This window comes from Gambusia affinis, linkage group LG05, assembly GCF_019740435.1.
Source record: "Gambusia affinis linkage group LG05, SWU_Gaff_1.0, whole genome shotgun sequence".
NCBI lineage: Eukaryota > Metazoa > Chordata > Actinopteri > Cyprinodontiformes > Poeciliidae > Gambusia > Gambusia affinis.
Window position 1 is genome coordinate 6,090,973 of NC_057872.1, and position 144,179 is coordinate 6,235,151.

The 144,179-nt window shown below is 39.6% G+C and overlaps 4 protein-coding genes across 7 annotated transcripts; 2 read left to right on the top strand and 2 right to left on the bottom strand.

Moving 5' to 3' along the window:
* Nucleotides 1-12,274: 12,274 nt before the first annotated feature.
* Nucleotides 12,275-63,493, bottom strand: bckdhb (branched chain keto acid dehydrogenase E1 subunit beta). Its single transcript, XM_044118176.1, has 11 exons — nucleotides 63,025-63,493; nucleotides 62,358-62,435; nucleotides 61,198-61,266; nucleotides 55,291-55,424; nucleotides 51,295-51,450; nucleotides 48,827-48,935; nucleotides 44,818-44,915; nucleotides 43,736-43,846; nucleotides 22,676-22,762; nucleotides 14,745-14,896; nucleotides 12,275-12,368 (listed from the first exon to the last, which is right to left on the bottom strand). Exons 1-10 carry the CDS (start codon nucleotides 63,203-63,205, stop codon nucleotides 14,756-14,758), a joined length of 1,164 nt encoding a protein of 387 aa, XP_043974111.1. The 5' UTR covers nucleotides 63,206-63,493; the 3' UTR covers nucleotides 12,275-12,368; nucleotides 14,745-14,755.
* A 623-nt stretch (nucleotides 63,494-64,116) lies between these two features.
* Nucleotides 64,117-75,169, bottom strand: ttk (ttk protein kinase). Of its 4 annotated transcripts, none has more exons than XM_044118181.1 (25): nucleotides 75,065-75,169; nucleotides 74,427-74,514; nucleotides 74,093-74,315; nucleotides 73,699-73,805; nucleotides 73,471-73,611; nucleotides 72,645-72,759; nucleotides 72,466-72,547; nucleotides 72,263-72,369; nucleotides 72,063-72,150; nucleotides 71,873-71,978; nucleotides 71,546-71,768; nucleotides 70,616-70,722; nucleotides 70,306-70,449; nucleotides 70,068-70,219; nucleotides 68,047-68,192; nucleotides 67,794-67,920; nucleotides 67,573-67,665; nucleotides 66,258-66,415; nucleotides 65,974-66,125; nucleotides 65,760-65,884; nucleotides 65,575-65,649; nucleotides 65,305-65,481; nucleotides 64,619-64,715; nucleotides 64,452-64,537; nucleotides 64,117-64,378 (listed from the first exon to the last, which is right to left on the bottom strand). In XM_044118181.1, exons 2-25 carry the CDS (start codon nucleotides 74,512-74,514, stop codon nucleotides 64,310-64,312), a joined length of 2,988 nt encoding a protein of 995 aa, XP_043974116.1. In that variant the 5' UTR covers nucleotides 75,065-75,169; the 3' UTR covers nucleotides 64,117-64,309. The 4 variants fall into 4 exon arrangements, with proteins under 4 accessions (XP_043974116.1, XP_043974112.1, XP_043974114.1 ...); XM_044118177.1 differs by having other exon boundaries at nucleotides 70,068-70,222; XM_044118179.1 differs by having other exon boundaries at nucleotides 70,068-70,222; nucleotides 71,873-71,975; nucleotides 75,065-75,167.
* Nucleotides 75,170-76,339: 1,170 nt separating this feature from the next.
* On the top strand, nucleotides 76,340-82,054 carry ebag9 (estrogen receptor binding site associated antigen 9). The gene is made up of 7 exons (XM_044118182.1): nucleotides 76,340-76,645; nucleotides 76,936-77,030; nucleotides 78,818-78,899; nucleotides 79,021-79,176; nucleotides 79,338-79,448; nucleotides 80,174-80,265; nucleotides 80,482-82,054. Exons 2-7 carry the CDS (start codon nucleotides 76,948-76,950, stop codon nucleotides 80,597-80,599), a joined length of 642 nt encoding a protein of 213 aa, XP_043974117.1. The 5' UTR covers nucleotides 76,340-76,645; nucleotides 76,936-76,947; the 3' UTR covers nucleotides 80,600-82,054.
* Nucleotides 82,055-83,061: 1,007 nt separating this feature from the next.
* eny2 (ENY2 transcription and export complex 2 subunit) lies at nucleotides 83,062-86,181 on the top strand. The gene is made up of 5 exons (XM_044118183.1): nucleotides 83,062-83,347; nucleotides 83,496-83,573; nucleotides 83,707-83,777; nucleotides 85,469-85,543; nucleotides 85,860-86,181. Exons 1-5 carry the CDS (start codon nucleotides 83,280-83,282, stop codon nucleotides 85,931-85,933), a joined length of 366 nt encoding a protein of 121 aa, XP_043974118.1. The 5' UTR covers nucleotides 83,062-83,279; the 3' UTR covers nucleotides 85,934-86,181.
* The last annotated feature ends 57,998 nt before the right edge of the window (nucleotides 86,182-144,179 follow it).

Here is a 144,179-nt window from a genome sequence, read left to right on the forward strand (position 1 = left end):
GTTGCATTTAAATGTTTCAGAGCATCATGCAAGGACACTTGTGTAAACACAAAAAAAGCTGTTTTTAAAATTATGATTTCATTTAGTAGTCAGCCTGGCCCTAAGTGGAAAACGAATTACCCCGGAGACTAATAACTGGCAGTTCCACCCTCGGCGCTGACGATTACTGTCAAGCATTTTCAGCAACTGGCAGGGAGTTTTACACATCGAAGTGGAGCAGTTTTTTTATTTTTTTTTATTTTAACAGGATTGGTTCACTTAAATCACCTTGGAGGGTTTTAGAGCCTGATTAAGTTCTCAGGAGGAATACGGCGAGATGCCGCATCGAGTCGTCCAGGAACCCAAGCAGCTCCGGACCATCACGCTACCACCGCTGTGTTTGACCGTCAGTGTGGTTTTGATCTTCTGAACTCTGTGGCTTTAGAGTAACGAAGCAAGAACCGTTTTGGTATTTGCCAAATTAGCCAGATGCCTCAAAAGTGTCCAAATCCAATAAAGTGTCTTTGCAAAGATTTTGATGAAACCCGAGTTTCTTTTTTTTACATCGTAACAGCAGACTTAAATAGTCTCTTTCAAAAAAAACAAAACAAAACAAAAAAAAAACGCAGGGATTCAGACACATTTTAGACATCTCCATGTTGGTTTTGTTTATTTAGAAAAAGAATCGATGGGGCAAATGGACAAAAGTAGAAGTCAGCCTCCCTCTATTAGTCACTTCTTCTGATTTGTAAAGGGGGGAAGCAGGCTTTGTGGGTGGAGGGATTGCTGTATAACTTGTGATTGGTCCATAATATTGATACCAAATCAATATTAGTATCAGATTGATTCTATTGTAATAGGATCAACACTTTAGCTCAGTTTCAGTCTTGAGTTCAGTCAGTTTCAGTATTTTGTTTATGTGTGCTCTCCAAAAAAAATTGACGATATATCATACTTAAATTAGAAGCATCAGTTTTGGTATTGGTATTGGTATTGGTATCGACGATACATTGCCCTCTATTTACTTGGCATCGGATCGCTGCCAAAATATATAGATTCCTATGGGACGGCGGTTTTCAAAGTGTGAGGCGCGCCTCCCCGGGGGGGCGCCAGAGCACTTTAGGGGAGGCGCGGTGCGAGGGAAAAAAATAAACCGGAAAAGCTATCTGCTTGCTGTCTACTGATGTGAGAGAAACGTCTTTTACGCACACGATCAACTCTGTGGATTTAGGAAAAGTTGGTACTGTGGGTGCGGCGTGTGGAGCGGGGATCAGTGGAAATGTTTCCCCCCTTAGAGGATGTTTTGGCCAGTGATGTCAGTAACGTTACTGACGTCGGACCACTTTTTTCAGTAACGAGTAATCTAACGCGTTGCTATTTCAAATCCAGTAGTCAGACTACAGTTACTTATCAAAATCACTTTGCGTTACTATCTTCTTTTGTTATTTAATCGTATTTCCTCTACGTGTCATGTCGAGTGACCGACGTCTCTATGCGACAGAAATGTAAACAATGGAGGGAGATGCGCGTTTTGTTGGTGGAAAAACTGGAACTATTTTGAGTTTCTGTCGACAAGTCCGATTATTATAAGCGGCTTTGGGCTTCATTTTTAAAATAAACGCAGATTTAATGAGCGGCGGGTTGCGCCTTTTGGGCTCGTTTTGAGCGTGAAGTTGCTCATTTGGGCTTGGAAATAAGCAGAGACTCAATAAATCCCAGAATTTGTCCGTCATTAAGGTAGTTTTACTCCGTCTCTCCCTGTTCATCATTTCCAGGATGATCCGTCCCGCTGTGTCTTTGTTAATGTCAAGTTAATGTATTACCTCTGAATGACGTCGAGCTTCGCGTTGCGCTCCAGAAAACTGCAAACATCGAGACCAATATAAACAGCGCAATAAACGTGAAAACAGCCACGAATAAACGTGTCCGTAGTTGGCAATAGTTATAATGGCAAGTTAGCACCGTTATAATTATTAATATTACGGTAAGTGTCGCAGCCATCTGAGCTGTGGAGCTGCGGAGGAGCTCTGTGCTGCGACATCAAACTCAGGGGCGTAACGCAGAATCTGGAGGCTGGGGGGAGGGGGGCTTTAAAATTCTTCTTAGAGTTTTCCAGACAACAGTGGACCACACAAATTACTCATGTTTTTTATTTTTTGTACAATCTCCTCTTCAGTTCAACCTTATCAGTGGAGACACATTGTTGATGTTACCATTATAAAATAACTTACAATTAAGTATTGGCAAAGCTCAATGTGATTTTCACAGGAGGCAGAGCGTTGTTGTTAGCAGCTGCTGAAAGTAACTAAAAAGTTACTTAATCCTGCAGTTAGTTACTTTCCTGCAGTTAGTTACTACTTGACTTGGAAAGTAACTTAGTTACTTTCCAAGTCAAGTAGTCAGTAATATAACTAAGTTACTTTTTCAAGGAGTAATCAGTAGTCCAATTAAAGTTACTTTTTCAAAGTAACTATGACATCACTGGTTTTGGCCAGAGCAGGGCTGAAGGTGGAGTTTTTAGAACTCCACCTCTCCCCCTCCACGGGGGGCAACAGGCATTAAGCTCCTTGAAGGGGGGCTCACCCTTTCATACTTTGAAAACCCCTGCTATGGGATATATTGAAGTTTTCAGTTATGATGTACAAAACTTTGACATCATGAAGGTCATGATTTGCCACTGCATGTCTGAATAAGACTTCATCTCTAAAAGTATATCATTGGTAAACAGAAGATCTGCGATACCCTTAATCTGTAAGTTAAAGAAAACTACAGAGGTATTAACGACACAGTAATGTTAGCGCACAGCGTCCACTTCAGTGGAAAGGAGGAGAGAGAGGACTGGTCTGCAGACACCCAGATGTACATGTGTTTTGTGTTTCAAGGCTGTTTTTAGTGCTCTGTGAGGTTCAAAGAAGGCAATGAACCGCAGCTTGGAAACACAAACAGTATTAGCCGTGTAGTCTAAGCACGGCATTGAATTGTATCGTCAGACTAATGTACATGTGTGCGTGCGTAGGTGTGTGTGTGTGTTTGCGTGTGGGCTGCTTGCACACCAGTTGCATGTAAATGTTTGATTGGGTAATGAAGCTTTGGATAAATGGAACAGAAACCGCTCGCAGTCTCCCTGGACTGGAAGCAGGTAAACATGAAAGTAAACAGTTTTTGTAGTAAACGAAAGATGGCAGGTATTATTTCATCTAAATGAACAGCAGTGTTAGATGACAAAGACCAGAGCGTGTGTAGCAATAGTAGTACTGTGTAGTAGTCTGAGGATGCTTTTTCTTATTATTATTGAATGTCATACACATCAAAGTGCCAATGGGACTAGAGGTGGAAATTAGCCACTTTGGTATAATGCCATGAATTTATCTATAAATGTTAATTAATATGTCCTTTTTAAAACATAAACTTAAAACAATCAGTGAAAAGAAACATTAATGGCAGTTGCAAAACAACAAAAGCAGCATTTCTGTCACCTACTGACATGGAGTTTGGACGAAACGCTAATCTATGTAAGGAACTGACTCAAAGCTCTGGTGGGCGTGGCCAATCAGATTTTAGGTGTATTTGGTGCACTCTTTTATGATGCTAGTCATAAAAGATTGCAACAAGCTAAAACAGTGGCTAACCCAGCAGTAAATCAGTTAATCGGCTGTGTACAATGTGTTGTGGCTACACATCGTAAGAAATGACCATAAAGTAAAAACAGTATCAGCAGAAATCCTTCCAGATGCACGGCATCGAAAACTAGCGGGGATAACCGTCTAAAACATTTTTGTTTTCTGCCAGAAGCATAGGAATTAATGTTTCAAAACTGAAATAAATCAGAACAATGGAGTAACAGAGACACTCCAACATGCTGCCACTTCAAGAAATTTACAATTCCAGGAATCAGACGTTGGTTCTTCATGCAAAGAACTGACATTTGGCCAAAATCAACGAAAAAGAACTCAAAACTGCTCAGCATCACAGTCCAGCAGAGGCTCAGTGGCATACCTCCTCCTTACCAAAAGAAAAAAAAACATAAAATAGAAGCTACACACTGTTTTGCATTACCCTGCCCCATGACCGAAGCATGAACATCTGAACTCTGTGATCTATTCCAATCTGAACTGCGAGATGAGAAACAGACAGAGATCTGGTGGCCACACATCACTGAGGGAGAAAGACAACAGCAATTGTTCTTTATAGGATGGACCTTTTAGAGAGAGATGCTGCTCTGGAAGTGATCCTTACTGACATTGAATATATATGTATATACAACTGTTTTAAACGTACATACATTTACATACACTAAGAGTCCTTTAAACAATTTGATGGATGCTCAGGTGAGAGATATGCAGACTTCTTTGGAGAAAATCGTAATAAATTAGTCAACATTTCAGGAAGAGAACTGGGGGAGGGACTGGTGCACTTCACAAAACTGATGGCGTCGTGTGGAGGGAAAAAAACGTGGCAATAATTAAGTAACATCTCAGATATTTAGCCAGGAAGCTACAAATTAGGACAAAAATTGACCTTACAGAGAGACAATTTCAGCTGCTGCAGTTCACTTTCACACCGCTCTGTCAAACGAACCTTTGGAAAACAACCTCCTCGCCTGTGGTGGCGCTGCACCAAGAACCACTCAAGAAAACGACACAAAAGTCTCTGAAGAAGACGCTAAGCGCAACGTCCTTCTTCACAAAATGTAAACAGATTTAAGCGGTTGTACAATTTCTCCTTTGTCTTTGGCAAAAGGATCACGAGCTCTTTCTACTGCTAGAACCGGGCACTTGTTTTGGTGCGTGCTTACCCAGAATGCCCTGCGCTATCGTCCGCTTCCTGCTTTTGGTGTTCACATATGCATTCGAACCACGCCAGAGTTTGCCTCAACCCAACCAAGACCTATGGTGTGTTTGTAAGCAGAACACAGACTGAAGAGTTCAACAACACAGTAAGACCTCCGCAAAACAACAGGACTTTCTAAGCAAACTAGCTAGAGTTTGATTACAGCGGACTAAAAAGAGCTGGTGTGAATTCACCGTCCCATCACACCGAATTATTTACAAAGTCAATGTTTCGGGGTCACTGCAGAGATACAGTGAATTTAAAACTTCTGGTTTCAACTGTATGAGTAAACAGTACATCTGGAAAGAAGACTATGTTCGCTAAAGTCCTAGACTGAAATTAGCATGTTTACTCAGACATCCTGATTAATCACCTCTAACGTCTTTCGACGTTGTGTGAGTTAATCGCGTTCAGATGAAAGCAGTTATTCTCTTGAGTCATAAATCTATTCATTAGCTGCTCTTAAAGGTCGGCGGTGGATGTGTGAGGACAGCGAGTACAACATCAACACATAGAGAGCGGCAGCTGCAGCGACCAACGCAGTCATTTCTCCAGTATCCGTATAACATACATACAACAAACTTTAAATGATCAGTTTCTCTGATTTTATTTTTATAGGTATATGGTGGAGTAAAATGAACATTGTTCTTTTATACTATGAACTACTGACAACATGTCTCCGAAATTCCAAGCAAAGATTTTGTATTTATTTGCAGAAAATGAGAAACGGTCAAAATAACGGAAAAGATGCAGAGAGAGAACCAGATCATGTTCATTTAGAAACAGCAATAGTAATGTTTTAACTCAGGAAGAGTTCAGAAATCAGTATTTGGTGGAATAACCAGGTTTTCAATGGGGTTCAGTCCAGTGGGCTCTTCTTTTTTTTTTTTCCTGAGCTGTATATCTTATTGTATATGGTCTGATAGTTTGACCTATAGCTAAGAACATTCAATTATGTTTCAGATTAATTAAGCAATGTGAAAAGCTTGCAATATTATTTTGTGAGCTGTTCAAGTGAAAAAAATATCCACTCAGGATGTGTCTGATTTGTTTACAAGTGGTTCAGTTACAGAAAAATCAAATCAAACCAAATAACAGACTCATAACATGCATCTGGAATTTAGCTTCGTCAGCAACTTTGATGCAAAATCACCTAAAACGGCTTTGATCAGAACCAGTATCCGGTGCTGTGGCCCGGCCGCTCACACTCTTCAGAAACCATCACTGTTGTGCCGTGAGAGAAAACCGAAGGACCCAAACGAAACGACGACTTGAACTTTCGGCGGCTCCAGCGACCCAAACCGCTGCACCGTCACGGCTGATCCACTTTTCAAATTGATGTGCTCCGCGTCTTACGGTCAATGATAAAAGTGAACGCCAGCGCATGTAAACACAAACGCAATCATAACAATCCCATGAATGTAATGATGCTGTAAAACATGCAGCCGCGGCCATCAAATTGCACAATGGACCACATTACAGGCCCGGCAGTCCTGTAATCTTCAGTAATGTCTGGTTGTGCGAGTCGACGCGCACCGCAGCATCTTCGCCCCCCTGCGGCTCCGCGACGTGACCTGCCACCCCTGGTTTCTGCGTTTCATGTAAATATAGCGTGTAATGACACACTGCGAGAGCACGGATGCTATTATGGCCTTCCTGCCGAGCAGAGGTCATCTTTGCCGCCCCACCCGAAAAGGAGGGGCTGCCACACCAAAAGGGTTAAAAGGACCTTTTGGTTAAAAGACCCACAACGATGTTCAGCTCATCTGCGCGTTTCGCGCCGCAGTTTGCGGTGCAAAGTGTGAAATGTCCGTACTGAAAATTTCTCGAAGGGTTCGTTCCGTTTTCCAGTGGCTTACAGAAAGATACAGAACCTTGACAAAATATTCAAACACCTTGAAGAAAGTGCAGCAAATGAAGAATTAAAAAAAAAAAAAAAGGCTCAGGACTTCTGTTTTTTCTCATCGGATTCCAGTGAAAGGGGCAGAATTTTGTAAAATTTACTCTTTTTTTTTTTTTTTTTAGCTTTGCGTCATGTTAAGCTAAAAACATGTCGCATAAATATGTTTATCAAAAACATATTTGTGATTCTTTCATGCATGTTTGAGAAATCCCTTTGATCTCCCATGGCAACCAATCAGCTCTGCAGAAACAAGCTTCAGTTGTTCGACGTGGAAAACTTTAGAAAGATTTTGAAAGGTGCTACTGCCAAATGGGGTCCCGAACTCAAACGCAGGAAATGCTTACCAGACTTGTATTTGTTTCTTCTTTTTTTTTAATAGTCTGACATTATCGATTCCTAGTGAAGTTTGACAAAATATGCAAAAAAGGTTCCAGAGGCATCAATGTGCCTCTGCAGATGTTTTGCATGTGAATGTCAGGGAGGAGAAAATGGAGGGCATCTTGAGGATTATGAGAAACGGAGAGTTATCACACTGTGAGACAACTGAGAGTTCAGATAGGGCAACAGAGAGTTTATGGCTTGTAGACGGAAACTGGTTATTTCTGTCTCAAAATCAAACAGTCAAGTTAGATTACAAGAATTGCAAATGGATGTAGGGTTTTCTTTTTGTTTGGTTTTTGTTAAAATGACGTCAGAGGTGCCGTTTTGTGCAACGCGGCAGCCATTTGTGCACCTTTCAGAGCAGTTTGCCGTGACATTTCAGAAGCCTTCCCTCACACACACACACAAGCCAAGAGGAGCTCTCGCACACATATTTTTATTTCTACTCTCCAAAAAAAAAGAAAGGTTTCCAAATCACACAAAGACGCAGCCAAACCTTTACACCGAAAGAAATTCCAGATGGCTGTTTTGTATTAAAACCATGAGACTTCTTCTCTGGTTCGCAGATTTAAGCTTGAACCCAACCCGTCCCGAGATTTGCACCTAAGCCTCCTGATGTTAAAAGTGCCAAGTGGAAGACATGGGTTTTGATAATTTTTAAGTCAAACTTTGAGGTAGGCCTGGCTTTTGAGCGAGACCCAGGGGTCATCAGGTCCGTCTCGCTCCATCGGCTCCTGAACGCGTTGGAGGTGGAGGTGGTGGGGTTTGTACACTGTAAAAACATAATGAATACCGAATCTGAATTTGTTCGCTTCCACATTTTTCTGCTTCCTAACAAGCGGGCCTCGAAGAAGCCCTGAGGTATTGAGAAGCAGCACGGTTGTCTGGCTCAGAATCCAGCAGCTTAATGTGTCCCAGAAAACCACAGTTTGGAATCACGAAAAGTCTTTTGAGGCCTGACAGAGCCAGGTATGAAATTAGGATGTTCTTGTCGGGCTAATTTAGAGAACACAAAGCGGGGGGGCGCTGGAGGGGGAACAACAACTTCCAATAAAATGTCAAGAAAAAAAAAATACATTTTGCTATGGCTCTTCTCATAACTTCATGCAGATCTGATGTAATGCATTCGCTCCAATGAGAGTAATCTGAGACGCAGCAGTAACTACGGGTATTCATATACCAGAACAAAGCGTGTTATTGAATCGGCCTCTGATGCCGTTTCAAAGGCCTTCACATCATATTAAAGACCAACGACAGATCAAACGACGCAATGTTTCAAATCAGCGCTTTGGAAGAAAAGGGAGCGCAACATTTCCAACAAGTCGACCAGAGACATAAGCTTGGCCTTTTGGCGACTTTTTGACCAGAGTCTGTTTCTGCGTTGCTCTTCATTTGAAGCTTGAATGAATAATACCGAGGGTGGATGGATTGAGTCGACTCTGCAAAAGCAAAAACAAATATTTTTGAGCTAGTTTGTAGTGTAAATATTTTAGTACACTTGAAATGAGACAAAATTAACTTAAAACTAACTTTTTAGGAAGACAGAGGAGCTTACTTAATATTAATAAGTCAACAATTCCTTAATTCACGAAAAAGCATTTGTTCTACTGACAAATGTTTCCATTTTCAAGATGGAAAAAATATCTTGTTACATGTGAAATAAATCTGCCAATGGAACTGGTCATTTTTCATCGATATCAAGGAATTATTGACTTACAACAAGCTCTTATATCTGGCTCAAAAGTTACTTATAAAGTTAGTTTTCAAGTGTATCACATTTTATTTCTAAAAAGTCAGATTTTGTGTTTTTGCAGTGTACTTGTCAATCTTGCAACATTTTAACTTTCCCCCCAAAAAAAGAGTATTCTTTCTTGAAAACATTTTAGCAACAAGAATTAGGTTAGCACGATTTTTTCTCTTTTATTTTTTCTTCAAAATTTTAAATTCAGGCTCAAGTATGCGCTGTACACACACATTTACACACAGAGCTTCTCCAATGACAGACTGCTGGATCCTAAGTGCAAAAAGTTGTGTATTAGGAGATTCTTCCTTTTCACAGTTTTTCTCATTTTAAATAACATTTGAACTGGTTTTGGGCATCTCTTGTTTTCTGCCGTTTTTGTTTTATGAACATTATAAATATTCTGCTGTTTTATTAATGCACAAACAATCGTGCATTATGCACGTAAAAAAACTGCACAATATTGTGACATAATATTTCCTTATGAGTATTTATCAATCTAGCCTTTCTAAAATCCGTTTTTAACCCTTTTTATTTCTGTGTGTACCTATGTATTTTGATGCTACTGCACCTGAATTTTCCCACTATAAACATTTTTTCTACTCTAATCTATCAAAACGAATGTTCCTTTGCAAGGTGCCCTGAAATAAAATTTTGATACAATCAACACGATCCCGACATAATTCTGGCTTAATATTCCGCCAACCTTCGAGTCAGAAATGGCAACGCTCATTTAAATTTGTTTGTTTCCTGGGATTTAGAGCGATTTTCAGCATAGTTCAGGAATGGACCTTACCAAGCTCCGCCCACAACCGACCCACGTGACCGCAAGTCTCACAAGCAAAGCCTCGTAGCGCATTGTTTCTATGTAAACATGACTCCATTAGTGCATTATTTCTACCGGATTTTCACAATATATAGGCTACTAGAATGGACAGAGGAAATACCAAGTTCATGTCATCATCTGGGAGGAGGTTACTGGTTTCTCAGTCACAAGCTGGTTGCAAACCTGAGGTTAGCAGGTGTCAGTCGGTCAGTTATGGTAGATCTGAAATTTGGTTTGATGACCTCAATATGAGAAGCTACAGACTGATAAGAGGAACCAAAGAGCTCCGTTACGGTAAAGAAGCCATTTGTTTGTTAAAATTTTATGAAATCTGTTTGTTCCTTTTGATGTTTGTTATGAATGACGTATAGTCACAAACAAACAGGGTAATTGGTCCAACGTTTAGAAACTACAGCGGCTGTAATGAGCCACAGCAAATGTAAACAAAGGTAAAATAACCCGAACAGGTGATCAACTCAAAACCATTCGTACCTTTTTAGTCTGTCTCTCTTTGTGGTTTAAGCACACTTGTTACCGTATCAACCGCCTGCGCCCCGCAAGACGAGCAAAGATTACGTTAAAAACATAACATTCACTCCGTTACGATATCAAGTTTCCAGGCTTGATATTTATTTCTGGATTATTAATCAGAGCTTCCCTGAACACAGCGATGGTTGATTGACCAGCTGTACTTTGTGCTAGAGTGGCTAACACGAGTAACAGTTTAGTCCAAAGCGTTTTCTGCTAAAATAAAATCTTTAGTGTGTGTCAGATACAGTACACGTTGCATATTGATCTGTTTAGCTAACATAAGACTGTGTAGCAGACAGGCTTCAAGGTGTAGAAGTTGTATCAGAACTGCTATTATGCGGTACTTAGCTAACGAAAAGCTCGTGTTTGTGAGACTGCCACCCACGTGACCACGTAGAATGAGCATCAGCCAATGAAAAGCGGCCCCTCTGGTAAGGTCCATTAAGTCAAAGCTCATTCAAGTAGCTTAACGTTAGCCGACTTTACCCGACTCAGAATTCCTTTCGGTGCGTTTCAGATCGTCCTTTTGAGGGAACCACATCAACAGAACCAATGGAAGCAAGACGCATCCTCAGCATGATGCGACCACCACCGAGCTGGACAGGTGATTCTCCGTGAAGTCAGCTAGATCCATCCGTCTCCTCTGACCAGAAACGTTTTCATCCAGAAGGTTTTTCCATCCGGCCTGCAGTTTGAGTCGTGAAAGTTCCAGTGTTGTACTGGGTTCTTTGTTTGTTTGTGAAATGTATCAAATGTATTTGATAAATCTGCACCAGTACAGCAAAATTAAATAAACCAATAGTTTCACATGTGAACAGAACAAATTTCATTTATTCAGTCCATGAAATTAGCAGTAGAACAGCCGATGTGAAATAAATAAGGAACTGAAAGTGAACACATCTTTCAAATGGTTCAGAAAGTCGAAATATAATGTAGGAATAAATACAGTTATTTATTTATAGAATCACAATGAATAGATCTGTCACATTGTCACTGATACCCGATCTAGGATTTTGTTTCAATATCGTGACCGATGCCGATGTTCATATCGGATCGGTGCGTCTCCAAGTAAAGTTTTTATTCATCACAAGAAAGTCAAAGAGATTGGTCAAATAAATGAAAGTGAAATATTTATTAAACAATATGTATTATTTATTAGTGAAAGCAGATAACTAATAAATACATATTTATATAGAAATAGAAATATTGCCTTTTATAATACGATCCTGTTCCACCAATGTGTGCATTTTGACGTTCATTCAAACCAAATGAATGAACGTCATTCATTTGAACGTCATCCTATGTTCTCTCAAAAACAGAACATAGATATGTATCCCTATTTATATGAACCACAGTCAGAGCAAAGTCAAGAGCTACTTGTGTTTCATTAAGTGAAAAGATCAAATTGGCTAAAAGTTGTTGGTAATTATTCATGGCTGACACAAAGACTGGTGCATCTGCTGTTATTGCAGGTATTTGTACCGGATTTAAAAAGAAAAACTGCATCTGAATTTAAGCAGAGGGTGCAGGTGAAATAGAGCAATGTGCATTGGTGATCATATGTGAAGCCCTGCAACATTTTGCAAGACTATTTCTGTGTGAAAATCCACGTGATTAATGTGATCTTGGGACCAGATTATAAAGGTCAACTTTTTTTTTTTTTGTCTTTCCAGGTTTAAAAATGTCACGGAACAATAAATTCAAACACAAACAACGGAGCCCAAATGTGGAGAACAAATCTATTCGTTTTATTTTGATCGAAAAGAACAGGCGGTTTATGTCGATACACTTCATTTCATGTGAAACTAAACGGATCAGGAAAAAAAGGTCTGGACACGTTACAGAGTAACAGCACACAAAGCACATGTTCAACCAAGCATTTCCCTGTCTATTAATAAATGTGTTATTCTATGCAACAGCTAAAACCTACATGTCACCGTTCATTCGGTTGATCAAGTCTCTTCTCCTTTGCAACGTGAGATAAGGTAACAGGCTTTGAAAATGAGGAACAGAGCGGCGCATGAAGGCCATCCGGATTGTGTGTTTTTAATGGGATGGTCGACAAAGTGTTTCCTTTTTTTTGTGTTGTTTGTTTTTCACCGCTCTGTCCTGGTTGGATGTCTGAAGTCTAAAAGGCAGGGAGAGGGTGTGGAGTTCACGTCCACCAGAAGCTGGCCCTGGAGATGGAAAGGATGGGGGGAAAAAAAAAGAATAAAAGAAAAGTTGGACTGGATTGAGCAGAGAGCTGAGGAAGAGAAGCCACAGATGTGGGATTCAATTAAAGGTTTAATAAAAGCGTCATTATTCCTCATTAGCCAAGAGTTGAAAAGTTATAACTCGGGATGAGTTGCTCTGAGACCCAGAGAGCTCTCAGGTTTCTCATCAGAAACGATGCCAAAGGATTCCAACACGTGCATTTCTGACATTACGCCCCGGTGAAAATGCAATGAAATCTAACTACACATCTCTGTTTAAACTGTTACTGTCACGACAGTATAACACAAAACAGATAATGTTCATAAAAAGTAAACCGAAGAGCTACATAGCTCGGTCAGAAACAACCAATCAGAGCTAGGGGGAGGGTCTTAGCGCTGTAAATCAAGCTTGCTCTCCGCAATGTTACAGCACCTTCTTGGTTGTTTTTGACTGCTTGATCTTTTTCACAAATCATCTCATATTATACTGTCATGACATGATGATAGTTCTAACAAATGTGAAAGAAACAGATTTTTTTTTTTTTTTTTACAAAAGTCACAAGTTTTACATCTTGGGACACAATAAAAACATCCCATCTGTATCAGGTTCTACCAGTATTGAAGTCTGACTCCATATCATCATTACTGCAGCACCTTGAATCCCCCTTGGTCAAATTACTGACTATTTTTTTTCCAGCAGGATGTTTAACATGAGGCGTTTATGCGAGCATTACATCCAAACATCTCCGCTTCGGTTTATAATAATAATAATAATAATAATAATACAACTATTTCCCCCTGCAAGCCTTTCTTAAGTTTTTTTGTTTAGTCCTGGACTTTAACATCCACCATGCTAACTGAAACCAGCAGAGTCCGACATGTACCTGCGGCACATCTTTGTCATGTTTCTGCGCATTTTTTTATTTTTTTTTCAGCCATTCGCTGTGATGTCAACACCTGGGAAATCTGACAAATTTCTTCAAAGTCTTCTCCTGGTGAATCATCTCAGCTTGAAATTATGGACTTCAAAATGGTTGGAAAGGGTTTTACAACTTTTCTAAGATTCGTGGAGAACACTAATTACTCCTCTGAGGTCATTGCTGATGTTGTTCCCTCTTGGTATTGAGTTAACACACGTCTTCGTGCTCCATAGCAACAAAGTCAACTTTTCAGGAGGGAACTTGCTGGTGAGCACAATTCGAAAACTTATTTTCTGTCTAAAATCGTACAAGTGTGCTCAAGTTTTCCTCCCAATTTTGTTTTAGATATTAAATCAAGACACGGTGGAATCTGTAGCGAGCTTTGGCACAACTGAGACTCGATTTCAGCTGTTCTGTCATGCGGTGTGTAAAACGGAAGCATACGTGCTTTTCATCATGTTTGAATGTAAAATGAAAGGTAACATTGGAAAGAGACAATCAGTATTTTTAACCACTGAGTCAAATACTTGTTTGTATTCATTGGTTTATTTATTGTTTACCTTTTTTTAGTCATGCTGGCACCTATATGCTTTTGATCGATACGTTTTGAGTTTCTAACCTCCATTGGCTGCAGCAGCAGTGGAGTTCAGTGCCACGCCCTCAATTAGTCAAGATTATTTATATAACTCATTTCAAAGTGCTTTACATCACAAAAAAACAAAGATAAAAAAAGTCATAAAAACATCATGCTGTCACCAATTGAGAAACCAGTGGAACGTTACATTTCATCGAGTTCCATCATCAATTATATTGCTCAATGTTGCAATGTTTACGACTCGAAAGCAACTCTAAACAGGTGGGCTTTTAGTCTAGATGCAAAGGTGTTTTGCAGTTTTCTGGAAGTTTGTTCCAGATTTGTGGTGCATAGAAGGACATGCTGCTTCTCCACGACTGGTTCTGGCTCTGGTTCTGGGGATGCAGAGCAGAACCAGAACCAGAACCAGAACCAGATGACCTGAGAGGTCAGTTAAAGGTCAGCAACAGCAGATCTTTAATGCATTTTGGTGCCAAGCTGTTCAGTGATTTATAAACTAACACAAGTTTTTTGAAAGTCTATTCTCTGAGTTAGTGCAAGGACTTTAAAAGTGCTGCTGTTTTTATTGAGACTTATTGTAAAATTATTTGTCCATTGGAAAGATTGGAAGCACAATGATGTAAATAATAATAATAATAATAATAATAATGTTTTATTTATTGGACCAGTACCAATAAGCTAAACATTGTCTAGTTTCAACTTCAACTAGTAATTATATTTTTACAAAAAAATAAAAAAAAATAAAAAAGCTAAAGCAGATTAATTGCAAAAAGCATTTAAACACGTAAAAAACCCGTCTCTTCTATAAGTTGAGCTCAAAAGAAGCCATTGGATGGTTGGTACCTGACAGGACTTTAGTAGTTGATCATCCTCTTGATTGCATCGAAGCACTTCCACTTGTCTGGGATGTAGAAGGGCTCAAAGATGTGCGGGAACGGGGTGTCGTACCCGCAGACCCTGGCTATAGGAGCCTCCAGGTTAAGAAAGCACTCCTCCTGCAAAGGGAAAAAAGAGAGAGGAAAAAAAAAGAACAGCAGCTGCTGTTGGTTCAAAACAACCCATCTAATCCCACAGTTTTGGCTCATTACATAAGTACATGGCACAGACTGTTAGAACTGGTTTGTCAGAGCAAATTAAAAAAGGACAAATCCATAACTTTGATTTACGCGACGCATACCAAAATGGCTTTGACACTGCCGGTAATTACAAGCAGACACATGCCTGCACAAGAGGTTCAAATAGTGCGAGCGAAAGCTTAACACAACAATAAAATCCTAATGTGGTAGTCTGGAACAGATGTGACGGTTGCGCTGGAAGCTTGGGCTTAGAAGAAGAAGAGGAGGAGGAGCAGGAGGAAGAGAAGCATCTTGGGAGCAGAAGGCGAAAACAAAACAAAATGCGGACAAAATGCGGCGAGGAACTTTGCTCCGTTTTAAACCATTTGTAGCCTAAATCTGACGATTCTTGTTTTTAAAGTGGATTTTAAAACACCTGGGAGTGGAGTAGAGAAAACAACGTTAACCACCTGCAACAAAGAATCTGACTTGATTAAGTCATTTGAAGAGACTCTCTCTCTCAACAAAAAATAAAAAATTGCCATCACTCTGATTCGGGGGAAGTAACCTTTCCCAACTGTCAATTTAACTAATTAAAGACACTTTCTTATGCCGATGTACACCGTCAACATGAGGCATAAAACACTCAGAATCTGGGCTACACATGCAGAATGTCTGTTTTATTGTTCAGAAATACTTTGGATCAAACGGAAGGCTCCTCACAGTGGGACAACACTCAGGCAGCTTGGCTAAAGTACAAAACAAACCACGACACGTGGTTTCATACGAACTATTCTTCTCTTTCCAAGGAAACCAACAAAAATGCTGTAAATTGGACAATTAGATAAAAGTACTTCGAATCGAACCGAGCGAACGACCCGCAGTGAAAGCGGACGATTGACTGACCGCGTCACAAACGATGAAACCGAACGCTGGCCGCCACGCTTGTTGATATTTGACCAGGCAGGACATGTTCACTGCATCCATAGCTTTTCACTTCCAATAAAACAGCTGACAGAATCCTGAGTAATGTCACATTTAACGAGGGGAACGTCTGTGTTTTCAATTTTTGTAAGTCGCGAAAAGAGAAAGAGAAAAAAGAAAAGAAAAAAACAAATCGAGGGAAACAAACAGGGGTGTTTTTCCTTTGTTTCATTTGTCTCGGGTTTTTTTCTCTCCCATTAAATAATTAATTTGAGAACAGACAAACATGCGAAACGATATTAGATGTTTGCACGTAAAAACTGGTTGCACATCATCTAACTTTTCCTCTAGGAAAAGGTCAGGCTAATGACAAGGCTAACTCCAACTTTTAAGTAAAGGATTTGCTGTAAACTCGAATTGCTCTCCTCGGAGCCAAGATTCAATATGCCTCTATAAAATATATTTAAAAGGTCACCAAGTTACTGAAGAAAGCAGGCAAAGCAGCTCTGAGATGTGACGCATGGCTGACAGTCAGTCACATGGTGCATTCAGCATCTGGAGTGGTTAATCAGGCCTGTCAGCTGCAGGTTTGTGGTTCCAAACAATTAGTTCATCTCAATCTTTATTATGCCCTTTTAAAACTCATAATATAAAAAAATCATGTATATCTGAATATCCAGTGAGTCTGGAGCCATGAAGTTGTCATGCACTGAACTGTATATGGAACTGGTGAGTAGTGAACACAAATGTTTTGTTGTTTGGCATGTTGGTGGTGGTAGCAAATGCTAATTGTTTGATCATCAAACACACAATCTAACTTTTTAAATTCAATATGTGGCTGATGTCTTAATTTTTGTCTTAAAGATTTGATTGTGGATGTAATTGCATTTATTTCTGTATATAACTGAAACAAGTCTGGTTAACTAGCAGGATGCTAATTTACTGGTCCTGCTTATTTTAATGCAGGCCAGGTGACCCTGTTAGGGTCAAAGGATGGCGAGCTTCTGACAACTGGCTGGAGCCAGGAGAACCTGAAATTCACTCCATACTGGTCTGGTAGGAGGCTGATGGTTCACAGTATTTCCCCCTCCATCTCATTACACAGACACACAATCCATTATTCATCCTCTTGGACATTTTCCCTCAAGTATCTGGACAAACAAACCATGGACTTTTAAATGTGTGTCAGTCAGACATTGTGCTGACCAGCGGGGAAAGTTAGGACTCTTTGTGTGCATCTACATAAGAGATCTACTACAGTACAGTGTGTATATATATATATAGTATTTTTTTTTTTGTTTCTATGTTTGTTTTGTGTCTTGTGGTGTTCTCTTAATTTTTCTTCTTTAAAATACAAAGTATTGAAAGCAGTTATTCTTCTGTATTGTTTTTGATTACTGACAACAGCTCCAGTAGATGAATTTAGTCTTCTGATATCAGATGCTATCTAGTCCTTTTGTTCATTAAGTAGTGCTACAAATGCAAAAAAAACAACATTTCAATCATTTTATCACCAATATGTACAAGCTATTAGCATGTATGCTTCGAGTAAGAATCACATTTATGCAAATATTGCAGGTGTAGCATGGAAACTGTGGCTTTGCTAATAAGGATATGATTTTAGTTACTGATGAAGTCAAAGATCTTGGATTTTCCATTTAATCTTTTCTCTAAAGCCAGCTGTTTGATAGTTCAAGATGTGCAGAAATGATAATTGATGCGTCGATAGTTGTGGCTCTAAATCGGAATCGAATCCAGTTGTTGAGTGCATGAAGATTCCCCCTTTCATTTTACTGTCGACCGTTTGATTCCCTCTTCGTCTCACCGAAACAATCCGAGGAAACCGTTAACATGTTAAACATGTTGGCAACAAAAATGATCAAAAAGGAATAAATAAAATACAGCGGATGTCTTTCCAGAACCAAATGATCTCAAACATAAAGTATTAAGAGCAGAAAGGTTGTGCACTGGCAGTGCGCTTAAATGGTAAACAGTCTGTAAATCTGTCAAATACAAAAGATTGATTTGTATGAAACATATTTGTAAACGATTTATGATATTTGTATGCTTATTTGACTAAATAGCGGAGCAACATTTTTATGGAGGTCGTCTAAAATGGCCAGAAGAACCTACAATTACTCAGAACACAAATACTGGACCGGTTCTACCTATAAAATATTCTGTTTTCAAAACTTATAGAAATAAATAGAGATAACCCACAGCAGAGCTGATCACTGCCGCGCATACCGTTGCTGTTCATCATTTATTTTAATTCCTCTAAAGCCAGTTTACCTATGTACTTATCGCCTCTGAGCACTTGAAACCAAATTCCTTGTTTCTGCGCAGCGTCTCGGCCAACAAAGCTGATTCTAATTCTACAGCTGACTAATTTGTCAAGATAATAATTACTGAGCTGGTGTAGAGAAAATAAAGAATTGCCACCCAATCCTCCTGAATGCCTCTATCAGACTTATTTTATCTGGTTTGGTTTGGCTCGTAGGGCCAGACCTCAGCGGCTCGGGACACGCCGCACGATCCGCCCAGCTAATTTAATCTCACCAGCTTTAATGAACATGACAATACTAGTCCAACAAAACCCCCCTTATGTTCTCTGCTGCTGCTTTTGCCTTCCTCGTGGACTGCAGAGTGTTTTCATGTGCTGACAGACGTCCACATTTCTTGGGGGGTTTGTGATTGGTATTTAAAGACAGCTCTTTATTCGGTCAGTCAATTTGAGTGCATGAGAGGGTTGGGCGGAGGAGGGGAAATCTATGTTTTTTTGTTTTATGGAAAAAAAAAATTCAGCTGTTAATTACAGAAAATCCAGATTAGAAACAATTCTGGCGCCCCTTCTAACGCGGCGCCGCCGTACGTCGACAATAGTGAATACCATATTTTCTGGACTATAAGGTGAGCTGGATAATGAGGCGCACTGTCAATGAGTGCCATATTTTTGATCTTTCATCATATGTAAAGCACACCGGACTGTAGGGTGCGTTAAGCCAAACAAAACAGTCAAGTAAGTCAGTCAGTCAAAAGCACAGCGGGAGAATTACTCCGCAACACTCCTGACTACGTTATCAGCAGTGTAATGTAACTAGCCTGCTTACGCACAAAATCTATAGGTCAATACCAGAATTAATCCATATTAATTCACTACAGGGGGCTGTTTTACTCCGGAACAATGTATAAAGTGACTGTCGTTTTTTGATCCGATTCAAATGCACCGTTTAGTCTGGAAAATGTGGTCCAGGGCAAATACGGTACCCACTTTTTGTGCCACTGTTCTTTCTGGAATGCTACTTAGAAGTGCTGCCAATTGTCCACATTTTACACACATAAAACTAAAGTGAAGAGGCTTTGAAGCTTATGAATCTGATGCAATAATCCTCGGTTAAAGAGCATCTAATAAGAGTGCAACAGGAAGAGTTCACTGGACAAACGTCAATGTAATGTCTGTGAACCCAGCAAACGTTCTCAGAAGTGAACAGGCATGCACTTGAAAAGCTTTTTGTTCATGCAAACCTGCTGGTACTGCAACATTTTGTCATGCTGGGTCTTGTTTTTTTTTTTTTTTTCTCTCTTAAAATATACATCCAATTATCAATTTAAGAGCATGAAAGAGCTATTGTGTTGGGTTTGTTTGGTGGATTTTAACAGATAAAAGTAAAAAGGGAAAAACAAAAGTTGAACATTATTCTATTGGTGAAGATGTTGCTGTGAAACCGAGCCTAAGACGAGTCAACAACCAATTCTCTGTCTGCAGACAGTCAGAATGTACTGTAGACTCTGCTCTTTAGTCTGAATGAGATCTGTAATCTCCTTTAAATAAATTTACTGGAAGTGGGAGGAAAACACAGTAGTCTGACTGTCTGCCACCAAAACTGGACAGGGAACGGCCACACAACTCAGATTTCATTCAAATCATTGTTTAGCTTTGAGGAAGTGCATCATTATATGTAATATAGTTAAATGTCAGAATAAAAATATGTTAACATGGGAGCAGCAAAAAGAAAGGAAAAAAAAAATTGTGTACTCCAGTGGCAGAGGGTTTTTAAAAATACTTTCCAGCGCGGCTGGAGCTTTGCACTGATCACATCGTGTCTGATTGTCAGAAACACCCACAGAGACAGAAAGGTTCCTACAGCCACTTCTATACGAGTCCATGTGGCTTGACTGGGGCTTACAGAAACTGGTAGCAGGTCGTATGTCGTTTAAGCTGTCAATATTCTAATTAGCTCTTGGTGGAAACTTGTGGGAGGGTACTAATTGAAAGTCTAGTTTTCTGCTCAGAAATCCCATTCCTGTGAAATAAGCTTGAAAAGCATGAAGAATTCAGATTTTCCGCTGTGTCAAGAATGTGGCTTTAGAGTATGTTTTCCTGGTTGGGTCAGAGCCTTAATGGGGCTGTTAGTGTAGTTAGACTCTCCATGTTTCAGCTGAAAATGTACCTCAAGGCTATTGCCGTGGAAAAATGGCAATAACTGCTTTTGGTATATCTGAAAATTTATTTTGATCAGACAGAAAAGCGTGGACTTGCGTTAGTTATTGTGAGTGTAGGCCTTAGTCTTTCAAGGTAACCATGATACATCAGTCATACCTGTAGCATCACACTATTACACTTTATACAGTTCTTTGTATAAAAATTTGTTTTTTTTAAGGGACTTTGGGGTGCATTCACACTGTTTAGTCCGTTTAGTCTAGAAATGTTTGGTGAGGTGTGAATGAGCAATCAAACTCTGACTCAGAGGAAAAACAGCAAACTCCTAAAAACCATGGCCTCAGTTTGGTTGAAGAGGACTCTGGCTCGGTTTGGATGGATGCAAGGGGACCAAAGACTTCTCCAAAAGCAGGAAGCGGACTGCAGCACAAGGCATTCTGGGTAAATACAACCAAAACAAAAGTGAGAATCTAGCGCTGGAGGGAGAAATGGCTCAGGGTCTTTTACAAACGACAAAAGACAAATCCCACAACTGCTAAAGTCTGACTACATCTCTGTTTTACATTTTGCGAAGACGTAAGTTGCGCTCAGTGTCGTCTTCAGAGGTTTTCGTGTCATTTCCTTCAGCGGAAATGACACAAAAACATCCGCAACGTCACTCTCCTCACGCAAGGAGGTGAGCAGGTTTTTCCAAAGTGTTTGGTTCATTTAGCTCAGTGTCGTGTGAAAGTGAACCGCACCAGTTGAAAATGTACCAAATGTTTCATTTTTTTGGTCCCCAATTGGAGTCTTCCAGGCCAATAGCTGTGAAAACACTCAGACATTTTGTGATGAGAACTACAGGTTGGGGAGCAACAGCAACATTTACAGCGAGGCAAAAGCCGCAGGCCAAAATCTCTGATTCAGAATATATGGAAGATAATGTTGGGGGTCTTCATCCTCACCACATACTGTGGTAGAATGCAGGTCGTAGTCTTTGAACACAGAGCATTACAGAAACTCCTGAGAGTGACGAGATGAATGCTGGATTTAGTTCAATAACACTGGAGCAACGGGGAGCCAAACAAATGAGTCTACAAAGTGCTCAGAGACCCCGCCTCCAATTAAGACAATGCTGCTTGATCAGTTGTGACATAACATTACATTTATCAAGTAAAAATCTGTAACACTATGATTATTTCTTCTATAGAATTCTAAAAAACCAAAAAATGGCATTCACAGCTATTTAAAACCAGAAAGAAAACATTGTGTGAAGTTTCCATTTCGAGAAAAAAACAAAACAAAAACACCACCAACTCACTGTGGGTGATATGCTGGCACAACACTTTGGCTTTGAGATTTTCAGTCATTACTCAATAAATTCAGAGGATTTGTGCCCCATAAAAACAACAAACCAAACCAATTAAAGAAATTAGCTGGTAAAACAGTTAAAATGGCACATATGTGCAGCTGCACCAACAACATACAACAAGGAAAACGAGATGCTATTGTTGCACCAATTACCACCTTCTAATAGTATCATTGTGTCGTAACGACACTATTGGAATATCTGTCTTAAAGGGGCAGTATTATGTATATTCCAGACACATAGCACAGTCAAGTCACAATGCTGCTCTTAGATGTTATAAAAATGCTACATATATAAAACGTGACTTAAAAGAAACTGGACTTCTCAATTTAAAGTCTTGAATTTGGCTCTCAGTCTCTTTAAGAAGATTTCACTCTTTCAGGAAAGAGCAAAAACCCAATACTCTACTTTAATACAAAAAAATACATATAAAAAGAAATTTTCTTTCAATTTGGGATGTGTGTGTGCGTGTGCGCGCGTGTGTGTGCCATTCAGTTCACAGGAAATGCGTTCGGTGCATGCGTTAATGAATTTTTGAAGTGAAGTTGTTTGAAACGTTCCGCTCTGTTCAAACTACTACTTAGAAGCTGATTATGACCCAACGCGTCGAAATGCAAATACTTGAAACTTTTTCTCCAGTCTTAAGATTTCATCACAAGTGGCTTATTAAACTCCCCGTTAAACAGAAGTATGACATTCTGTTCCACTGATGCCTGTCCGTCAACAGAGTTCACCGTAGAATATTGGTAGTCATCTTGCTTCGGGTCTCTACCGCCAACCTCAGGAGGTGCTTCTTACAGTCCAAAAACCACAGCTCTGAGGAAGTGTATTTGGAAGTTCGACTTTTATGGGCGAAACCATGGCCAATTAACAAGACCAGTACCCCTTTGAAGGGCATCTTTTACCCCTGGGAGCTTAAGATGCCAATAAAATTTCCTCCTTTCAACACAAGCATGCTTGCACACTCTGCCAGAGATAAAGTCACACACAGACAGCAGGCACTCACCTGTACTGTAGAGCTGATTTCAGCAGCAAATCCTCCTGTTACTGGCGCCTCGTGACTGATGAGCAAACGTCCAGTTTTCGCCACCGACTGAAAGACATGAACAAGAGAGAAGTTCAACACAAAACTCCATCAAGAAGGAATGAAAACTTCCTCTGATTATTGTTGTTATTTAGGACTGAAGATTAGCTTATCAAACATTCAGATATTCAAATACAGTCAATCCAAGACCTACCAGGACTTTCTGTCCAATTTGGTGTGAACACTTAACTACTGAGTTAAGGAGACTCCAAGTTTTCTGTCTCAAACTATATTCTTCGCAGAACATCAAGAAATGTCTGTCTATTCATGCTGTGATAAAGAAAAAGCAAGACTTTCAACAGATAACAGGAAGGGTAAATGGAGTACAGCTCAATTTGAACCGTTTTAGCTTTCATCATAAAACCTGCTGGAATTGGCAATGTTGGCAACTATTTGTAAATCCCAGACTCAAGGAAAGGAAAGTAAGTAAGAACAGTGCATGTTCTGGTTCATCTACAAAAAATTGGATTCACTCAAGACTTTTATTATTAGACCAAAACTCTACAGCTCTTATTGGAACATTTTCAAGTAGTAGTTGAAGTAGTATTGCTTTAAATATATATATCCACCCTGTTGAGGTATCTGTTGAGTTATGAGTAGGGGTGCGCCGGCAAATCGGCACAGATTACCCTAATTTTGGAAGACTGGCCCGTACTTGCATGTGAAACGGATTTTATCCACATCCGCAAAGGTCTGAAAACCAAACCCGCCCACGTTCACATCTGAACGTGTGTGGCTAATAATCGTCACCCACTGTTGCAAACGTAAAGACTTTATTGCTATATTTATATACTTTTCAGACAAAAAAACAATAACAAAAAAAACATGATATTTGCCAAAAATATAGTCTTCAGTAATCTTCATAGTTTATAAAGATTGGTGAATGGCCAGAAAAGTACAATTGGTGCACCGCTACTTATGACTTTTAGAGATTTTCTGTAGTAGTGCTCATAGCTGGATGTGTCACCCTTGAGCCAGTACTCAGAAGTTAACATGTGGAAGTTGTTCCCACGTTTCCCTCAGTGGGATTCTACATCTGCCCATTTCCCTCAGAGGGCATTTGCATCGCGGTGAGCGTTTGACTGCATGCAGAAACTGAACATGACAACCTGATGATCTGAACGGCTGATTTAGGCTGGTACACAGGGCCAACTGGACAATCATGGACGCAAGAGTTCTCCACCTCCCAGGCATTTGTATATGGGTTTTCTGCAACCTGACATTACTGCAGAGGGATGCCTCCGCCCCACCCGTTATCTACCACAGCATAAAACCAGTACTATACTATAATCTTATCCAGTGGCCACTTGACCAAGCCAAATCTATGTCTGTTCTCTGCAGCTTCAGCAAACTTTTGCCTCTCCTCTACCCAGCTGGACTAGCTAGTTTTATTTCAGCAATAAACTGTGGAAACACCTCTAAAACAACACAATATTACCAAGTTGATTGTAACATGGTGTACTATTTAGAGAATCACAAGATTTGGTAAGGTTTAATGGGAAACTTCAGAAAAGTGTGGATGGGCAACAAATTAAAACCAAGTGCCTTTTATACTGAAATAAAAACTTAAACAATACAGATCCATTTTAAGTCAAATGGGCGACCACTGCATACTTCTCCATCCCTCAGAGCCACAAACCAAACTGCTGTTGCAACTATATGACCTGCTAAAAATAGGCGTCGCATATAGAAATTGAGTGACTCCTTTACACACACACACACACACACACACACACGCAGGCATGCTGAGGCTTCTCCCTGATGCTAAACTGACACATGGTTGCACTGCTGAGGTCAATAGTTAGGCTGTTAATCATAAAACAACTGCCTGTAACGTTGCCATCGTCACTCACTTGATCGAGAAAGTCAGCCCTGGGTTACTCAAGCTAGTCCACAACATCGGACCATTAATTTGGGGTGTTTACAGGAGCAGAAAGATTCTTGATAGTAAACTCGAGAGTCAAACTCCAGACCTTGCCAAGGCAGCATATTAAGCAACTCATCCCCAGATGAGGGGAACGAGTTCAGCCAAACACTCTGATTATATGACACCATCTTCAGGAATGTGCAAGTTAATAACATTGGAAGACAATAACAACAAATGTCAATGTGCGCAGTGAGGAGGAATCAAGCGGGGAGCCGAGAGTTGGGCGATGTCTTGATATGACATGTTGCTGTAAAGTTTGCCTCAGCTCAATGACTCATGCGGGTCAGGTGCATAAACAGAGCCGCCGTCCAATCCCCTGCTCCACCCTAACGCTGAACCCGATCCTCGTCTTGGGCAAACTTGTACACAAAAGGCTGCTGACATCCAGTTCTGCAGTGAGACACGATCACTTGCCTAGATTTTTCCCTGTTGATCCGCTCCCTGAGGGGACACTTCTTACTGCTGCATCGGGAGTTCATTTTTCATATGCTTTATATGCTTTTTTTATATTCAGGGTGGGGTTTAAACACCGTGACCCACAATTAGGTTCAAAACTATTCATATTCCAGGCAATGCATCTCTTTTAATAGGCCATAAAACCAGCATCCTTCAAAATATAAACTGAGTAAAAGGAGTATCACTTCATCAATAACATTGAAGTAAAATAATTTTTTTTTTAAAGAGGATGTTGAAAATGACTATATGCTCTCAATCAACAGAGAAGTCTGTACTGACAATACAGCAATCTAACCCTTTTTATGATTGCTGGTCAGCACTATTTATCTTTGGTGATGAACTCCAGGTCGTTAAGCCTGAGGACGTTACCATCACCCTAATCTTTAGCTCTGTCAACAGATTCTCCATTCAAATCAGGACTCCCAGTCAGCAGAAACTTGTTGCCAAACTTAAAAAAAATATCTTAAAAACATCTAAATCTGAAAAATGTGGGCGTAATTTTACCTTTAGCCTTTTGTATTTAAATGTGGGAAAAACTTTTATAACTACCTTGTTTTATCTTGGCTTTTGACGTCTACAACCATTTCTTCGCTAACTCAGGTGATGCTAATGAGGCTAAGCATAATAAACGCTTATGAAAGCTATTAGAAAATTGTCACCGTCAATTTAACACAATAATTTTTAGCAAAGCCCCTTTTGCATTGAGCTATTCAATGCAACTGGGATACCAATTTTAACATATGTCGCTCAGGTACTCCTGCTTCTTCATAATTAATTACAGCAAACAGATGAAAGGCATGTTTGCGTTATTTCACTTGTCATTTTGCTGCTGAATGTAGCAACCATTCTGTCAAACCATGGGCGGGGATGGTTGTTTACAGCACGCGCAATGTTTGGTAAGCTTCATAGCGTAGATTCTTTCACGGTCGAGCTGGTGCATTACATACAACCCTGACAAGCATTAGCGACTGGGTAAAATCGGATCCAATCGTTTCAAACTTGAACAGAGTCCATGCTTCCAGCGAGCAATGGTTTCTTAATAGCCAAGGGTCCAGACCCTCTGCACACAGCAAAGCGTAGAACATCGGGTTGGATTGTACCAAGCTACTTTACGTTAGTCTTTCACATAAGTACAATTTGTGTTGCAATCTGGCAAAAAAAAAGTCCAGTTAAAGGGGCATAAATACGCTTCAAAAGCAGTCAAATCTCAACACTTTAGTTCATCCTTAATTGTCCTTTTCCTAAATTCAATTTCAGTTTCAAATGACATACAGAGGAATGTTTTTGCTTTAACATCTAACATCAGACTGTGACAGAACTCCAGCAGAGATATTTTGTACTACAACTCGGTTGACCCTGGTTGCCAAATGGACTTTCTGGATGCAGGGAACATTTAAACGTTCCAAAGTGCGATCCTTTTTCTCCCCGTAAATCACACGCTCTTTTTATTTGCCCATGACAGGCACCTTTCATGACAAAAACTCAAAGCAGCAGTGACGCCAAGACTTTTATGACTGCTGTGGAGCCATAGGAAGTACGCTGGACAGTGTAAGGAGATGATAAGTTAGAAGCAGCCAAAGGGGAGAAATTATATGTCTTCAGTGAGAGAAGGACAGTCAAACATGTCATGAATCTTCCAATATAACATCAGGGAGATGTGCTTGCAGTGAGTATGTTGTCGTTATGGTTGAACCAGGGACATGTGCCTGATCTATTTATTACCAAGCGGATCACGTCCCGCCAACCAAGGAAATCTCTCACCAAAATCAAAGCAGTGAAAGAGCAAAGCAGCAGCAATATAAAGATTAGGAGTCTGTGGAAATTGATAGCAGATTTATAGAAAAAAAAAACACCCAAAAAACTGTGCAACAAATACATACGAGCAGAGTCTGTGTGAAACTGGAAGCTTTTACACATTTTAGAGGAAAAAGCTTTTTGAAGTTTATAAAAAGACTTTTTTTTTCTTTCCAAACCCTGTCAAGCTTCAGAGAAAACCCGTATCTCTAAAACAGCCAGCCTATAAATGAGTAAACTTATCATTTTACTAGAAGAGTTTTCCCAGACAATAATTATATGATAAAACAAGGATACACACCCGGAGCCTTGCCTGATTTAAGTGCCAGCAAGGAAACTGTGGCTGGGTAGATGAACCAGCAACGTTTCACACAGGACTTTACTTATAATAAAGTGAAAGCATCAACTGAATCTTTTTTTGTTGTTGTTGTTGTTGAATTGAAAAATACTGTAGTGTTTACACGGTTCAATACCAAACTTGTGATGTCTGGTAGAAACCTCTTGCTCTTTGGTTCTGCAGTGGACCAGAGTCAAATCCTGGAGTCCTGGTTGGTGGCAGCTGATGGCAGTCGGGCAGGGCGACAGCTATGGTGGCCACAGCTTTACTACTCATTGTACTGCAGGGCTGTTATTTGATGCCGGAGTCGTTCTGCTGGCTGCAGAAGAAATGTCATGTTTACTGCCGTTCCCATACACACCCAAACCTAATGAGCAGCGTAGAGCTCTGCCCTCGCTCTCTGGATCCGTCTCGTCTTCTGCATGGCTCCGTCCCGCTGCAGCCCGTCTCATCCCCATCACCCCATTTTGTTTTTTGGTTGTTTTTTTTTCTCCCCCCCCCTTCTCCTGGCCTCTCTGTGAATCGCTGACTTCCATCGAATTAAACCGTTTGGGTTTTTATGGAGCCCGTTTTCCCAGCCGCGACAGTCATCCCACGATGCGGCCTCGCCGCTCGGAGGCTGGCCTGGCATGGCCTCACAGAACAAGCCCAACACCATCTTTCTATCTCTGCACTTAAATTCGGTGTCTCTCCCAAAACGTCATGACCGATGAGTGGCCCTCCACATAAGAACACACGCAACAGATGTGGAAGTATGAACAGTAAGTACTTTGCAATTTCACGTTCCCTAAACTTTTTTTTTCCCCCCATGTTTCATGCCCAGACTTCTATGACTTTTAATAGGGATTTTATGTAATAGACCAAGACAAAGTAGTGTTTAATTGTGTAGGGGAAAGGATAGTAAAAAGAGTGTTGTGTATCCTCAATTACATTCGGGTCTGAACTTTGACTGAGCCATATTAAAGGGACAGGATTATGTGTTTTCCAGCCACATAATATCATTTTATAGCCCAAGTTACTGTGTTACCTTCAGTTATAAAAATGCTGTATATATATCAAATATGACTAATGCCTAGAAATTGGGTCTCTGTCTCCTTAAGAAACTCATACCCCCACCTCCCCCACCCCCCGCTGCCTTCGGCAAGTCATCACAACATTGTTCCTCTATTAACCCCTTTAAAACATAGCTACTTCACTGAGAAGTAGCTCATATGATGAGCTTAGCAGATGCGCAGATCCACCAGGTGTTTGGAAATTGCTACTGGCTAGTCTGAAGGATCTGAGTGGGCGGGATTCACGGGAAAACTTGGAAACTGAAGGTCTGAGCAGGAGTTTCATCCTTGAAGGCAGCACTCTATAACAAGCAGGCGATTTGCACATCTAAATGGTTGCTATGGGAAATTAAAGGATTTCTCAAACGTGTGAAAAAAAATAAATAAATAAACAAAGCAACACCTCTGGTATGGTTTTGATAAGGGAATAGCATTATAATATAATAAAGCTCAAAAAAGTCGATTTAACATACTACTGCCCCTTCAACACATGGATATATTTACATGTGAACTAAGGCTGCATTATAATGGGCAAACATTAAATTGTTCAATACTGCAATATAAATTAAAGAAATTATAATTGACCCACATTTTCCTAATTTGTGTCTTCGTTTTCAGTTATTACGCAGACCTCATTATACTCCCCGACTCTCTGCCTCTGAAATTACCTTTAATTGGACACACTGAGCCTCCGTCTGCACGTTACGGATCTCGGTCACACCAGAAGGTAAACTTCCAAGCCAGCCTCAAGTGGTTCTGAGCCTCTAATAAGTGTTTTTTTCCCTGCACCTAGCCAACTTCATGGTCCCTGTTGAAAGGAGGTCAACACCCAAATGGTTCTGGTACTATATTTTACGGTGGTAATGATGCATTTAGGGTGATCTATAATGTTAGTCATGCCACACATGGCGTTTTCGGTGAGGGACAAATAGTTTCATTTTGGTCTCATCTGACCACAGCACCATTTTCCACATGTTTGCTGTGTCACCGGCAGGGCTAATTGTAGTAAACCGCAAATGGGACTTTGTCATGGCTGTCTTCTCGCCACCTTCCCTTCCAGAAGGCCAGATCTGTCGAATCCACTACCAGGCTTTTTCAGATGGTGGATGGAAAATGTTATGAAAATCTTCAAATCTTTATCTCCGACCTGTGTGGTAAATTTTGCGGTCTAATGCTCTCCAGTAAACATCTGAAGTCTTCCCAGAACAGCTGTATTTATATGAAGATTAAATACAAACAGCTGGACTCTATTAATCAGGCGACCGGGGCAACTGGACGCAGTGGATCACATTTTGTGGTATTGACATAAAAGGCACTAAAATACAAATGCGAGACAATGTTTTATGTAAAAAAAAAATGTTATTCTGCCCAAATGTCTTACTTTGTCCAATCCCAGTAAATCCATTAAAGTCCATGGCTGTAAAATGAGACAATGTGGAAAAGTTGACTTCTTCAAGCTGCTGTATGTACTAAATGAAAACAGTCTAATACTTGACCTTTGTGTTGTCACAAATTTGTGACAACTGAAGAAAATATGTAAAAAAAAAATTAAAAAAAAAAAAGTTTACAAAGCCACTTTGTACTGAACGGAAACCCGGGGTGTTTTTCGACAGCGACAGAGTCGCATCATGTGCCATACATGCTTTCTGAACATGTACAAAAATCTTTCCAGAAGAAGCTTCCGGCACTCACGTGTTGCGCCTGTATTTGTACAATGCTAAACTCATTCACAAGAAACCTGAAATAGTGGTGACGAAAAACGAGAAAAAAAAACCAAAACAGTCTGCTGTGCTGTGCTAGTACTGAACGTTTCCATACGCAAGAACTGAAGAGACAGCAAATGACTCCCGGCCTTCCCATAATAATGTTCCTCTTCCATCCCTCAGGCCGTCCATCAAACATGACAGTAACAGAATGTTTAGTTCAGTGCCGCCACGGAGGAGTCGTCCTTGCCGCTGGATCCGCTTGGCTCTGTTTGCCTTCCGTCGACCCTGTAATTGCGCGGCCACAGCAGCGCCCTAACTCATGTGCCACTGTGCGTCGTCCGTGACAAATGAGAGCCGAAGACGACGAGGCTCGGCTACTTGCGAGGCCCCTGAAAGTGATCTTTTACGTGTAGTGAGAGAGCGGCGACTGTGTGGCAAATTTGCAGAGGAAGCAGACCCAAAAAAAAAAAACTTCCCATCTTACTGCAGAATGAGAGGTAATAAAAGATCCACACTCACCACATTTCTGCATCACTAAGAGTCTATCAGTGAGTACGCATGTATGGGAAAGTGAGTAGCCAACGTGATGACAGCTCTCGGTGAGCATCTCACTGGCTACACAAGCAGATTGTAAGGCAGTAAAAAAGAATCATAAAGAAATTTTATAGGCTTTACAAAGTAATCTAAGACAATGCGGGGCGGTTTCAATGAATTTAACTGTCTTGTAAGGAGGTTTTCTTACTCATCGCAGTATCCTGCATGAAAAGACGTTATACAGCCTTTGAGGGAAACGGTCTGGAACTTTTCTGTAGAGCAGTGGATTATTCCCATCAGCAGATTCTAGGTAAAGGCCAGTAAAGTTAGACAACAACAAATCTTACTTGTTACTGTTGTCTAGGATTTCATGACCTGTCACTCATTTGACCAACATGGCTGGATGATGAATACATGTGCAATAAAAGCAACCTTGATGGTGTGCGTCGCCCACACATGCATACATATCTAACACACCCCAGCTCTACTTTCTATCCTGCTGTTGCACAATCTCTAACATTTTATTGCAGTGCAATAAAATGCTAAAAACGATGGATCTGCAGGCTGATGTCTAAGCTGACATTTGAGATTTCCAACAACAGTTATTTGTTACTCAGTAATTGTTGATTAACCCAATAATCAATCAACATTTAACTCTTTCTGTGATAAAACTGGAGAAAGGCAATGAATAAATGAACACGTCTCTGTGGTTTTACCCTCCTCTCTTACTCCTCCCTGGTTGGAAATCACTGTTGTATTGTCAAAATTTTAAAGCTGCCATTAACTTTTAAGATGTTTTTTAACAATTCCAACAATTCCAGACAAATGACATATGAAGGATATGTCGTAAGTTGATATCCTTATCAGCTCTATGACCAACTACTTGTGGAAGCAACATGGCCATCCCTGTCAATCCTTCAATTCAAAATATCCCGTTTACCAAAGGAGCAAAAACCTCATCACAACGTTGCAATGCTACAGAACAATGGGGTAAAAAAAATAGCACATTGGCAATTTTAGTATCAGCTTTTCACCCAAACAGATCTGCAGCCTGATCCCCCATGCAGGCCCAACTGTAACAAATAGCATAAAGGATACAGTACATCAGTGGTTCCCAAAGGATTTCTGGATTTACAATAACCACCTCCCCTCCCCTTCTCCTCACCCCATCCAAAAAACAAACAAACAAAAAAACAAAAAAAAAAACTGGGCACACACATCGTTCAACCAGACATAAACCTAAACACATATTTTGTTTTCAATTTTCTATTTTATTTCACACTTCAGGTTGCAACAAAACAAACTACAAACCATCTTAACAGCGAAACACTTTGTGTAACTGGTTTTTTATTTTTTTTTTTATTCATCCATACTGCTTCCTGCCCTCCCCCCCCTTTGCAATGGCACTGCGCCCCCAGGGGGCGCACCCCACCCTTTAGGAACCACTGCAGTACAGGGAGATGACAGGACGGAACATAAAAGTCAACAGATGTGGAAACGTGTTTGGGGGAAAACATTTTGTCATTGCAAAATACATTGTGTTTTTCCCAAAGATGATGGGAAAAAAAATAAAAAAATAAAATAAAAACATAAAATGCTTTGAGACTCTAGAAGAATTATTTTTCAGTTTGGTTTCCACTTCTGGAAGTGACTATAATTTATGGCCCACTTTTTTTTTTATGGAAAAAAAGATGTGGAAAAAATCTTGGGTAACACATCATCTGGTGGAGTGTACTATCCAAGTAGACCTTCTGTCTGTCTGTCTGTCCTTGTGACTTCAGACTTACAGTGTTTTCCATTGGGTTGTGTTATCAGCGCACAGGCTGACCTCAATGATCTCAATCTGCCCATACCTCAGGCCAAGGCTCCTCATCAAAACAATTTCTACAGTGGGGAAAAAAAAAAAAAAAAAACACGACCCAGCCATCAGGAAATAGTGTCCAATTTAAAAGTGCAGCTTGCTTTTAGAAAGGTGGCTGCACATCTAAAGCTCTCACTGCCATCACAATTATTACAGTAATTAGCAGGTTCCAATGTTGCAACAGGCCAGAATATAAGAGCAGAGGTGAACACAGGGGCAGAAATTGTGTTATTTCCCCTGCCTTGTTTATGTTTTGGCACCTACTCTCCACCCAGAGATTATTACCTCCAATGTCCGATAGTCGGCCGCAGAGCAAGCCTGTCACCAACTGAGCCACAGCCAATGTCCGCTATTTTTCATCCAAGCTTGTATTGTGTATGAGTTTTCAATACTCTGTTATTGTAGAGCCGCCAAATTTAAAGGCCACAATTTACCGGCGAGGGAACCTGCAAAGAATTTAAGAAATCTCCAGTGCCTAGCTGTGGTATGTGAGCCGACGCCACTGCCAAGATGAGGAATGGAAAAACGATCAGCTAAAGACACACAAGTGGAGAGACTGCAGAAGACAAGTGGAAAGATTAATTGTTTTTTTATGTGCCACAGTTGGGCTTCTTGTGTCTTTTTAAAATCAATGGAACTCGAATAAACAGAGCTGAAGGATATCTTTTTTTTTTCTTTTTTTTTTCTATTTTCTGAAGGTCTCTCTTCTGTGTGTATTACAGCACTCCAAGGAAAGCCCAGGGAGAGAATTAGAAGCTAAACCTCTGAACTAGTGAGTAATTTTCCACCAATTTAACTACCTAACAGCTCACTGTACTCATGACAGCATAATGACACATGCTAACAAATACCATATGAACCCCCCATCTCACCCCCGGCCCCACAAAGTCCTGCTGGGTTTGTCCATGGGGCACGGTGTTAACTTTGAAATTACAGACTCGGGATGAATAAATACAAACTTTTGTGCCCAAAACCTCTGACCGCTGTGCCTGTGTCATTATTTTCTACTTTGATTGGTTCCAGTCTGCTTGCATGTATAACGGCAGGCCAAAGATACTGAGGGTGTTGCAGTGAGCCAAGAAGCAGATATTGGCCCCCCGAGACCCCGCAGCTGAAGGGGAGGCATGAGTCCGATCTGTCTGTGCGCTAATCATCAGCCAACAGGCTGAATCCGCTGCTTCCAGGCCGCAGAGTCACATAGGGTTAGCCTCTGCCTGCCGGGGAGCCGGGTGTCAGATCTGGGCATTGAGGCGATGCAAGTGATCTAGCAGCGAAGGCAAACCGTGCATTAGCGACAGTACGAGAAGATTGCAGCGATTGAAAAAAAAAAAAAAAAAAAAAGACCAAGTGGGGTAAACATAATCCCGCAATTACTGGTTTTCAATCTGCTAGTGGGGGGAAATGTTGTGAAAGCATGTGTTTTTAAATAAGATGTGGGATTTCACTGTTATTTGGATGATGTCAGATTCACGGGACTCCATAGTATTATTATTATTAGTATTATTATTATTATTATTATTATTCATGCGTGGTTGTTTTGGCTTGCTTGGCTTCTGTCTTGAAAATGAGAAGACATTTTTAGTGTGTTGATCTGTAGTGAATCTTTGAAACGTAGCTGCACTGTAAATAAGATGAGCTCTCAAAAAAAAAATTTCTAGATTGCTTTTGTTGCTCATCAGCAGAAATTAAAAGAATATTCTGGGTTTTAAATTTGTAAATGAAATACAAATTCATAGTTAAGATGACTTGGTTGACATGGCACTATTTCCAGAGGAAAGCTTCCTAGTTTCTGAATCTTTTAGGGGTTTTTTGTATGCAACTGATATGTGAAAATATTATTTCCTCTACAATATTTTTAGACCAAACAAAAACACCGTTTGGTCTAAAAACAAACAGTATTTTTACCATATAAATGTGACCTAAATCATTATAGACATAAAGTTGAAGCTCATTATTTCACTGAATTTGTGCAAAAAGCAAACCGCAGGAAACTTTTCACACTTACTAACATATTGACTCTGAACTTCATTTCTAAAAGGCTGAAGACACTTCATCTTGTTTTTGTTTCATTAAGAAAATACCTCTTAAAAAAATGGTTTCATGGTATAAAAGCTACGTTTATGTACATTATAATACTAAAATGTATCTAATTTCTCACTGACTTTGCTTATGAGAAACACAAAACGATGTTCACTAGTTCTCTAACAAACCAGACTGTGGACCTAGCAGATCATCTGTTGGTAGCCTCAATAAGCTGCTCTGTCATAATAGGACCTAGACATACATTTCTAAATGGAAAAAGTACACAAAAGAGAAAGGACAGGTCATCACTTCTGTTGGAAGTTTCATGGAAACGAAACAAGCGTAGGAGGCTCCAAGTGCTGTTAGAATAAGGTCATGTCAAATTACTACAAATGAAAAGTGATGCCTTGGAGTTGAGATCACCACTTTCTCCAATTTGATAGAAGTGAAGAGTTTCCATACCTTCACAGCAGGGGGGGGGGAAGCAGCATCTAATGCTGGAGAGCAGGAGCAGACACGCTTCAAGAGCAGATATCAGCATCAGAAGCGCAATTACAGTTCCAGGGAACAAAGTCAATAGGCAGAGTAAATAAATAGGCAAGTTTCAAAGAACAATCATATGAAGGTGGGCCAAAGGCTGTTGAAAGCAGGCAGTGTAGCAAGGTAAACATGGATTTACATGGAAATTTTACAAGGAATTTTAAAAGTGTCAGCTGTAAATGTATGAGCCACAACATCAGAAGGATGGCCTGTGTGTGTGTGTGTGTGTGTGTGTGTGCTTGCCTGGGCAACAGATGTTGGTATGTGGTGTTATCCCAAAATAATTTGGGATAATTATTTTGGGATCATTTGGTTATCCCAAAAATAACCAAATTATTGGTTATTTTGGGAATAACCAATAATATGTGGTTATTCCCAAAATTGTCGTAATTGTGGGAATTATGCGAGATGAAACACCTGCTGTCTGCGACAGACTGGCGACCTGTCCAGGGTGAACCCGCCTCTCGCCAGGAACGTAGCTGGAGATTGACACCAACAACCCTCCCAACCCCACTAAGGGACAAGGGTGAACAGAAAATGGATGGATGGATGGAAACATCTGACGTATGATAGGTGTTTGGGAAACCCTCCACACATGCAAGAATTGGGGAGGAACGTTTTCGCCCTCCAGGTCAAAAGGCAATACTTTCTTGTATATTTTTGTCAAAACATACCCATTTTATTTGGTCGCTAATCATTTAGATTTGTGTTGTAGTAAAAAAAAAAAAAGGCAAAATAAATAGTAAACAACCCTGAAATTGTATGCTATACAATTTATTCTGGAAATGCATCCTCTAGTAAAAAGTCTGGTTCTAGGTTCAAGTTTCAATCCATCCATCCATCATGTTGGTCATCGTGCAAGAGGCGAGGTCGCCAGTCCATCTCAGAGTTTGTTACTTCATAACTGCAACTATAAGATTCTTTAATATTCAAGATGATACATTTTACACAAGGGGAAAAATGTTAAGCTCCATCATTAAGCCGTCGTATAGAAATGAAGCAAACATCTTGATGTTTATTGTGAACCATAAAAATGTCGCTGCTGCATGAGGTGGAATAATTTTCTGCGGAAAGTGGCCTTAATCTTTCATGCACAAATCTAACCACATTCAAGGACCCACTTAAGCACACTATCAAACATTTAGATAGTAGAATGCATCTTCAAAAATGTTCAGACCAGGCTAAGAAAAAAAGTTTGTAAAAAAGAGACAGAACATCATGCTGATTATTTGGGTTTCCCTCTAAAGATAGCCTCTTTTCTGCAGCCTCATATATAGGTAATAAATGATGTTATATCTGAGAGCCTCTCCATCCTTTATCACAAAACTGTTTCCATGTGAAAAAGCCACAATCAGGTTTGCTGCAGCGTACATATCAATATACTTTCATTTTAACGCCTCTTTGAAAAGCAGCTTCATAACATTTCCACACTGTTTAAGGCGACCTCAAATGATAGATTACTCCCTTTGTGTAATTATTGAGGATGGCATAAAAGCCAACAACATGCAGAGTCATCTTGTTGATAACACGCTGAACTAGACGCTCAAACAAAAACACTCCCCCCCCCCGTTCCCGAGCCGGAGTCCATTTGCGTTCGTGTTTTCTTTCTACCTGAGCGATTGACAAACACAGCCCTGCCGTATTTCTCCCTGCCTGGCTCCCGGCTGTGGTCGTTCGCCATGTTTACCTGCCGTCGGCCGACTCGGGACGCGCATTACAGCTCGAAACCATTAGAAGAGAAAGCCGTGGGGGAGTGAGGCCACGATAAGACGATCTTATCAGCGAAAGCCTCGGGAGTGCACAGAGCACACATCACAACCTGCGTCGCTTCCAAGAACCAGAGCAGATGCTCGGCCGCATTCCTCCTCATTAGCCTCTCCCTGGATCTCCTCCAATTACATTAACCATCCAGTAAAATACGCCTTTTGTTTGGGTAATACGCAGAACCATCTTTGGGTTTTTTTTCTTTTTTGGAAAGACTGACGATCACAGAGCACTTGCATCCTTAAGTCACTCCCTTTTGCATGTGTGTCTCGGGTTGAAAAGGTTTATCCTGAAGCGGCTGCATCACAATGAGGGCCGAGATCCAAGCAGCGCTGCTGTCATAAGAGACTTCAGCCGAGGTGGAAGCCAAGATCCGTCTCCTGAGGGATAAAACTTCACACTCGCTTAAAGAGAGCGCGCTGGAGAAAGCTTTCACGGACCACGCCAGACAAAAGCAGTGCTGATGAATCGGGGAACTCAAGCTGTTAATGAAAACACGGCTCCTCTTGGATTAGCAGAGAAAATGTGTGCAAGTGCAATGTGGCGTATGACAGCCTCTGGCTTCCTAAATAGTCCGTGTGTGGCTTCAGTCAGCTTGAGGTAGACTCTCAGTGACACCTTTAATCGTTATTGCAATGATGAAAACAAATAGTTTACATAGAATTTAGGCTTAAAATATCAATAGTCAATAAAATATATATATATATATATATATATATATATATATATATATATAGATATATATCTTAAGTGCTGCCAGAAACCGACTTTGGCTCAAAAATGACAGAAGGGGCTTTATCCGAAGAGATTGGACTTGCAAGCGTGTGGGCAAATGCAGACTTGCTTGGAAGGAACGCATCCTCAATTTTATACTTTACTAAGAGTGAATCACAGTTGGACGAGTCCAAAAATACTGACAGAGAACCAAAAAAAAAAAAAAGAAATGGAAAGGGACTCTTAAGTATATCCAGGACAAACCCCCGCAACTGCCAAAAAAAAGTCTGCTGAAGTTAATTTGTGCCTTCATTAATGAAACAAAAATGTTCACTTTTAACATTCAGAGAGCCTGGACGCTGGCTTCCTACGCAGTTCTGTTCAATTCTCGTCTACCTTCAGTGCTCCGTTTGGGAGTTCTCCCATTGAACTCGATTTGTCCGGTTTGAATTTCAACTGGGCGAACAGAAGAACATATGAATGATGACGTTGATTTTCTGTAGTTTGGCAATTGGCAAAGGAAGTGAACGAAGCCGTTCGGTTCGTGTGGGCTACGATTCCACACTGAAGTTATCAATTAGAGAAATTAAAAGTTGGAGCAGGAGGAATGTTTAAGACTTTTTATTGCTGGCAAAGATGTAGCAGCCCAACTTCCCCCAAGAGTTGTTTACAGTGCACATCATTTCCGTTAAGTTACACACGCTACAACCAAATCGTAATGGTTGGCTAAAATCTGATCCAGTTGTTTAAAACTTTAACAGAGTCCACGCCTTCAGTAAGCACGTTTCTCAATAGCGTAGGATGCAGACTCTTTCTTCGAAGCAAAGTGTAGAGAAAGGTGAGAAAATCAATACTTTTTACTGTGCAAAAAAACCAAATATGGACATACTGTCCAAAACAGGGCTCCATTGAAAACAATAGAAATGCTTCATAAACAAGACCGGACTTAATGTTTCTCAAAATATCTTCTTGTTAAAACAAAAACTTTCACATGAATCTGTGCTCCCCTTTGTTATCAAGTGGCAGAGAATGTTGAAGTCCTCCTGTAGATGTTTCTCCCACAATACCACAAGATTATATTTTGGCCACATCAGTGAACCAATAGCAATTTTGTAACAGAGAAGCCTCTTATGGACTGAGCGCACGCTTGATAAATTCAGACTAGTGGAAATTTTGAAGGAGTCCCAGGTGGAAGAGCTTGTACCCATCAGAACCTGTGTGTTTGTGTGTGTTTGCGTGTGTTTGTGTGTGTTTGTGTGTGTGTGTGCGGTGTTTTGGGAAGTACCGTCCTCCCGTCAGAGGTAATGAACTGATGACTGTATTATGACTGGCTCCGGCGAGATACTCAGTTTCCTAGCCGGCCAGATCTGGACTCTGAAAAACGAGCATATTAATGGGAGCTGCGGAAAATATTTCTTACTCCAGACAAGTAAAGCAAATGTGCGTTCATGTAAGAATGCGAGGAAATAATGACTCAAATTCTCTCGTGAAAAACTATAAAAGTCATTAAACTGGGGAGAGCAGCCCAGCCGCTCGGTGAGGAATGGAATACCTCATATGTAGGAAGTGCGTCTTTACGCAGCTCCACATGTGGTCCGGCAACGCCTGGACTGGGAGGAAGACGGTTTTCACCTTTTCGTCTCAGCGGTGCATTTGGCAAAACAAAACCAGACACTTTTACTACTTTCAGAATGGCCTCACTGACTACATTTACTAGAACAATCAAAACAGTGCGAGAAAATAAAACATCGTTTTCTGGACTTTCACACCATATACTCTCCATAAAGCACTTTGTCAACCAGACGGCTGATTATGCTTGGATGGATGCGGACCTGGTGGTGGTCTGGGGGAAAAGGGAAAAAAAAGAAAAAGAAAAAAGAAGGGGGAGTTCCTGCATAGTGCATCCTTAACGATCTCCTACTCCAAGACACATCAGTCTCCATTTGCTTCATGCGTCTGCACATTAAAAAAAAAGAAACAGGGCTCAGTCTACCGTTCGAGCCAGCTCGCCACACGGCCTCGTCTGAGAGATACACAAGGTAAGTGTGACTCACAGGACATGAACAATTTTAATTGGCTGCCAGGAGCCAGATGTGTGTCTGCAGACCATCCCTGCAGTCTCTGCACGCTCCCAATCTGACAGCCGGTTAATAAGGAGCACAAAAAAGGCGAGCTTCAAAGAGACATGTGCATGCCGGAAGAGCTCAACGCCAAGTGCACCAGCTTTTGAATTAAGTAGTTGACACACTGGCTTTGTTACGACAGCTTCCAGCCCCAGAATAGCACCTGGATGAAAAAAAATGTTTCTCAGAGAGAAACTTTAGTGCGATCCACAGTCCACTATACGTGCTGTGCGTTGTTTGCATGTATGGACGACATAATGATTCGACGCACAGTGGTTGGAACCAAGTGCAATCAAGAGCTGTGTTTACTTTACGGCAAGTCTACAGTCACGGAATAAAGAAAGCAGAATTTCTTAAATCCTTGGATTTACCCATCAGAACAGAATTAAATCTTCCTCTAAACGGACTGCAACAGAAAGTAATATTTATGATCGGTCCGTTGAGTCTTCCCGGTCTTCAGGGACTACTGCCCTGCATGTTTTAGATGTTTTCCCCTTCCACCTGACATGAATAAATAAGTGATTAAGTGATTCTGCAGCACTTTATGGCATGCAGGAGATAAAGCTGTCATTAGAATCGTTTGTGTGGAGCTGAGACGGGCTTTCACATCAAGGAAAATTAAATAACTGAACGAGTCTTCGTACAATTGCTAAATCTCAATCGGGTTGGATGGCGACAGCATTTTAAGGAAATAAGTCTTTCAACAGATTCTCAACTGGATTTGGGTTGAGACTTTGACTGGGACTTTCCACCAGATGCAGATGAACTGGAACTAAATGTTGGAACTGTAGCTCTGGCTGCATATTTAATGTCTCATCTGAACTTTAGTTTTTCCACTGTCTCCCACAACAACATATTAATTTAAACAGAAGATATTACGATATATTACTTTTAGAAGATTATCAACATTTTCACCCGGCTCTAACTTAAAGGAACCATTCTGTGGAACTCTCCATCAGTCTCCAACTTCCTTGTGGGTGAATATTGGCCTCCTCTTCTTTACAATATTGTTTTATATAATTGAGTTTGAGTAAACTACTTTTAAGACAGTTTAAGTAAGGGTTTCGTCACAGCATTTCATTCAGGTCGACGTCTGAACGAAATGGATTTGGAAGTCGAGACACGGTGATAATTTGCCATTTTGTTCATTTGGTGGATTGACTCTACGATGCCTTTGCCGCATGGAGGCCTCAAAGAATGAAAGGTACTCTTATGTAGCGGCAGTACTATGGCATCACATTCCTGCCAAACACCCTGAGACTTGTCTTAAGCCATCATAATACTGTATAATTATCAAAAGAGCACATGTCTTATTCACATTTATGTCCATAAATGCAACTCAGTGAATGGTAAAACATGCCCGCTCCAACAATCTCGCCGAAAAATTGCGCTCCCTCTGTGTTGAGCTGACAGTAACTCTTCTAACTGATCTTATTGGCCAGATTTTCACCTCAAATCTGGTAGCAGATAGAAGAAGAATGAAAGAAAAGAGGAAGAAGAAGAAGAAGACCGTAAGGAAACGGGAAAAATAACATAAAACTTTCCTTCTCCTTACCTTCCTATTCTTCTTCATTCCCCACTGCTACCTGCTCTTCTTCTTCTACACTTTGAATCCACATCACGTTCATCAAATCTAACAACCTGGACCATAAAGTGCTACTGCTTTGCACCTAGAAAAGTAATTCACTCCAGAGACTAATATATATATATATATATATTTATATAATATATCTATATATATATATATATATATATATATATATATTTATATCCATCTGCAGTTACTGCCGTTTCTCAGGCATGTGAAGTCCTGCCAGTCCGGAGCGTCACCGCAGCAGCCAGTGGTTAGGGCTGTACTGCACCGGGTCACTGAGGACACGAGGGGTCCTGCTTCTCATTTCATCCATTTATGTCTTATTGCTACTGAGAAGTGGACATTAAGCTTTTATATTTTTTTTGGTTTGCTTTATGGATTTTAAGAGCGGGGTTTTAATTTCTGAGAGATTTGTTTTAGACTGCCATTTTGGTGCAATTAAGTTATTTTGGGCAATTCTTATTCGTTGTCACATTCTAAAAAAAAAATCTAAAAAGGTCACGAGTTATACGAGTTGTCTGGCTCGACAAGAGGACTGAGAAGGAAAGGTCATTCATTTTACAAAGATAGAAAGTAAAGAAGATGGAAATTTTTCACATTTGACGGTGCAAAGCAATTTTTTTCTTCTTAAAAAAATGTGTGTAAAATATATAGCAGCACAGATGTACCCCATGCAAATGTCAGAGTCCACAGTCTACATTACTGAAGAAGTTACATGAATGACCAGCGATTACTGAAACACTTGAAAGCTGACTGAATACAATAGAGCTTTGCACCAATCTGATGGTTGAATAACCTAAATAAACTAAAAATAGCAAAATATCTTCTTTTTTTTTTAAGCTGTGGCCGCTGGCATTTGCATTGGGGACGTTTGTGCTGCTGCACTATGCATTGAGATGCTACTTTAGCCTTGAATAGTTTTGCTGATAGGCTTAATCGTTTTTGCACAACAATAGTCTTTTATGGCATCTCATCAGATTGGTTTTTGAAGTAAAAAAAAGGCCTTTAGTAGGCCGAGAGAAGAGGCTTTGTTGTCCATCGTTGTTTGGAGGTGCTATTTGTGCGCCAGATTAACGCACCTATCAGAAGCAATACAGAGGTTCTAGCTCGGGACTTTTGTATGTGAAAAGAAAAATGCTATTAAATGCGTTAAATATTTATAGAATCATATAATCGAAATTAAGGCATTTAAGTCCCGGTGCTAAATTATACATAAACCCTGCCATGTTCATGCTATAGGAAACACCAAGGGATACAAATTTCCTGCAGGGGTTAAGAAAGTAACTAAAGAAGACAAGTCCACCTTAACACACTGTTCCTTCATCTCTTTTCATGCACCAAACACATCTGGTTATTTCATTAGTTTTGAATTGAGGCCGATATAGCTCAGATGACAAATCTTACGCAATCTATTTTGATCCAGAATATTGTGCGCTCAGCCTCTGACTAACAGAGGTAAAAGCTTAGAATAACTGGCTCTATGCATTAGCCCCCATGATAATTATAACTCAACCAAAAATGCTTCTGCCCTTTGAGTGAAATTTGATAAAAGCCTAATCAAAAGGCTGTTTTGATTTTGAGGCAGATGGGAACAAAACTAGGCAAAACAGCCGTTAATGGGGGCACTGGAACAAAAAAAAACGGGGGAAACACAAATGAATGAGCGGAGCAGTTAAATGCAACAGTGCTGACTTTATGAACGGAAGGACACGTCTTTCTGCATTTGAGCATTGTGTTTGGCAGATGTTTAACAGGCTTTGGGTGCGAGGAAATGAGGAGGAATGGCACCGTTGATATGCTTCGAGTCTGGCATTAGGCCTACGAAGCTCATAAACAAGCTATTCAATTTCATGGCAGTTGTTTTAATGGGACTCCAATAGAAAAAAAAGAAGAAAGAAAAAAAAAAGAGGCTATATTCACTTTGAAACCAATTGTAAGAAGAGTATCAGCGGTGGATCAATGATCACTTTCAGTTTTAAGTATTCGGGCACAATCCTGCCCTCGACCACCATTACTGACCGTCTCCATCAGCGACTTCCCTCCTCCTGCACTGTAAAAACTAAGCCGGGTGTTGGACTTGGATAATAAAATAGAAACGGACTAAATTCAATCAAATGCTGTTATTCAGCTGTAAAACAATCCAATGCGGTTAGACAAATTGTGATATATTCTAAGGTTGTTTAAAAGCAGTGGTCCATGTGCACAGAGGAGGGAATATTCATGACCAATTTCCTACAGCGAAGGTCTTGCTGTTAATGTTTCCAAAGCGCTCTTTAAACCATCACACTCTCCAGTACGGCTCGCCATGATTTAGTACACAAATAGCCATTAAAATGGGAAAGAATCTCTTTTTATGGCAATTATTTCCTAAATGGTTCGGTAAGTTGGAACAACCATCAGAATGCACAAGCCATTGTTGCCATAATTGTTCGCTGTATTTTTATGTCATACCTTGAATGTGTCTAAATATGACAGGTAAAACACACAAGGTGTCGAAAAGAAACCTAGTTTCCTCACACGACTGCTGCGCTGGTGACTGCGGGTGCAGCAGCAGTTACCTTGCAAACGGTTTCAGTGTCCCAGGGCAGGATGGTCCTCAGATCGATGACCTCACAGGAAACCCCCAGTTTCTCCTGAGCCATGTTGGCAACCTCCTTCAACACGTGGATCTGAATGAAAGGGAAAACGTTAACTGTGGTTTACACTTTGGCCCGAGATGCAAGAGTACAGCTTTACAGTAGGGGTGCACCGACTGCAGTTTCCTCACAACCTCTAAGAAATCTGAACTGGTGATTCCTTTTTTTTTTTTTTTTTATGGTCAGAAAAAAACTTCGCTCATTACAGCATAAAAGTTGGTGCCAATTGTTAACTGTGCACAAACAGACCTGAGCAGTCAGCCCTCGCTGATGTCACAGAAAAAGGAGGCAGTGGTCTCTCGTCTGGCAATGAATTCTTGAATTCATGGGTCAGTTCTTTTATCCATTCAGATCATAGAACCACGACACAGACCTGCACAAGCTTACTCAAAATAAGTGGTTTTGTTATAAGCTTTAACTTAATATAAGAGATATGGTATAAAAAGATAAGAACCCATAGGATGCATAAACAATCCTAACAAGCTTTCTTTTTTTTTTCTTTTTTTTTTTAAGTTTATGGTTTTAAAAAGTAATTAAATCCTGCTTTCCTGTGCTTCCCCATATTAACCCTGATATCTGCCGTCACCTGAAAATAAATACAGATTTCGATGGAGACCTCCCGCCAACTTGCAGGAACATTACATTTGGGATTAACTGTAATAAAAAAAACGGAGATGATTCCTGGGGAGCTGCAGGTCTTTTGTAAAAATGAAGTCTCTCTGGTAAAAAGAAAGGCAACAATAGAAGACAAAACCTACAGCATTAAAAGCTCGTGATCCAAGAGAAGCCTGGATGCTTTGTGGACGCCGTGGTGAACCCGACCTAAGGCCACCGGCTGAGAAACCTCGCTGTGACAACGGGGATTTGTGATGGACTTAGAATTAATCCACTGCGAGCCTCTCTTGGAAGCATTAAATGTCATTTAGTGGGGATGGGACACGAAAACAAGACCGAGAATGTTCAGGTGACACACTTCGAGAGGTGTCGCTGGCCACATCACGAACCTGTGTCCCCCAGGCAACCAGCGTGAGATCACTTCCTTCCTGTAGGACCTCAGCTTGCGAGAGAGGGATGGTGTAGGAATCGACTGGAACCTGCTCCACTGGGGAGACACACACAAACACACACTCAAACTTTATATGCAAGCTCACATGCAGGAGACAATATTTCTGTGGCTCAAAGCACCCATTCATCATTCCACTATGTAACCCTGTGATTTTTATGCAAAATACTTTGAACCCCAAACCAGCAGTAACCCTAAATAATAGACCGGTTGACAAAGTGGTGAAATATAAAACCATCAAACACAATAAAAAAATAAAATAAATAAAAACAGTCTTCCTCGTCAGCATTTTGTGTGGATGGTTTCAAATGCATCAAGATTTTTTTTTTCTTATTTTCTTCCAAGAATCTCTTCTCCCAGAGACGACTGGGAGCTTTTATGAGCACGATCGAATACATGATCCAATCAGATGTGCTTGCAGCTTCGGGCCTAGAAATGATTAATCTCCCCACTCCCCCCACAACACATTAATGGGATGAGGTAAAGAAAAGGAGAGCCGCAGAAAAACAAAGTAACAGTCCAAACGGGAAAGCCTCATGGTCAGTCTGTCTTTGATCTAAACCCAACACAGAGTGCATGTGAGTGGATGGTTTAAATCAAACTAAACTTTTTGGAGACCTTAAAGAAAAGGGGGAACAAATGTCTTTCCTAAATGTTCGCTGTTAAAAATCCCATTTTTAATGAATCTTAAAATTAAGCACATTGACATCATCATCTTGGCCCCAAAGCTTGGCGATAAAAAGAAAATCTGTGTTTGGCGGATTTTTAATGATTTGAATCAAAGAGCCAAATAAACTAATTATACTCTACAGAGGCAATGGATATGAGACCTTTGTGGAGACTTTGCTACATTACGCTTTGAAACCACTTGCTAAGTGGTGTGACAGAAAAGAAATAGGTAATCCCAAAGACCTGCTGTGTTAAAATATAACACAGTGAGGGCCACAAAAATCGAATTTCAAAATAGTTCTGTGTTTAAATATAGTTTTACTATAGTCAAAATCAGATTTTATCTGTGTAGGGCCAAATTATATCAATGTGAAAAGATGCTAACTATTATTTAATCTTAAGAAGTGCAAACTGAACGCAGAGAGAGCTCTAATGTTTTAATAGTTTAATTAATACATTCTGCCACAAGTGGCCCTTTGTGGCTCTTGATGTGGCCTGAAATAAAATACGAGTTTGACACTGTTGGTCTATAGAAGGAAGTTCACTGTTTAAGAAAACCAGAGAAAAACATCTGGTTTGGCATTTGCTTTGAAAAACAGAGAAAATATGAAGCCAGTCTGACACACATAAAAAGCTCATAAATGAAAGTGAAAAAGAAAAACAACAAAAAAAACCCTAATACAGTGAAATGTATGTATATATATCAAATGTGGCGGGAGGGGGCCGGGGGGAGGCTTCTATTTTCTAATGCATCTTGGGATGTTTCCGGCTGGATTACTAAATGTAATAACTCTATTATCTTAATGATAACTTACAACCTCATTCTGGGGACCTCAGAAGCGCATAAGTGTGACAGACCGCTTATGATGAACACACAAGGTTTTCTTCTACATCCAGAGTCCTCAGGACTAAAGGAGAAACAACATTGCCATTCCATATGCAGTCTATATTAAACTAAAGTAAATATTTTATAGGAAAAATGTGAAAATGTCTATTACACATTTTGACCAGAGGTGCAATGTTATGTCTTCCCCTCAACTCCTACAAAACAACACTAATTAGGAAATGCATTGGAATTTTTAACACAGAAGAGCAGAAGAGCAGAGGGTGAGACAAATCAATAAATAAATTATTATTATACATCAAAGATTTCCTAAACTTCAACTAATTTTACATTATACACCATTTAAGTTACTGAAGGTTAATATTGCTAGTGATCGCCCTCATGTTAATGACTCCATTTAAGATCAAATTAGCTAATATTGACATAAATGCAAAATTTATACTGAATGGAGTAAATCAATCTGCTTGTGCCAGCCCACATGCTACTGATAGCGTTGTAGCTAATGTTAGCATTTTAGCTAAATTTAGCTTATTCGCTGTTGTTTTATGTATACCAAATGGAGTAATTCAATCTAAAGATCGCTTATATGCTACTGACAGCATTTTAGCTAATCCTGGACATTTTCATGACATGCAACAAATACAGACTCAAACTATCTGAAGTTTTAAGTTTTTGACACTTAAACTTGGGAACCTTAATCACCATGAGTGTGTGTATGAATCTGAACAATACACACACATTGGCAGGCTCCTTTTAAATTTCTTCAAAAACGTCACAATATCTATAAGCTGTGGCAGACAGAGATGCTGTAGATCTCTACGAAGGATTTAGCTGTAGTTACTGGACTCAGTATGAATAAGGTCAGTTGTTGTTTTAGTTTGAAGTCCACAAGCTCTATTCAAAGAAGTTTGATACGTTTTCTGCAGTTAAAAAAATGTAACAGCAATATTTAATTTCAGAATATTACTGTCTGTGTATGGCTGGGAGTAATAACCGACTAATAATTGCATTGAAACTCTAAATGTCTTCCTAAACATCTTACCTGATTCAACTAAAGTTTACGTGGCTATTCACAAAAAATATTGAGCCACTATTTAACATGTTTCTTGATATCACAATGCAAATATTTCAGGTCTGGAAATCACTGATTCCAGAACATGAAGCTTGTTTGACCGGTATCTTGTCACAAATGTACAGAAATGCAATAAAACTTGCAGCAGTGCGTGGAAAAGACACACATTATTCTTGCTGTACTACGTTGCAACTCCCAAAACGGATATTGCACTCAAATGACAAATGATGCAAATAAAGGCACCGTCAATAACTCAGACACCTGCTCTCGGCTGCCCTGGTTACCCGCATCAGTCGGTAAGGCGAGGCTGCGTACCGGCGCTCTACTAAATCCCACAACACTGTCAAAATTCAAAGATAAATCCACACTTGCAAAAATATTAAGGGCATCAATAATGAGAACTGTAAGAACTGTGTATGGATCTTGATGTTCTGTCACACAGCAGCCTGAACTATACACCAGTGGAATGAGGGAAAACATTTCCTGCCTGCTAAATCGTCTGAGTATGACATTGTCACCTCCATACAAATTACCTTCATATGTCCCCTCTCCTGTCATCATGTACAATAATAATTATCTGCCTCCGTTCTAATCATCCCACAAGCAAACTGTAGGAAATGGCAACACATTTTCAGTTCTGTTTTGTCGTTTTGTTGTTTCCGTCTGCCTAAACACAAACATCCTAACGACGAGGACGAGTGTGACCAGCTATAATTGGTCAGCGCCTTTCGGGCTGAACATCAAGCAGAAGAAAAGGCATACAGTAACGTAACCCCATCCGCCTGCATGCCTGCCCGGGTTCTTGTCAGTCTTCATGGTTTGAAAAATAAACGCAAAAATGTGCCCAAATAAATCTATAAATTTGTTGTGGTTTCTATTCGTTTGAAACCCATTTTCAAAATCTTTCTTTTTAATTTCTCTCCTTTTTTTATTTCTTTATATTTTTTACTAACCATCACAACATCGTTGTCCCAAACAACCAGATGTGCTTTGCATATTTACTCCACAATCTTACATAACGATTTTCAAAGAGGGACTTTAATTACAATAATGAAGCTCATTTTGCTCCCCTAATTTATGCATATCAGGCAATTATTATGTTACTATGGCAGCAGTTTTTCCATCCGCTAAAAACAAACAAGGGTTTATTATTGCAATATGCGACTCGGAGAGAGCTTTTTTACATGCCTAGAGATCCCAACAAACAAAAAGAGAATGAGAAGTTATTGAAAAAAAAAAACAAGATGTCAAAGCAGTGGAAGTTTCTGTTATTCTGTTGTGATAGGATCTTAGCTACCATTAACGGAAAGTGAGAAAAGAGCAATTAAAATGCATTTCCTTTAAATGACATTTAAACAGGCTTACCTGCTGCTCTGTACAGAATCTTGGGCTCAAAGAATAAACATGGGTTGTTGTCAGCAATGCATGAAAGCAGCAGCCCTTTGGCCTGAAGTGGACTGCGAGGTATTACAACCTGAGGAACACACCACAAATCAACTTAAATCCTAAATGATTCCTTTTTTATTTTTGGTTTATTTACTTATTTTAAACCTCCCCTAATGTACAATTGCTGGAGAAGCGTTCAGAGCTTTGACCTCCTGATCTCCTGATACCGATTTCTTTCAAAACTCTCAACAGCAACAAAAATTTTTTTTCTGCTTTTTGCATAACTTGAAACTTTTAGCGTTTTGACCATAATTATTATTAATTTTTTTTTTATGTCAAACTACATTATTTGTTCAAAAACAGATCAAAGTTGGAGAGTTTTTTTTCTCTTTGTTGCTGAAAATCTACAAAGAGTAAAAAACTTTGTAGGTTTAACCATTTTTTGCACACCTGGAAATGTAGTTGTGGAGTTTTATACAACATCCATTCAAACTAATTGACAGTTATGTTCAACTTATTTAAAAGGAAAAAAAACTTAAATTAACTCTCAGGTCTTAGAGAGTGAAACTTTCACCATAGCTATACTGAGGACTTTCTGTAATCAGTAATATGTTACACTGGGACCAGAGGCAACGTCACACTGGGTGAGAGAAACATGTTGCTATTGCATAGCTCATGAAGATTTTACAAATGTTATATATTTGTAATAATATTATCCTTGAGAAGAACAATATTATTCAGTTTCACACCACAAACTGTCATCCGCTTCTGATATTAGCAATTAGCATCATTAGCGCAGCTGGCAAACATAGATCATAAACTGATGTGAAACTGCAGTCTCGGTGTGGGTTTCCAATGTTTAAGCTTTAAGGAGATTTTGAATTGGGTTTTTTGGGAGAACCTGTGTATAATAGCTAATTTGACCAACTCTCTCTTTAACCATAGTGTCGTTAAAACATACATAAACTCCCATATAATGAGTCGCCTTTTCCTGAAATTACACGTCTATCACCGTCTTTCTTCTCTACAACAATTAAGAGGTTGGGTTCAGATAAGGAGCCCTGTAATGAAAACGGAGGGGAAAACTAATTTATTCTTGAGAGGCTTTGTGTCAAATGGAGGAAGCGGTAATGACGGTGTGCACAAGGATTAGCATTCAGGCTGTGTGACCTTTTTGTAGAGAAACAGCATGTCTGTTGAGCTCAGTTAACAGCTAAATTGTATAATCCATTCTCTTTGCCAATCTTCCTCAGTTGAAACTGAATGAAAATCATTGTGATCTCTACCATCAGCCCTTGTTCAGTTCAAATCCTTCTAATAAGTTGAGACAGGAAAGTGGGATTTCTAGATTAAGGCAAGTCATTTGAGTAGTTCTTTTAAATTTCAGGATGTCACCAAAATTTTCTCACCACGACTGCATGTGAAAGCATAAAACCATGACATATTGGACTGTAATGACATCTAAGGGCAAAATTATTTATACCTTTTGCAAATATTAATTTAAAATTTGTTATTTAGAGAATAACTCTGAAAATAAACCTCAAATACCAGTTTTGAAATGAAATAAATCCGATTTTTCTTGCATTTTAATGACAAAATATATATTTCTTCTCTCCTCAGTGTCCAATGGAAAATTCTATATCAATGTTGCAGCACAAAAATATGACTTATTTACCTTGGGTGATGAGGTTGCCATTACCCTAATCTTTACCTTTATCCACATAATTTATCACATTCAAGTCAGCATTCACACATTCAAAATGCAACCCGGTTACAACAAAATGCTGATATTCCTTTTAGGTAGAAGGAACATGTTTGGTAAAATAGAAAGATTACTTTTCTTGATATGTATTTCAGTTCAGTAACAACTGAGATTAAGCCATGTTTTCCTCCCTCCTGTTTCACGACAATGGAAAAAGAAAAACAAAAAAAAGATTTGTTCTCCCGCTACATCTCAGTCACTAAAATCTACATCATTAGCAGCTTTATCAACGGCAGAGAAACTCTACTCAACTGGAAAAAAGTTTTGGTTAATACGCCAAGTCAAATTGCATAGCACATGAAATACATCTTTCAAACCATTATTGCATCAAAGCAGTATTTTCAATTGTGATTTCGTACACATTGAACTTGTGAGGACCACTGTGATTCAACAAATTGAGGAGCTCTAATCAAACTTAGAAATAACTTTGGCTTATTTTCATTAAGGGTGATGCAATTGTGATCTAAACCTGCTTCATCATCTCCTTTCTGGGAAAAGTTAACAAAACTTAGACAAGCTCTTTCCTGTTCCAATGCACCCATTTCAACCCCAGATTGTTTAAAGAGGACTCCATCTAATTCACAAATATATTGAGTATATATACATATATATATATATATATATATACACATATATAATGAATATTTTCAGCTTTCATTTCACTTTTAAAATGTGCAGGACTCACTTTAATACCAGGGCAGTGGGCAAAAAAGGCTTCGGGGCTTTGTGAGTGGTATAAGGATCCGTGGCCGACACAGCCCCATGGGGCCCGGATGGTGAGGTTCCCGCAGTCAAACAGGTTCCCCGAACGGTAGCGGTACTTAGCAGCTTCATTCACAATCTGCAAAGACAATAAATCAAGTTCATGTCAATTCACAGTGACTGTTAAACTTCAGCAATGTGACCTGACAGGGCAACCTGTAAATTAAGTTCCTTTTTGTCATTCACACATTGCCAGAATTTTCACCGTTCTCTAAATCAATACCCAGGATGTGTGTGATATTAATGCCTACAACTTTAGGACAAGCCGACTCTTTCTGTGGATGGTCTCGTGTTTCTACTTGGACTCCGCATTTAACCTGACTGCCGTGAGGTGAAGTGTTTGCACATATGCAGAGCCGTCACACAGGCTGGGAAGTGTGACAGCAAGAAAACCAAAGGAATTTTATGTAAGCTTCACCAAAATATATAGAATCCAAGAAGTTCATTTTGGGCGAGGTTCAATGCCAAAAACGCTGAGGTTTCTTACAGCTCAAACGCAATGCTCGACTTTCCTAAACTTTAGTTAGTTAGGCTCTGAAGTGTAGAGAGATCTGCAAGTATGTCTATCAAGTAGGATGTACAAGTATTACAAAGAGAATTTACAAAATAACAGCAAAGAGTAGCAGAAAAAAAGTCCTATTAGTAGAAAAGGAAGATGGTATAAAAATGAAGCGACATGTTGAGAGCGTGGCTGAAAATCTTCTCCAGACCTGAATGCAAGTTAAAGGTGCATTTATTTAACCCGGCTTTTAGTTGAGGTTTCTTCATTATCTTGTATGGTTTGTGATTTTATTAATATTTTAGCAATTTGTGCTATGTATTGCTTTCTAAGTTATATATTCCGGCAAGTACCATGTTAAATAATTTAAGGACATTGCAAAGATCCTCTACAATCAATTAATTTCTCTCTTATTTTTTTTTTAATAGTAATTGCTTTTTTATTTACTTTCCATTCAAATTTTTTTCATCTCTAAAGCATTTTGTCTATGTCTGTATGCAACTTAGATTGATGGATTGATTGGTTCAATTCCGACTGGCACCAAGTTGCAAATTTGGATATAATCGTGGCAATCGTTCAGATTGACAGATCATATGTTCAAGAGCTCAAAGAAGAAAGTGTGGAGTCCCGCAAAGTTCAGTGTTGGGACCTTTTCAGCTTATTAGACAACTGTAAAATGTCTAGAGTACCAATTTGGTAAAACTTTATTTGAAGGGATGTGCTTAAGGCTGACATCACACTGTCATAAACATGACTTAACACCTGTCATGAACATGAAGGAATCTTCATGAATGCTTATAACTTTTGTCATGAAATGTCATTCGGTAATTAATGACACTTTTAATGCAAAGTTGACCATTGTAAAGTAATTTTAATACAAGCTGTTATTATTTGCCAAACAATGCAAAGCTGACACTTTTAGTGCAACTTTCAGTGCAACCTTGCATTAAAAGTGTCATTATCGACCAAATGATACTTTATGACAACAGTCAAACATTCATGAAAACACTGTCGTCTTCATAACATCTGTTCTGTCATGTTTATGACAGCGTAATGTCAGTGTTATGCACACCCCGTCATATGAAGTATAACCTATAATTTATTTTGTTTTGCTGATGATAAGTTGTATATACGTATTGTTCTGGGAATGACAAAAAGACAAACTTTAAAACAACTAAAAAACAAAAAGCAAATCAATACAATGATGATCTGTGAGATTATCTATGAGGGGTGGATATCTGGAAGAAACTAAACGTGGAGCTTCAGGTAATCATCGAGGGATCTGTGATACCTGGCTGCTAGATTTTAAAGGTCTCAGTATGTGAGAGGTGGCTAAAGACCACACCAGAAGACAGAGAATCTAATTTCATGAGCCGAGGCATTCTCCTTGCTATCAAAGGCACTGAAAAACCACTTTATTCGTTTTACAAGCTCTTTGAGCCCAATGCTGATGGCTAGAGTTTCTGGTGCTGGGCATCCTCCAAACAGTTGCTAGAGCTTTTCTCTTTGAAACTCAGGTGGGATACTACTTTGAGTTTCATGCATCTCTAAGGTCTAGTTGCCTGTATCTTTTTAAGTAGGAACGCAGAAGGAAAACAGAACCACTTATTGTCGGTTGCTGGTTTTTTGGGGGGTTTTGTTTTATCTTGATGCACCAAACAGGAGACATACTCTGTAAAACAGCTTACATTATCATATATTCTGCTTTATGTTGCCTTGACAAAGGAGAGGAATTACATTCATCATGTGAAGGACAAGATTAGACAGAATGACGTGCGTGCGAGGTAAAACCTACTCTCATCATGCGCTAACCATCAATGTCATATTAATCTTCATGAGAAAAACAGGAGGTCATGTACATAAAATACTGGTTTTATAAATTATATTTTTTGTGCTACTTACTGCAGTACAAGACAACATAAATATTAGTTCAAACATAGATTACAACCTGAAATGTAAAGTAAGTAACCCTCAAATTTAGGAAATTGAGCAAATGAAAACGGACACCATTATGGGTGATTGCTTGTAGTTCTGCCTTTACTTGGATTGGACTTCTCATATGGTGCAATGCTGCTCTGGACATACAAATGCTGAAGTCGGACCAGAATCTATTTCATGTCCAATTAGGGATGCAGTGACATGAAAATTTGGGTCGATTTCGATATCCAACAAGTTTTCTTGTGTTTTCCTAAATTCTATTGTTTTGTTTAGTAATGTCTCAGATTGGCTGGTGGTGGTACCAGTTTTGTGCAGACACAGAGAGAGGTGTTATAGAACACATTATAACCTCACACACTCTGTAGAACAAACGTATGCGAGATGTTAATTCACACAGCACAATATTCAGGAAATAAATCCAACTTTCCAGAACATACCTGGAGTTAAATTGACTTTAAAGGGGCAGTAATATGTAAAATTAACCCTTTTGAGCTTTACCTTATATTATAAAGTTATTCCCTCATCAAAAACACGCTGAAGTGTTGCTTTGATTTTTTTAAATGCGCGATTGAGAAATAATTTTATCTCCCATGGCAACCATTCAGCTGTGCAAAACGCCTGGGTCGACCTAGCCCCGCCTTCGAGGACGAAGATCTTCGGAGCTGCGGTCTTCAAGCTGAGTACCCCACCCACACAACTGCCCCCATTCAGCTCCTTCAGACTAGCCAGAAGCAATTAGCAAACAGTTGGTGAAACTGTATCTGCTGAGCTCATTATACTAGCTACTCAGCAGGTTAAAACGTTGTTAAAGGGTTCTGCTCTAAAGACATTTTGGAAGCAAAGTTTCAAAATGAGCAAGAGTTTCTTAAAGAGTCCCAATTTCAAGGCGTTAACTTACAAAGTCAAATTTCCTGTCAATCATATTAGATATACAGAGGATTTTTATAACAACTAAAGGTAACATCGTTACTTGAGTGTTCTATATAATGATTCTATGTGGCTGGAAAGCACATAATACTGCCCCTTTAACATATTTCAGTGTGTCTTCAGTGACAGACAGCACATAATAGTTAAGTAGTTGGAAAATGGTGCAAGGTTTTCACAATTTCTGGGGAATAAAATCTGAAGCATTCCGTGAGTAGGTGTCTACCCGCCACTCCCAACTCAAAACTCGGAGGGTTTGAATAATAAACAAGGTGGGCGGAGTCAACACTCAGTGAAATTACAGCTGAATGTCATTTGGGGTACAGCTCTACCAGCTTTGCCTATCTAGAGACTGAAACTGTTGCCTGTGTTGTTCTGTCATAGTAAATCCTCACACTGAAGTTTACATTTATTACGTGACAAGACGTGAAAAAGTCAAATGCTCTTAAAAGCCACTGTGTCTGTGCACATCCTGCACTGTGCAGACTTACTAGTAGGAACAACAGCACCATAAACACTGTCTGTAGGTCTTTCCAGCACACAGGTAAAGTGTCTCACCTGGTCAAATGCTGGAAAGATGTAGTCGGCAAACTGGATCTCAGCAATGGCTGTGGCACCGGCAGTAGCTGCACCGATGCCAAATCCCACAATCCCCTGCTCACAAAGAGGAGTGTTGAAGACTCTGTCCTTACCTGGGAGCAGAACCAAGAGAGAAAACAGAAAAAATGTCATTGATGAGGACAAACCAGTAATGAAGAGGAGCTAATATTTTGTAGAAAGCATCCTTGCTAAAGCCGTATCGAGTATGATTTCAGTCTAGACTACTGAATAGGTATATAGATGCATTTATTCATGAAGAACGACCACAATTAGGCCCATGTGGAACAAATAGTAACCCAAGTCAGACATAATTGATTAATACTGATTAGTTTTTACAATCCACCTCCTTTGACTTTACATTATGTGGCCCTAAAAAAGAAAAGCATCAATGAAGTAACACACTGATGAGACTCCCTTAATTGCATTCAACCAATCCAGCATTATACTCACGCAACCCCCATGGAGAAAAAACAGAAAGAAAAAAAAAAAAGAAAAACATATTTCCACTCTCCACCCTATAATCTGAAAAAGAACCACAAGAGTGGGGAAACTAAATTTGGGTTGCGAGTGTTATTTTTGTCATCTTTGTGTATTTGCCAGGCCTTTTTTCTGTTGTGCTGGGAAGCGAGCTGCTGAGCAGAGAAATTCTGCCCTTACGTGTCCTCTGAGCTCATAAAAGTCAGCGAGCAGCCGCAGCGCCACAAATCCTTCAGAGAAATGAGCCGTAAATCAAAAGTTATCAAAAAACTTAGAGGTTCGAGTCGGACCCAAACAAGTGGCTTTGTATGAAAGTTCAAGCAAATTACACGGTTTTCTTTTTAGGTTTATTTTCTTTTACGCATTTGGGAGAAGGGTCGGCTAAACACATTAGTGAACCTGAAGTTATTGAATTAGCCATAACCACGACATGGTGAATTCATGCTGAACTGTCAAAACAACAGAGGACTCGGTGTTGTTGTTGTTCTCAGGGAGACGGTACTCAGAGGTGGCCCCGGCGAGCGGCCAGCTGCTGCGGAGCCGGATCACGAGGCCAGAGCGCCGCTCTTGTGAAAAGCCATTCATATCGCGCGCGCCCTGTATTAACCTCTGCTCTGTGTAATCGCTGCAGGTGGTCGAGGTGTGTGCGCATCATCCCTTTCTGTGGCGAGAGGGATAAAAACAGCTTTGCGCTCGTCACTGTACACAAGGTTGAGATGGAAAATAATGATCCCGCTCTGAAAGGTCAGCACTGCTGACGTCAATAAAAACAAAAGGCAGGCCGGCTACATTTGGCAGGATGCGAGACTTCTGGCTTTTAAAGCTGTTCGTGAAATAAAAAGAAAATGGGTTTAAACCAGGAAAACCATAGCAGTGACTTTTTCCCCTTCCCTTCATCTTCCCCCAAATAACCACTTCGGTGGCACCGTTTCCTGACTCAGTCAGCTGTTTTTTTTGAAAAGGCCTGAATTCAGCCCAGACCGGTTTGATTGTCTTTGCCGTGTAATGTGGAAATATTTATTTAGATTACAGAACCACAGGCGACCACACTAACCAGATTTCCAAACAAAAAAGGCATCTATTTAAAAATAAGGAAAACTACATCAATAGAAATGTTTGCAACTGAGGTTCCGGACTGAGACACTCGGGGCCCAGTGGGTTTCCATCTATGCCTTTAAGACGTTTTCAAAGGAAAAAATATAAACTAATCAAAGAGTACTTACATCTGCTGGTGGAGATGAGGTTAAAAACAGGCTAAAGACATGATGCCACAAACCCTGGGACATAAAACACCGTTAATAAATTAACAAAACCACAAATCGGAATGATTTTCTTTCAAAAATCTTCCAAGTAATGCAGATATGGTGATTAGTGACGTGATTCTTCATCAACATTATGGCGCATCTTCCATTTAAATAGCGCAGGATGCATTGCCTTAGTTAAATAACGCTCTTGTATCATTACATTTTGTTTCATGCAAATGCTTAATTGTGAATATATTACAAAACACTGGTTTTAAGTGACTGCACACTCTCGCCTGCAGGTCGCAGTATTTCTTATTTCTACTACATTGTTGTCTCAGACTAACTTGAAGTCAAAAAACGTCTCTCAAAGTTTGTCAAACAATAGCAAAATCCAGGAGGGGACTACTGTTCAGTAGAAGGTGCCTACAAATAGATTATAAGAACAAAACAGCAAAAGAAGAAAACTAATAACTAGCGATGCACCGATTTGAAAATTTGGGCCAAAATCGATGTCCGATATTGATATTGCTTTATAACCAATATTTATCAAAATTATATGCATTTTGCTACCTTTTTAATACTGACTTCTGCAAACCACTATACCACTGATATCAATTCTGCTTCAGGTAAACACCTGACAATCCTGCGCTGCATCACTATCACCAGCTGTGGTTCCATTACAAATGTATGTAAAACTTTGTCAATATTCTGCTAAAGTAAAAAGAAAAACAAATTCACAACTGCAGTGTTTCCATTAAACAAGTATTGCAATTTAAATCACACGTGAATAAGCTTGTTGACATTAATAACATGCCGCGCCATCATCCTCCATCTACTTCCTGTCGACTTCCTCTTCATGGTTTGTGCCAGTGGCAACATCTGGTTGTTGATGATGTGACTCGTGTGATGTGATAAAAGTCGTTTCTATTACAGTTTTGAGGAAAAAAAAGGGGAAAAAAAAAAAAAAAAACATTTCACGACCAATAAACCACCTGATCTTAGCTCCAGAACCTTTTATCAAAAGCTTTTTTTTTTCTAAATGGGTGCGTTCCCAATAAACAAATTTATTTTCAAAATGTCAAATTGTGAAATTATATGGTCAATGAAAACCGTCACATGTTCGAATACCACAGGGCCGATCTCTTCCCTTCCTCCTTTTGGGACAAACACAAACAGCAACACGATGGAAATAAAAATTGCTAGTTAATATTGGTTTAGTTTTTCATGGAGAACCTTTACTGATGTTTTATAAATGACCAACATTAATGCAGATGTACACCGTGTTCCAAATTAGTATGCAAAATGGATTAAAGTGTCATAAAGATTACATTTTTTGTTGTGCTATTAAATTTATAGATGTACTGTGTGCCAGGGCTCTTTGAATCACTATAATTAATTTCAGAGAATTGGGTTGATTGGTTTGTCTGGTGAGCTCATTTAAAGGAAATCTACCTAAGAAGGATGTTCCACATTATTAAGCAGGCCAAAGGTTTCAAGAAATATGGGAAAGAGAAAGGATCTCTGTTGATGAAAACCATCAGATATTGTAGTGCTGTATGATAAGGTATGAAAACATTACATATTTAATAAAAACTGAAGCGTTATCGTACTGTGAAGAGATTTGTGGCCGATTCAGAACAAAGATGGGTTTGTACAGATAAAGACATAATGAGGAAGGTTTCCGTTAGACAAATTCATCGGATTAAGAGAGCAGCTGTTAAAATGCCTTTACAAAGCAGCAAACAATAATTTGAAGCTGCTGGAGCCTCAAGGTGGAGGATCCTCCAGAGGCTTGTGGTGCATCAACCTACTATTGGGCCCCTAACCAGAGCTCACAAGCAGAAACAGTGGCAGTGGGTCCAGCCGTACATGAAGATTGATTTTCAAACAGACTTGTTCACTGGTGACTGCTGAGCAACCCTGGATGGTCCAGATGGATGCAGTAGTGGATTGGTGGTGGACGGCCACCACGTCCCAACACGACTGTGACGTCAGCAAGGAGGTGGTGGAGTCATGCTTTGGGCTGAAATCATGGGGAGAGAATCATTGGTCGGCCCCTTCAGAGTCCATGAAGGTCTGAAAATGACCTCAGCAAAGAATATGGACTTTCTGACTGATCACTTTCTTTCATGGATCAAAAAGAAGAGCCGAACCTTCAGTAGCAAAATCATCTTCATGCATGACAATGCTTCATCTCGTGCTAAGTGGTATTCTGACATCCTGCAAAGAAATTCAAGCAGAAACTTTCCACAAACTCACGAGTTCAATGGATCAAGAATTGTGCTGTGATATCAAAGAAGTTTCTATGTTAACATGTAACTCGGTCTGTTAAGATGTTTTTGATTGAAATAGCTTTTGATTTTAGTTCATGTGACCACTTAATGCTGCACATTCAAAGAATGACCTTTTGCAGTTCTTCATAATACATAAAATGTTTAGAAAATCTGCTGTGGATAATAATTTGGAACAGAACATTTTGAGCATTTTAGTTTTGAAAAAAATCCTGTTCTCTTGGGGAACTTTGTTCAGTAAAACTTGATTTATACTGTAATAGTTCCTGACTTCAAAATTATTATGACCATCATTTGCAGTGACCATTTAGGAAAATATCACTTGCATAATAACTTGGAACATGGTGTTTGAAGCATCCCTAGCAATGACATAATCACACTATTTAAGTTGTATTCTTCTAATTATGCTTCATTTCATTTAACTGTTTATTTTTTCAATACGTTTATATTATGGGAAACTCATGAGACTTACTTGTTGCTACATGACATTTGTTTCAAGTAAATGAGAATCAGAACTTAACACAGATACTGCTGACTCATTCTTCTGTGTTTTGTTTAAATCATTTTTACACAATGACAAGTATGCAAAAAACTAAATATTAAAAAATGGAAACTCTCTTAAAACCCATTATAATTAAAAATATATTGTTTTACAATTATAATTATGTCTAAATATTAATAAATTCTGACTGATTGTGTTTGTATTACTCCTGCTGTTTGAGCTATGTGGCCACCGTTGGCTTGATTCCGTCATTTGCATTGAGCCAGTCTTATTTGTTGGTTTGACTCCCTGAGCCTAAAACATAAACTCAGACTAAACAGCATTGCAAAGATGTGCAGCAAAATTATAGGGATAAGTCTTATAGAGCTGACCCAGCTGTACAGAACCAGAATCACAAGAAAGGCCAAAGATATCCCTGCTGACCCAAACCGCCCTCCACTGTAATTACAGGTTGCCGCCATCTGCTCACCAATCCGTGGTAATTAAGTGCAACGCAAAAACGTACAAATGCTCATTTGCCCCTGTTAGTGCCAGATTCATTAATTTTTTTTTACACTGATTGCCACAAATAGGCAGCGACTAAGTTTGTATCCAGGTTGCGTGAATGCTGGGGTTATTTTTTAATTTCTGTCGAGTGCATTTGCTCTCTGCAAGTAATTTGATGCTTTTTTGTAGCACAGTTGCTACTTCTAACGTAGATGCAACCTTTGTGAAAACAGCTCAGTTTGATTCACACAGCAGCAGCATTTATTTCAATCAGGCTTCCACTGCATTCAGCGTTTTACATGGCATACTGGAAGCCGAAAAGGCTGACACTTTAAATACATTTTCATCAGTCAATCAATAGGTTTATTCATTCAGCAAAACACACTGAGATGTACAAAAACAATGTCTTGAAACAATTCGTCTACATGGATGAAAAGTAGCAGGAAGAAGAAAAACCTCATAAAAACCTGTCCCTTTCTCAATAATTGCAAAATAAATCATCACTTATAGCACTATTGCATTAAAAACCACACAAAACACTATAATAAAGTTTCAGGTTCATCCCTAATTTTTAGTCACTAGAATGCCTAAATAAGGCATTTCCAGGTAGATCCTATTGAGGCTATTTGTAGGTCTAAAACACAAGGCGACTTGCTCTGCTGCATCAGTTTATTGTATCGAGTGTGAAAGGCTCCCCTGCTGCAACACACATGTGCAGAACGTGCAGATGGATCCTTCTGGTCCCTCAGGTGCACACTGATAATCTCACCAGGATATGAAGCGAGGGGTTAAGATTTCTATTCTATGCTCTGCTGCCATCTAGCGGTAAAGATATACAACACAGACAGGAGGCTCAACGTCTTACCGTATTTGTCCCGCAGGCCAACTGTGCATCGGAATACTCCTCCAAAGGCGACGTCTTCCCCGAAGATGACTGCAGAGACACAACATCCAACAGTCAGGGGATTCGATATTTCAAAGTATGTTTGTGGGTAAACAAAAGAGAACGGAGATTAAATAGAAAAGTTCTTAACAGGAAATCCTCTAAAAGCAGTCTGAAAACCTACTATATCAACAGATCCAGTAACATTATCTAATTTTCAGAAGAGTGAGAGCTTTATTTCTATTAGAATTAATCAAGTATTTCAAAATGACACTTCTTCAACTAAAATCCCTTGACTTTAATTGAATTTTACACATTTTAAAAGACAATTAAAATGTGTAAAATTCAGAAATTTTTTAATATACTTTTTAAAGTATATTCATGCTTTTTACGTTCAGTGATGTCATGCATCATTATTTATTTTACAATATATTTGGAATTCCTTTGTTGCATTTTTTGTGCCACATAAAAGTTTTGTAGCAGTTTTTACGCCTATGCACAAACTCTAAAGCCGTACAATTTCCAAAGCAGAAACATTTGTTTACTAAAAACGGCTTCAGGACTACTTTGACGTGAACATTTTGTGCAGATGTGACCCCCCGAGACTGATTAGCATCACCCGAGTGAAGTTGTTCTTCAAATCAGACAAAATTGGTGGCAACGATTTGTGCTACGTTTGTGCAGCAATTTTTTTTGTTTGTGCCACTATCATTTTAAAGATAAAAAGAAATGTTTCTAGCATTCATCAAAGGTCAACTTCCCCCATCAAATCAGCTGCAGTTTGTGCAGCAAAAATTGTCGTTTGTGCTGGTTTGGCTTTGAAGATATTAATAAAAGATTAAAGGTCAAAAGGTCAACCAGCCCCCCCACTTTTATGAAATCAGACAAAATTGGTGTCAAACATTTTGCACAAACCAGCACAAACCTAGTCGAAATAATTGACACCCATTTCGTCTGATTTGAGGAAGGTGGGGGGGGGGCTGGTTGACCTTTGATGACCTCTAGAAAGAAAGATTTTTGCTGCACAAATGTAGCACAAACGTTTGACACTAATTTTGTCTGATTTAAAGAACCACTTCACTCAGGTGATAGCAACTCCTACAAAAGGATGATTTCAACGGGCTAACTGCGGGTCTCCTTACCTGCTGTCGGATCATTAGCAAGCGTGTTGTCCAAGGCACTTGTAATCGACTGGAACAAGTTCATCTTCTGTGTGGCACCTTGGAAGCGAAATTAAACACGCAGTTAGTGTTCAAAAAAGCTACATGCTAATCCATTGCAACCAACATTGTTCGATACAGAAACAGTGGGAATTTGACTACATTAAATATGAATAGACGCAAAACATGACCGGAATTCGGTCTCGTTTGTTGTTTAGCCATTAAGTTGCAAACTATGAAGTAGTTCTTAAGTTAACACAACTTGACATGGATGGACATGGTTAAATTGAATCTCCAAAAATAACATAATGCTGTCACTATACTGCTCTTTTACTCTAGGAAAAACGATTACTGAGAAAGTTGGGAATGATAACTATTGACCAAACAATAAGAACTTTAAAGATGCAAGACATTAATTTCCAGTGAGCGCAGAAATATACTTTTATTTTGAAACTGGGCTGTTCTGATACAGGCAAAACAAGTGTGATTAGTTCCAGGTTCCAACTGTGTTAGATTTCATTAAACACCTGCTTACAGTTTCCTCAGTTAAACTGTCTACATATAGAAACTTTCATAAGAAACCAATTATTTTCTGAATAATTACAAACACTGAAGCGGCTATTGCTAACCAGTTAGCCCAGAAACTCACCATATTCCGTCGTGGGGGGGTCGGGCTGGAAGGTAAAGTGAGCGACATGTCTTTGCGCTTTTAAACGGGAGCTGCAACCTGCCGACAGTGTGAGTAAAGAACTCTGCTTCCCGGTACCAACGCCAGAGATAGCAAGTGTTGAGTGGGCACCTCGGATAAACAGTCTTGCAGCAGCCGCCATTGCTGTTATTATCAGATAGCAGGAAGGGCAAGATGAATCGAAGTACGAAGTTCGTCTAATGCAAGAAGGCGCCTTCACTTTGTGTGGTGAATCGGGAGTTATGTTGTTGTCAACTCACTAAGGATATTAGGAAGCAAACAGTCGGCTTATAAAGAAGAAGAAAAAATATTTAAAAGAAACCAAAAAACAGTAGTGCACTATTCCATCAGAAAGAAATTTAGTGCGGAATTCTGGAAAACACTGCAGAGTGAGAACTCTTTTTCTCTCCCTGCCATCGAGACGTCAGCGTGTGAGCTGAGGTTGTTCATGATTGGTCTAAAAAGGAGGTGGCGTCAGTGTTCAGATTTTACAAGAGAACCACAAACTGGGAGACAAAGATAAAGAATCCATGAGAAAAAAAAAGCCGTGATTTATGATCATAAATATATTGTAATATATTTAGCTCTCAATTCAAAAATATTTTAACTTTTTATTTAATTTTTTTTCTGTCATACTTTATCAGCTTAGCTCTGCAGTCGTTGGTCTTTCCCTTTTTTTAACACAAATAAAATGGTTAAAAAAAGTCTTTGTCTTTGCTAGACCAATAGGGTCTAAATTGTTCATCTTTTTCTACAGCTGCTAGTCCTGTGCAGGACTATTATGCATTTCAGTACTTTGTGGTTATGAAAACTTTTTCCTGGCATTGTTTATGCAATATATACAAATAATGAAGATCAAATTTGCTATAAAACAAAGATTACCACTTTTAGTCTAATTTTCATCTGCATCCAGTTGTAAATACCCTTCACTCCCTCTTTACAGAGCATGCTTTCATATGTGGTGTTAGTGCCTTTTGTAATTCAGAAAGTTATTTAACTTGTTTCATGATTCTGCTTTCAGCTGTTGCAAAAAGAAAAAAAAAATGCAACTCATTGGAACAAAGTGTGTTTATTTTTCTAAGCTGTATAAGCTTGCAATTAGTTTTGCTAAAATGAAAAGAAAAATACATGTATGCTAGTTTAGACTTACAGTAAGACACCTCTAAAGTGGTCACAAAGGGGTCTGAATAAATCAGTTGACATAAACGGGAAATAAATGAAGACAGGAGAAAACGCTTCATGATTGTTAGGACGACGACTTTGCGCATTCTGTGACATCCAGCTTCCTGCCGCTGTTGCACATTTTAGCCAAATTCTGTAAGAAACAATAAAGTTAGCATTTAATGGGTGGAATCTAAAAGATGTCACACATACAATAAAAGTCCTACATTAGCTGCTCGGATGATACTGTTTGGAGACTGGAGGGCTGCCAGGTCAGTTAGAATCCTCTTCAGGTCATTGTCAGAAGGACGCTCTGATGGAACAAAAAGAATCACAGTGTAGCTTCAAAAGTTGATCACTGAGCACCCGGAGGGCTTATTTGGCTCTTGCGTACCTGGTGCAGCAGAGGATTGTGGTTTCAGCTGGAGGTACTGATGCTCCAGCAGCTCTGCAATGGAAATTCTTTCTCTCGGGTTTCGCACCAAGCACCTCTGATGAAATGAGAGAAAACGTGGCATCACAAACTTAACCTGCTAGCTTGGGACCTAAAGGAGAACAGATGTGGCGGAGAGAGAACTACAGTTCCCTTTTTTCCAGTGCCTCCTCCATTTGAAGTAACAATAAGCTATACGTGGAGATATTTTCATTTAAGATTTTGTGAAAATATGATAAACTCCCATAAATGACCATCTTAGGTTAATTAATAATTAGAGATACACCGATCTGATATTAATGTCTGTATCGGTCCCGTTAATGAAGCAATTTTTGGATTAGGTGTCGGTGACAATGTGGCCATACCAAAGGGCAGATCTATCTAGTCTAATTCTATGCTTTGAGCTCTGTGTGACAAGCTTTGTTATTCACTTTAAAGCATTTCTAGTTTTGGATCTCTATATGTACATAAAGTTTATTTACCTACCTAATAAATCATAAATGATGAATGCCACCAATCCCAACCTCACTCAGATGTTTTCTAAGCAGTTTAACGTGATTTCAGGCTGTTCAGGCAATTATTCAAAACAGGTAAACTAAATTCATTTGCATACCAAAAAAAAAAAAAGAAGAAAAAAAAAGCCTCACTTTCAAAACATCCAGCAAATCCTTCTCTGCGATGTCGGGAAACTCGATCTTATGAGACGGATCGATGATGGCCTGCAGCTTGGCGATTTGGTTTGTGATGCTCTGGAATGGAGTCTTCCCATAGGTCATACAGTAGAGGATGCATCCCAGGGACCAAACGTCTCCTTTAGGGCTGATCTGTACAACACCATTATTATTATTACTATTATATTGAGATTCTTTATACGCGTCTTATTTCACAAGTTAAATCAACCAGTTTTAGATGAGTACCTTGGATCGCGCCTTTCCTGGCTGAGATGATGTATCCTTGATTGCCTCAGGAGGCATATAGTTCAACGTTCCAACCTGAGTGATTAGAACACACATTTACAAAAAAAAAAAAAAAAAAAAAACTATACAAACCTGAATAATCAGACAACTAAATTAAAACCAAACCTAAAATAAATATGACCTACCTGAGAATCTTTCATAATGCTCGTCACGTCGGGCTGGATTCTGTTCGCGATGCCGAAGTCGATCAGCTTCAGCGACGCGTTGACTATGACAAAATTTGCCGGCTTCAGGTCACTGTGGACAATACCTGCAGAGAGTGAACGTAAAAACGTCACAACTACTCATTTATAACGAACAACACAGAAAACATGACAAGGAGTTGGAGACGACGAGAACCGTGTTTGTGGATGGTATGGACGGCCTCCAGCATGTTCTTCCAGTAGAACTTCCTCTCAAGCGGGTTGACGGTTTTGCGGTTTCGCAACCAGGTGTTCAGATCCAAGTTGCCGCACTCCATCAGCATGTAGATATAGCTGTTGGATATTTCACTGCAAAAAAAAAACAAAACATGTGGAACCATCAAAATCTCTTCCAAACAAGCTAAAGGTGGTTGGATTTGACCACACACTCCACTGCAATTCATCATCAACACACTGATTCTAGATGAGTCGTATACTCACTGGTCGTAAAGCTTTATGATTTGGTCGCTGTACTGCTGCAAGTGATTCAGATGCTCAATTTCATTTTTGTAACTTTCTATCGTTTGAGCGTCAGCCTCCTCCAGGTTCACATATTTCACTGCAAACAGCTGCATTTTGTGATCGAGGACCTGATAGACCTGCAAAAAAAAACAAAAAAAAAAAACAAACAAGAGTTAGGAGTGCACCAATTGCAGTTTTTTTTTTTGTTGCAATATTAAAAACAGGTTTCATCAATGTAAATGTGAAGCTATTTTAAGTCCACCTTCAACAAAATTTAAGACATGTATCACAACACGTACACAAAAGGAAAATTATTAGACATTGTTTTTGTTTTCCATCTTTTCTCCCAATTTGTCACCAATGCTGAATCTGTGGCTCTCTGTTCTCTTCTGCAGCCATGTTCTATTCCTTTTCTCAGCTATATTTCCCTCTATAGAAACAACTTTCATGAAATAAAGTATATCAAACAGCTGCTCTATCATCATGCTTAAAATCCATTAAACGTCCAGCTTCGGAGTTTATGTTTCACAAAACACTGCTTTTAGGTCAGAGCTAGAAGTGTTAGCTGTTGGTTTTCAGGGGAGCTTTAGCCACTCAGCGGATCAAAACTGACATTTCTGAGGTCCGTTTAGTGGCTTAGCCTGCATAGTGCCTGTATAAACGTAGCATTGGATGGGTTGGCAACAGAAGTGAGCCACTGATGATAAATTAGCAAAAAAAGTTAGCTACCTTGAAAGGCTATATTAGCAGCAAGCTAGCGTAACGGGATGCAACAAAGATGTCTAACCGCAACTCAGACTTTTGCTTGACTGAAAAATCTTGAGGAAAGAAAAAAAAAAAAAAAACTACATAGAAAATAAAAGATCCATAAATAAATTCAAAAGTTTTAATTGATGTATTAATGGCCAAATTCATTTTTCTTTAAAAAGAATCTAACACATTTTAAGGCCTTAATTTTAGATATTCAGATGTAACACTTTATAACGATGCACTGCCATCCTGTTGACCTGCTGATTCCGATTTTTGCTGATAGCAATTTCCTTCGTCTGAAAAGTCTCCAAATGTAGCGACAGTCAGCAAGTTTTCAACAGTGGGGAGGCTATTGTTAACGGGTCACGTTCAGATGTGACCTGGTAGGCAGGTCAGTCAGCTCTCTCTCATGGCAGACCAAAAGCTGATTTTCAGAGCTTTGTGTCGATAGTTAAAGCTGATTTATCGGCGCACCCCGAGTCAGAACAGAACAACTTTAGTTTGAAGTGGTTTGTGTTTTTTGTTGCCGTCCGTGATACTTTACCTTGCTGGAGCCGCCTCGTCCAATCATCTTGAGGATGAAGAACTGCTTCCCCTTTATTGTGATGGATTCGTTTGAAAAAGAACTTAAGGAGACCTTCAATGAAAAACATATAAGTTCCAATGGGATTCCTGTTTTATTTGCAATGGATTTCAGCTGAGAGGTAAATAACAAATCCAGTGAATGGGTTGAAACATCTGTAACCGGCGGCAACAGTGCTGCACCTGTGGAGTGTGGAAACCAGCTGTGTGGCTCAGAGGCGTGCAGGCCTGCTGCACGGCTCCGGCTCTGTGAGGCGCTGCTGCAGAGGACGACGCCTCGAGGCCTCGCTTTACGACGGGAGTGATGAAGCTGAGGAGAAACGACTTGTGAAAATCGTTCATTCGATGGCGGAAAAACACAACCAGAGCAACTCCTTTAAAGGTTTACGAGGCTGAAACGATCCAGATCCTGGATGTGAGCGAATTAACCACCTACCTACTGGGATGTGGGTTCCTGTAGCCGTTGGGCGTCTGGTAGGCGGCTTGTGGGTTCGGTTTGGACGGAAGCTGGATGGAGGGAGTGGGGTAAGACTCCACCAGACGGGGAACGGGTCTGGGGTCGGGAGGCGTGGTCCGTTTATCCTTAGGAGTAAATGAAGTGAAGCATAAAATGACTCAACAGTAGAGATGAACCGATCCAATATCGATATCTGTATCAACCCCGACATTGAAAACAATTCTAGATCAAGCATTTGTGACAATGTGACGGATCAATACGGGCAGATCTATTGATTCCAATTCTATTCTATGTGTTATGAGTGACATCACGCTTTATTATTAATTATTTTACATTGGCTGTTTTACTCCTAATTGCACGGATTGAACAAATTAAAATTGTGTTGATTTTCACACGTTTGACCAAGTTTGTGGAACTATTTGAGTATTTCAATGTGCTGTACTGGAGCAGTTAACTAAATTTGTAATTGTGAATATCTATGTCTGTTAAAAAAAAAAAAAAAAAAAAAGAAGAAACATTTCAAAACAAGTTATTCTATATCGGATCATTATCAGCCAATAGTAAACCTCAGATATCAGCACTGGAAATTATTTTTTTTTTTTAATGACTTGGTGCATCTGGAGAGGGAAATGCAAAAAAAAAAATATATATATATATATAAAACATAAAAAATTAGATTTTCTTCAAAATGTGAGGTGCTTCCACTATAGTGCAGTCCGCTCTGTGTGTGTTGTAAAGGTTTACGATTAGAGAACACCATGAGAACGTTAAAGGGCGTGGATTGTGTATAAAAGAACGGGTATGTGCGTTATGCAGAACATTGTTGTTTTAACAACCCCTAAAAATGGCGAAGAGACACGCATATGAAGCTCAGCTTAAACTGAAGGCCATCAGCTACGCGGAGGAACATGGGAATCGTGCAGCCGCAAGAGAATTTAAGATTAATGAATCTATGGTTCGCAAGTGGAGGAAGCTGAAAAACGAGCTCCGACAGGTCAAGAAGACGCAGCTGAGGTCCGTCTTGGTGCTTTCGTTTCATGAAACGGTGCCATTTTTCCATCCGGACCAGGACTACGGTAGCGCAGCAACTTCCAGCGGATTATAATGAAAAGCTGGCCGCCTTCCGCTCCTACTGCCGCAAACACATCGCCGACAAACACATCCAGCCCAGCCACATCACTAACATGGACGAGGTGCCGCTCACTCCCGGTGAGTCACACGGTGGAGAAGAAGGGACCGCCAGTAGGGATCTAACTATAAAGTGATCGCCTGTGCTTAGCTGCCATGCTAATGGACAGAAACTGCCGCCTATGGTGATTTTTAAGAGAAAGACTTTGCCTAAAGAGAAGTTTCCAGCAGGGGTCATCATTAAGGCTAATGAAAAGGGCTGGATGGATGAGGAAATGATGAAAGAGTGGCTGAGGGTGGTGTATGTAAAGAGACCAGGTGGTTTTTTCCACGCATCACCATCGCTGTTGGTCTGTGACTCCATGCGTGCCCATCTCACACCCGATGTCAAAAAACAAGTAAAGCAAATGAACTCTGAGCTTGCTGTCATTCCGGGAGGCCTGACAAAGGAAATACAACCGCTGGACATCGGTGTCAACCGCCGTTCAAAGTCAGGCTGCGAAAGCGGCGTGGTATGGATGACCGATGGAGACCACAGTTTCACCAAGAGTGGAAGGCAGCGGCGGGCGAGTTACGCTACAATATATATAGGAAAGTGAGGACTTCGAGGCGTTTGACTGATGACATTACCGGTAAAACATTGATGATTGATGTTAGTACTTTGTAATTAATATAGAATAAAGCACAACCAAGTCAAATCAGTTTTGCTTCCACTCTATTTTTAAATACACACTTGTATGCTTGTGTGTGTTGTTGATGTATACAGTAATGGCACACAAAACTGAGACTGCGCCTTTTAGTACGGTGCGCTCTATGGTCGTGAAAATACGGTATATATATATAGATATAAAACATAAAAAAATTGGTAATACCTCAGGAGAAACTTGCCGGGTGAGCAGACTGGGAATCTTCCACTCTGCGTCCGGCTCTTTGCTGGCAGGTTTATTCCGATCCACCGTCTGGCTCACAGGGATCCGAGCCGGAAGCTGCAGTTTCTGCTTCCCGCCAGAGGGGGGCCCGCTTCCTGCTACGCGGACGTTTACAGTTTCAGCAGACAGAAACAGAAAAAGCAGCAGCAGCAGTAGCACTCCGCTTCAGACTGATCCTTACCTATGGGCGGGTCGTCCTCCATGGGGGGAACCAGCTGTTTCTCTCCCGATTTCAGGTTTCGCGTGGCTGTCTCCAGAAGCTCTGCCGGTTTGGCATTTAATGCCAGAGCTTTGTGAAGAATTGAAGTTGCTTTGACCAGGTTGCCTAAAACATAATGCAAAAAATCCAAAGTCACCTTGGTAACCAGGTCAAACATGAAGAGAACGAAGAACTCAATTCACAACATGAAATCTCAAGATTCTAAACGTATTTAGGTGCTTTGCCACTTCCAGTTATTTTAATATAGCCACAAATAAAAATACAAGATTACCTTGAGAAACCTCAAACTGGGCATGTGCAATGTGGACAAACGCAAAGCCTTTGCAGTTGGATCTCGCAACTATAAAGTGATCCTGAGCCTCATCTGGATCTTCAATCCTACAGAGCGGAAAACAAATGGTGATATTCAGCAGACAGCTGTTAGGTAGCGATAAAAAAAAGACCAGAATCCCCTGTTGAAAAAAACAGAAAGAACAAATTATAAAGAAATGACAGAAAGAATTAGAGTGAAATAGAAAGAAACAAAATGGAAAAGGAAAATAAACAAATACAAAAGAAGAAAAAAAAAGACAGAAACAGAGCAAAAAATGAAAACGAATCAACAAAAAAAAAAAAAATCAAAACAGAAACCAGAGGAAAAAATTCAACAAAGACAGAAGCAAAAGAAAAAAAGGTAGAAAACAAACAAAAGAAGGAAACCAAGAAAGACAAAAAAAAGCAGAAAAGAAAGAGAAAGCTGCAAAGAATCAGAGAAAAACCAAACGGAGGAAAGAAACAAAAAAGACAAAGAAGGCAGAAAACAGATTTAAAAAAATAAAAGAGTTTGTGTTATTTAGCATCCAAGAACAATCAATTCCTTTATCAAAAGACTTCAACCGAGTCAAAAATATAGAATCAAGGTAACCACAAATCACTTCATTTTCCATACAGCCTTAATAAAATACACTGCGGCTTTAACCAGCAATACTATGAAAAGGTTGTCAATACTTTGTCAGTGCATTTTAGATTATCTCCATTTGTTGGAATCAGAAGCACAACTTTAATCGAAAACTCTGCAGTCCCTAAAGAAAAGAGATTGTGAACAACAATCACAATCAGAATGGAAATCTGATTGGTGTATCTTTGATAGTTAGAAAGCTAATGAGAATGTGACACTTTATACATTCACAGGATCCCCCAGAATGTCTTCAGTAAGACTCACCCCTTCAGTTCTGCATATCTGACCAGTATTCTGGCGTAGCTGGTGTTTTTGCTGTACTGTCGGATCGGCAGCCTGCTGAAGACTTTGGAGTAGCAGTCTTTGAGCTTGTTGAGCAGGCTGACATCTGTGTGAGGGTTTCCTCTTTTCTCCAGGTTCATCAGGTACTTCCAACACGACTCAGGAGAGTTGGAATTGACAACTTGTTCGAAATTAAAAGTCACATCTGCAGAGGAAATAATAAGAAAAAGACAACAAACAGAACTTCAATCTCCACTGATCACTCCGTTCAGCACGCTGCAGGTCAGAACGTGACTCAGCAGGTTTTACCTTCTATTTTGGACGATCCTTTCGCGCCATTTGTTTGGAGGAGCGTTGCGGTCGAGTCTGCCTGGTCCTCCCACTGGCCGTGATCCGGACTGAGAACGGATGGCTTCTAGCGCATCAAAATGGATATTGGAAAAATCACCTTTGCACCGAAGCACAAAAGAGCTTTGCCAGCAAGTTTCTATGTTCTCACCTGATCCCTGAAAACGTCTCGGCCTTCGACGCTTTTCCTTGAGGAAGACACTCCAAATCCCGACATCCCGTTCGAACCAGACGTTTGTCTGAGAGCAAAAAATAGTAATAAAAAAACCAAAAACCAACAGATAAAATACACAACTAGTTTGCATTTGAATTAAGTTAAGGGCATCAGAATGAAGTGGGGAAAATACAAACCTGGACAAACCCCTACTAACAGACATACTGCTTGATTTGGAGACTTTCTTGTGGATGTCGTCATCATTTTCTGGAATTGAAAATGGCACTACAGGTACTCTCCCCGGCTATTAACCAAAAAAAAAAAAAAAAAACAGGTTAAAAAAAGTGAAAATTCCAAGAACTGTTTAGTTATTCGCTTTATCCCACAGGCTGAAGCCCACCAAGCCAACTGCTCTTTTCCGATGGGATCCAGTCCTCCAGGCAGGAAACGGATCATCCAAAGCCCCAGATGGTGGCTCTGTCCTGAAGAAAAAATAAATAAATAAAAAAATAAATTAATTAATAAACGCGTTCCTCCTCAACAAAACCGTGCAAATTTAAGAATCTGCTTCATTCTTACCCCACGCTAAAAATACTGGAGAGCTGCAATTCGCCGGTTCCATCTGACATTCTGGCGGGTTTTGGAAATTCAGAGTCTTTTTTGACAGAATCCTGCACGGTTCTATTGGATAATGCTGAAAACACAAGGAAAATATGTAGATACTGTAAGATGAATCTAATTCAGTAAGATAAGACAGGTATTAATGAGAGATGCATCAGGGCTGGGAGATGAAGCGAATTTTTGGGGGGTAAAAAAAAAAAAAAAAAAGGATTTTTTTTTTTTAAACCAGTGCACTTGTTGGGTTTCCATAGTGACATTTTTCTAGTAAAATTGCAATTTTATTCTTGTTCTTGTAATTAAGCAAAAATTCTAATAGCCTGGGCCTCGTACTCGGAGCTCCAGCTCACAGAAGGGAAATAAACACCACTTCTTGAAAATGTTTTGTCATCTAACATTTTTTTTAAGAAAACAAAATGAAAAATAAAGTGGAGATTGGAACAAGTATGGAAAAAAAATATTATTTTCAAGACATACTGTCCAACTATAAAGTGCACTGATTGAGGTTTTCTGGTTGATCACCAATCTAAAAAAAATATATATATATATATATATATATACAACCTTCCTATTCAGGTTTGGTCTGATACCGGTTTTTTTTTTGTTGTTTGTTTGAAAAGTTGCTAAGTTGGCAAATGTAGGGCATTTATCGTTGACTGCACACATGCAGATGTGACTCTATGGAGGCAGATAAGATGGACCGAACACCCAAAATGAAGAAAATCTGGGTCGATTCATTGCTGCACCCCAAATGACTGAGTATATAAAAAACAAACAAGTTTCTCACCTGGGAAGTTCTCCTTGTCCTCCAGACAGATCGCTGTTTTCCCAGCCTGCATACTCTGCAGCGCAGCCACCAGCGGTTCTTTTGGTTTGGCGTCCACCTCCAGTGCGTTCTGCAGTATCTGAACGGCTCTTTTTGTGTTGCCTGGCGACGCAACACAAAACACACACAAGTCGAACACTTAACACGCATTCACCGAGATGCCATAAGGTGCTAAAGTCAGTCCTGTACCTTGAGAGTGCTCAAACTGCGCGTGCGCGACGTGGACAAACGCAAAGCTCTGGCTGTGAGCTGTCGCCACGTTGAAGTTGGCCTCGGCCTCGTTGACATCTTGAAGTCTAGCAGAAAGAAAACAGTAAAAAAAAAAAGAAAAGAAAGTTAATTCTATCCGGAATTTATTATTTTTATTATTTAGAGCTTCTGGTACAGTGCCTAAAGTTTTTTTTAATCAGCTTGTCAACAACCACAAATTTCAATGCATTTCTTTGGAAAGGTCAACATTAAGTTGTGCATTACTGTGAAGTGAAAGAAAATATTCCCATTAGTGGTGGTAAAGTAAAATATCAAAAACTCGAAGGAATGGCGATGCTTTTTCCAAATTGCTTCAAATACGACATCTACTCACGCTTTCAGCTCCGCAAATCGGACCAACATCCTGGCATAGCTTTCGTTATGACAGTGTTTCCCCAGTGGCATATTGGAAAACACTCTGGTATAAAAATCTATGAGCCTGGTGAGGTGGTTCTGGTCCAGCAGGGGATCCCTTTTCTTCTCCAGCTCCGTCAGGTAGGAGAGGCAGGATTCGGGCGAGTTTGAGCCAATGATCTGGTTGATGTTGTCTGTGTCATCTGAAAGGAAAGAAAAAAGGGCGTGAGGGGGTATTTACAACGTCAAAAAGACTGTAAATAAAGGAAGGACGAAGGGACTTGTTCGTTAATCATCAGCAGCACATTCGTTACCTTCATTGAAATACTTTTTTATGTTGCTGAACCTTTGATAAAGTCTGGCGAGCTGCTGCTTTCTATCTGTGTGTTCCTCTTCTTCCATCTGAAAGGGAGAACCAGACAAGCACATCCTAAACAAAGTTTTTTCAGTCAAATCAAATTAAATCAAACTGTGACAAAATTTGAATTTTGTGTAACAAAAAATTGCCCTCTTCAAGACTTTACTACTGTGACAAAAACTTTTACAACGCCTGTTTGAGAAATAAACACCTAAGCAACTAAAGTAATTTGGCTAACCAACGTAAGATACAACAGCAAAGCTAAGCAACAAAGAAATTAAATTTTCCTCCCAAACTGCTGACATGAACAAAGGCCGAGAAACATTGAAACACTCGTTACAGAATTATTCTAAACATTTCGTTCTTTAAAATTACCAACTTTTGTGTTGACGGCATATGCCGGAATACGTTTGCTAACAAATAACAATATTGTTAGCGGTGAATAGCTTAGCATTGCTTACCTTGCATGCACCGAGTAATCTCAAATCAAGTAATGCAGTAGCATTTTGTATAATTTACAATATTACGCAGCTAGCTGAAAAATTACATCACATTGTTTATGTTTCCCTAAATAAAACAATCACTAAAACTCACCTTTTCACAAGATGTGATACACAGCGAAACAAAAAACACCCAACTGACAATTTTCAAATATGCCACTTCCGTTTAAGATGTGTACCGATTGGCTCATTCCTAAATGACGTAGTCGTTTGCGGATGACACTTACAAATAAGTAAACGTCAAATATTCGCTGAGTGTTTTCACCGCATTAATAACTATGGTTAAAAATGTGTTAGGATAATATTTTGGGTTTTTTTTAAGAGTAAGTGGTGATATTTTTCCTTTTTCGGGCGCTCCCTTCAAACGTTGCCATCATTTATGGCAAGCCATTTTTATATTTAATAATAATAATAATAATAATAATAATAATAATAATAATAATAATAAAAAAAACAAGAGTTAAAAACTGGAATTAGTATCAACCAACATGTTCTTGGTAGTAGGAATTATATCACAAGATATACAATATTACAACTAACCAATAAAAAAAGACGATTTATATATTTCATTATTCCTGAAAGTTAAAGTGGAACAACTTTACTGGACCTGACTCATTTGCGTATTGTAAGTCAATTCTTAGAAAAGCACTTGAGGAACAAAACAATCTTTTTAGGACATATTTTGTGAAATAAATGCTTAATTTTAGTATACTGTAAAGACTGCATGGACCTGATGACATACAAAATGGCCTCCTTCAGAATAGCATCATATAAATTGAGGTAGTTTGGCATTTTGTCAACTCCGTCAGATGTCAACTCCATCAAAGTTTTTAAGTGACAGTGTGACTCGGTGATAGTCCTGACAAATCTCACTTAAATATGCAGTTAATTCATTTTAATGTTCTTTACATAAATGGCATTACTTCACATGTATCAAGTATTTCTTTTTACCACCTTCAGTTCTGTCAACTCCGTGATGCATTGTCAACTCCTTCAGATGGACTTTATGTTGTTTTTTCTTTTAAATAATATTTCTTTGTTTCTTGAGAAGCATTTGTCTGTAAAACTGAGTAAAATATCACTAATTGGGTCATTAAAAATAATTTTATATTTATTTTTGTCAGATGGTGATGACAAAGTTCTACATCAGGTCCATCAAAAATGTAATTTTCAAAAAAATGTTGCAACTGGGAGCCTGCACCGTTGCCTCTTTACATTTCCAAGACATTCTTTGTCATATATGTATACATACGCTTGAGGAATAATAATAAAAAGGAAAATTTAAACACATTTTGGCCCATTTCTCAAGAGTCACTGAAATACATGTAAACGTATCCGTCTCGTCCTCGTTTTCCCAATAGCACCTAAACGCAACATGAATTCAGCTCCTCCCACTTCCAATATGGCAGCCATGGGAAGGAGACAAGCGACGCCACGAATTTAGGAGTTTTTTCACCATAAATGAGTGGTATGGGAAGCTGTCACATGTATGTCTAAGTTGTGACAACAATATTATTCCTCAGTGCCAATGTCTCGTTTGAGAATAACTTTTAAAGGTTTCAAAAATACAATGTTTCTCAGTGGGCTAAGCTAGCAAGCAACGGTTAGGAAATAAATGAACTTGTGTCTTCTGACTCTCAAGAAGAAATCATTCACCCCGCAGACGTCCTTCTAGGTGAGTATACATTTGCATAGAAAGACGTGCAGACCATAACGCGAGGACAAACGGCATTTGCATTAAGAAGATGTGTTTAACTCATCATTAGCCTAATACTCAGAAACATGAACGCAGAGGAACTGCATCCTAGTGTCACAGATACTCTCGTCATGTCTCCTGATGAAGTTTTTGTTGGGTTCTCATTTCTGCCCGTCTTGTTTGTTTCAATGTTTGTTTGTTTTTATTTGTCGGAACTGTTCTATTTCATCATTATTCAATATTGCTTTCTTTTCTTTTTTCCCCTCCAGCTCAGATTCATCATGGCCATCACTCAGTTCCGTCTGTTCAAGATTTGCACATGTTTAGCCAGTTTGCTGTCCTTTTTTAAAAGGTTGATATGCAGGTAAGCACCAGTAGTCCTCTATACTGTGATTTGAAAAGGATTTTACCTGTTATTGTTGTTCTAAGGATCATTAAAAAAAATTCTTGCAAATAATAATAATAAAAAGAATTCATATTGGTTCCAATTCTTTGTAAAATAACTCAATCTCTGTCAATTTGCATTTTCTTGTCTTGCCCTTGTTTCTTAATTGCATTCATATCTCTGCTTCTACTGCATCCTCACAAGGTTCCTCTATCTTTTCCCGCACTGTTTGGGTGAAAAGTTAAAACCAGGAGTTTACATACACCAAATAAAAAGACACATTTGCCTTTTTTCCCTCATTATCTGAAGCTAAATTAGACCAAACATTTCTTGTTTCACGTCTGTTAGAACCAGCAAAATTATTTTTATTTCCTAACAGGATAAAGAAAATGTCAAAGATCTGTTAATGTCTTCAAAATCAGAAGTTTACATACATTCCCTCAGTATTTGCTGTAATTAACTTTGAACTGTTTGGTTTGGGTGAAACGCTTTGGGTTATCTTCCACAAGTTTTGCACTGTAGTTTAATAGAATACAGGCCCATCACTTCAGATGTTCACAAATATTAATGTAGGACATTTTATTGATGCGTTGCCAGACTCTCAGAGCGACGGTTTCTGAGTTACTGTTTTAAAAAATAATTGGCTTATTGTAATCTTGGATAATAAATCTCTGTATTCACGTAATTCAAATTTCCCCATTTAATTTCTGTATGCCTTTTCTATGACTGTTTATCAACATCTAATGATCTGTCCATAAACATCACATGCTACGTTCAGAGCCTTTTACTTTTTATACATCGTGGATAAATCCAGGAGTCTCTGTAAATGTGGCTTACTTGTCATACCAGTTTAAGTTCAACGGTCTTGGGAAGAGTTGGTCGGGTTACAGTTAAGACCAAGCATGGAAGAGGTCAGATTTCACTGTCGAAGTTTGGAAAACAAAACCTGTTTTAGCATTTGACACAGTGAAGCAAAAGAAGAGAGAAAAAAAAACCCAAAAACATCTGAAGGCGGTTTAAAGTCCAAACTTCTCATTCAGTTTAACTTCTCCACCAGCTGTAGAAACCAGAAATATTTGTTCTGTGCAGCAGAAACGTGCTTTACAGTTTGCAGCTAATTGTAATCTGTGGATGTACCTTCTTTTTTACTTTGACTCGGCCAGACATGTTTTTCTTTTAGACTTTATACAACATAGTCTCACTGACATTACAACCCAAACCAGGGAAAAGAAAAAGTACAATGAGAGGAAATCTGCCTACGCAGGAGGAGCTGCAGAGACAAACCCTTGTTGTGCCACTTTACTTCTAGAGACTGCAAAAGACATCAACCAGAACGACAAGTTCAAAGCTTCGTCCCATGTGAGAATGGCCCAGTCAAAGTCCAGGCTTCAATATGCAAAAGTTGAAAACTTGTCACAGATCCTCTCCATTCAATTTGACCGGACTTGAGTTTGTTTCTAAACCTAAACTAAACTAAAAAAACAAACCCTAATGGCAGCAAAGGATAATTCTAAGACAGGTTTCTGCCACAAGTGGCTCTTTGCAACTTCCAACAGCTCTAAAATAAGTCTGTATTAAAGTGATAAAGAATAAAAAAAATGTTTTAAATATACATTTAATAAAAAAAATGCGGTTGTAAGCAGTTATTTTGATGTATGAAAGTGGTATTCCATGACAGAATTATACAAAAGAAAAAGTGATTATGCTTAGTCTTGTCTACTTTGTGGTTCCATGAAATTGATTTGAATAATTTGATTGTGACACAGGAGCGGAAGGGGCCGCAAGCTCAGCGGTGATCAGATAACTCTCCCAACGACAGTCGATTTTTCCTCCTCTTTACCAAAACAGGCAAGTAGCTGCATCACTCACGTTCCCTAAAAGTAAAAGGCGGGAATTCAGAATTTGGGTAAAAGAAAAAAATGAACTCAAAAAAAATAAAAAATAATGTTTCCCTTTGTGGTCTGAACAGCCAGAAATCGAAGAGTGGAGCTCCTGGGATGAAGAAGCTCCTACGAGTATTAAGATCGAAGGTGGAAATGGAAACGTGTCCCCTCCGCCCAACGATGCAGACGAAGAGCCGGATTATTTTAAAGACATGGCTCCCACCATCAGGAAGACGCAGAAGGTACAGAGCGAGTTCAGAGCAGACGAACTTTGGTTTTCTTTCTTTTTCTTTTTCTTTTTTTTTTTAGACATGGCTGAAACTTTTTGACATTGAAGAAAACTGCAAACATCTTTAACATTGATCATATGTCTGACTGCTTCGCCCTTTTATTTCTGGTCCAGATTTTGCTGAAAAAGCGCGAGCCGTTGAACTACCTGGTTCCTGATGGGTCAGCAGGATTCTCCAGCAGGCTGGCAGCCTCCCAGGACATGATGAGCTTCAGTCCGCCCTCGGTGAGAAACGCCTCGGCTTCCTTCGAGACGTTCTGTAGATTCTTTCGTTTTCACTTGTTCAGGTTTTTGCTTCGACTATAAACGTGTTGCAAAGCAGTAAAACTCAAATTCAAATCCTGTGTTCGGCCTGGACGATGTGGCTTAAAAATAAAAATGTCCCTTTTTTTTCCCCCATCCCATTTCTGATTTTATATATATATATATATATATATATATATATATATATATATATATATATATATATATATATATATATATATATATATATATATATATATCTTTTCTAAAAAAGAAATTACAAATGACAAATTGTTTTCAAAAAGTGGCTTTTATTCCAGTCACTCACTCACTCACTTCAGAGTGAAGTGATGACTTCACCAATGGTGCATTGGTGAAAATAAATGAAAAAAAAAAAACATTTCCTCCAGAAACTCAATCTTTAAAAACAAAAAATGTGATTTAATCAATAAAATTAAATTACAATCCAATATTATATTTGCATTCTCAATGTCCATGGAGAAAACATAAGTGACTTAATAAGAGACAGAAGAAAAACTGAAAACTCTCCTTAGTGATGGCGCAGACATCACTAAGAAACTTAAAGTATTTTAACCAAACGCTAAGAGTTTAAACCAAAGTTCCCCAGCGGCCAGAATAATACGTTTTGGCTCTTTAAGAAAAAGGAAAGCAGCAAACTTACTTTGACTCTGTGTGTTTTTTGTCAGGCTGAACTGGGCGAAATGGAAAACTGGCAGGAGGACACAAACGCTTGGGAGGATGAGTCCGACGCTGCCTGGGAGGCAGAGGAAGTGCTCAGGTAAAAGTTCTGCTAGACATCCTGCCGATTACGTCCACTGTAATAATTTGAGTTGTTTCAGTCACACGGATGTTTGGGGGGGAAAAAAACAAAAAAATGGAGCACAAGTTTGTTATCCTTCATATTCTACATAGTTACACATTTAAATAGTTAATACCGTCTGAATGGTTCAAGGAACAAGACTGTTCTCATTTTGCTTCTGTCTCTTTCCACCAGGGAACAAAAGATGGCTGAGAGGGAGAAGCGCTTCATGGAGCAGCAGAAGAAGAAAATGGAGAAAGAGGCTCAGAGGATGCTGAAGAAGGAGCAAAAGATCGCAGTCAAGCTCTCGTAACGTTTTGGAAATGCTCCGTTTCGAGCCGACGGGCGCCGGGGTTCGGGCACAGACTTCAAATCTATCATTAAAACAGTCTTTAAAGTTTCTTCCACGTGGATTATCATCAGTCACTACTTTATCTGTTTACAAACTGTCCTCCTCCTCCCGCTTCTACCAGCAGCCATTTCAGTTTGGTACGCGGCTGCACTGTAAAAACCCATCGGTCTTCAGAGCAGATTACACACCGAACAAGTGTGAATTAAAATAAAAAATAATTAGATTGTGACTTAATCTGGTTGGTAGTACTTAATTTGTTTGTTCTCTCCCAGAAGCATTTTGTAAACAAAACGTCTCTGCAACTTAAAAAAAAAAAAAAAAATCTCATAAAATCTTTATGGCCTCACAGGGAAAAAAAGGAGTGTAATTTATAACTTGCATCACTGTAAATCAGTGGGATTCTTTGCTTTGCTAATTGTGTTTTTATTTTAATATTTATGTCTTTCAGAGTCTGTACATTTATTTTTTATGGCTTTATTTTTGTCACTCTAATCTGAAGCCATCACTACACTGGAAATCTGCATTTGAATGAAAACTGGAGCTTTTAAACTTGGTGTGGATGAAGATCGATGGAATGATCAAGTCAAACTATGAATGATGGCTGTGGGTTCCTATGGCAACCTCATGGCTGCTGGTTTACCATTCATTCCTAGACATTTTGTCAAAGGTAATTATCCAGAGATTGATACTTTTGTTTCTATTTTTTTTCGTGTGTGTTGTTGGAGGAAATATTGCTTTTTTATAAAATATGGATCACCAAGGCGATAGAATCAATTGCTTCACCCAGAAAGAGGATTTAAGTGCAGATTTAATGTGTTTCCGTAAGAAAGAATTCCTGATCATTGCCTAGAACATTATTTCTGTAATCATGAAAACCTAACTGGGTGAAGACTAATATATATATATATGCATGATGATTAAGCTAAGCGTTTTAAAACCTCCATTGAAGCAAGTCAAAGAAGGCAAATTTTTATTCACAATGTTACAAAAGCTTTGCAAATGGCAGGATCTTGTTCTCTATTATTTATGAGGTGATTGAGTGAAAACGTGACTGTTTTTAACCTAAACAAGGGAGTGACGGTGGGCAGTTCTCAGAACTAACATGGTGAAACTGGTGTTTGCGCAGTTCATTTGTTTCCCTATGGGGCTTCATAAAGAGACATAGCATTTAGCTTTTCTTTTATTTGTTTGATTTGCACATTTTTTCCACAGAAAGAAATCATTTCCGTTTCTGTTCTTTCTTTCACTCCTTTTCGCTGTATGACTTCATGTTCAAAAAATTTGGTGGTTGAGCATAAACAAAGTTTTGCTCTGAGTTGACAAAAAGCCCTGTTCAGATTTGACAGGTTGTAAATCTGGTGTACAAGATTTTTTTTTTTCTTTTTTGTTTTTTTTTAATAAAAGCATTGATTCATATGTTTGCATTGTTTTTGAGGAACATTTTCTAAACTGTTAATGGGCCATCAACAAACGGTTTAAAATTTACTTTAGTGTGAAGGTTCATGCTTTTTATTAGGATCCCAACTAGAATAAAAAACTAAAATATACTCCAGTGAGTCTGTCTCCAATAAAAAGGGTTGGGATGAGATTTAAACTGTTAAAATATTGTATCTTATTGTTTTCCTATTAAAGAAAAAAAAACACCTGTCAATATTGATCTGTCATCAACAAATAGTATACAAAATGTACAGATTGTTTTATAAATACCTTAAACCAGCACATTGCCTAAGTATAGCTTCACAAACAACTAGATTACACGAGCAAAACTTGAATATTGGTTCATTATACACACACACATTTGAAGTGTTTATCTGTGTGATAAGTACTTACAGTTAATGATAAACCCAAATTAATTTTCTTAGAAAATCAGAATAGTTCCATTCACTAAATTAGAATATGCGTAAAAGGAAGTCTAAATAACCTTTATGCAGATGTAGCACACTTTTAATTTAGCCCATATTTCTGTATTTAAAATGTTTATTTTCATCAGTCTAATATAGTCGAATCTTAAAAGTAATGTTTTAGCTGTAAGCGGAAAATCATTAACAGAAATAAAAGTTTTGAAACATTGGTTTGTGTAATTAAGTGTTTTATTTTATTAAGTGTGCCGAGGAAAAAAATTTTACTTTTAAAATGTATGGATTAATTTGTCTTGATTTTTCGCATTGCCACTGATATATGATGTGAATGTCATGTCAACAAAAATAGAAATGTATTTACTGAGAGAAATTGATTCATTGCTTATTTTACACTACTATCTTCAGTAATAGCGTTTATTTACTTTTCTTTATTGGCATGTTTATGGTTTTTTTGTTTATTTTTGTAGAAATATTCATTGACACGCACTGGCTAAAGACATACTGTCCAACTAACTTCGGACTAAACTGAGGTTATAGTCATTCATGCAAAGGGTTAAGACCAGTCCCAAGGTACACATGACGTGTTTCCGCCTTGCACCGGAAGTTTGCGGAGGTTCAGCTGCTGTGACCGCGCTCCACCGTCCTAGGGGATCCTTTGTGAAAGCTAAAATATTTTGGAGCTGAGTTGTTAATGAGATAGCCACTTTACTTAGTGAGTCTCGGTGGATGGGATTTTTAGGGCTACGTTGCTTCCGCTTTCTTTACTTTTTGTAGTGCCGTTAATGGTCGTCGTATTTTCACTTTTTGATGCAGACAGGCTGCCGAATCTCGCGAGAAGTGGAATCTCACCGTGAGTAAAGCTCGGTTAAGTTTAACCCAGTGTGTTTTCTTGATAGTAATGTTACCGTTGCTTCAGCTGGTGGTGTATATTGTTTGTTGTTTTCATTTTGGAGTCTTTGAGTTAACTGACGCGTGTTTGCCTTTGTTTCTCCTCCCAGAACAAACACAATGAATAAAGAAGCCAGACTGAAGGCGTCAATAAACCAGAAGCTAACGGAGACAGGAGAAAGAGATAGGTGGGTAGGTTTTAATACAATATAGAACTCAGAAGGTAGGGGTATTATTGATTATGTTTCAACAAAAATGTCAACTTGAAGGCTTTTTTGTGCATAAAATTCACCTGCTCTCTTCTGTTTATCTGGGTGACAGATTGAAGGAGCTGCTGAGAGCTAAGCTCACAGAGTGTGGATGGAAGGACCAAATGAAGGCTCAATGCAAAGGTAAAAACACTTTTCCAGAAAGAACATGGCGGCTGGTATATGAGGGAAGCAAGGTTAGATTTACTAAGAAGAGGTACTTTTATGTTTCTCTCTATTTTTTTTTTATTTAGAGATGCAAAAAGGTCAACAGAATTTATATGATAGTTAGAAAACATCAAGGTATTCAGAGAAGGTGGTGTTTTCTTTCCTTCTGTTTTGTTTTTTTAATTCTACAAATAAAATAGGAAAAGCTGTCCGCACTAACATCTTAAAAGCTAACAAAGTTTGATTCTTGAAACTGTTGGATTTTACAGTTCTTGTGTTGCTTTTGAAATGTTGTTTTTTTTGTTTGTTTTTTTTAAGTAATGTGGTGCTAACCCCCTGCGCCACCACTGCACGCCCCAGAAAATTTTTTTGACACAATAAATCCGTCAAATGTCACTGGAAAACTGAAAAATTTAAATCAGAGGTTCCCTCCTGCTAGCATGAGGGCCCATGCAGGCTTGGATATTTTTTTTAAACCGCTAACACTGCATTTTTATACCTTTCTGAAACATGAACTATTCCAAAATTTGGTATATTTCCAGTTATCAGACTTGAAAAAGGCAGAAAGGGAAAAGGAAATCGTTGGACTAAAGTCCTAAATTTGAGCTAAAGTCTGCACATGCAGCATTCACTTTAAAGGGGTTATGTAAAGCCTGAGTGTTTTTTTTTTTTTTTTTGTAAACCTGTTGGCATAAATCAGAACAATTCACAGACAAACCCACATTGCTTAAAGTTTGCCACAGTCATTTAGTCAGATAAAGATATAACCTCTAAGTGAAGTTAAAGGAGAGATAGGAAAAATGTTGACTTTATTTTTAGTGTTTTTGTTTGGGTTTATTTAGAATATAGCTGACAGTGAAGAGGGCAGAGATGGAAATAAAGGTCGTGCAGCTTAAGGGCAGACAGTAAGACAAGAGTAAAACAAGGTCAGAGATGATGAGGATGAAGGTGAATAAGTTGAGGAGAGGATCGGAGAACTCTGCATCTCCAACCCTCTCAGTTGAACAGACTCAACAGATGTTGCACTGAATTCTGCAGGAGTCAAATCTTGACTCCAGGGGGCGCCGTCACGTCTCTAAATGTTATTTTGCTCTCAGAGTACCACTGCCAAATGAAACCCTCCTGAAATACAAATGGTCACTTATTCTGTTCAGTTCAACAGAATGTTTAACAAAATGGAGAGTTAACATTTGAAGATCATTTCCAACCAATGTGTTAGTTTGGTTTGAGGATAAAAGCCTTTAAGTTGTAGTGCAGTGACAGTTTCTGGTAAGAACGATCAGAATATCTATCTGTACTACACACCAGCGTTTGTCTGTGGTGCTTTTGAGAGCAAGTTGTGGACATAAGCCACAGCGCCCTCTGCAGGGACCAATAAAATAAAATCAACCAAGAGGTTTTCACAGGTTTTAGTTCCACTTTATATTAAGACAATTAATATAAGACAAGACATTAGTTATTGAACTCTTGACAGTCTTGATACTCTCAATAAATCCACTTGCACTATAAATTAGTGGTTGATATCTTTGTGACCTCCTTTGGAGTTTAACATTTTGGGGTTTAGTTTTTTTTTTTGTTTGTTCGTTTTGATCTGTCAATAAAGTTAGCTTTGAACTGTTTAATCTCTTCTGATACTTCAGTCTAACCGTGTTATATTCCTCATGCAGACGTCATCAAACAAAAAGGTCTGGAGCACGTGACGGTGGAGGACCTCGTTGTAGAGGTCACCCCTAAAGGAAGAGGTAATTCAAATAACAAATCGACACTACAGTGTCAGAAAACAGTGACTACATAATTTGTCATCATAAATAAGATGATTAAAGAAAGAAGGGAATTGCTAAATATATATATAAAGAAACTCAGATCCAGCGCATTCCACACCTTTGATCCCAATGCATGTCCACCGTTCAGAACAGAAGCATATCAGAAAGAAAACGGATGTATGTGTACGTACAATAATGTTGTAGGGCTTCATAAAAGAGTTTGAGATCATGTTTACCAGAGAAAAAAAGAGTAAATGTTGCAGGAAAGTAACTGATCAGTGTGTCTTTATTGCAGCCTTGGTGCCAGACAGCGTTAAGAAGGAGCTCCTACAGAGAATTCGAGCCTTTTTGACGCAGCACGCCTCATAATCAACATTTGGCAAATTCTCATAAAGATGTTAGCTTTTGTGTTGTTGTTTTTTTTTTTTTAAGGATTTATTGGAATTCCGAAATGTGTTTTAGAATTGCATATAAATTCTTATCATCTCCGACATCTACTCTGATAAATGTGTTTGTATTGATCCACTGATCAACTGATTCATGTTTTATACCAGTCAGATGTCGTGTCTCCTTGTGTATGAAATGTGCTGCTTGAATAAAGGGGTCAATTTATTAAATATGCATTTTTTTTCCTATATATGTGTATATACATAAAAAAAAGCACAATGCAGAAATTAATTTCAGGGAAGAAATTGATCAGTGTTCATCATCCATTAGTCTCTTAAGGAAGCTGCTCTGCTACATTTAATTAGGGTCTCTGCTGTAGTTCTGTAGATTTAGAGGGTGGAAGTGAAATAGAAATGTTTTCAGATGTACATTAAATAGTTAAAGATTGTTGCTTTTTAATATGACTGAGGGGAAAAACACTAAAATACTTGCACAACTCTAAAAATGCACGAGTTTGCAGATTTTCATCTGTGCACTTTCAAATCAGCTCATTTCTTAGGAACTGATTTAAAACATTGCTCCTAACAAGGTGTTTAGGAAGCCCAGATTTCTTTAGCAGTAGCTTTTATTTTGGTGTCTCAGCTTCCTTTTAACATTATACTAGATAAATTAGGGCAAGCCAATTTGCTGGATAATCGAAGACAGTGACACTCTGCTTATTAAATCAGGTTTTAGTACTTCTGACAGTGAGCAGGTGCCAAAGTTGTGCTGGAAAATAAAATCAGCATTTCCATAACAGTTGTCAGCAAGGGAAAGCATCAGGCTCTCACAACGCTCTGGCTGTCGGCCGCAGTGACTTTGGAGATGAGAAACCACAGTAGTATAAATCATCTCTGATTCTCTGTATGAGTTTGAAACTCCAAACAGAACTTCAAGCAACTTGGATTCTGGAATCCTCTCCGCTCTTCGGGCAGAACCCCGTGGTGTCCAAACTGTCTGCCATGTGGGCCAAAATGGAAACGTTGAACATACTGGCTTGGCCATAAATGTTATAGATTTTGAAATGAACAGCAAAACCCGATTTGCGTTGTGATTTATTTAGTCGGATTTGCGTGCTCAACATTAAACTGAACATGAAGTACTTCAGTGAAAGCAACAAAGTAGCCAGATTTTAGTTGAAAATGTTCTGTAAATGATGTTAAATCAAATATAAAAGACTCTCACACTTTTCCTTTGAAAGAAAGCCATAAAACTTTGACATACTTCCGAAGGCCGGCAACAGTAATCACAGTGAAGGACGATTTTACAAAGTATTGACTGCATTTCACAATTAGAGGCAGTATTATGTATTTTCCAGTCATATACTGCCATTTTATAGCACAATCAAGTAACTATTTTACCATCAGTTCTTATAAAAATGCTGCATATATAACATATGACTTAAAAGTCATTTGACTTTGTAATATATTGCATTGAAATTGGGTCGCTGTCCCTTTAAAAACTCCTGCTGTTTCTCGAGAAAGTCTTCACAACATGGCTCTGTTAACACTGTAACAACATTTTTACTGAGAAGGAGCTTCTATAATGAGCTCAGCTGATGCGTGGTTCCACCAGGTGCTAATTGTCTGCTGGCTAGTCTGAAGGAGCTGAGTGAGGCAGAAGCTTGGGAACTGTGTCTTGAATGCAGAGCTGGGTCCACCCAGGTGTTTCACATAGCTGAATGGTTGCCACGGGAGATTACAGGATTTCTCAAACATGCATGAAAGAATCAAGGCAACTGTCCAGGTATGTTTCTGATGAGGGGAATAAAATTATAACATGATGTAAAGCTCAAAAAGGTTGATGTTGTCTAATACTACCCCTTTTAAAAACGGTTTTGTTTGGGTCCGTCACATAAATCCCAATCAAAATACATTGAAGTTTGTGGCAGTAACCTACAAAAAAAAGGGGAAAACTTTCAAGAGGCATCAATACGTTTTTGTGTGGCGCTGTAGTTGCACAGGCATGACCTAATTGCAAGTTAATTTCATTTCATTGGAAACCCAAGAAAAAAAAAGTGTACTTCTTGGCATAATTTTTCACATTAGCGAGTAGAGGCTGTGCGTCGGTCACCCACACAAAGCTCCGGGAGTGTTTTCATAGCCGAAGGACCCGCTGTGACATCAGCCTAGGTGACAACATGCTGATGTACAGTTCTGTAGCCGAGGCCAAGTGTAACATTCCCCTCCATCTCCTGCACACACGTTGCTTTAATGGCCTACATCAATTCCCATGTTATCAGCCGATCTCCCCCGGGTGCCTCTTATAAAGCGGGCTCTGCACTCTGAACTACGCCGCATACCAACACCGGATAGAGTTACGGGTGACGCAATATATTATTATAGAGATTTGTATTTACGTTCTCATTCTGTGTTCTCAGCTTTTCTCAATCATCCGGGACCCGCTCGGCTCAGCTGTGGAGCTGTACAATAACCAGATTACTCTCCACGTCATAAAAAAGTCAGGCGAGTTAAAAAAAAAAAAAGGTAAAACAAACGAAAGGAAAATATTTGAGGTAAGATGTGGCGGCACATCTTGCAGGAAGCAAGAAGAGGTTTCAGTGAAGCAGGAGGTGACATTTAGGAACAAAATGTCACAGAGTGTTTACGTAAATTTTGTGTTTTGCAAAAAGGTTGTTTTCTGTCCGTTCCATTTCAGAGAGTCTCAAGAAAGTGAGATTTGATTTGTGGTATATTTAAAGGCGAGCTGCCTACTTTTATTTATTTTTTTTTTTTTATCTTTACCCCCAAACCTATTCAATGTCTAAATCCAGCTACACCACAATGTAAGAAAAAAAATTATTATAATTTGAGGTAAAATACCCGAAGAGGTAGTTGCTAGAATGTTACTGTGGTAAATTTGGCTGTAGTGCACGAGACACTACGATACAATGTTTGGTTGACCGTCACTTTAACAGTACAGAACCGTTAACTGTTTTCAGAACATGACCTTAAAAATCACAGATGTACTGTAAACATTGTTACATCAAGTTGCTGTAAAAACAATTATAAGCCTGACTTCAGTAAACTCCTAAAAATAACAGATACACCATAAGGCATATGTAATTCTGACTTATGGTGTAAAACTTTCAAAATTGCACACATTTCTGTTCAAATGTAAGGTTTTGTTTTTTTTCGTTAGCTGGCAACGATATTGCATTCCCTTGCGATAAATATTGCGTTCTCTCGCAATAACTTATCAAATAATCCCTGGTCTATTTGGCATAGAGTTAAAATAAATCATTTATGGTCTGCAGTAGCTTACAGCAGCATCATATATGCTTAATTGCTTTATTTTGGTTTTATTTGATGCTTTTCTAAGTAAAGATTCTATTTTACCTGTGAAATGGAACACAAATAATATACAGTCTACGGTATACAGCGATAAGTATTGATTTGAAATTGAACATACGTACACCTGTGAAAAGGCTCAGTGAAAATGTGTTTCTAAATCTCACTAAGGAAGATATTAACATACACAGTAAAACTTTACAAAACCTCGTATTGTAGCAGAAACACGTTCGGTATTCAAGATGCCGGATGAAATGACATAAATTACTGCGAGAGACCGCAAAACGTGCTGTGAGGTAACGTAAAAGAGAGCTCTGTACATATAACGAAAAACTTTTTTTTTTTTTTTAAGAGGAAAACGATATAAAAACTAACCTAAAAACGTTGTCGAAGCGCCTTTTGAATCAATTTCAATATTTACATTTCTTGAGTTTACGCCTGTCGTCAGTCTTAAAAAAACAAAATAACTTGAATTCAAGGCCTGGTTCCAGTTGCTTTTCCGCATCCTGCAGCCAAAGCCGTAGTTTCCATAAGGGTTATAAAGGTCTATTAGTTGCTAGAAGGGTACACAAGCTACCAATAATGGGGGAAAGTAGGAGACCCTGGCGACCTGTCCAGGGTGAACCCTGCCTCTCGCCCGGAACGTTAGCTGGGGATAGAAACCAGCAACCCTCCCGACCCCATTAGGGACGAAGGGTGTATAGACAATGGATGGATGGATGGAAGTATGAAACAACAGGAATACCACATTTCTCCAGAATTGATGAAAGGATGAGAATGAAACTGGTGATGGAAGTTGCCGAGAGGCCGTAAGCGGTGCTGAAGAAGCTGAACTAATTTCCACCCAGTGTGACGACAATCTCCTGGATTCTCCATGCATCTGGACTTCGGGAGAAAGGTGAAGACTGGCGAAAATCTTTCAAAACCTTCAGGGGAAATGTGCTCTGTCATCGTATTGGAATCTATCATTTGGAAAAGCTTCATAGCTTTTGCAAGATTTCCTAAAAAAAATAAAAAAAAGAAAAGTAAACCTGTGTCCGCAGAGCACTTGATGACATTTAAAGGAAAAAAAAAAAAAAGGCCATGCTACAGATGTTTCCACGCGTGCTTGTCTGCATGTAGGGAAGTGTGCAGACATTGGTTCCCCCACCCTTGAAACTGCAGCGAGATAGCAGCTGTGTCAATAGGCGAAAGAGCCAAAATGTGCGGTCCTTGCGCGCCGAGTCCTAAAGCAGCTCTACGGTCGTGTCTCTAGTGAGACCGCCGGCATCCAAAGATCATAAACACCTCCCGTACTGTACAAGTGCGGAGAAACGGCAGAGCCGGTTGGACACAGATGGTAGCAACGCGCTCATATTGTGAGGAAGTTTTGGGAAATGATGAGGTTATCCTCTCATTGCCCCAAATAGCATAACGGTGCACCTGCTTGCAGGGTTAGACTTGCAGGAATGACACACTGAATCAACAGTTTTTAACATAAAAAAAGAAAAACAAGTAAAGATCACGTTCTCAACAGCGTGTTTGCTGCACATAGAGTGAGATGAATGCTATAAATCATTTCATAAACACATTCTGGATGAAATATGGACCAATCCGACTCGGAACCAACGGGACTGGATTAAAAAAATTGATGAAAAATGACCTCATTGTAGCCATAAATGAACGTTCACTTCTCACAGTCATTTTTGGACAGCAAAATTTATGATCAATACAAAAGAAGGGATTTAATGGCAGTTTTCAGTGGGGGAGAAAGACCTTAATTTTTGGAGATATATCCTGAGGCATGATGAAACCAAAAAACCAAAACTGATTTGTTCAGATGTGATGGACCAACATTAGGGTTCATTACTGATTAGGAACTTGCTGGGAATTGCTAAAAAAAAATAATACAAAACTAAACAACAGGTGATGTAAAACGTTAGGTTTCATACATGTTTTATATAAATGAAAACTGGCTATTTTTAGTGGACCCTTGAGAAAGTTTTGATCACATACATTATAACGTTTCACCTTGGTCCAGCCAGAATAAAGTAAAAAAGAAGAAAAAAAAAGAGTATAATTGAAAACCTATTTAAGTTCTGAGTAGTTTTTGATTGTTGCGCATAGTAAATTAAATTATAAATAAAGCTGATGAAAAATAATTGCCTACATTGCCTTCAGTTCTGAAACAAATGGCAGAAATTAATAGTTACTTAACCAAGGAACCTAAAGGTTGTGCTTTTAGACTGTAGCAGGAAGCTGGAGAGCAAACTGCATGCAGAAGGACTCCAGATTGCAAATAGAAAATCAGAATTTTGAAATTCACCTAAAAAAATTAAAAAAATACTAGAAAATAACAAGACCATTTCTGAGCTTGAAAAGTTGAAAATTTGCCAGAAAAGTCTCAAAAATTTTGAGATGAATCTCAGAGATTTTCTAGAGGAAAGTGGGAAAATTCTGGGTTTCAAAAGTCAATATTTGTGAGAAAAAAACTCAGAAATTTTGAGATCTAGGAAAATTTTTAGAAAACATTTCGACTTTGGAAACTTTCTACAAGACTGGCGTCGTACAAGACTGCTAACTTTTGGCTACCATTTTTTTTTTCTTAAACATAGATCCTAATGAAATTTGATAGTTATTTTAATTTTTAGGGGGTTTTTTGTCAGCAAAACACTTGGTAGCAGGTGACAACATGTGACATACCAATGATTAGCCAATTTGTACTTTGGATTGTTAGGGGGGAGGGACAACTTGCAGGAGAATGTAAAAGTCTTCTTTGAATCAATAAGGTAATGCAAAACCAGGTTTCCACTGCAATACAACGTAGGTTCAGTATTATTTCAATATGGCCACTTGCAGGACGCTCGTACGCGGTTTCTGGTTTCCGTCCTCTGAACACGGGTGAATACCATGCTCAATAAAGTTCTCTTAAATTCTCTCACTTGGATTTATGACAGCTTTACCTCAGAGCTTCAGCCACTTTCGACGCCTGCATGCTAGCAGCCGTTAGACCTTTTTTACGTTGTCATTTTGATGCAAAGGAGTGAAAAACACCCCAACAACAACAAAACAAATTCTGGAAACATAAAGATTGAGCTGCAAGCATCCTGCAGTGCGAAACATTTTCAACACAGTTGCATTCTGTTGTGTCTCCTGGGAACAGTTTTCTACACCCTAATGAGGCGGAGGAGGAACCTCCTCGCTGTTATTCCTGGCATCGACGAGCCAGACGTGCCGGTGTGCCACTCTCGCACCAACCCTCCCACCCTCGTTTTTTCCCCACTCGGTAGCCCAGTGCAAATAATAAATAAGGAGAAACACATCATCCCCGAGGTTTTTTTCTTTGTTTTGTTTTTTTGATCCATGACCTAAGAGCAAGTCTGCCAAAGTTAACACAAAGCAATCTTAGGTAATGATCAGCAAAAGCGTATAAAGTTTCATAGAGCATGACTTCACATAATCATTTAGATCAGGCAGACTGACTCAGCTGCCGTGCAGCTACAGCAAAAAAAACACACACACACACACACACATACATACACACATTAAAAGCAGCACTTCTGTTTAATATGTTGCCGAAACTTATTTGATACGGTGTGATGTTGTGGTTGGGATTAGCTACTGGTCATAAATAGCAGCATTTTTACAGAGGCTTTAAGACATGCCCATAAATGTTTATTCTGAAAATATGTGTCAGATTTTCCATTCATTTACACACACAAGTGGTACACACACACACACACACACACTCAATCAATCCCCGTACACGAACAAGCTACTACTTTTGATAGGGGCTGTGTGGCTCACCTACCAGGGCGCCGTTCCAATAGAGGGCAGCACTAACTTTTGAAAAAAATTCCAGAATATGTCAGCTGCTGCCCAAAAGATGTTTCGTTGCAGCGTATACCACTGTGAACGTGGGTTCTTAAAACGTCTTGCATTCATGCAGCTAAAATTAAAGTCTTAAAATGTCTTAAACTCATTTAAAAAAACTGTAAGTTGGCCTTAAAGACGTTAATCACAGGGCTTAGATTTTGTCGTGGAAGGACTATTTAATCTGAAATAGGTAGCTTTTTTCCCATGGGACTTTTCTGTCGGCGTTTGAGTGATCTACAAACATAACGGCTGCGCTCAGTGGAAGCCGCTATGGCTATTTAGCAGCAGTTACTAACTTAGCTAGCTTCTTAGCGTCGATCATGTGTGAAGTGTAATTTTGCAGCCTGCTGGCTGGACGACGTTCATCTTCGCCACTAGCACATTTCTGAACAACGCTGCATTTATTCTGTGCTAAAAAGCTTGAGAATAATATTAAATGAAATCTGTGATTTTCTTTTGTACACTTTTGTTAAATTTCATTAATTATGTTAAAATGTCTTAAATTTGTTAAATCTACAGACACCTTGTGTACATTGAAACATTTAGCCCTACATTGCCATAAAAAGTGAAGTTTGTATTGGATTTAAAGATTCCTACTTTGCATTAAATTAAAAGGGCAATTTCACATATTTTGAGGAGTTGAGAGCACATCTGATTATTTCCTGTTCAAAATCTAAAAACACTAAGCTGAACTTGACAAATCTGTCCTGAGATTTTTGAAAGCTTTATTGTAATTGTGAAGCCAAAAAGGCAGAAAAGGGGCGGGGCTCATGCAGAGTACGGTTCATGCAAGAATCGCTACTGCTCTCACACGCGCACATACACGCACATATGCGAACACGCACACACACACACACACACACACACACACACACACACACACACACACACATCCAAAACGCAATGCAGCTTGGCTCAAATTGATGAAAGTTGTTTCCTGATTAGAAAGAATGAAAGAAACCTCCAGCTCTACCTACAGCACAGTCAGAGTGCAGAGGGAGAGCCGGGGGGTCTCTGCGCTACAACGCAGAGGGGAAAAAAAAACCAAAAAAAAAACCGAAATACAATCCAGACATTGTTTACCCTGCTCCCGATGTAAAGGCCACTTACTGTCGTGTCCAATGCCTAACCCTTAATTTGCTGCTCCTGCCTTTGAAGTGTGTGCACATTTCTGTTTCCTGACACACTACCTTCTGCTCCGTCTGCCTCCACCCTGAGCCCCAGCAGTTGATATTGCAACTGGATAGGCCATGTTTCCATGTGGGGGCTCTTTTCAGGCCTGCCCTGATGATAAAAAACACAAGTTGAGGAAAAAGCGGGGCGGTGGTGTTGGGGGGACGGATCAGCGCCGGGTGCACAGATCCTCGGAGAGGCCCCATCCCCGGCCCAGACAACGCTGCAGGGGATTAGAGCACACCCTGGCAGCAGAATGGTTTCACTTAAGAATTTCAGTAATCACTTTTAGGAGTGTAATATATAGCTGACCTTCGGCAGCGCCACACGACCCCCCGCTCCCCGAGCCATTTGATCAAAGGAAGCGGCGGTGACTGCGCAAACAGGCGCTATCAGTGGACTCCAATGGATTTACAGCCTGCTTCTTCTCTCTTGTCTCCCCTGAGTCGTGTGCTGATACTCGCCGAAAACCAGTTTCATCTTACAGGACTCATTTTTCTCCCTCGCTGCCTCCCTCCCGCACTAATTTACGGGGGCCAGATCATGACATTAAGGAACTTAAAGAAGGCGGAGGAGGACGAAGGAGAAAAGGTGGTGAGAGGGAAAGGGGAACGACGGGGCTGGGGGTGGTGAGGCGGACGATGTCGGCTGAAGAGGCCTCTGGGAAGGGAGCGGAGGGTAGTAGAACCTTGCAGGGGAGGGGGAGGGCGGGGGTATGGGGGGGTCCTCATGCACCGCCCTGCCAAGCAGTATGAGCATCGTCGTGGGAAAACCTCGGCTGGGGCTCCTTTCTTTGCTGGAGCAGCCAGACACCATGGCCCGAGCGCCACAGCAATAACGACAAGACAAGAGGCCAAAAGGCCGACCCAGTAGGGTTTATATGGGGCCTTAAATCACTGGAGGCTCTGACAAAGAAAGTAAGAAGAGACAATGTCAGTATCATAGCAACTATTAATAACCTAGTTCCTTGGCCCGTGAACACAGGTGGGATGTTTTAGGGTCTTTCTGCTACGTTGCGCTCTTTTCGTAATTATTAATGCTATATTGGCGAGTATGTAACATGACCTCCAGATGTACCTCATACTTCCCAGGTATGACATTTTAATAGGCCTTTTTATGGCTATAAGTGACACAGCTGCTCTATCAGTTGCAGCAGCTGATAACAGAGCAGAGTGAAAGGGCTACCAGAGTACAGTGTCAACATGTCAACCTTTATGCTTTAACCGGGAACAATGTCTCAGCTGGTTCAGTCCGCAGTGGCCTGGTAAAAACCGGCCCCTTGTCCTACACTACGCTTCGTACTGAGGGTCTGGACCCTCGGTGGTGAAGAAACGCTTGCTTCTTGGAGGCGTGGGCTGTTTGTTGAGGTTTTAAATTTGCTAACCAGAAATTGGCTGTGCTTTAAACAACTATTAATATTGAATGCTAATTTAATATTTAGAAACGTGGCCAACACAGGCCGAATGGCTTTGTTCCCTTACTCCGCTGCCATTGCTAGAAGTACAGGTAGGCTACAATTATTATTATTTTTTTCTACCCTCCAGGGGGTCTTTTTGTGGGCTCTAGTATCCCTTATTTGAAAGTAGGCTGACAGGAAAGGGGGAAGAAGAGGTGGCAAGACGTGCGATAAATATCGTCGGGTCCGGGAATCAAACCCGCGACGGCCGCATCGAGGACTCAAGGCCTCCAAACGTGGGTCGCGCTATCCCCTACGCCACTGCAGCACGCCCAGGTAGGCTACAATTCTAATTGACACCATCATTCACAACCTCTCTGTCTGTTCACTGATTGGTCCGCTTAAAATTTCACTGGATCCGGAGGAATTCACATCAAAGAGAGAAAGCCCAGAGCCGTGAAGCAGGATTAGAGTAGAGTAGATTTTTAGTAGTAAAAATCTTGTGTTAAATCTAAAAATATTTTAATAGTTTTTTGTTCATTTATTTATTTTTTTGGTCAAACATTAAGACAAGACATTCAGTTTAAACCGGCTGCGAATTTAGCTAGCCTAAACGTTTAGCTAACTTACTTTAGCACACTTTTTTAATCAGCGAGGCTAGTCCATGAAGATACAGGCCTGCAACATGAATATTCTTCCATTTCCATATGTATATTCCATAAGAAGAAAGGTTTGTTTTGAATATAAAAATATTTTCTTACAATTTGAAGAAGTTTGTGAATTTTGCTAGCCTAAATCTTAGCTATTTTTCCAATAATACACCTTTTTTTTCAGCTCATACAAACCCCCCCTCCCCCCCCCCAACAACTTATAAATAAATAACTATGTATCGCATTTGTGGGAGAAAATAGCACATTTAATATTCTCGTAATTCAAATTATATGCTGAAGAGCCTGTTGGCAAATGAAAACTATGTTACCTTTAAGAACTGGGCGGGTCTCCTTGGAGGGGTTTGTGCTTGTGATAGGTCACGTGCAAGTGAACAGTATGCAATAGGATGATGTTACGACACAATATGGAAAGCAACTAGTGACAATGTTCATTTGCATAAATGCCTGATAGGTTTACAGTGACAAGCTTACATCAGATGAAATATCTTATCTTTAGTCGTTTTAAAATCTCCTGCTGTTTAAATACAATGAAACCTACCTGAGTTCTCCATGAAAAAGGCAATTTTAAATAGTAAGGTGACCATAAAACAGTTACATAAAACAAGCATCAGAATTTCCTTTCTTAGAGCGCAGCAGGAAGTACCACCAGCAGCCACCTGAGGGAGTCAAAGCACAGACGACAGGAGAGAGCTGTGTATATAAAGAACACTGTGTATGAGGAGATGTGGGTCATTTAATCCTGGCATATTCCCAGCAGAAATACACACATGTGTAGACCTTTAAATGAACCCAATATTCTTAGCCCTTGAACTTGTTCACTTCTTTGTCACCATTACAAACAAAAACGTTCAAATATATGCAATTGAGATTTTGGCCAGTGCACAGAAAAGCAATTTTAAAGTCTTGCCACAGACATTAAAATTGACCGTTCCATAGCTGATCATTGGATCATTGTCCTGGTTGATGATTACAGTTCTGCCCCAGTTTTGAGACAGTTGCAGCCACTTTTTAACATATTTTGTCATTTGTAATTATTATTATTTTTTTTTTAGAAAAGAAAGCAGATTTGGTATGAAAAGAATCTGACATTATATATTTAAGCCATATATAATTTCTTAAATATATATGAAATATATACTGCCACCAGTAATGGCACCAGTATGGCTAATACTGGTGCACTTCCATGTGCACCAGCATGATTTAGAAAGACCCCAATGGAAATCTGTGTGGAAGACAGACATTCACCTGGCTAAGAACAGATCCACTGTGAATTAGCCCTGGGCTTGGTTTTTTACTGTAAAAAATAGAGCAAAGGACAAAAAAAACAAACAAACAACAGAAGTCTGGGCCAGACTGAACGTTGCCTGGATGTCATCAAACGTGAACAGATCTGAATCCAGCCCGGTTGTTACGTAACACCTGCGTTCATCAAGCTGTGACAAAGAGGAAATGTTCCCACTTTCTCCCAATCACCTGATAAGATCCGCTGTTCAAGATCTGCTTCGCAAATCTTGAACGGACAGGCTTCTTCTTCCCTTTTTTTTCTTCTTTTCTTCTTTCTTCCTGGTTTGACACTACTGTGAGCAAGATTGATAAGTGTGAAATCTGAGTGCTTGCCATGTCGTTACCATAATACATCTGGCTGTGTTGATCCTAAGTGCTGTTGAGTCAGTTACAGTAAGAAAATAAAAAGTTCTCGTTTTGCTGAAAAAAAAAAAAAACTGGACTTGGAACGCAATAATGTAACCTCCTTATTAGTTTCCCATTCAGCGCCAGCTCCTCTCAACATATGGCTAACACTTGCTGTTAGCTGGGGAACTGGGAGAACTTTCTTGACCCTTATGATTATTGCTAATTTCGGTGGAAGAGAGTGCGACTCGCTGGGTGGGCAAACGAGCTATCGGCCTTAAAAATGATTAACAGCGTGTCTATTTTGATTAGCATCAACCCATTAAAAGCCCTTTCCACCAGCGCTGTGTTTTACAATCATCATTCAGCGCCCGTCTCTTTCGCACACTTCCTGCGTTGGCCCTCACAAGCGTACGAAGGAGAGGGGGGGCAGACATGGAGGCGAGGCGGCCCAAAGCGGTGTGTTCGTGGTGGTTGGAAAGGCTGCGAGTGTTTGGATCAGCTGAGGCTCATGTGGCTGGCCTCGACTTGCTCCCTGCGACCCAGCGGGGCTCACCAACCAGCTGCGCAGCACCCACTACACATTCCTGCTTTATTTCCTCCGAGTTCACCTCCTCTCGTGTCAGACCGGCCGGGGCAAAATATGTACCAGCTGCAACACCGCCAGGAAAGTGGGAGCACACTTTTATTTGACCGGGCCCATTGAAACGCCGCCCATGTCACTTGCTCGGTGCGCAGGTGTTCCAGTTGTAAAAGGGGGCAACACTCACAAAGGTTTATCTCACTTTTTGCGGGTTTTGTCAGGTGACCAAACGCTAATTCGGAGAAACATGTTCTCGACTGGATGAAAAGGACACGTTGCAATCTTGAATCCGTAAGTCTGTTGCTACAGATCATATGTTGTTTTGCAAAAATATTCATTATCCTTTGAGATGTTCTCCCTTGATGGCCTCAAACTTTGATGTACTTTGAGATTTTATGTGACTGACCACTACAAAGTAGTTTAATATGCATTAGAAGGTAAAGGAACTGGGGGCTTCAAATGTTTTTGGAACTAAAATGTCTGAAAAGTGTGGTGTGCATTTTTTTTCAGCCCCTAAGCCTCACCCCATTGCTTTAGATCAACACTCCTTATAATATAAAGCATTCCTTTGGAGTACTGAGAATAAAAAAAAAATCATGTCCTTTTCTTGCACTTTCCATTTATGCACTACCTCATGTTGGTTTATCACGAACTCCCAAGAGAACTTAAAGTGTGGAAGACTTCAAAGGCTATCAATACTTTTGCGAATCACGTTACTTTCTTGACTCACTGAAACATCTGCAGTGAACCGTAATGATATGCCTCTGTGGCTTTATTGACAAGATCTATTGCTCTGTGAATGCTTTCTTATCATTTTAATTAGCTTCTTTTTTTCTCAACTTGGAAGTCCGTAGGCCCAATTCCATCTGATCTGTTTACAGCAAAACATACCCTTACTCTGAACTTGCAGTGTAACGTAACACCTGAAAATCGCTGATAACATTTTAGCTCGAAGCGCTAACCCTTGTGGAGTGCAGCGTTTCAAAAACAACGGCGCTGTAAAAACCCGTAGCCTTCGTTGAGTTTTAATACAGATTTGCTTTCAGTAACATTAATGTTTCCTCGAGTTAAATCTGCCATTTGCCCTTGAAGTTGCAAACTGTACTGACACACAAGCTTGAACAACATGTCAGATTTAAAAAGTAATGTTTGCACCATTTAAGCCAGTTCCCGAGCTGATTGATGATCCGATGCTTTATTTTCACTTCATTGTCGTTACACTCTGGAGACACAAACATGCACAAAACTGATATGTACTCCAGACTAAAAAGTTTTCTATTTTTTTTCTCTTTTTGACACACTCCACCATAGCGAGAAAGACACACCCTTCCCCGCAGACCGCCGTCACAGCACTCCAAATCCAGCTGTCAAAACTCAGCAACTTCCATCACACAACAATACTAAGATACTTTTGGGGGCGGGGGTCCCCCCCCTCAAACATTTTGGTATCATATTTCCTACTTTTCGCCTCTCCTCTCATTTCTGTCACCTGTACCGTCCAGCTCTCTCCTAGCCCCGTATTTTCGTCCGTCCAACGGCCGCAGGCACGAACCGCCGCCGTCTCACATTGACTGTGAAAACAGCTTCAGGGAGACCTCCCTCGACCTCACGCCTCACATGTGAGTCAACATGTCCAGGAGGAACAATAACACCAAAATCCTCCAAATTAGGTCACGTCAAATTAAAAGAGGTATTTCAGGAGGCCACACAAGCCTCGGAAGGGGGTCCAGTGGAAAGCTTGCTTGAGGGGTTGGGGAGGGCATATTTGCATGTCAAAATACACTTGGATTACATTTAGGCAGAGAGGCTCGAGAGTGTGTTATATCTCTGGGATTCTGCATCTTTGTTACCATGAAGTCAGGAGTGAACACAGGTGAGGAAAGTCCGCTGTTACGCGAAAACTTCCAGATCAAGACTTTTGACGTAATTGGAGCGAGCAAGCGTTGCTCAGTCGGACTGACAGCAACAATATTGTTTCAGCATTTGGTTTGCAAATGTGAACCAAATGCTTAAGGTGAACAAATTAAACTTTGAAAGCTTGGTGTTTATTTGAACGGGGAATGCCACTTCTGGAAACTGGAGCTTTGTGCGTCCATGGAGCTGTTGCTACGTGTGGATGATCATCATTTTAACACATTTTGGCTGCTTCTTTAAATGGCATGTTGTGGAATTTAGTCAAATGTGTAACTTCTCCCATTTACAGTGCTGTCATATTTCTATTTTTGTTTTTAGTCACAATAACAGCCTCCTGAAACAGGTTTTAATATCAGGGATATCATAGGAGAACACAATATGTAGTTTCCGGGTGAGGATTTCTCTTATGACAGGAAAAAAAATGCCCTTGTTAAATCAACAATGAACAAATCCCACTTTTTGTTTGATTTCCCTAGCTACACCCAGGGCTAATTACAGTCTGAGCTCAAGAATCAAGAAATCATTTAAATAGTACCTGCCTGACAACATAAAGTAGGGCAAAAGACCTTAAAAAGCAACATATCACACTCCGATCTAAGGACATTCAAGAACAAATATATAAAAAAACAACAAACATTAACATCTGTCAGGAACAAAAGAATCACAATGTTGTGTCAAAGCATTTGACATGAAACAGTGGGGAACCTTCCCAGGAGTCTGGCATAAAACTAATACATCATTTCAAAAAAGAAACATCAACCCACTTGTCAAATATGGTGGTGGAAGTATAATGGTCTGGGTCGGCTTTGTAGAATATCCTGAAAGAGAACGCCCCGCCATGAATCAAGCTCAACTACACCAGCAAGGTCACGCCCCAGGAAGGTCTAAATAATGCCAAAAGAAATTTCATTAAGCTTTTGGAGTGACTTAATCAAAGTCTTGACCTAAATTCGATAGAGATATGGAGGTGTGACTCGTCATTTTCAATTCAAAGAAGTGTGGGAAAAACTTCCTCCACTGTTACTCATTGCCGGTTCTCGAAGAGGCGTGATGACAGTTATTGCTGCCGAGGGTGGCATAACCATTTATTAGGTTTAGGGGGCAAATATTTGTTTCCGCATTGGGTCAGGTTGGTTCGGATGACGTTTAACGCCGTGTATTTACTCAGGCTATCTTTCTATCATATTAAAACTGGGTCACCCTCCAAATCTTTTAGGGGGTAAACACGTTTCCACATCGCTGTATCTCATCTTTCTCCCAGATTATGGGAGCTGATAAGGTCTGGACCTCGCTTGCACTTACAAACAACCACTTTGCAGCTCCAAGCATTCCAGGGAAGTTCAGACTGGCCGGTGATTTATTGCCAGGATGTGGCCGTATAGCAGAGAGTGTGGATTCCAGGTTAAAGTAGCTGGTGGCACGGCGGGTCACCGAGATAGCTGAGTTACAGAGCAATCTGGGACTCATTCGGGAGTGCTCCCAAAGGGGCTCCTGACTTGAAGGAGGTGGTAAATCCTCACTCTGAGGACTTTGTTTCTGCTGATGTTGCGCAACAATGCGTGGGGAAATAGTGAGCAAAGCTAACTCTACCAAGCTTATCTTTTTTTTTTTTTTTATGAAGAGACACTATTTTACTTTAGCATCTTTTAGTCTTTTGTGTTATTTTGTCTGATTTATACTATCTACTGTTCCTGACTGCTGTTTCTACTTTAAAACCCACATTGTACAATGTGATCTACTTGTCTCGGAAATTTCCTTGTGCCTAATAAATCCAAAGTTTATCCTCTGCTCTGTTTTTCTGGGTTTGTTAAGAGAGATTACTGAGCCTAAGTAGCCCAATTGGTAACATGTCAATAGCTAAGGTTTAGCCTATAACACGACGAGTTGGTTATTAAAAATATTTTCAAGAGTAGAAAATCAAGAAGAAACCTATAATAAATGTATTATCTTTGAAAAGTGTCGAGCTACAGTGGCTATAAAAAGTGTTCACACCCTTCTTAAAATTATGCTGGCAAATAGATTGGGGTTATCATTTGCAAGCTTTTTCAAAACAACTTTTACTAAAGTCGCAACATTCAGTCTTATTTGGCAAGATTTCACCAGTTTACCGCACACAAGCTCTGTTCTCCCCTGGGAAAGTTCTTCAGATTTTGAAGATATTTCTTGTCCACAGCAGTCTTCAGACGATCTGACTTGATTTTGTCTAAATTTAGTTTGACCCTCTGGCTCAATCCAAAAGTCTAACTTTTCTGTCACAGATCGGAGTGGGTGCCTTAACTTGCAGTGATGTTAAAAAATGAAATCCACCTTTTTACCTTTAGTTTTCTAGCTAAACACCTGAAGGTTTTCAAACTATGAATATTTTTATCCACCTTGATTAAAACCTCAGTTCCATCTGAACTAAGCAACATAATGATCACAGCACCATGTTTCACAGTGGTGAGGAGTTTCAGTGATTCTAAGCATTGTTTCTGTGCAAAAAACAAACAAAACCGAACAAAAAACAAGAAAATTCAAATTATGGAACAAAACATCAAGTTTGGTGTCCTCACACCATAAAATACTGTCCCTAAGGTTTTTTTTTTCTCAACAATTTTAGTCAGACTTGTAGGTTGTTCTTGGAAGAATAGGCTTCCAATTAGTCCAAACACATAAATAATAGAGAAAATAACAAAGAAGAACACAGAAATATCATGTAGGAAATTCCAGCAGCAACCTCAGTTGTTAGCCTTTATTACTCCTTCTGCATTGTTGAGTCTCACTTTAGCCACTAAATGTCTGGACTTGGTTCTCGCCAAGTTTTGGGTGTTCCATTGACAGTCCGTTTCTCTCTGTGTGGATGTAAAAAAAGGGCAGGAATGTGGGTGGATCCCCGAGAATGTGGGCATACGACACTCCAAAGAAGTCATTTTCCGCATGTATCTTTGGGGCGACCAGTTTCGCAAAAATCTCTCGTTATATTTATTTGTTGCGGGTTGGCCCGTCCAGTCAACGCGGTAAGCATTCTACTGCAAGTACCGCCTTCATTCATCCTGTGATGTAGATCAATGGGCCAATCAATTATTGGGGTCTACTGCCAATCAAATTGCTCATGCGCAATACCCTCTTGCACCGACCCTGAGGTGGTTCCGAAAATTCGGCCAAAGCCACACGTGCATCAGGATTTTATGTGGATTCACAAACCAGTTTTTGTGTTGTCTTTTTGATAATGTGGGAGAACATTTTGCAGTTTAACTCCTGTGCCATGTTTTTCCTACGGTTGATGATTGCCTTTACTCTTCTCGGTACATAAATGGTACATAAAACTTGCAGAACTTTTTGTCCCACTCTCCTGATTGATACTTTGAGTTGACAATAAGATCATGGCAATCCTTTTTAAGCTCTCTGCAAGTCACGGCTTTAGCTAAAATTGTGGAAAAGTTTCAACCAGACACCTAAATTTAATTTGTCCTTTATTAGCTTCACGCTGAACTCTAACAAATTGTTTAACGACATGCACTCTTAGGCAACCAGGTTGTTTCACTTAAAATAAAAAAAAAAGACCACCCACTAAATGATCCAACAGAACGCCACAGCATATGTAGAAAATGTGAAATAGTTTGAACAGTTTCATTGGTTTTACAACTGAATCACGTCATTTTGGGTGGATTTGATCACTTTACATGTATGAGAGCCTGTTGACTGTCACGAGCAGAAATACATTATATCTATGTAAAATATGTTTCATCTCAATAAACAAAGTTTTATCTCAATATAACAGCCTGAACGTCCCCTGCAGTCGTTATCTCAACACTTTTTTACCACATGGGGGAGGTGCAACACCATCGTCACTCTCTGGTGGCTACATGTTTGGCCCACAGCTGCCTGTTTTCAGTCTGAAGCAACATTGTCTTTTACTCTTCATGTAAACCTCATTTTAGCTCAGGTCAGGTTCTTAACTCATGTGAAATACATAACTGCATATTTCGTCACAAACATCACAAAGTTCATTAGCTAATTGTAACAACCCCCATACCCCTTCAAATAAATAAATAAAATAAAAAAAAATAACTGTGGATTTACAAGAACAATTTGAACCAGCTGTTTTTACTCCTTGAGAACCAGTTAATGACAACACTGAAGTTGTGGGTTTGAACCTGGGCCTTCCTATTTGCCTCCCAGCCCCCTTCGACCCCGAAGAGTATAAATCAGAGGCAACAATCAAAACAAACAGCACAAAGTTTCTAAATTACTTTTCAGGGCAGCAGAGTTGTGTCATAAAAACCTGCTTTAAATATGGAATATGGGAAATCCTTAGCGGGGGGGGGGGATTCTGAGGCAGCCATTTTGCCACACCCTATAACATATCCAACTCCTAGACGACACTATGCGTTAAATGGTATTTTAGAGATTTTGCCAAGCACAGCAGTTAGTCTCCACCTTTCATGTCTGCCTTTAAACTTTGTGTTCAACTTTGTTTCCTTTTGCTTTTTGGCTTAATTTACCGGTAGATGAGTAATTGCTTCAAATGTTGATATGATGCATTGGTGAATGTCACAAACAGATGAACTCAACTCCTTCGCTTGATGTTCTCAAAACCAGGTTTCCCTTTGCACAGACTTCTAATGTCAGTACAGAAGGAAAGTTCTAAGAAACAGTAGTAGGTGTTGCTGTCAAAGTGGATTATTGGATTATTTCTTTAACCCAAATGTTCAAGAGTTCATGTTGGGTACGTTGGGTTAAAATGAAAGAAATTCAGTTCAACAGATGGGCTCATTTTCAGATCAATCTGGTTTTAAGATGGCAGCCTGGGGTGACTTGTCTTATCTGAGAGTTAATCTCTGGAAGGAATGTCAGGGCAAGATCTGAATCAAAATCTCAACGATGAGGCAGAGGATCTGTTTGCTCTGCATTGAATTAATACTTTTTTTGTTTTAAAAAAAACAAAAAAACAAAACTTATATCTAGATGCTGCTGCATTTTCTTTACATACATTTTCTATTTATGTAAAAGTACTTTGCAATTTACTTAACTTATAGCAAAAAGTTTTTCCCATGTTATAATTGCTAATCTGATCATGTCAGATTAGCAAAACTGTCTTGGGTATACATGGGTCCTCATGTGACATTTACATATTAAATAAACACAGTGTGTCTGTGTATTTTTTTTTTTACTGCACTCCTCCCCTTGTGCTTGTTCTCTGTCTCACTTAGAGGAGTAGCAGTCTGCACGACTGGTCATAAAATCAATGTAGATGGACTAAGAAGCTACAGTACCTATAAGAAGTGCTCACCTCGTTGAACTTTTTACCCTTTTTGTAGCTTTTTACAAATCAATCATGATTAACAGAATTTGTAGACAAAAGTTTTCAATATAAAAATCTAATCGCACAGTGATAGCGCTGTAATGGTAGCCAGGAGTACTATAGGCCTTCCAGACACAGTGGTCGTTATACTGCAACCACATGACACACAGTCACTCCACTCAGGTGATAATACACTCCACACATTGTGAGACTAATAGCACCAATTGACTGGACCTCTCTTTAACTAGGCCAGTCACTTCAAAGGGGGTGGATATCTATGCAGTCACTTATTTTATGTTTAAAATGTGTATTTAATTGTCATTATGTTTTGTAGAAATCAGATTTCACTTTGACATTAAACTCAGTTTTGTCAAAAAAAAAAAAAAAAAAAAATCTAATTGAATTTAAAAATGAGTAAGTCATCCAACCGGGTGAATACTTTTTACATGCACTGTTTATATATAGTTCTGTAATGAGTGCTCTAATAATTCCATAAAACAACATAGTTGGTTTTAGCTGTATTTATCTAATAAGCCTTTGCGTTTCTGATGTTTTATTCACTCCAGTTTGCTCTAGAAATTGTTTTTACCAGCTTACATAGCATTAGCTTTTGACAAGCCAGTCCAAAGAGTTGTTCAAGATTCAGATTTTGACTTAAGAATTTGTCATAAAATCAGAATATGCAGATATACAAAATATACAAAAATGTAGACAAAAAAGAGAAGCTGATTAATGCAGCTTTTTCTGTTTCCACCAATTGGGAAAAATTGGTGGAAATTTTTGTTGTTGTTGTTGCCAAAACAACAACAAAGTAAAAGCCAAAGCTTGCATCACCAGGTGAAATAAAACAACGTCTCCTTCTAGAATCGTCTACGTGCTCCAGCGGCGGTATGCGACACGTTCAGGTCCTCGGCGGCAGAGCAAGATACCGAGCACTTGTTCTCCGCTGCAAGGAAGTCGTGCGGTTTCACAATTCCAAGATTATGAGTGAAATCTGCAGTTTCCCCCCCACCACTTTAAGTGGCTGTGGTGCACGCAGAAACCCACTGAGACCAAAGAAACATACACAGTGAGTTAGTACTGGGATTTGGCCAAGATAAATGACTGCTTCAGGTGAAAACAAACCATGGCTCCAGCAGATTTTCTTTTTTTTTTCCTTTCCCCTCGATATTTTCACCCCTATTTGGACATTTTGGGGTGACTTTTCTTGGTGTGTGAAATGTTGGCTGTTCAACTTTCTCACACTCTTTGGGCTTGTGAATCACTCAGAATGAGGAATTAAAGTTTAAGCGGTCCTATGCAGATGTGGGGACGTCTAACGTATTGGGAATTAAAGGTGGAGCCATTTTAAACACCTAACGTTGGATTATCGTCATTAAATCAATCTGTGCTTTGGGGACATTACAAGTGGGGCGGATCATGTCTGTAAACTTGGCAACAAATAGTTTCTAGCTTATTCATTTACAGTCATTTAGTGCAATAAAAGCTCCTGAACTGCTATAAATTCTTCTTTGGGCTTTTTAATTTTGCTCTGTCATCAGGTCGTTTACCTGCGAGCAGCTTCATAATCGCCATATCTCAGCTCCAACGCCCAATTTGAGGTTTTATAAACATAACTGTTTATTTTAGAACGTCGTGGTAAAAGAACCAAGCAACATTTATATTTATTAAATGTTGCTGAATCAAACTAATTTAGCTACAGCTAACACTCTACGACCCCTCTGACATCTACACAGCAAAAACATAAAATCTTACCAAGTAATTTTGGTGTGGTTTCTAGTACAAATACCTTAATACACTTGAAATAAGACAAAATCAGCTTGCAGTAGAAACTTTTCAGCAAGATATAAGAGGTTGTTTTAAGACAAAAACTCCTTAATATGTATGTAAAAGTACTTTGCAATTTACTTAACTTATAGCAAAAAGTTTTTCCCATATTATAATTGAAACAATCTGCTAGTGGAACTAGTAATATTTTGTCAATATTAAGGAATTAGTGACTCAAACAAGTTCTTACATCTTGCTAAAAAGTTAGTTGTAAGTTACTTCTTGTCTTATTTCAAGTTTATCAAGATTATTTGCACTATGACCAAGGCAAAAATACTTCTTTCTCAGCTATTTACTTTAAAAGATCTTTGGCATTTTAATCATTTTTTGTAGATGTTTTATTCTGCAAGCAAGAACAAAACAACACACACAAAAAAAATCAAGACAAACCTCTTTATCTTCTAGCATCTCTGCTGTTGGGTCACGTGAGTACTGAATGAAAGATTACGGTGGTCACCTGAGTCCCACCTGAGGGTAGGAGGAAAGTTCACACAGGCCCCGAATACCATCAATTAAGAGAACAATTGCTTTAGTCACACAATTATGAGCTCAGGGTGACTAAATGCAAAAGGCCCCGAAGGGACATTTGCTAAAGATCTCTGCAATCTCATTGGGAGCGGTCTGCCCACCCCCTGCTGCTCGTCACCGGGACCACCAACAGGGAGTTGCTCAAACGGACATCCGCTGTCACAGCGGTGACAATCCCCACGAGATTCAGCTGGAACCCACAGTCACAATGACGTCGGCGTTAATGAAAGCAGTTCCGACGAACGCCAGCCGATCGGTACCTGGCGGACTCCGGGGGGAGTCCAATAAATGTTGAGCGGTCCAACACGAAGCATGTCGTTCGAGTCGAAAACTGGGATGACTTTTCTGTTTATCGCTCTTATACAGTTGTTATCAAGCAGATCACATGTGTATCGCTCCCAGTTCTGCAACCTATATAACTTCTTTTTTCTTTTTGTAGCCTACACCGTCTTGCTGGTATCATTTGTAAAAACGTGACCTTCAAATAGTAAATTATTACTGGTTATAGGGGGTACTCAAAGTATCCAAACCGCAGACGGGAATGTATTTTAGTGGGAATTTGATGTGATAGACGTGAAAAGAAGTTAGGCCTTTCATTTACTCTGATACCTGTAAATAAATTTCAGTACAACCAATCACCTTGACAAGTCACTGAAATAGTGAATAGGGGTACACCTGTGTGTAATTTGAGGGGTATTAGAGAACACTGAAGGTCACCCAGTGTCGCAAAGAACAGAAAACAACATTCAGAGTGTTTATGGAAAACAGCAAAGAAAAAAAAGCTCCCTGATCGAACACTAATAGACATGTCAGTCATGTGGCAAACGTAGAAAACGTTGCTCTTGTCAGATGACGCCAAAATTGAGCTTTTTGTCAACATGCACCATTTTATACATTTATACACAAGATTTAGATCAAAAACACAATTTCCTTAAATGGTCCAGACAAGATCCAGAGCTAAATACAAGTGAGAATTTGAGTCAAGACTTGGCAGTTGCTATTCTTACAGACTCTACATAAAATTTCTATGAGCTCGAGATAATTTCCAAATAATAAAAAAAAAAACAATTTGTAAATGGGCCAAAATGTTTGTCTGTAAATGTGCAAACCTAGGAAACACACCTCAATTTACTTGTATAGTTGTAACTGCTGGTAACTGGTTGTAACCTCAATATTTCCACAAAACACAGTGAAATTCCCCTTCTGCTGCATGCTGATGGTGGCAAAAGAAATGATGTATATATTTCCTTTTCTGTTGACCACGATGTTTCACACAACAGAGTATCAGTGAGGGGGGTGCTATCAGATTTATAGTGGATCTCATTAGCTACAGCCATCTTTTCACATTGCAGCCTCACATGTAAAATATTATACAGCATGTCTGCTGCTGCAAAGGCAATGCTATGCAAGAAATTTATAAGTCCAAAATATTGCATGTACTCATGTTGCAATTTCTTAATATATATATATATATATATATATATATATATATATATATATATATATATATATATATATATATATAATTGATTAAAACATATTTTAGTTTCATTTTTTTCTTTTTTGCATGATTTCATAGACTTTCTTATACACTTTATAGTTACCTTTGTGACTTATGAATGGATGAAAGTAGATTTAAAAAGTACATGAACTTGTTAGGGAAGAGCTGCTCCGTATATTCATGGTCTCAGACAAAATGTATGCGACTAGATCTGGATTACATCTAGACTCAATATTCCAGCTCATGTCTGGATGAGGTTTAGCGTTAGCATTGAAATCGGTTCATTGCTCAATGGGCTGCCATTGCTTTTGTGGTTTATATGAAATAAATGAACAAAGAACATAAATGTATGTATGCAATGAATGTTAAAATTTTTTTTCATATCTCAGTTTTGTATTTGCTTTAACCACTTTAGTAAGAATATATATAATAATCTGGATAAGTCTGGATATTTGAGAACATATGTAAAAATTTTTTGTTAAAATTTCTCATTCTGTATGATCAGGTGTTATATTTTACATTATTTTTTTATTAGCACGTATTAATTAGATTGTGTAAAACTGTACAGTTTTATAAGTCATTGTAGTTAGGACACCACTTATTACCGTTACAATATGATACGCCACAGTCAGTCTTTTGTCATATGTTACGATTTTTCTTTCGGTTTGTTATCATTTGCACCGTAGGAACGTTCCACTAAACATTTCACACTGATGAAGAAAAATAACGCTAATATGCAATGAGATCAATAATTTTCCAGTGAGCTAATGTGAAGCAAAACAAAACAAAAAGCTCTGAATAATTTGCTGAATAATTTTAGAAGATGTTGGTATGTACACAGTTTTCAGATAGATTAGCTGTTGAAACAATCACTGGGTGTTTGTAAAATCCCTCTCACATGCCAGAGGGCTTCATGGTGGAGGCAATTTGCCCTAGCATTCCAGGGGCCTCATTCCTCATCGTACTCATCAGGATTGTCTTATTTATTTTTTCAAGTCAGATGCTTCTAAATGAAAGGCAGCCATCTTGGGCACACAGTTTTGGATTTGTAACTCAGCAGAGCTGCACACTTCCACCAGGCTCTGGCTTTTTTTTTTTCTTTTCTTGTTCTGGCAACAGCCTTCCTCCTCAGAGAGGAATAATCGTGCAAATGTGTTACAGGTGGGATTCATTAGAGTGAGACCTGGCACATTGGTACTTGCTCTGCACAATTACCACGTTACGAAACGAAGGGAACGGGGGAAACGCTTACACACAACCACAGGGCGTCGAGGATGACTGTACACCCCCTCCCCGCTCGCGCGGACACACGCACGCAAACGGAAATGGGAAAAAAAAAAATCTATATAAATGCAAACATATTGTGCATATGTAACAGCATGCACGTTCCGCATCCACAGCTGAGATTTAATGGAGCACTTTCATGGCTCTCAGATGAGCCCTTCAAAACAAAATAACATATTAACGGAGGCCGCTTGTGCCTGTGCTATTTCAACCGAGGACGGCGAAAAGAAAATGCTCAGATTTCACAAGTGTTTTCGATCCCCGCACCGTTCCCATGCAACCTCGCCTCTCAAGACGAAGCTCGACGCCGATCAACGCTCCACACCTTTAGGACAAAAAGACGGGCGCCAAGCGTTGTGAGACGTAACATCTTGCGAGAAGTGAAGTCCTCCAGCTCCTTCTCATCATCCGGACCGCGGTGCGAGTTTCTAATGAATAATGCATCCGGTGCGTTTGCTGAGCGGTAGTCATGTCACAGAGGATCCTTCCAGATCATGACTTCCTTCACCCTCGTTTTTTTTTATTTTTTATTCCATGTCTGCGTGGGAACCTCCTGAAAAGGACCGAGCGCTTTGCACAGACGGCGAATACGCAAGAGAGAGCTGGACCAAAACCGAAGGTGTTCAGCAGATCCTAATTATCACTGACTACTACAATGCGTGGAATTCGTTTGCAGTGTTGGAAGCAATAAAACTTTGGTCCTTACAGCTCTAATGGGAACTGGCTTGCATAGTTATGTGCTTTTTTGATTTAATTTGAAGCGTACTTGAAATCTCCTCTTGTAAACTCTCGGACTGGCAGCTGTTTCTTGTCTCTGCACACGTGCGCATTCTGTTAACGCGCGCGCTTTCGTGTCGTCAGAACGTTCACGAGGCGAAGGCAAGGCCGCTGCAGCGCGAGACCCGTTTCCGAGGAGGTTAAGATAATGTTTTTCTCCAAGTAAATCACGGAATTTATGAATAAAAGCTACGCGAGGTAATGATTAATTTAATTTCATATTTCCAAGACCTTCAGCTTCCAAAAAAAGGTCCACATAAAACCCTCGGCTAATTAGCTTTTCTAGGTAAGGCAACACAACCTTGCCTTCTTTCTGTCCACATTATGTCACTTTTACGTGCTACCCAGAAAACGTTCTGTTTTGCAACCCATTTCACATGGAACATTATTGCAACACCTTAATGCCACATAAATTACTGCAGATTTTTATGTAGAGCTGCTGTCACAATGTAACTAATCTTTCCATGTTTTCTGACACATAAAAAAATATGTTATTTGGCTCTGAACATAAGGAAATGAAGAAAATTTGTGGGAATATTAAGTTCTGTGACACATCTGATGACCCCCTTTCTTATATAGTTTATTCATATAAGGATAAAGGGTGTAGAATATCATAACTTACAATATGGATGTGAGTGGATCTTCAGTAGTGCAGCCAGAGTCTCTGCATAGCATAGCATGAGTCTTGACAAATTGATAAAACAACTTGCACCAAGTAGTTCGCTCACAAATTTAGTGAACATTTTTGATACATTTTTTTTTTTCAAAATTCAGTGAATAGGCAAATTTTTTGCAAATAATGTGGAGCCACGTTCAACATAAACATCTGCCAATTCTGACCTTCGAATAGATGGCAGTCCACTTTACGCTCCCTTTAAATTTTAGCTCCTTTTCTTGTTTGCGCACATTAAAAACAAAAATAGTCCTCCATTGATGTTTACTTGAGTTCTACGTTTCGTCTGAAACCAAACATTGAAAACACCTGTGAAGAGACTGCATCCATCCCTGGACAATTTGGAAGACGTTTTTGCAACGGGGCAAAGTTGAACGGCGAGATTTCTTTAAGGAAAAACCTGAAGCCATCATGCGTAGCTTCTGCATCACCCGCCGCCACTGCCAACAATAACTGCCAGGGAGACAGGTTCATGACAAGCAACAATCTCGTCAGTGAGCCCTCCCAATTTTCCAGTCAACACCGTTAGGCGAAAGTAAGGACGATCACGTCGTCCGGCAGCCAGAAAGACCGAAGCTAGGTTGGGACTTATTCCTGCACGAGTTCAGTGTTTGAACAGGATTCGGGTGTCCGCAGACTTGATAGTTTTAAATAGATGGAAGGCGGTCAAACAGGGAAAACTGAAGCAGAAGAAATAGATTCCTACCAGGTTAAGTTTTGAAGGCGGTCATTATTCTCATCAGCATTTGCTTCAGCATTGCTATCCACAGCAGCATCCATCAAGGGTTTGGGATCCAGTTGACCTCTGGCTCAAAAAGTTAACGCTTGCAACTTGAACTCTCTCACTGATGGTTTATTTTATTTTTCATTCGAATGCTAATCTTCAGGGAGAAAATGTGACAGTAAAATGCCAGTATTTGCAAGGGTTGGGGTCTATGAATGCATGCAAAAATAGCTTAAATCCTTGAATGCTTGTTACCCCTTATAAAAACGCCTGTACTTCAAACACAAAGTATTCCTTAATATGCATTAATACACATACAACTCTTAGAACTACTGCAGAAGCAGGTATCTAGAGTTTTCTTTACTTCTGCTCTTCGGGGAACAGCCAATTAGTGCCAAGAAAAATCAATGGCGCTTCTGGATTGGCTGCATTGCAAATGCCAACCAACAGCAAGTCAAGAAAGGTTACTCTAAGTCACAGGTTTAAGCATCAGCCTCAGATTCTCTCAACGGACAACTCAGCGAACGGACGATTTTAGAACTGTGTCACGGAAAAGTTTGCAACTCCTGAACAGCGAATACGCGGGAGATCCAAGGCACTCAAAAAATACTTGAAAATTTATACCAGAATCTGTTAAAAGTCACTTCCACCCTATTGTCATTTCCAGTGTCAACAGATTAACAGGAATATAACTGAACGCCGTCAATCCTTGTTTCTTACAGCCAATCACTGGAGTGTTGCTCTGGCTGCCCCCTGTTATGCCATCATATAAAATCATGCAGATTTAGTATTTGTAGTTTGTTTGTTGTATTTTAGTCAAATCTTGTACTTAATTAAAATCTACAGTGTTTTGTTGACGTAAAATGTGTTGGGTTTTTTTCTTAAAAAGAATGGTAACAGCAGATTGTGTCTTCATTGCCTCCAATCAACAGACTCCCACTGCAGGACTAGAAATGCTAAGTTCAACAATAACAGAAACACAGACACTTTCCTAAAAATTAAGCTGTTTAATTCAAGATTAAATTAAATTCTTAAAAAATAGGAAGTGTCTCTTCAATACATTGTACATGCTTGATCCCATGTGTGAGTCACACCTATCCGGCAAAGCACTGACACCTGACCATCAGGGCACGGTGCATTCAGGTGACCTGCTTCCCTGAGTGCACAGCCAGATAATTATTTCCAGTTGCATTCAGAGTAAGCACACTTTTTTTTTCTTCTTCTTCTGCGCGAGCAAAAGAGATCAGCAAAATATTCCCCCCTCATTTTTGCTTCTCTGACACGCTTGTATAAATACCCGCCACCTGGTCAGAGGAGTGCCTTTAGGGGAGCTATCAAAGCATTCGTAAAAATCAAGACGTATGTGACATCCAGCGAATTTCCTCCCATGCTGCACACGGCAGGCCAACTCAGGAGGGCCATAGTTGGGGTAAAGTTTCCCCTCTTTTTTCTTTTTCCTCCTCCCTGGCTAGCAGCTGATGCCTGATTGACTGTGATGTTTTTTTTTTCCTTTTTTCTTTAAGCCCTTCATGTCCTCGCCGCTTTCTTCTTCGTATGTCTTCCCTGGCGCTGCTTGCTGCTCCTGGAATTCCAACACGGGTTTTGTCCATCCAAGACCTGACCTGAAAATATTTGTCTGCTCAAGCACTTCACTCTTTGCATATGAATGACTCAAAACCGCAGCGTCCCCCCCATGCCCTCCTCCTCATTCTTCATTTACAGATTCAGGGTTCCGCGTCGGCGTTTGCGAAAACACCAGCGGAGGCAATCGGATATTGGGCGCATGACTGTGAATCAATGCATTTGAATGTGGAGATCTGTCGGCATCCCGGCGCGATTTCACTTGCGAATGAAAACATTTACAAAGCTGGGACTGATCACACACACTCACACACACATACACACACATGCACCGCCACCCCGCGCCCCCAAACATATCTGGAGTTCTGAAACTCTGGAAAGGCAGCTGTGATAGACTGCTGCATTGCTCGGATGTTTCGCCCAATGATGACTGGTTGTTCGGTTTTATGCAGTTTAACCTGTAGTGGTTTGAAGACTTTTCAGATTTATCGTATTTTCCGGACTATAAGCCGCAACTTTTTTCCCCCCACGCTATGAACCATGCGGCTGATAGCCCAATGCGGCTTTTATGTGGATTTTTCTTTAACCACCAGGGGGCTCTTTAGCAGGAAGTGTATCAGTAGAAATCAAAAATGGAAATCAAATAAGAAAGCGCTAATTTTCACTTAGAACAAGCACATGCTAGCAGCAGGCACGACGGAGAAATGTTTTCTAACTCATACCCCCTCATCATGAAAACCACACAAAGAAGTTCATGTGATGCAGCTTTTAAGTTGAGGGCTATCGATCTGGGAGTACAGGAGGGAAATAAACGCGCTGCACGTAAACTCTGAACGAATCCATGGTTCGGCTTTGGAGACGTCCTCTGCTGCGTTCTTATGAAAAACCGAGAGCGGCAGAGATACCAGCGGCCTACATATGTACGTTTCCAATTTAAAAAAAAAAAAACAACAACTTTGTAGATGTGGCTTGTAGTGAGGTGTGCGCTCTATAGTCCGGAAAATATAGTACAAAAGAAAACTAATAAATAAATGACTATCTTGGATTCGCATGATTGTATACATGTATTTATATTGTATTTTTCCTGTACAATTTGGGTGGAGGCTTTATACAAATAAGCCCGTTGAGCATTTGCCTCTTATTTTTTCTTCTCAGTATTTTCGATCTGTATTGTAATTGTGCACACTAAACTAAAAAAAACCCCAAAACACTAATTTTCAAAGGCACTTAAAATTTTTGCCAAAAGTATAAGCACATTTTGAAAACAGGGTCCAAGTTCTTCATAGTAATACACACAATTAGTGCAACACCTTAGTTAATTTGTAAGATGCAACATTTCAGTCAAAACTCTGCGATTTCTAACAAAAACCCAATTTTTCTTGTCAAATCATCCATCGTACGGTCTAATGTTGTTGGATTCTGTTAGGGTGTTTTCACACTAGACACTTTTGGTCCGCTTTCAACGGACCAGAGTTGTTTTCCCCCAGTGGTCCAGACCTTTTGTTCAGGTGTGAATACATTCATAGGAATCCTGTCATACACCTTGAAAAGAGCCACCATTCTATCTGAAGAAAAGTAACCCCAGGTCATGATATCACTACCACTGTTTCTCACTATGATTGTGGTGTTCTTGTGGGAATGTTTTTTTTGTTGGTTTATTTTTGTGCCAAGGATACTCTTTGGACTTGTTGTTGGTTTTATTAGACTGTAACACATTCTCAAACAGTCTAGAATATTTTAGACAGGCTTCTATGGTTTTTCTTTGGACGAAAATGCTTCCAAATCAAAGAGCAACATGTAGAACACAACCACACACGAGAATTTCTGCAGCTTCTTTGCTATGACTTTTTGATATATCACTGTCAAATTAACTGCGGCTGAGTTTAGGAGTGTACCAAACAAGACTTAATGTTGAAATTAAATCAAAAGGTGTGTGAAACAAAATATGTTGTGAATTGAGCAGCCGTGCCCTCGCAGGTTTTTACGTTTGACCCACGCTTTTTTGTTTTTCAGTTGAATCGCACATTAAGTTTAGAAATGATTTAATATGGCCTCGTTTCTTCATCTTAGCAAAAAAAATAAATAGATTGGCCTCTTAAGAGGGTTGATCAAACTTTTCCTATTCACCGCACGTTGCAAAGACAGAGAGTAACCTGTAGGGGGCAGTGTTTATTTTACAACCCAGCCTGACTGGCTAAAACTGGTCATGTTCAGTGCAGGTGAGAGCAGAGACTGCTGCGGCCAGCCTACAGAGATGACTACATGCCTTCCATTCTTCAATGAAGCCCACTCAGTGGGTCCTGCACTTTGGCACTTGAAGTCTACACACACAGACACACACACTCTATCCCATTGGTCCACATAGGAGGCCTGTAAAGTATTTCAAAGTGCCAAACAGCTGGGAGATTGTAGACGTTTGAGGGACACTAATGCACGAGCTGAGGCCTATTGTAAACAACATTACTCAACATGAAAGCCCAGCCTGTCCCACGGGACTTTATTTTGGGGGTTAGGGGGAGTGGTGGCACTTGTCCGTCTGACGACACTCCAGCTCGTTTGCAGAGATCAGGGGCCGGAGAAACGATTTCACGCGGACGTTTCCCCCAATCTGTGGAACCTCACCGAATCATAACGCAAAGTCCTCATCCGATCCTCCAGGGCGCTCGGAAGCGTGCGCGTATTATCCCATAATAGCAATCAATATTCTACGGAGAAGCAGCTATCGCAGCTGTTTCAATACCACCCCCCACCACCCCCAATCCGCACTGGAGCTCTAAATTGCTCTTTTCATTTTTTTTTTTTTTAAAGCCTGAAACTTACAGCCGCCTGGAGAGTACGGCTGGCCGGCGCTTCACTTTCCTTGCAAAAATTATGAATCCTGCAGAAAACGTCGGCGCGTCACAAGGCTGCCGAGCTCCCAAACGTCTTGTGCGGCAAATGGTGAGGACCCGTCCCACCGAAGGCAAGGTTGCGGCCTCTTGAGAGGAGCGAAGAAGCGGCTGCAATGTTTGAGGAAGATCCAATCAGGAGAAAAAAGGGGGAGGAACATACAGTAAAAGGGAGGCAGTGAGGAGGAATAACACTCCTTTGGCTGCAGACAGTCAATCGGAAATCGAGGGACGTGCTTTGAAAAGTCAAAGATGAGAAACGTCTGAGTTTCTCTCAACTGTCAGAAGAAAGCCCGTTGCTTTTCAATTGTATGGTTTTAATCAGGTAAACACAGAGTTGTGATGAGTCTCACTGACCTACATTTGCTTTTTCTTTTTTTTTTTTAAGCAGCTTTAAAAGTGTATAACTTAAGATATAATGAAGACGCTTTAAAATAATCTGAGAATTCTTATTACGAAAATGTATTCAAACCCATTGAGCTTTTTGACATTGTGCCCGATTGGAGGCACGAGCTTCAACATATTCTGTTGTAATTTTAAGAGACAGACCAACGCGCAGTTCTGCCTAATTATAAAGTGGAAGGGAAATAATTCTCGCTCCCTTTGCTCTGGCACCCTGAATATAAACCAACCAAATGCCTTAAGAAGTCGCCTAATTAATAAATGGAGTCCATCTGTAGTTAAATTTCAGTGTAAGTCCAGATGTTCTGTGAAGGCCCCAGAGGTTTTGCTGGAGAGCGTTAGCGAATAAAACGGCATCACAAAGACACAGGAACTTATCAGACAGACCAGGGAGACAGTTGGAAATAAAAATGGACTTTTATTCAACTACAAAGTTTGCTTCTGGTGGTAAATGAGACACGAATCAAAGGATAATCAAACGACGTAGAAGGGATTTTACTTTTATTAAACTTATTTCTTTTTGAAAACGAGTTTCATAATTGCATTTTCTTTCATGTCATGCATGCCCTTCTCAATATTTAAAGGAAAACGGATCTTTTCGAACTTTACATCATGTTATAACCTTATTTCCTCACCGAAAACATGCCTGGAGTGTTGCTTTGATTCTTTCAGGCATGCTTGAGGAATTCCTTGAATCTCCCGTTGCAACCATTTGGGTTGCCTAAACGCTTGCTCTCTCACCTAGCGTCAGCAGCAATTAGCTAACACCTGGTGGAACTGTTGAGATCTTACAAACTACTTGACAATGCAACAAAGAAAAGAAAAAACATTGTTAAACAATTTTTAACAACTGAAGAACATAGTTTTCTAGAAAATGACACTATGTGCCTAGAAAATACAGAACACTGCCCCTTTGTCAAAGTCAAGCTAGCATAACTGACCTACTGTGCAATGCTCTAAAAAAACGTTAAAGACTATGTAGAGACGTTGTTGTGATGACCTCCTGAAGACGAAGTGTCGGATAGAGTGACAACCTTAAATCAGGGGTCTCAAACTCCAGTCCTCAAGGGCCGCTGTTTAGCAACGTTTAGATGAGCCTCTGCTGCACCACCTGAATAGAACAATTAGGTCATTAAGGCTCTGGAGAACTGATCTACACAAGGAGGAGGTAATTAAACCATTTCATTCCAGTGTTTTGTACCTGTGGCACATCTAAAAAATGCAGGACAGTGGTCCTCGAGGACTGGAGTTTGACACCCCTGCCTTAAAAGAAACCGAGGCCCAATTCAAAGGCATTAAATTGAAAAGTCACTGCCCCTTTATTTTTTAAACCCTTCCTATAATTACTTACCAGCTTTTTGCCTGGTTTTGCTGGCATTTTGGTGATTTTTCTTTGCTGATTTTTGCGCCAGGTTTGTGAGGTTGGACCACGTTATGTCGAGACTCTTACTGAAATCATCCATAGCCGTGATCCATTTTGAGTAATTCCACACATATTAGTCAAAAAGAGAATTCTCCGTGTTCTTTTGTTACTAATTGATGCTATTATTTAGGCAAACCATCGAGTCTGTTTTTTTTTTTTTTCTTAAATTCCCCCTGTACCACTCGGTGACCCTTCCACTAGTCAGGCTCATCAGAGATTAAAGGTGAACACAGGGGCAAATCAGTTATCAAGTCAGAAACACTCATCATCAACCTACCACTGTGCTATTACTGCACAGGAGCACACACACACACACACACACACACACACACACACACTCCGTCTACCCTCATCCGTCCTGCTATAGAGGTCATGACCTCATGTAGCAGCGCTCAGGAAGGAATGAGGGTAAGGTTAAAACACATAGCTGATCCGGATTTCGAGTGAAGCTATCCTCTCCGTGCCGAGGTCCAACATACACAGAAACATAGCTTAGCCAGGACATTAGAAAACTGTTTCATAAAGCGTATCCTGCCGCAAGATGCCTGCCCTGCTCGTTTCTACTTGTCAGGAATATCATATTATCATAAGTCATCACCCGCAAACATGTTCAGAAAACTTCCCCTGACATTAGAAGTATTGCTTTTGAAATTCCCTTGCCGCGAACGAGACCCTATTATGTTTCCTTTTCTGCTTACCCGAAACTGTTTGAAACATCGAAGCCTCACCGGAGCATCCCGTTTTTATCTGCGTAATCACATTTCTCAAGACGGAGCCTGACGACTTGTTTTCAACAGAAGGCGCTCACTCTGTGTGTGGTTTGAAAACCGATAGAGTATTCCAAGCCCTCGCAGTTGCAAAAGTTAAAAGGTATTTTGTTTGGGAATTTCAGTATTTTTGTTTTGTTTTCTGCCAAAGGCTGGATAAGAAGATTGCCGCTGAACTCGGTACAGGACGTATTTAGCAACGTCAGGCCTCCAGTCAGCTCAGCTCAGATGAAAAGAAAAAGCAAGAGGAATAATAAGCCAATTTGTTTCATGTATCAGCGTTTGGGAAGCAATTAGAAATATTTTTTTTTCAAGATGCTTATTCACAAACTATTTCATTTCTACAACTACTTGCCATAGTGGTGACAAATATCAACAGGGTTTGTGCAAAAGAGAGAAGACAAATTTTATTTTTGGATAACTGAGCTACACACATTCTCTCTTTTTATATATATATAGTTATGATTTACAAGACAATTCCTCCAGGAAATTCCGTTCAAAACTTCTAATGCAAATTCATCATTCTCAAATTTTGCGTGGACCTGCAAGTTTCACCAGTCATCACAACTTTTCTGCATAAGTGTTTTTAATTTTTTCCTTCTTTTCTTTTTTTTATCTGTTACTTTTGCCTGAATAATAATGCTGCTGCACGTGGCTAGTGTTAGCGAAATGCTAATCAGTTAATTCATGCCAGTTCATCATATTAACCTCGTTCACATTGTTCTGAGCTACATCCCTAGATTTTGTACGAAAGCTGTGCTCACCGTTTGTGTCCACATTTCCAAAAGAAATCGGTCACAATATAAAGAGCATAGAGTCAGAAGTACGGCTTAAAACAATCCACAGCTTTTTCAAAAAGGTGTCGTGCAAAACGGTAATTTTAGGCAACTTCCTAGAAGGACCAATCATGTCAACTTGCAAGTTGTTACAACTTCTTATCGGTATTGTGGAGTAATCTGCAATCTGTGAACGGTCACTCCTTAAGTTGCTTGTCCATTGACTGCTGAGACAGGGCTTCAGGTCACCATGCTCAGCAGGAAGCCGAGTAGACTGATAATAGTATAATTCATCAAGATCTTCATAATAGAAATAGTTTTGCATCTTTTCTTTCATAATGAATTTATTTTATTGTTTTTGTGGCCCTTTGACTAGATTCGATACGTAGCGATTAACACTGTAGTACATTTTAAAGAATGGCAACTAATACCACTTAATGGTATAACAATTCTCCCATCCCCAGATACCAGGACTTCCTTGTTCTGGAAAACAGTTACAATCAGCTTTATTCACCAAGTTTGTGCACAGAAGCAAGAAATTTGACTTTGATTTCACTAAATACATGTAAAATATAAATGTACAACAAAAGGGTTTGGGAAACTTAAGCTTGATCTTGTATTTTAAAATGAGTTCAGTACAGATGTTGGCTCCTCCCGTATAGGGTCTACATTTTTCGGCACTCCAAACACATTGAGATCAGGAGAAGCGGGGCACAATGAGACCATGAAGCTAAACAGATGATTCATAATTGGAGGACCGATGAGTGACGATGCAGAAACGTCTAATTTGGAACAAAAAAAGAAAAGCAAAAGCCAGGAACAAAACAGAAGAAGTGTTTCTGTGTGGAAATGTGGGAAAGTAGAGTGACATTGCTAAAAAAAAAAAATATTCATACCACTAAAACGTTTTTACACTGAGGCATGTTAATTAAAATAAAAAGCTTCAATGTATCTTACTGTGATTTTGTGTGATACAGCCACAGAAAGGGGAGTGGAAGGATTGAAACACTGCGTATGGTTTTTCAAGCATTTCTACAACTAAAGTCTGAAAAGGCTGAATGTTTACAGTCGCCAGAGAAGTAAAGTCCGTTGTACCGTACCCTTTCTAGTTTTACTGTAGATGAGGAATTAAAACTCTGCAAAATCGTCAAAACTTGGGATATTTTTTCTACACTAATCAGAAAATTTTCAGATTTTTCTTTATGCCGTTTTCTTTAGTTTTTATAGTTTTTCTCTACCAAATCGCTGAGTCCTTTATCAAACAGTTGGGTTTATACTCTTTAACTTGCGCACAGCTTGCATCGGATCTTATTTAGGTGAATACCAATGCTCTTGTTTATTTTATTTATTAAGAAAATGTCAAAAAAACCTGTGTCAGTTTTCTTCCACTTGGCATCTATACAGTACTTTCACAACACAGCTTTTGTTTTATAAAGATAATAAAAAAAATACTTCTGCAAGGCGTTATTATTCGTTGTGAACAATCTCTTTATCAAAACATGATAAAATCGTTTTTAAAGTCAAAAACGTGCACAAAATATTACAGCTCTGTTATATAAATATTACTGAGCAAATATTTCTAATTGTCTTGGTCATATTGAACTGTTAGCTAAATCTTTTATAGTTTATACAATAAAATATTTTTTAAGAGACACAAATATACCCAGAATGTTAGCTGCCAGGTATGACAGAGTATTAAGGTTATACCAAAAAAATAAATTAGAGAAATAGTTATGAAATCCAGAGAATAAAGTCATAACATTTCAAGAATTAAGTTGTAATATTATCACTTTTTTCTTGTAATACTGCAACTTCAATCTCGTATTACTCCGACTTTATTCTCGTCCAAATTGTTTCTTGTAATACTATGTCTTTATTCTTGTAAGATTATTCTCATTCTAGTTTTTTATAGCTTATGCAATATAATATTTTTTTAAGAAACACAATTTAACCCAGAGTCAAAGTTACCAGGTACGACAGATTATTAAGGTCATACTAAGAAAAAATCTAATTATGAGAATAGAGACATAACATTTTGAGAGAAAGGTCGTAATATTATGACTTTATTCTTGTATGAGTTTATTCTCTTAATTTTATGACCTTATTCCCGCAATTTAAATGTATTTTTTCTCAGCTTGGCCCTCCGTAGTAACCAGGAGACAGAATTATGAATCCTAAAAATGTGCTGCGTCATTAAAATGAATAAAAAATGACATCTTAGCACATGTAAGTATGAGACTGTTTGTTTTTTAAACGTCTTCATTTGTAACTGTTTCGGTAAGCCACCTGCCTGGCGGTGCAGTTCCCAACTACACAAACGTTGGACGTATCAGATTTCATGCAGTTTGCTTCTAAAGTCGCCAAGGGCTTAGAGAACCCAAGCAGCGAGTTCAGGCCTCGTCATCTGGAAAAACAGTGGCTTAATGTTGTAAAGACCTAATGAAGCATTAGCTCACATTGCATCTACCCCCACCGCGTTCCCTTTGCTTCTCTACAGAGGAAAAAAAAAAAAAGTCACAGGATTGACGGTACGTTGTGTCTAGCCCCTTATCTGCCCGGCAACCTGTTGTTTGTCAGCGGCCTGCCCCGGACTCCGTGGCGGTATTGCCTACGCTCCGTTGACCGCTATCTCCCAGAGCAATTGTTGGTAAACACGCCTGAACTGCTTACCCCAACAACAACAGCTTCCTCTAACCCCTAATCCTGTCCACGGAGGACACCCCACCACCCGCCCACTCTTACCCTTTTGACCCTTCCCTCGGTCCAGGCCCCCTATGCTCGCCCCTCATCCTCTGTGGCGGTCGATGGGCCGGCGAGATAAGCTCGAGTGGAATTCCCGTCTGGGTGTTCTTGGGAGTGACCTGGGTGGCAGAGGAGCGTCAATGAAAATCACTCAGCACTCGGCTCAATGAGGAACCCCGTCTGAGCCTCGGCTGCCTTTCACGAGGAACTTTGGATTCTGTTTTGTCTGGCTCCTGCCCTCGTTGGTTTGAAGTTTTACGAGAAAAAAACAGCTCGAGAGAAAATGACGGCTTAATTGGGAGTCTGTGTGAACTTTTGGCAACCTCTAACCCCGGGGTAAGGCAGCCTCAAATAGTCTAATACGTGAATCAAGGAATGAGCTTAGCGCCAGGAAAGGAGCTTGAAACTTGCCACCAAGAATGAAAAAGGAAAACATATTCGGGTAAAGTTTACAGTACCAGACATGAACTCTGTTCTTAATGACCACGTGAGACAAAGTTGTTTAAAATTTTATGGCAAGCTTCGCTCGCGAATAAGACTTTCAAGGGCAAACTGGGATCCTGTCCGCCATATTCGCCATACATCTTGCATTTCCTGAGAGAGTGCAGCTCGGTGGTGCGGGGGCCAGTTGTCTGGGAAAGAATGCTAGGGCTCTACAGTGGCCTGGGTTAGGCAACGGCCCGGCTATTGTGCCCCAGGAGAAGGTAATTAGGAAGTGAAACCTTGACCAGTTGACAGCAGGCTTTGTTTGGGGGCAAGTGGGCCAAGAGAAATGCTTTTGAAAGCTTTTTCACTTTCTTTGCAGAGGCGACCTCGGCCCCTTCCTCTAGAAACATGCTGAGGGAGATCATGCAAGTAAGAAGAAAAAAAAAAAAGCATTTGAAGGGGATAAAGTTTTCACTAAAACAGAAGAAATTGATAAGGAGCGCATTTGGAAACAGATATCAAAGTGAATCTATGAAACATAACTTGCTTACTACAAATTTAATTTCTAATTTCTTTATTTTTTCCATCTATTTGCTATTTTGTAACACCTTGACCTTTTTCACATTTCATTTGCAAATAAAATAATCATTTTATTGGGTTTTAATTTGAAGATCAACACAAACTTGTCCATTTTTTTAAAGTGGTAAGAACACAACATGGCTTCATTTGAAGTTGCTAATAAAAAAAAAAAAAAAAAGCTAAAAATCTTGACATGAACACATATTACTCTAAACACATTCGGAAATTACAGGTAAAGCAGGAGAAGCATTGCACAAACAAAACATCTGGAACAAACGGAAACTACCTGGAAAGTCCTTTACCACAACAAACAGATTCCTTCGTGTTGGAGCCTCAGCCTTGAAGCTTGTCTATAAAACACAAGAGACAAGACAGGAAGAACGTACACATCCTTTGTTGTCATCTCTGTTTTTTATTAGCCATTCAGCTTTCAAGTGTTTCAGGAACCTCTGATCTTTCATATAACCTAAAAAAAATACTCGTTTAGTCGCAACGTTTAGCACCGAAGGGCTAATATGGCTAGAGTAGCTTCAGTGATGCTCCTTCTGGCACAATGTGAACACAACAATAGTCTTTTCCAGGGTCCCATCAGATTGTTTTTCTGGAGCAAAAATTAACCTCCAGTGGGGCCAAGAGTCTGAGCTTTTCTGGCTATCGTTTGTGTTTCCGGATGTTGCGTGTGCTCCAGATCTACAGGTGTACCGGAAACGTGAATACAAAAGGTTCCAGTCAGAACTTTTGTATACAAAATTTAAAAAAAGCAATGAATTGCATTAAAAATTTTAAAATCTATATATTTTGTTAGAATTGAGTCATTTCCTGCAGTGAAACATGATTGTGGCACGTTCATGCTGTCAGGTGGCTTTTTTTTTTTTTTTTAAAGCAGGGAGATAAGGATGTTGGTCAGATTTGATTGGATGATGGAGGTCAATAGAAGGCATCACAAAAGATGTAACCGTTTATAGATTATCCGTGTTTTAGAATGGCCCAGGAGTCACCATTCTTAATTAACTTGTGCTCAGAAACGTCAATCTAGATGTGCAGACAATGCAGAGATACAGACTGTTATGGCTGTGAACTCTATGAGGTATGGATTCAGATGGGCTGAATACAAATGCTTTGCAGATTTTCGTATGCCAAAAATCTGGAAAACATTGCATCATTTCCATCTAAAATGACAAAGTTCGAAAAAGTTTAAAGGATATGAATGTTTGCAGATTCGTGTGCAATTGTAGCAAAGGTGAGAATTTTCTACAAAGCTGAACCTCAAGCTAGAATCCCCTTACTGAATTAACTATGAACTCTTTTGCACACTTACCTTTAGTCTTAAATGTTTGGATAAGGTTTTAAGTAGCATTTTGATGGTAATTCTACTTCTGAATGCAGTGAGAGCCGTGTGTAAAAAAAAAAAAAAAAAAAAAATCCCTTGAATACTTCAACATGAAAACAAACGCTGTCCTGTTTAAGGTGGAAAATCCTGGAAAAAATTTCATTGGAACAGGCAGCAAACATTAAAAAACTCATGTCTCACTGTAAAAACACTGGAGAATCTCAAAAAGCTCCCTGATGAATCATGTAACATGAAATTTTACAAGCAAGTAAAACCCGAAGAAACACTACAGGAAACAAATTTGGAAATTACACGTAAAACAGAAGCATGACGCAAACAAGACATCTGGAATGAACTGAAACTACCACGTCTTTAACCTGAAAAGCCCTTTGCCACAACAAACAGATTCCTTCGTGTTGGAGCATTAGCCTTGAAGCTAGTCCATAAAACACAAAGAGACAAGATGGGAAGAGTGTCCACGTCCTTTGTTGTCCCCTTTGTTCTCGACTCTGTTACGGGAATTCCTTGAGCAATGACCCTTGGTTGACAGTGGTTTAACATGTTTGTTTTTCAGCTTTCTTTGTTTGCTTCGGCAAGAAAAACCAGGTGCTCGGATACCTTCTGAATGAGTCAGCAAGAAGTAGTGGATATACAGCAATAAAACACGTTTTTGCATCACACGTTATGATCTGTTTACCTTGGTACGAGGTTGTACAATTAATAAGGCATAAATTTTGTTTGCAATTTAGTGCAATCATGCTTTTATTGTCTCCTCACAGCAAGAAGACCTTGGGTCCAAATACTTAACAGCATTTGGTTCTTTCGGGGTACTCTGGCTTTCTGTCACAGTTCAGATCCTATACAGCGAATTACAAATTGAGATGCCATTGGAAAAGGATTTTTCTAATGCAGAAATGTTGGCTTCCTATATAACAAATGTGCTCTCAATTGGTTTGGGAACTGTTTGCCCGAACATGGTGTGGCATTTTGGGAGGTTAGCCTTTGGTTGTACTGAGATTGTTTTAACAGAGGCTTTCAGCTCATTTACATGTCTGTCGTCTCCCTAACAGACCTCCGTTGGTTGGACAAGTTTGCTGGCAAATCAAGCAGACGCCAATGACACCATGATTAGGTACCGGACATTGGCAGTTTGGGCAGGTGCCAAGTCCTGCTGAAAAATAAAATCAGCATCTCCATAAAGCTTTTCAGCAGCTTTCGAGGCTGCGATCGTCAGTATTTCATGCGCAAGATTTCATAACACATTCTACTCCACTTTCCACTTGAATGTGACACCAACTCCATTTGGTGCAAACAATTGTCTGCTGGGCAACTGTCAAACCAGACTTCTACCAAGAGTGTGCTGGCCATACTTTTGTTTTATTTAGAGACTATTTTATTCATTTATCTTTGTGGTAAAGTTGGTATTTATTCACCAGTTGTTCATTAAGACATATTTCAGATTTATTTCATCTTTTTGTAGTTGGCCACATTTCTTTAAACACTGCTGTTGTGACTTTGCTCAACTTACTATTTTTGGTTTATTTGTGGTAGCATTTTGTTGCAGTTTACATCCATGTGTTTGTTTTTCTTTTACAGTTGTGGCAAATTGCCTTTTTCTTTTTGTACTCATCATTATTAAAATGCCACAGCCAGAACAGACGTATGGGAGGGGCCAGCCCAGCAGTTCCAGTTTAAATTGGTGCAAGACGTCACTGATTGCATCACTGGATGCAAATGGGGGGTTTTCTTTTTGCATTGCATTGTATATTCAAATTAAAGGAACCTTTTGGGTTTCCCTGTATTTTCTTTTAGTTTACAAACCACCTAGTTGTGTAGCCGAGTGTGAAAATTAGTTTTAGCGTTTTTCCCAGTAAGCCTGGCGGGCCACCAGGTTTTACTTGTGCCCTCACCAGGTTAAGCCCTGCTTATTTTTTTAAGTCTTTGCAGTTGGTGTTCAGGTATTACTCTTCCAATCTTTCAATAACACTTAGTTACCATGTGATATTTTAAAATTTTCTGTCAACTTTGAACATTTTTTAACTCGAAAACAGCAGGTCGCTGGACGAATGACGGACCTAGCGCCCAACCACCGGACTTAGCAAGTTTTCTGGGGGAAAACTCATTGATTAATAACATTATTCCTGGTTTCTTTTTGTTTAGATTTTGTTGTTTGGTTTCAACTATTTTCTCATTGTGCAGTTTAATAAAATGCAGGTGTGTTTCCAATTCTGTACAAAACCAGCAAGACTTTGGCTTCTGGGAGTTTGATGAACTCAGAAAAAACAAGATTCCAAAGAACACAATCCACCAGCGAGAGCAACGAACAGCGATGCTGGTTTCTTCTCATCTGTCCTGAGACCGACTACGCTACGTCACAGTCTTCAAGCAAGCTTATTTGTCCAGCACATGTCAGCAACAATGCAGTTCAAAGTGCTCTCTGTCATAAAAACAAAATAATAATCACCAATTTGAGAACAAACTTTACATTTTATGAAGTGCCTTCATCAAAACCATCAGTACACATGATGGTCAGCGTTCCATTAATTATGGATCAAAGGCAACTCTAAACAAGTGTGTTCCTTGATTTAAAGGAACTCTGTGTTTCATCTGGTTTGCAGTTTTCTGGACGTTTGCTCCACATTTGTGGTGTAGAGAAGCTGAATGCTGCTTCGCCATGTTAGGTTTTGGGGATTCAGAGCAGAACTTGATCTGGAAGGTCGATTGAGTGATTTATTTTATTGTATAATATCCTGGTTTTTTTTTTATATAGCACTAAGCTACTATCGACATAAACAAGAATACACATTTAAAAGATGTCACTCTGTAACTAATCTATAAAGAATATAGATATACATCCCCTGTCATTTTGGATAAAACGATAAAGATGCAGAAAAAAAGAATAATGGGACTTCATAACATAGAAACAGAGGTCTTTCTATGTCATGAAGAATATGTACGTTCTCTGAACAGTTCTAACTTGTGCCACGGTTTAAACACACGTCTTACACTCGTGTTTTGGAAAAATTACATCACCTACTTAAGGTAGTTATTCTTGCCCTCACTCAGAGTTTATGAACTTGTTGAGGAAAAAATCTGGGGCTCTATAGGCAGCTTAGCAACTCCTGCTGTCCCTTTACAAAGCTTACATCTCCTAGCGCAGGTGACACAGAAAAGCTTTTCCATGGGAGTGAAGTCGACAGATTGCTCTCGACTTTCTCCTGGAGACCGCGGCAGGGACCGGGCCTCCATGGCTGCACTGATTAAAGATTTTACGAAGTTGACAGAGAAGCTAAACGTTGCCAAGGAACATTTAGATAAATGATGGCCTCCCCGGGGCCAGTGTTATGTCAGTCCGAATGGGCACTGGATGACATTTTCACAAAGCTGGTACAAATACAATTGTGTCTACTCACAAGGAAAACACACACACACACAAAACACATACACTTCTCAAGAAAGGACTTGTGGCTGCTGTCGTATCTTGTAAGTGTGTGTATATGTGTGGTGAGTGCCATAGTTGGCTGGTGGGCCAGTGTTTGATGATGAAGTCATGAGTTTAGGTAAAGTCCAGATGGCCAGGCAGAAAGTAAAACATGTGCCATCTGCTTAGATTCAACCGCAGCTCAACACCTCCCCTCTCCGCTCCGTCGTCTCGTTCTCCCCGTTTCCCCTCGTCTCTCAGTTGGCAGAGTGAAGGGACTGCAATGCTCGGAACATTAATGCCATTAGTGAAATGTTTCAGAAGAGGCAGCCAGGCACGATGCATTACGGCGGCTACTCCGCTGTCGCCGAGGTCTGTGTGTGCCGCTGGCCGACGGCGTTAAAATGCTGTAAACGAAGAGAGGGATTGTAATGTGCATCACCCCATGCTGATTATTTGAAGCCAAACAGCAATAAATGTTTGACTTTAATCTCAAGTCGCTCTTTGATGCTTTATGGCATGCATTTTACTTTCAGAGATAAGCTAGATGGAGCCTGTTTTTTTATTGTGATCTATGGCTTTATATTTATCATGGTACATGATAAAGTCAGGAGACTCGAGGTGAAAAGGCCGGATAAATTTGCTTAATGAAAACATGGGAATTTTGGGAGCAAAAAAACCCCCCTAACCTATTGAAAAATGTTTTTTAAGCTTGAGGTGTGTGGGTTATTTTTGTTTTTTTGGCTGCATCAAAATTGGTTTATTTCGCAAAACTGCAAAAGAAATCCTTTTTTCCACATCATGAGTCATGTGGTCAACAAATCACAAAGACGACAGGAAGTCGTTGGATGATGTTTAATGAATTGTCATGTGAACAAACTTGTTTACGTGTGATTTTAATTTACGCTCCTTAATAGAAATGCTGCAACTGCAAAATCATGTTTTTTTTTTGTTGTTGTTTTGTTTTTGGTTTTTACATTAGCAGAATATCAACAGTTTTGAGAATGCAATGGAAACAGAGCTACTGAGTTACATTGTGTTTTTAATGTGGTTTAATGTTGACTTTTTAATTTAGTTTTTATTCAGTGAAGGCTTCTTGAACCCAAACCTCGCAACAAATTACAGTGGATCAGATTTACCACTAAAAGTTCGCCTGTTTTAGTGGAATTCACCTGGCCCTCGTTAGGCTCAAAAGTATGATGAATAAAATAATCTGTAGCTGTAGCACTTTTATTAATATCATCTTGAGTCTTTTTTTGTGTGTCTTGTCCATGCAGTAGGACTAAAAATAAAGCTGACATTGGTACAGAGTTAACAACCAGTTCTGGCAAAAACCTCTTAAAATATTTGCAGGACAATAGGTGATCATCTGAAGAAACCAACATGAACTTAAAACGTCCAAAAGTTCAGCTTGGCACAGAAACAACAATTAGCCTCACAAAAACACCTGATGGGTTTCAAATGTCAAAAGATTTTGTCCCAGACGTTTAAAGATAACAATAAAATAGTAATTTCAGAAAATCACATCTATATACAGTACAAGCAGGAAGATTTATTTTTTCCTGGCATTATTCCTTCATATGACGAATAAGCTACGGCAGCCGTGTTTTTTTCTTCCCCTGGTGCACAATTTTAAGCAGTGTTTAAAGTCTGGTTTAACATCAAACTTTACACATCGGTTAGGCTTTTGCTGCCCTAAAGAAAAACAGCACCAATCTCCAAGTTGTGCTATAATTAAGCACACAGCTGGCAGTTCCCATTACGCCATAAGGGCGAGCGGGGTGGATCTGGACTGCGGTACAACGAGGCCCTTCGCCTCACCACCCTTTTCCCCTCTTCTCAGCACCTGTACATTATAAAGAAGCAGCGTGTTCGCCCACACAGCCCCGCAGCCAACAGGACGATGACCTTTTTTTGAGGGTGTTTGTCCCGAAACACTTCAGCGTAACACATCCTTGCGCCCCACCCCGGCATACTTTCGACATTCCACGCCTCAGACTGATTCAGCTGCTCCAGGTGGGAAAAAAAAAAACCAGTCATCCACACATGGTTTTAGACTCAGTAAAATTCACACCAGCCTTTTATATTTGACGGGAAACTACATGGAAATGTGTCATAATGGAGAACAGGCAACCATTGCGATGACTGTGGCGAGGGCGATAACAGAGAGAAGGGCTAGAAAGAAATCGTTCCTATCACTCATTCACATCCGCCTAACTTCACAAAATACACACACACACACAAAAACAACATTACACACCAGCAAGAATTTTAAATGCTGCGCCGCTTTTGAGTTCGCCCACACCAAACGCAGGCCCTGTCTCTGTAGGCCAGCGCTCTCCTGGCCAAGATCAGCTGTGTGGCCGCAAAGCCACGCTGTGTAAACACGGGCCAGACAACACACGTACACACTACTCTGCAAGAGTCATCACACAGACAAACTTACAAGCAACCATTGTCAACAGAGCTGGAAGCTTTTGTTTTCAGCTGCCTACCATATTGAAAGGGATGAAACACCACAACTGGATCAAATAAAAACGGAGCATTAGCATGCAAATGTCTTTCAGATTGTGGGAAGTCTTGCATAACTTTTACTGGGTGAGAGTGATGTACACACGACTAGCAATAGTTGGGTACTAAATACAGAAAGAAAAGCCCTAAAATGTAGGTCCTGTAGCTGCACAGTGATAAAAAGATATATGTACATGGTAGTACTTTCAGAACCTTCTTCTGCCGCAATCACTGCTGCAGGTCTTTTGGGGTACCAGCTTTAGAAATGTTTACATTTTGTCTATTTGTTTGAGACAAATAGCTTCAGTCTGCCAAGTAGGTCCATGTCCATTTACATGAAATTGCATAACTTGAAGTTACAAAAATTCGCTTAATGGGAACACACCAATTTTGGGGGAAAAAAAACAAACAAAAAAAACAAAACAACAATTTTCAAGAAAATGTTCTTGTACTTTTTAGCAGTATCAAATTAAGGTATTTTGTAGAACTGCAATGGAAAAACTCTCGTGTCACACGAGTCACGTGATCAGAAGCCGGATGTTACTACTGGCAAAAACCACAATGAAGACGACAGGAAGTAGTGAGACTGATGGCTCCACCAGAGCTCTCACTGCATCGCACGGTTCATCAAACGTTGTGTGATTTAAACGTGTTGAATACATAGTACTTCTTTAAAATAATTTACAATTCTCCCCCCAAATGGAGTATATATAGCCGCTCCCAAGTTCAAGGGGCTTGATGCTCAAAAACCTGAATAAGATGCCAACGTGTCCTCTGGTGGCTAACAGATGACGAGTGCTAACGCCATGGCTGACTTCTGAATATATGTCACAGTTTTTTAAGTCTGTTGCTGCTATGATTTTTAAATGATTTGTGTTCACGTGAATTTTTAAAATTTCATTTCTTGTTTAACGGAAACACCGCGATAGCAGAATTGTTTATTTCGACATTAACAGAAACAGATTTGTGCCCATTCGTAATGGACACGAAGCTGGTAAGTTCAAAATAAAAATGGCTGTGCCGTACTTTATGTAGGGGTATCAGATTAAAAAGGATTGTCCATAAACGTGAACCTCAATTTTCTGATTTTTCTCAGGTTATAAGAAAATGTCCCAACCAAACAGTGAAGTCATAATAAGATACTTCAAAGTGATAAATAGTTTATGGGATATGAGTACAACAGAAAAAAAAAAAAACTAAAGAAAAATAAACTACAGCCACAAGTTCTACTCAACGAAGTGGGCGCCGTTAAACATAAAAATGACCTTACCCTTTGTTTTGCCTTTCTTTGTGAATGTATGTTTATGTGAGAGTTTCAGGGAAAACATTAAAATAAGACAAATGTGGCTTAAATTAAAGGGACAGTTTGTAGGTTGCTGGTGTGCCTCATTGTCGGCGTCCAGGCGCAAGACTTTCCTTTAACCAGATACGCTCATATTAAACGTGACTCGTACAAGGCTACTTCATTTTTTAAAATTTGCCTCAACCACTGACTTTAATGGGTCAGTGTGTGAACGCTGGGAGAGGGGAATATATCCAGCATACCAGCACTTACAGCTATTTTTGTGTGTATATATATACTAATCAGAGGCCTATCAATGTTTGAATTTTAAGGCAATGCTAAAACTTTTGGATTTGAGAAGGAATATACCACTAATTTTAATTTGACAGATTCAGCTAAATTGTTTAAAGTTTAAAAACCAAGATTAAAAAAAACTAATAAAAAAAGTTTTCTTGGACACCAAATACTTTCTCATTGGGAAAAATAAAAACACTTTTTAAATCTTTTACATAACTTTTTTTAATTTTGGCGTAATGTGAAATTAAATGAACGGAAATCGATTCATATGCAATTGGTTTAACTACATAAATTACCAGAAAAGCATATGGCGACGTGTAAATTCAGCAACGCTTCGCTTTCAGAGACGGTGGGTACTACGTCCAACCTTTGACCCTTGGAAAGGCAAGCTATGTGGAAATGTTAGCGACGCTAGCTGTACAGTGACAAATCCGTTGCATTTGCGATGATAAAAGCTGTCACTTGCTATGCTTATTGTGCAGAGGTATTGACTGACAATGCTGTGACCAAAGTCTGCAATATAGTGATGCGACATTTGAGAAGGAGCTGATTCTTCTTAAGGGCTCTTTACTATGAACGATAGGACTGGAGTCTCAGTGAGAACCCTTCTTTGTTGTTGTAATGCTGGTAGCTTTTATTTTATTTTATTAAAAAATATGTATTTATGTAATCACAGAATAACCCTCAAATTGAAGACTAGTGGGATTGCGGTGTGTGTGTGTGTGCCTGTCTGTTCTGAACTTTTGCAGAAGCAGTTAATTTCTGGATACATATCCAATACTGTATTTGCATTACTGCTAATCTTTTAATTTTAACGACATCAACGATTCCTCAGTCAATATTTTGACACTTTTCAATTCACACCTGTCTGTGTGGGCTTCATTTTCAAATGTTTGTCACTTAGGTTTCCTCCCTATCTGACTGCGCTACACTCCTACATGTTCACTCTCGTTCAACTTGGTGGGTTTAGGTGTTTCAGTCATACACTTTTCTTCCTGGACCTGTTGTAATATATATTAAGGTCATGGAATTTTGTTTCTAAATACCAGAGGGGACACTGGACCCATGAAGTTTGCTTTGCAGACTTTTCAGACTATCTGTTGTACTCTGAGACCAAAGATGACAAAAGAGATATACTTATATACACAGTCCAAACTACTTAAAACTTTTCGCCAGTACCTCCATTAAAAAAAAAAAAAAAAAAAAAAAACTAAACAAAAAAACAAACTATCCTCTCAACACCAAGTTGAACAAATGGAAAGACTGAGTCCCTATGAGTCATGACTCTGAAGTGAACTGGACCGAAACGCCGTAGGATGAGAACACCTGCCTCTCTGTCGTGCCGCCCCCGCCGTGTCGGAGCAGCAACACGTTTCGACTGACTGCAGTTGGAGGTGAAATGGAAATACTTACCGCTGATTTTTGTTTTACTTCAAATTGGTCAACATGTGTTCCAGGGAGGAGTCTGTTACCTCACCACCGTATTTATCTAACCGTGTGGGTTTATCAATTAGGGCTCACACACCTGCTGCCTGCATGTTTCCAGTTAACCCAGATCATCTGGAAATTACAGGCTTCAGAATCAGTCAAGGAAAAAGGGGGGAGAGGGAGCTTGTGAGGCGCTGGACTAAAATCAACACAGGCGAACAAACAGAACCTAGGAAAGAAACTGAATTTTATAAGCTTTTTTTCCCCCCCTTCTTCTTTATTATTTGAGTCTGTTAAACATCATAAATCCTCTGGATGAGAGACAGAGTGGAGAGCCTCAGTGAGAGATTTATGTCCTTAGCCTTTTTCTAATCCAATATCCCCTCCTTTCCAGCTCTTCCCAACATGTCCGTGTGGACTCTGTGGAAGTATTTGCACGCACGCTCGCAACACCCCGAGTGACCAGAGCAACAGGAGGAATGCAGCGAGTTGCGCCACATCCCAGCTGGACCGGCGGCGAGCGCTAGCGGTGTCCTCCTTTGCACTACGGAGGATGAAAGGACATGAGCTCGTCGGAGACGCCGATGGAACGCCTGGAATTGAGAGAGGGGGAAACTCTCCCAACTGGGGCCTGCCTGCCTGCGAGACGACCTCTGTTCACGGCTAGAGCGGAGAAGAAATAGGGGAGGGGAATAAAGAGCGAAAGAGGAGCAAAAAAAAACACCTCCGTTTTCACACCTGTGATCAATTATGATCCGCAAAATTAGAGAGTTACTTGAAAAAACCCCAGTCAGTAATATTTCATAATTATCAGAAGAACAGAGAGCTTGCAAAGTTCACAGGCGTTTTGGAACATGCTTGGATGTAGGAGGAGGGGGATTGTGTTCAAGGACGTACAATGTCCTCAGTGTGGCGTCCGAGATCAGGCCTCCAATGAATCTAGTTACATATTGGATTCACACTCAAATTAAACCAGTTTTTTGTTGTGATCTAGCTGCTCGATTACACAACAACAGTCACTGCCTTTCCGTTAACCTTAAAATTGCGCAACTTGAATTTGATATTAAAATTAATTTGTGGGGTTTTTGTTGTTGTTGCTTTAACAAAAAATAAATAAAATAAAATGTTTTTGAGCTAGGATGATTTTTTAATCTCAAAAACAATTGACTGCCCCGGTGCCCCTACCGCCAGGCTTAGCTAGGTTTCTGGGGAAAATCTTGATGAAAAACACAACAAAATACACAATAAAGAACAATATTTATATTGTTTCGTCTTGAGCTAACTAACCTCTGCCTACACGTAAAGCCTCACTTTAGACCAGTGTTTCCCAACCCTGGTCCTCAAGGCACACTGTCCTAAATGTTCCAGATCGTTCCCTACTTTAATAGGCCTCATTGAGCTGATTAAAGTTCAGCAAACACCTGTCAATTGAAATGACCTGGGCTGAAGCAAGGAAACACCTAAAACATGCAGGACAGTTGTGCCTTGAGGACCAGGGTTGGAAACGGTGCTTTAGACGTTCTTAAGAACGAGGGAGGTCCTGTGGGAAACAAAATCCACGATTCAAAGATTCCTTCTGCAGAATTATAAATAATTCAGGGTCAAGGCTCATATAGTCACTGGTTACCCAAACGGTAGACTGAATATTTGCGCTCCACCGGTGAAGAAGCAGGGTCTAGCTCCACTTCCTCCAACTGAGTTTAACACAGTGTTTTGTGGGATTAATAGTTGTCTTTTTTTGTTTTCTTTTAAGTCTTTTTGTATGCATTACAGGTCCTTAATGCCTGAATCCCACCAATAATCCTTGTTGTAAGACTGCGTGTGCTAGCTCTCTTTTCTAAGTACTGCTCTTGCATCTGATTACGCCATCGACGGAAGTCAATGTTCATGTTTGAGGGAATGACCCAAAAGACTCTTTCACTGTCAGAAAGGAATATTTCTATTTTGTCTGGGTATAACATATTCTGACATTTGGCGTTTTATTCTCCGTTCAAAAGACTTGCAGTTTCTAAAACAAAACTGGAAGCCAGTAGGAAATCCAGCAGCCATAAACACCTTTTCCCTATCAGCTTCCACTTTGTTTTTGCAACGGCAAGTGTTGGTTCTCATTAACAAAACACATTTGTAGGTTAATTACAGCCATTACCCACTTATTTGAAACAAATAAACACAACATATTTTGACCCAGTTTATGATTCCCACATGTCCCAACGGGAACCAGGAACCTTTTCTTTTCCCCAAGTGTAGTCCAAAATAAAAAGGGATGACTCAATAAAGCGTTTACGGGCTGATGGAAATCACAAGAAATGTGATCTCTTATCTTTATCGTCAGCCTTTATGATTGCAGACAAAGGTCTTATCTTAACGAGGGATTAAGTCGGATAACTGGACCCAATGCCTCAGGCAGGTTTCAGCATTGCAAAGTCTGAAAGTGTCTAGATACTCAACCCAGACATAAAGAGATAACATCAGCAGGAGCTGCGACATTCTAGAAACCCACTCTCCTTATCGCTGCTGCCGCGAAGTCCGACGGCGAGTTTGAATCGCAACAGTAGATACCGGGTGGATGGAGGTGGAGGTGGAGGGGGGAGCGGGGGGCAAAAATAAACTCCTTTCCGAACAATCCCCATGTCAGTGAATGTCCTCGAGAATACACTTTCCCTGAAAGAAAATAAACGGAGCGCGATTGGAGTTAGAAAATGACTTTGTGTTTGATTTACCTAGCAACTGTCATGAGGTGCAAATTTGAGGATGGGCCACAACGCAGACTGGGAGCTGGGAGCATGGATCATGTTAATCTTTTAATGAAAAAACCAAAAAGTGTTCTCTCCACAAATTGCTGCCTGCGTTACAGGTTACAGAGACTTTGATGTTTTTGGGATATATCACAAATAGCCTGTGGGCAGTGATTTGTTGATTCCAGAGGTTTCTTGATTTGGAGATGGGAACAGTCTGGCTCTCAGGAAAAAGCAACTACACATGTTCATTTTGGCTCACGTTTCCTCCAATTATCTATGCTGCTAAATTACTGCACATCAAGCGGCGTCTGCAAATTGGCTTTTTTTTTTTTTCAGCGATCTAACTCCAATTAGGACCCCACTCAGATTATAACAAATCAAATAAATTACCATAATTATGCAAATGATACACTGCTCTGTGCTACTATGTCACCAGGTGACTGTGAAACTATTTAAGCGTTGAGTTGACAGAACAAATCAGTGCATGGATGTGCCTTAGCTTTCTTCTGTTGAATAAAAGCAAACTCAAGTAATTATTTTTGAATCTGAAGAAGAATGATCAAGAGTCAGCGTGCAGATTCAGTAATTACTCAAACCAAAATCTCAGTGTAGTGACAGAATCGGACCTGGACATTCAGAGCCATAGAAATACAGTTACAAAGTCAGTCTTCTACCACCTGCAGAGCATTTCCAGGATTAAATGACTAACGTCCTGGCAGGATCTTAAAAATATCGTCCACATGTTTATCTTTAGAAGAACTGATTAGTTTCTTCGCAGGTCTGCCTATAAAATCAATCAGACAGTTCCATCTGATCCAGACCACTCCAGTTCATATTCTCACTTCTCCCAGTTATAAAGTCTTTAAACTGACTTCTTTTATCTTGGATAATAAACTTTATTTTACTTTATACTCTTGCTAGCTTAAAATTCACTGAATGGCTTAGCGTTACTAAAAGCAGCACTTTGAGTTTTTTTTAGTATAGAGGGTGCTTTATAAATAAAATTGATTGATGGATTGATTGATATATGTTTTGTCATTTTATGAACTTCGGTGAACCATCTGGTGTTCTGGTTCTAGACTACTCTGCAAACCCCAGAATCAGACTCAGTCAACGGAAAGCAGCATTCAGTTTTTATGCTCTTTTATAGCAAACTTTCAGAAAACTGCAAAAATGTTGAAACCCTGAATTCTGTTATACAAAGAAAAAAACCCTATGTGTTTAGAGTTGCCTTTGATTTTTCTATTACTTTATTATTGACTGAAACATGAATTTGTCCAAATTTACCACTCTGTTGTTTTCACTCTTTTTCCATTTATCTATTTGCAGTTATTTCAGCGTTTATGTTTTGCTTTATGTTTTTTCTTTTGTCTGTGCAATGGAGGACATTTGAGCTTCACATGTGGTCAAGATGTATGAAAACAAGACGTGTTTTTCACAAATCTCACATGTTATTTTAAAGTGTGAAATTCGATGTGCTTTAATCCCATTCAAATGTGATCCCTTGTTCTCGCATGTGATTTTGCACATGAATTGATGCAATGGGTCCCCATGCACCCATTGTTCTCCCCTAAACAGATCACATTATCATCATGGATGTCAAAAAACTTTGGTCATCCTTGCAAGTCATTGTATTCAGGTATTCCAATAACCTTATTGGCCATAGGTGTATAAAATCAATATGAAGGATAACATTAAATCAGTTAAGAGGAGGATCAGCTGATGCTGGGGTGAAAATGTGTGCAATTTTCTCCAGACTAAATTGCAACAGACCTCCAAACACCATGTGACCTTCAGAACAGTGCAGAGAGAACTTCATGGGGATAAATCCAAGCCTTACATCACCAGTTGCAATACAAAGCACTGGATCCAGTGTTGTAAATCACGGCACCACTGGGTTCTACATCTAGTATTGGAAATGTATTATCTTGAGTGACAAATCATGCCTCTGTGTCTGGCAATTCAATTGAGTTTATCTTTGCCTCTTAGTTCCAGTGAAAGGAACTCGTACTGCTTCATACTAATTTATTTTGAACAATTTATCACTCCCAGTGTTATGGAAATACCCCGTTCTGCTCTAAAATGGCTGTGCAATGAACAAAACAAAGACTTGTTTTAAGGTTGGTGGGGAAGAACGTCAGTGGTCTTCAGTGCCTTTACCTACACCCTAGACTTAAGACGTGAGATAAGTCTTTTGGGATGAGTTACAACTGTGACTTTAAACCAGGCTATCTTGTCCAATACAAATGTCTCACCGAACAGGCACACCTCTGGAAGAATGGTCAAACATTTTTTATCAACACACCTGTGAACCGTGTGGAAAGCCATCCCAGAAGAGTTCAAGTTGTTGTGGAACTGGAAGTCACCAATGTAAGCACTTTTGGTGATAAAATGTAAAGCTTTGTGACGACTGTCTGCCATCAGAAAACAGGTACTAGACTCCCATCAGCAACTAGTCAGGTAAAAATCAGCCCCTTGTTCGATGCTATTTGCTTTGTACAAAGGGTTTTGGGCGCTTGGCTATCAAGAAACAATTGCTTTCTGGAGGCGTGGACTCCGCTGAAGTTTCAGATGTTACCCATTTGTCAACGTTTGCCTATGACATATGTAATACTGCAGCTCAACATTGTAAAACTTACAGAATATCGCCTGCACTGTAAACAACCACCCCCCACTTCTTAGAGAGAAGTACAGATCTGAACCAGGTGGTTATGATAACGTTAGTTCAATATTTGGAAGCGTGGCAGACACGGACTGAACAACCTTGTTCACTTCCTCCGCTGCCATCGCTAGAACTACAGGCACACTGTCATTTTAAAACGGAGCAGAAAATCAGCGTCTTCATTCACGACTTCTCGATCTGTTCCCAACATGGGCCCGGTAGAAATTCTACCAGAGGAATCCACGTGAACGGGACAAAAACCCCAGTCTCATAACTGCAGCCACCTGTCTAAACTCTATGGAGACATCATCTGTCATCTTCAATCAATACAACACGTGTCGGCACACAGCACATGCGTGGACCAAAAGGACATCCACTAGCATTATTCTGTTATCTAATACGGATGGGGTGACGGTTGGGAAAATGTTTGACTGCAAGGTTACCAAGATGAGGTCTGCAGTGGATTCTGTTAGTGGGAGGTCATCTCGTTTCCGAAAACCCTTCAATGGATTTCATTAAGTTAACAGCTTGCCGTCAGCACAGAGACAGGAAGTCAGACGGTTGTGTCATGATGAATGCTCCTCCAAGCACTGCATGTCATTGTTGGTGGTTAAACTGAGGTATGTGGCGGGGGGAGGGGTGTTGCTAAGTTGTGACTATCAAAACTGAGTTTCAGTTTTTCATGTTTTTTTTATTATTATTATTACTATTATTATTATTATTATTTAGTTTAAGAAAAACACCTGCAGCTTTTAACAGGAATATTGTGTAGCTCAATCTTAAAGTCATATATATATATATATATATCCCAAAATCCCCATCATTTAAGCTTGTAAGATCTCAAACATCTCAATCTCATGAATTTCCACTGTTGTAATTCACTTGCGGTTTTGTAATACGCTGGTGGCTTTGTATAATACCAGAGAACAAACATTCAAGATTTATTGGCCGTTTATTATTTATGCGCAGCTTTGCAACAACTCGGATCATTCTCTCATAAGTACGATTGTGAAATGCTTTAGAACTAAAGACGGCTGATATATCGCCATGCAAACAGCCCAATGAACCACAGAGTTATGCCTGACTATGTTGAAACATAAATCAGGAACCCATCTATTATAAATCCTAATTATTTCCTTCCCAAAAGCAAATTTGGGATTGCCTTCCTTGGAAAAATCTTACTCTGTGACAGCATTACTTTAATGGATGTAAAGTCATAAAATTCTTGCCTGTCACAGCACCACATATCTGATTGTACTAATTTGCAAACAATACCCTAAACACTTCATATATAAAAATTTTCTGGGATAATTTAATTGCCCGGATCCCTGTCTGGATCCCCAGTGTGGACATAAATGATTTCAGAGAAGAAGAAAAAACACCCACTTAAAACTGGGATCTGTGCCAACAAGTACCCAGGTGGTTCATTTAGGAACCATGCAAAATAGCATTATATGTTTTTTTATTTCGTATATTTCTCAAAACGTCTTAGGTTACCCTCTAATTCCTTCTGTCTGTGCACACACACACACACACACACACACACGTTACTCCTCGGATGCCTATACATTTACGCTTCATATAAGCCTTCATAAACTGTGTGTTTGCACATAATAGGATGTGTGTGCTCACATTAAAATTCATAGCCAGCTACCTTCCATGTAGTTAGGCATTTTAAAAAGAAGGAAAAACCTTAAACAAACAGCTGTCTCCAAACCCAAAAATTTGGATTGGAGACCAAAAAATTTTACATTCTGCTTATTTCTGTTTTTTAGGCTAATGCCTGAAAAGATCGAATTAATTCAGTTCAATTCAAAAACACTTTAGTGATGCCGAAGACAAATTAAAAGTTGTTGCAACTCGTTAATTTAAAGTCTTCAAAGAGTTATTGTAGAGACAGTGATGGCTGTTGGCAGGAAAGATCTCTTGCAGCAGTCTGTCTCACAGCGAATCTGAAGTAGCCTCTGACTGAAGATGCTCTGTTTTCCCAAGACAGCTGCTGTTAAACCACAAATAACAGATTTGTGATATTTTTTATTCCTTAAAACATGCAAAACAGGATCAAAATGATTATTTGTCACGATTCAAATCTAATTGTTATATAAACAATTAGGCTAAAGTAAAAGGTAGTATCTTTAAAAAGGAAGCAAACAAAATAATTAATGGATCCAATCATCTACTTGACAATTGCCAGTCAGCGATGGTATGAAGTCTGAATGTTTTTGTCCCTACCATAATTACCACATGGTCAGTAAAATGGCTTGTGTTTTGGGATAATTGGTAAAGCTGAGAGAAAAAAGGCTTCTGCTAAGTTTTATTTATACTCCAGTTATTATGGATGTGACGGATAATTAATTAGAAGTTTCTAGATGCCATGGCCAAAGGAAAATGCCTTCAATTTCAGGTATTTTACAGGAACTGTTATAATTTTCCAATGGGGATTTTTGTTTTCTCTAATTTTCAAGCTAAAAATGTGGATTTTTCTGATTTCTCTCTGTAAGATATTCCAGCAGGAACAGACCACAAATGTGAACCAAGCAAGCCATTTTTTAAACCAAAAGGCCTCGTAATCGTTCAGTTGGATAGCGACTAATTACATTTAATCAGTAACGTTTCCTTGAGCAAGTTTTTTAAATGTACTTATGTAGGAGTATTTTTAGTACAATGTACTTTTTACTTTTACTCGAGTAATCTTATTACGAAGTATCTCTACTCTTACTTGGGTAAAATTTTTTTGCTACATATGTTACTATCATTTTGGTCCTTGACATACCAAAATCTCCACTTGCCTGTGTATTTTGGTCCGTCTGATTATCTAATTTTTAAATATTAAATGATTCATAATTTGACCAATTATTCGGTACTTGAGTCGACTTTTTACCAAATGCTTTTTTACCCTTGATTTCTTGGATGGCTACTTTTTATGTTAAGTTGGTAAAAGAAGAGGAGCGCTTCAGAGCTGTACGTCTTGCCCACTTCCTGTAACAAACCTCCCAGATCAAACATTACCACCTAGTAACAACAAAAAGCAGCCATCCCCGTAAATTCCAGCACTCTCCTAAAATTGAAAGCCTCTCGCTCTTTCACCATCTCGGACCCAACCGGCACCCCTCAACATCCCTACTCCCCCTTCCACTACCGCCGGGCTTCGCTTCTCCAGCATCACTCCTAACCCCTGCCAGTCTCTGGGAAACTCCCAGCGTGCTCTCTGGTCCACCAGTAACCGCAGGAAATGAGCCTCGGAGAGCGCTGAAGTTTAATCAAAACTAAATGAATGGGGTGTTCCCAGGGACGGAATGAATGAAGGGCGAAAGAGGAGGAGGAGAAAGAAAAGAGGTGCCCTGAAGTGGCAGGAAAGGTTGAGGAGGACACACGCACGCACACACACACACACAAAAAAGAAAAAACAAAGTTAGCTAAATGGGAATCCATTGTTGGTTCTGAGCAGTGATGAATCAGAGAAACCAAAACCGGCTCTTAAGGAGGGCAAGACGGATCACCTAGCGGATCGTTTAAAACCGACTCACCTCTTCTTTACCCTTTTTCTTTCCACGTTCTTGGGGGATTGAGCCTACGCACACAGTCCAAACACACCCAGACAGAATCTGCCCTTGCGCATTTTGTGTGTGTGTGCGTGTGTGTGTGCGTGCGCACAGAGATAGCCGTGTAGATCCCTTTCTTCCCTCTCCCGACACAATAACTCTCATGCTCTGAATGGAGGGACAAACATTCCAGACATGCCACATGTCGGGGCTGCTGGCGAATCATTAAACGGTGGAAGAGAAACTGCAGGATACCCTTTTTTTTCTCCCACGTCCTCTCTAATT

Coding starts and splice junctions, on each gene's coding strand:
- eny2 (XM_044118183.1), top strand. CDS start 83,280: ATGGTCGTCGTATTTTCACTTTTTGATGCAGACAGGCTGCCGAATCTC. Junction 83,778..85,468: donor AATGAAGGCTCAATGCAAAG/GTAAAAACACTT, acceptor TTCCTCATGCAG/ACGTCATCAAACAAAAAGGT. Junction 85,544..85,859: donor GGTCACCCCTAAAGGAAGAG/GTAATTCAAATA, acceptor TCTTTATTGCAG/CCTTGGTGCCAGACAGCGTT.
- ttk (XM_044118177.1), bottom strand. CDS start 74,514: ATGGAAGAAGAGGAACACACAGATAGAAAGCAGCAGCTCGCCAGACTT. Junction 73,806..74,092: donor CGATTTGCGGAGCTGAAAGC/GTGAGTAGATGT, acceptor TCTTTCTGCTAG/ACTTCAAGATGTCAACGAGG. Junction 70,723..71,545: donor AGATATGCAGAACTGAAGGG/GTGAGTCTTACT, acceptor TCCGCTCTGTAG/GATTGAAGATCCAGATGAGG.
- ebag9 (XM_044118182.1), top strand. CDS start 76,948: ATGGCCATCACTCAGTTCCGTCTGTTCAAGATTTGCACATGTTTAGCC. Junction 79,177..79,337: donor CCATCAGGAAGACGCAGAAG/GTACAGAGCGAG, acceptor TTTCTGGTCCAG/ATTTTGCTGAAAAAGCGCGA. Junction 79,449..80,173: donor TGAGCTTCAGTCCGCCCTCG/GTGAGAAACGCC, acceptor GTTTTTTGTCAG/GCTGAACTGGGCGAAATGGA.
- bckdhb (XM_044118176.1), bottom strand. CDS start 63,205: ATGGCGGCTGCTGCAAGACTGTTTATCCGAGGTGCCCACTCAACACTT. Junction 62,436..63,024: donor CCCCCCCACGACGGAATATG/GTGAGTTTCTGG, acceptor TTCGCTTCCAAG/GTGCCACACAGAAGATGAAC. Junction 55,425..61,197: donor TGGCCTGCGGGACAAATACG/GTAAGACGTTGA, acceptor TTCTGCTCCCAG/GTAAGGACAGAGTCTTCAAC.